Source organism: Oculina patagonica, chromosome 4 (assembly GCF_052425735.1).
Source record: "Oculina patagonica isolate OP01 chromosome 4, crgOcupat, whole genome shotgun sequence".
Classification (NCBI taxonomy): domain Eukaryota; kingdom Metazoa; phylum Cnidaria; class Anthozoa; order Scleractinia; family Oculinidae; genus Oculina; species Oculina patagonica.
The window spans coordinates 55,567,518-55,711,696 of record NC_135761.1 but is presented as its reverse complement, the minus strand read 5'-3'; the positions used below and the strand labels follow the sequence as shown (position 1 = coordinate 55,711,696).

The following is a 144,179-nucleotide window of genomic DNA, read 5'->3' as shown; positions in this document are numbered from 1 at the left end:
AAAGGCTAAGATATAATTATCGGAGATCAAACCATTGAAGAGCTAACGTAACATTAAAAAAAGTCGGTGAGGGTAAAAGACGGAATGAGTTTGCGGAATGGCATGTGGCATGACTTGCGGAATGGCATAATTATGCGGAATGTAATTTACGCGGAATGACTCATTGACATAAATTTTACTGAAGAGCGCGCCAATTTTTAAAGAGCAGCCGCTTTATTAAATACTGCGGGCTTAATGATGACAATCAATTGAAGATACAGTAAGTCGTATGATGTTCTTCACGGATTCTACGAAAAATATTTCGGCGGCCAGTGTTTCCCCAATGCTAAGGATTTCCCATTCTGTGGACGGTTTATAGCTTTTAGTCAAAAGAAAAAAACAGCGACGGAAAAGCATCCGACCGTAGATCTTTATCGCGAACCGAAAAATGCCTCGGATACATCTTTGTATTAATATTCATGTAGCGGTTTATATTGGTATAAGTTAAACATAACATGGAGACAGAAAGTCCAGTTTTGGCAGATGTCATCTCAGCCTCAGTAAGTACAGGGTACAAAGCAGAGAGATTACGAACACTACGGCATATTTGTTTCATTTGAAGTTTACTAGCCTTGCTTTTCGTTAGTCTCCTTCGCAGCCGCTCGGGCTGAAATGACACAACGCTCCCGGTTCGGCTCGAGTGCCGGGCTGCGAAGGAGACTAGCTTTTCGCCTCCCATTATGAAGACTATGTAAACTCAGTGGAAAACTTGAACATCAACTCAAAAAAGCGGCAACCGACCGCCGATCGAGTAGAGCGAAACTTTCATATAGTGACTGTAGTCACTGCACGGTAAAACAAGCTATCGTATTTTCAAATCTAGCTCGCATTGCAGATTTACCGATAAGGCAGATAAGGAATCCGGCGAGTAATTACCACTGCCTACTTGTTGTGAATACTTGGCTTTCTCTTAGGAAAAGAAAATCATTCGCTAAACATACATTTTATTTTACCGCAAAGATCACGAGACGCACATCGATTAAATCCACTGCGGTGTAAATAGTGTCACACCAGCGGAGAGGCCGTGTCACGATCTCTTCATCGCTGTAATAAAAAGCTAGAAATATACCAAAAGTAGTTGTCTTCAATGAAACCACTAGCTTTTTCCCACCCGTAGCAAGTTTTGATTTAGAAAGAAACGATTCCTGGAACAAGGCAGTGACACGGTCACACATTATTTCGCGGGCGACTAACAACACGTCACTTGCTTTCATTTATTTAAATGCGTTGTCTTTTTAAAACTTCTCTTCAAATGGGTTGAACTTGACAGTTGAGTGTCTTGCCTTGAAGTACGTAGCTTTAGAACGAATATCGTTCTGTATTTTGAGGCAAATAGACGAGAGTTTTCATTCATGTTAACAGAACTACTCACACTGTACTCAGCCAACGCCAGCAAGTCGATAATTCAAGTCCTCGGAAGCGTCACGGCAAATAACGAAAATAATTTCTCTGCTTCTGTTCGGCGTAAATCGGTGATTTGAACGGTGAAATGATCTTTACAACGATGTTCTATGGAAGTTTCCTCGTCCATACTGCTCAGTCCTTGATTGTTTGAGCCAGCAGTATTTAACAAGGCGGCTTCTCTTTTAAAATTTGGCGCGCTTTTTAGTATAATTTATGTAAATGAATCATTCCGCGTAAATTACATTCCGCATAATTATGCCATTCCGCAACTCATGCCACATGCCATTCCGCAAACTCATTCCGCCTTTTACCCTCACCGAAAAAAAGTGAGATAAAGAAACTTTAACGTTAACTGGCACGCCTGTTCCCGAATGCCTTTGCTATGCCTTCCACGTATCTGACGCATGCAATAAACTTAGGTACTATACTAGAATGATTAAACTGAGTAAAAAACGCAACCTGTATAGACAGATATGTTACATCAGGGCAACAGCAGAGCAAAAAAAACGCGATTGAATTCAAGACAGGCACATTAGTCTAGCTAAGACAGGAGCTAAGCTTATTTGAAAGCATTTCATTGATTCATCTGTATGGCACACTGTAACTTTTAATTGAAGGGATGTAAAATCTGAAAGAGTCTCGGCAAATTTTAGGGGAGTCTCGAGATTTCGGTTTCGCAAACTAGTGTCTCGGAAACTCGCGCTCGCAGAAAGTAAAGTTGGTCTCGGAATCTCGAATTTTGCAATTTGAATTTCGGAATCTCGCAAGCCAAGCAAAAGTTTTATCTGAATGAACTGTGATAAAACAACAGCAAAGCAAAGAAAAATCACGTTATAATGTTCTATAATGCTTTAAAATTGCCGTTCCGATTTACCTATAAATAATTTTTAGTACAATGTATACAGCAAACAGAGAGCTACAGAGTGCTGTAAAAGTCTCGTTCCCGGATTTTCGAATCGCGGCGTCTCGGTCTCAGATTTTAACCAAGGGTCTCGGCGTCTCGGCGAGTCTCGGATTTTACCATTCTACACCCTAATTGATAACGCGTAGCTGCAGTCAGAATATGCCCCCCAAACTTTGCGATCAGGCAAACTGTTGGTCCTCCGTGTAGTCTGCGTAGGCGCGCGCACTCTAGGCTTTAAAATTTTGTCAGTCCGTACTTTTCTCTGAAAGAATGGCGCTATACACTAGAAAGTGATTTATCCAGAGTTCATGAATTATAAACTAAAAAAATATCATCATCGTCATCATCATCATCATACTCACTTTAATAACATGGGTTTACTGGCGATATCTCGTTCACATTTCAAGCAATGCAAAAACTCTCTGTTAATCTCATAAATCTATGTTTTGCGGTGTTTTGTAAATTTTTGAGGATTTTTGGAGGAAATAGTTTTTCTCAAAGCAGTTGTAAAATTTAGATAAATATAAAAAAGTATTGAAGATTTTAAAATGTAGTTTTAAAATTAGAATGTGAAGTTAGAAATTAGTAGATGAACACCAATTGCCTTCTAAGCATAATTTTCTTTCTTCTACCCCTTCTTTAAACCTCGCAAAATTTCAATCAAATTCACATTTATAAGAAAATGACCTCTATCAGAAGTTCATATCAATTTTAACGTTGAAATTCGATTTTTAGAGAATTCATTTTTCGAGCCAGTTTTCTTATTTTTTGTATTTTGTTTATTCCTAAAGGTTATGAGCGTGTCACGATTTTTGTAACACGCTTTTAGTGATGCTTCCTTGACATAAAATTTGTATGTACAGTGGAACACCGCTCTACGGACTTTCACATTCAGTTCAAGTATCCGTACTTTTTTTGCCTCATACGAATTGACCAATCAAATGAGAAGGGAAGATGATATCGACAAGCCTTCGCCACATCCCCCGTAAAACACAACATCACCGAGACGGTATTCAGTTTCGAAATACGGGGTGGATTTTACGCGTGATATTCAGGCGATTACGCTGTGACCTTTGAGACGAAGAAGGCGAAAGATTTCCTCTTGATTTCGTATCGTTGTATCCGGCGTGATAAATACACGTACAATTGTATAAATTTGAAAAAAAGGTAGGTAAACCCGAAATACTACGCTGAATTGCAGATCAAGTTTCACTGCGTTTCAGACAAAACGTGCACTTTCCCTACACCGGAATATTCTAAATTTAGCAACGTCTTGTTAAAGAAATGAATGAAATATTTAAGGTTGTGGAATATTCTTGGAGTTAGCTATAGCTGATGTATAAGAATTGGTAGTATGATGAAAGTTCTGACGAAAGTAAATTCTAAGAGTAAATATTTATGCAAGGCCATCGTCATGCGAGTTCTCTTGAGAGCAGACTTGAGACAACTAAAAGCTGCAAGCTAATTTCGTTGAAAAGAAATAAAAAAATTGTTTTTCAATGCGAAGATTATTTCCTAGTATTACAATATGTAAAAAGGTATGATTATATGATTACACTTTCAACAACATAAAAGGTAAAATTTGAAAATGGGCCATACATCAGAGACCACATACCAATTTGCACAAGAAAACCAGAATTGCCGGAAACTTTCACTTATTCTTTACCTCTTACGGTTTAACACCACTTAAGGTCGCGGGGGATACCTACGCATGAATAAATTCATGAAGCGAAATTTTGCTTGACCTGCATCTTTTAAAACGCTTATTTCTCGGCTGTTATGGGTGCGATTTAGCTCAAATTTTACAGGGACATAAAGAAATGATGAACGATTATGAATGTAATCTTTTATTCGGTAGATTGCATTTAACGGCGATGTTATAGCCTCGTTAGTGCTAAATTGAGAAAAACATGATTTTGTGGCAGAGTTTGCGGAACGAGTAGGAGACAGCACACTGTGATCTTGTCAAAAACTAATCAGTCAATACCTCTAGAGTGTCATAACAGAAGCGGATTTTTTAATTTAAAGTTTGCCAGCAAGTTATGGCGGTTTAAGTGCGCAAATTTGAATTTAATGTCTTCTACCTCTTTCTGAAAGCGCTCTTTTAAAATTCCGCTTCTGTTGTGACACACTACAGTACTCATAGTTTACCTATCTGCAGTGACAAGTCATGACGTTCTGTATCCGTGCTGTATTCTCTGCCACAAAATTGTCGGAAAAGTCCAAACTTTGAGATTTCCGAAGGTGTCCCGACCTAAATACGATCATTTTGTCAAGGAGAGATATAATTATGGTAGTTATATTCCACGCTTTTATGGTGAGAACAATGCGTTTTTAAAAAGGACACCATTGTTTATGCCGAATATTTTGTGATTACTCTGAGTTGCAATAATATTCAAATTTGAATGAAAATAAGTTCAAAGACTTCCTACAATCTGTATGAACGTATATCGCTAAGCGTTGTTTTAAATTGTTTAAAATATTAAAGAAACAGGGATTTTTTACAAATCACGCGCACGTACCCATATTTTTATCCAGTCATGAATGTCACGTAAAGTTGTCGATGTCAGTCGTTGTACTTCGTGCATACGCTTTAAATAAATGCATAATGATGAGCCTAAGGTGTCCCCCGCGACCTTAAGTTTGAAAACAACGTTGCGCGCGAGCGATCATGAAGTTGAACCAAAGTATTCATGGTTGAACGCGTACGGTTGATAAATAAATTTTACGTCGGCTGAAATTTGGTCAAATTTAACTTTTTATATACAGCAAATACATCTTTAAAATTTTTGTGAGGCTTTAACTTCAATGTCAAGTCTTCTGCGTTTGTAAACCGAATGAAACTGGACGGCTTTACCGATCTTCACGTAAAATTTATAATTTTATACAAATGCGAAAGAGTCAGACAAATTTGAATTAAAAGTCGCGACACGTTTACGGCTCAACTCAATTTTTATGGTACGTGTTTTCTTCCGATGGTTTAGCGAAGCAAAACCATTTCTGTCAACATAACTACAGAAGGGTTTTTAAAATCTGCGCCAGTTAAAAATATTTGAAAGAGTTTTTGCCACAGAATACTAGTAAAATATATTTATCGGCAGATCGCTCATGCGAAACGACGTCAGGCTCTTCAACTTCAACCAAATATTTTGTAACTCTAGCCACTGGAATCGCTGGAACATTACCGCTGCTGCCATGTTTTCTTCACCTGAATTTCCGACATGAACATGACTTTCGAGCAACATGTCTTGTTCCTCCTCAACTTGCAAACTAGGGAAGTTTAGCCGGACCAAAGTTGGGGAGTTTGTTCCGAAGTTCGTAATTTGATTGTTTAACCCGCAAAGTAATTGGCTACTTTGTAACGTAGTTCCCAAGAAAACGAGTTTAAATTTGTTTGAATGAATTTTACTGAGAAATAAATGGTTTCTATCGAAAACTCGCAACTTTTTAAAAACACGCGACTTTTTTCAAAACCCGCGACTTTTTCAAAACCCGCGACTTATTTAAAACCCGCGACACGCGACTTGAAACCCGCGACCCGCGACCCGCGGCCATTAGGGAAACTCTCAACTGCAAGCTATCCACGACTTTTTATTGGATTAAATCTGCACGAAAGAATGTGAATAAATTAAAAGTGGTCACACATTTGGGCGCCTTGCTGTAATTAAATGAATGTAAACATGACTTCTCAAAAAGTCGCGTTAACTTTTTACTACTTGCCTCTTGCCTCTTGCCATTTATATAGGTCAGTGATTTATAACTAGAATTGTTGGGTGTTTAACAATGCCATAATCCTTCGTTAGTGCCACAACCTACCACTCATAAACCGAAGTCTTCCTGCAATCAAGGATGTCCCAAAAAATCAAACAAGTTTGTGGATCAGATAATGTGACTTATGACAACAAATGCCACCTGAAAAAAACAGCTTGTGAGAAGAACAAAGAAATAAAGTTTGCGAAGAAAGGAAGATGTCAAGGTAGGTCTCTTGTTATAGAATGATTCCACGTACTAAATGGATACGTGATAATGATAATGATAATGATAATATATTTATATAGCGCATTTTCCATATGTATATGTTCAAATGCGCTTTACACATACTGTAATTTTACTACACAATTGTAAAGGCCAGACCACAACACCGGGAGCTTCGTGCCCTACTCTTTGCGAATAGTGTGTGGGTTCTTTAACGTCCCCTGTTATAAGACTGAAGATACAGGAGACGGGACCTACGGTTTATCGTCCTTTTCCGAGAAGACTAGAATGTCTAACCATTTGCAGATGAAATTACAAAGGCAGCACATTCTCCTCAGTTATTTTAAGACCCTGAGCGTTGGTCCGGTCTGGGGTGCGAACCCACGAGCTCCCGCACAGCAGTCCGGCGCTCTACCAACTGAGCTAACCAGGCGGCGGTGCATGCAACCAGGCGCTAACCAGGCGGCGGTAATAAATGGGTAAAACTGTTGGGTGATTTACTTTGTCATTTTTAATCTTTTGTTGAGTGTTTAACAATGCCATAATCCTTCGTTAGTGCCACAACCTACCACTCATAAACCGAAGTCTTCCTGCAATCAAGGATGTCCCAAAAAAATCAAACAAGTTTGTGGATCAGATAATGTGACTTATGACAACAGATGCCTGCTGAAAAAAACAGCTTGCGAGAAGAACAAAGAAATAAAGGTTGTAAAGAAAGGAAGATGTCAAGGTAGGTCTCTTGTTATAGAGTGATTCCACGTACTAAAATTAATGGATACGTGATAAATGGGTTAAACTGTTGGGTGATTTACTTTGTCATTTTTATTCCTTTTCCTTTCTTCGTTTTTGTCACAAGATACCACATTTGGACGTCTTCTGTGATCTATAACTGAACAGACCCACGGCAAAATGGAATCTATTTGTTTTATATAATAACACAAGACTTCTGCACACTTCATGCAGTGTGAGCAATGCCGCCCGTATACGAGCACTCTTAACCCGATTAAATAAACAGAAAAATGGTCAATTGAAAGTCAATGAAAAAACTAACCTTTATTCCGATTTGGAAAGTTGTTTAAATCTGAAGCATTAACCAAAGCGTTCAACCGCAATTCTTTTGTTTCCCGTGGCGTCGTCCAACTGTACAACATCGGTCAAACTTTCATACAGATTTCGGATAATTTCTCGAATAATTCACTGCCTTCTTCAAGCTTGTTTCGCCCAGTTAAATGCTTCGAAAGGTGAACGATGCGTTAATTTTTTAACTACTTGCCTCTTGCCTCTTGCCATTTATATAGGTCATTGATTTATAACTACAATTGTTGAGTGTTTAACAATGCCATAATCCTTCGTTAGTGCCACAACCTACCACTCATAAACCGAAGTCTTCCTGCAATCAAGGATGTCCCAAAAAAATCAAACAAGTTTGTGGATCAGATAATGTGACTTATGACAACAGATGCCTGCTGAAAAAAACAGCTTGTGAGAAGAACAAAGAAATAAATGTTGTAAAGAAAGGAAGATGTCAAGGTAGGTCTCTTGTTATAGAATGATTCCACGTACTAAATGGATACGTGATATATGGGTAAAACTGTTGGGTGATTTACTTTGTCATTTTTATTCTTTTTCTTCCTTCGTTTTTGTCACAAGATACCATCAATGGACCGAAGTCTTCCTGCGCTCAAGGATGTTCCTTTGAAATTGATCAAGTTTGTGGCTCCGATAACGTGACTTATTATTCAACACATGCGCGCGCTGCCCATATATGGTCAAAATGTTAAGCGCTGCATAATTACCGTTTTTCTTTCTGCAAAATGTGTTTCGATGACAATTTGTCGAATAATAAAACAATTATCCTGCTCAATCTTGCGGAATATCGTCTGATTTTAGCCAACTCGGCCTACGGCCTCGTCGGCTAAGTATCAGGCGATATTCCGCGCGATTTCGCAGGATAATTGTTAATTATGACAACAAGTGTTCGCTGGAAAAGGCAGCTTGCGAGAACAACAAAGAAATAACGATTGTTAAGCAAGGAAGATGTGAAGGTAGGTCTCTCATCTTACAAAGATTCCATTTATTTGGGTAAGTGTCTTGTAGCTTCAATTGCTGGGTGTTTAACAATGCCATTTTCCTTCGTTAGTGCCACAACCTACCACTCATAAACCGAAGTCTTCCTGCGCTCAAGGATGTTTCTTTGAAATCGAACAAGTTTGTGGCTCAGACAACGTGACTTATGACAACAAATGTTTTCTGGAAAAGGCAGCTTGCGAGAAGAACAAAGAAATAACGATTGTTAAGAAAGGAAGATGTCAAGGTAGGTCTCTTATCTTACAGAGATTCCATTTATTTAGGTAAGTGACTTTTAGCTACAATTGCTGGGTGTTTAACAATGCCATTTTCCTTCGTCAGAACCACAACCTACCACCTATAAACCGAAGTCTCCCTGCGCTCAAGGATGTCCCAAGAAAATTGATCAAGTTTGTGGCTCCGATAACGTGACTTATGACAACAAGTGTTCGCTGGAAAAGGCAGCTTGCGAGAACAACAAAGAAATAACGATTGTTAAGCAAGGAAGATGTGAAGGTAGGTCTCTCATCTTACAAAGATTCCATTTATTTGGGTAAGTGTCTTGTAGCTTCAATTGCTGGGTGTTTAACAATGCCATTTTCCTTCGTTAGTGCCACAACCTACCACTCATAAACCGAAGTCTTCCTGCGCTCAAGGATGTTTCTTTGAAATCGAACAAGTTTGTGGCTCAGACAACGTGACTTATGACAACAAATGTTTTCTGGAAAAGGCAGCTTGCGAGAAGAACAAAGAAATAACGATTGTTAAGAAAGGAAGATGTCAAGGTAGGTCTCTTATCTTACAGAGATTCCATTTATTTAGGCAAGTGACTTTTAGCTACAATTGCTGGGTGTTTAACAATGCCATTTTCCTTCGTCAGAACCACAACCTACCACTCATAAACCGAAGTCTTCCTGCGCTCAAGGATGTCCCAAGAAAATTGATCAAGTTTGTGGCTCAGACAACGTGACTTACGACAACAAATGTTTTCTGGAAAAGGTAGCTTGCGAGAAGAACAAAGAAATAACGATTGTTAAGAAAGGAAGATGTGTAGGTAGGTCTCTCATCTTACAAAGATTCCATTTATTGGGGTAAGTGTCTTGTAGCTTCAATTGCTGGGTGTTTAACAATGCCATTCATTTTTCTTCTTCAGTGCTCAAACCTACCACTCATAAACCGAAGCCTTCCTGCATTCAAGGATGTCCAAAAGAGATTGAACAAGTTTGTGGCTCAGACAACGTGACTTATGACAACAAGTGTTTGCTGGAAAAAACAGCTTGCGAGAAGAACAAAGAAACAACGATTGTGAGCAATGGAAAATGTCAAGGTAGTGTCTATTATCTAGAAATATCTTATTTAACAGACTGGCGATTTATTTATGGGTACATTGAATTTTTCTTTGGTTTTTAACAATGCCACTTTTTTCTCCTTGTCACAAGATACCATCAATGAACCGAAGCCCTCATGTGTTCAAGGATGTTCCAAAGATCTGAAACATGTTTGCGGCTCAGATAACGTGACTTATGACAACAAATGTCTGCTGGAAAAAGCAGCTTGCGAGAAGAACAAAGAAATAACGATTGTAAAAAATGGAAAATGTCAAGGTAATGTCTTTTTCTCTAGAAATTTCCCACTTAACAGACAGGTGAGTGATTGATGGGTACATTGAATTTTTTGGTGATTAACAATGTCACTCTACTTCCTCTGTGTCACAAGCTACCACCAATGAACCGAAGTCTTCCTGCGATCAAGAATGTCCCAAAATACTGGATTATGTTTGCGGCTCAGACAACGTAACTTATGACAACAAGTGTTTGCTGAAAAAGACAGCTTGCGAAGGGAACAAAGAAATAAAGGTTGTGAGAGACGGCATATGTTTAGGTATGTCCATTGTTTGTACTGTGAAAATGTTAAAAGTGAAAACGTAATATAGTGCAATTCCTTTAGAATATGAGAAATTTTTCAACATATTTGCGTGAAGCCATACTCGATGAAATGAGATCGCTAGAGGAAGTAGTCAAGCAGTCATAACTTCTTGTGTATTTTGGCCCCAAGGCCGGGTTTGTTTAAATTCCAATTAACATTAATACAGGATTAAAAGTTGAACGAGTGTTTAATTTCTGATGTAATGTATATGAAATGATTCATATATGAACTGCGGATGTATATGAGAGTGATAAATGATTATCGCAGTGAATTTCCAATTGTAAAACAATGAAAACTCCGCAGTTTCGGAGCACGCAAACGAAACGGGGCATATTCCTTTATGGAATCAAGTCAAGTTTATCGATCGTGACCCTCACCGATACACACGCAGGGTCAAAGAGGCTATCCAAGTAAGACTTCATACTAATAACATCAATAGAGATAGCGGAATTGAAATTCCTGAAGCATGGATACCTACGATCAGAAAGCATAACAGCCGTTCAACTACAAAGCGGACCTACGAGGGAACACCATCTGTTAGTCGGAATAATAATGAGGATCGAAATGCACCAATCACAGCGAACCAACGTGCATAAATAGCGACACGTAAACAATCGACCTCATCGCCTGATGAAGACTAGCAGTATTGCATTCGAAACGTCGCGATCAACATCTCAAAGCGATTCTATCGTGAGACAAACGAATAAACGTTCATTACCTATCTTACACCACGATGAACAATATTCACATCTTTAATGACAATGTTTTTATTTCTGATTTTTTGTGGAGTTTGAGATCAGTCAACGTCAAAACTGGAGAATTAAAAGCATAAACAGTGATATGTTAAAGAAACTGAAATCAAAATTCACGCAAATCCCGGATAAGCTGAATCGTTCTTTGGACAACCCGGCCCAATAAAAATGTTTACCTCTTTGCTTTCTTAACATCATTTTAATGTTTAATAATCCTGAGGCCTGTGGTTTGAGGTCTTTTGTAACCTATCGTAAAAACATGACAATATTGGTTGCCCTGTTTTAGGTTGACTCTTACAAACCCAAAGCACATTTTAAAGAAATAAAAAATGCGATACGATACAATACAAAGTTATTAAGAAATTCTATAAAAGGTCATTTCATCCTTAATAATACTTCAAAAATAAGAAATAACAGAGAAATGACATTAGTCCTATACATAATAAAACATTAAACGTTCTAAACTCTACTCAAAATATAGAGAGGAATCTTCCTTCCTTCCATCCTAGATCTTCGAACGCTCCCTCGTTCGTTTGTTTGTTCGTTTATTCCGCAGCACGATAACCTGACATATTCAAGATTACAGAAATTTAAGACCATTTCTTTTGTCGTTGCAGAAGGTGTACTCTTTCATACAGGACTTTGTGGGCTATGTCCACCATATTCCGAGTGCCAGTCTAGTGAGCTTTGCGTGTGTCCAAACTGCACGCATGATGGCGAAAAGGTGTGCGGCTCAGATGGGAAGACATACAACGACTTTTGTAAGCTTCAGATGGTTGCATGTAAAAGCAATATCCCATTAAAGATGGTCAGGAATGGTCGTTGTGGAGGTAGGTTTCTATGATTGCATTTCGTCTCCCTTCGCTGCGGCACCTTTTTGTGGTTACATGGGACGGGTGAAGGGGAGGAACGTGGTTGACTAAGAAAGCACAAAACGTGCACATGAGAGGATTAAGAAATAACATCTCCTCTAAAAATGGTGCGACGGTGGTTGTGCCTTTTTTCCTTCCTTTATCCAAATCGTATCCATATCTCGTATCGTAAATTGATTGGTCGGTCAAGTAACACTTCCCCTAGCTCCAATCGAATTTCAAAAGTTTTCGTTTTTCCTGAAAATTTTCTTCTTTTCCGACGCAAGAGCCAAGCACTTACAGCTTCACCACATATTTTTCCTCACAGTGCGCGGTGGTAAAACCTGTCCACCATATACAAAATGCGTTCATTCAGATAGTGAAGAGAATTACCATATATTTTTCCTCACAGTGCGCGGTGGTAAAACCTGTCCACCATATACAAAATGCGTTCATTCAGATAGTGAAGAGAATTACCATATATTTTTCCTCACAGTGCGCGGTGGTAAAACCTGTCCACCATATACAAAATGCGTTCATTCAGATAGTGAAGAGAATTACCATATATTTTTCCTCACAGTGCGCGGTGGTAAAACCTGTCCACCATATACAAAATGTGTCATTCAGAATAGTGAAGAGAAGTGTATTTGTCCTGACTTATCTCAAAAAAGAAGGTGAAGTTTGTGGCTCAGACAGAAGGACCTACAAACATTCGTGCGACAAAACAAAAGCGCAAAATAGCAAATCCATTCAATCAGGGTTAAATTTTTATAATTTAAATTATTTAAAATCCAACTCGGATAAGGATTTAGGTGCGTCAAAATCCGTTTTGGATCAGTCGTGTTAGAAGAAATCCGAATTCCAGATTTAAAATTTGGACTACCCAACCGAAAATACCCCGACAAGCTTTTTATTTTACAGCGAGATAGTCTCCCGTGATTTTTCAGCGCACGTGCTCGATGCATGATGTGTCGTGGCATTGCGACACGAAGCACGTGCGTTATAAGGACGCGCATGAACATTTAACCCGCCATTTCTCAGCGGGTGTGACCTTATGTTCTCTTTTAACTTACAGACCCTCTTCGTAAACCTGGTGTTAAGCACCATAACAAAGGAAAGTCCGCCAGTTCTTTGAAAACATTTTACATCTGCATTATCGTTATGGGAGTTCTGGGCATAGCAATCGCTCTGGCCATGTGCATGTTCCAACAACCCAAGAGGTAAGAATATAGCTTCAAGGAAAACAAATTACGTTATTGTTGTATTTGTGTCGCTAGAAGTCTAATTAAGCCTGCCGCACACTAGAGCAACTAGCTGAGCTATTAGCCTCACGTGCCCGTTAGCTCAGCCATTTATTCACTGCACATTTCACCGCAGACAGTGAGGAAAGTGCTTTTAGCAAGTTTGATTCGGAAGCCGCCGTGTTGAATCACGTGAGCATTCTGCGTGTGTTTTTTAATCAGTTGATATATCTGGCCGAGCAAGTTTCTCATGTCGCCCGCACACGTTGAGGATCTTGCCTCGCGAGGCAAAAAATATCAAACACGATAGATATTTTCCTCAAGGCCTCGCGAGGCAAAATTCTCACGAAAAATGTCCGCACACGAGAGAAATCTGCTGAGCAAACGGGCACGCGAGGCGGTTAGCTCAGCTAGTTGCTCTAGTGTGCGGCAGGCTTAATGTTTCTAGATGCGTGCATAAAGGAGAGCTCACAAAATAAAAAGGCACCTAAAAACGGAAATTACTTAACAGAACATTTGGAAGGTAGTAATTAATGAAAAAAGTCAACAATGAGCTTGTGTAAGTAGAAGCAAACAGAATTGACCCTACAGGCTCAAATCTAAACACGAGTTATAATTGGGTCAATTGACGCGAAAGTTTAGTTTCTAAATTGAAGGAATTCCAAATTTCTGTACTGCCCTGTGTGCCACTTTTCTTCTGACCATTTTCTTGACCTTACTGGATGGGCACATTAAAACTCGCTTGGACACATAATGACAATGTCATTGTCTGCTTATGAAAAAAAAAAATCTTTCACTTATTTTTTTTCCGTTTTTTTTTTTATATAATCACGTTATACCATTTTTTTTTTCAGCCAAACTGGAGGAGTCCGGAGAAATGTATCGAGCCGCCAGAACAACAACTCCTTCAAAGGACTTCACAAGAAGTATCGTGTTGGAGTCTCTGAACAAGTCAAAAAAACTCTGACTAAGCCAAATAACTCTGAACAAGTCAAAAAGAAACTCTGACTAAGCCAAATAACTCTGAACAAGTCAAAAAAACTCTGACTAAGCCAAATAACTCTGAACGAGTCAAAGAAACTCTGACTAAGCCAAATAACTCTGAACAAAACAAAAAAACTCTTAATAAGCCAAATAACTCTGAACAAAACAATCGGGGGTTGAAGCGGAATATTTTCACTTTAAATATTCATTATTCCCCAGCCATTTTTCACAAGTATTCATTATTCCTTGCCTATTTTGAGATCAATATTCATTATTCCTTTAAATAGGTTGATGTTCCCAGGTATACAATTTTCAGACCCACAAAACGAGAGCGGTCAAATATTCTATTCCAATTCACCAGTTGTGCACAGGACACTGGACATTGTTCTGCTGCTATCCTTCTGGAAGGTGTTAGTTCATCACTTATTACATGTTTTTTTAATGGTGCCCTCTAGTTACACCTTCAATGGCCTTCATTAAAGTGTAAGACGCATGTGGCTTCTTTATTTGCTGACTAGCAAAATAGTACCTCACAAAAAATAAGCCAAGCAACATGTTTCAGTGAAAAGCTTTATTAAACAAACAATGACGACAATGCGGTCCAACCAATGAGTCTATATAATCTGGAAAACAATGAAGTGTTGCACGATGTTTATAACACGTTCTTTCGTAGACCATTGTACAAACTTGTTCGAAAACGCGTTCATCTCCTTAACATCATCACTCGTGCAATCAAGTCGAAATTAGTGCACCTAACAGAAATACATAATATCACACCCGCTTTAAGCGAAGCATAGTCTTTTGAAGCATGTACAAAGACAACAACTGTACGTAACCATAACGACTTGTCTATCAAGAGTTACTTCTAAACCAATAAGTGAACAACGGATAAAAGATAAATGTAGTGTTTGCCTTCAGGAATAACAGGAACGGTACAAGTGCCCACAAGTACGTCAATGGTCCACATAATTTAAAAGTAGCATTCTGTTACCAATCTGAGTATTATTCCTATATCATGACACATTTTACATTGAGCACCGCTTTATGCATTATCTATTTTCAGCTGTAGCTGTTAGATCAGCTTTGTGATTTTTCAAAAAAGTTCGACATCACCGTATACGGGTTGCTGTTCTCCCAGTTCGTGTACGACAAGATACCCTGGATGGTCCTCCCGGCTGTTCGTCGTCTGAGGCATCTGAAGCCTCATCCTCGGAGTCAAGGTCACTGTCTACGCCTCCTTTGAGTATCCGCTCAATTCTTAAAACTTCTTGCTGCGAAATTGTGTAGAGTTTTTCATTTGGCAGACACTCATTGACTACAACTTCGACGCGGTTAATAACTGAATACGGCGAATTTCGACAATCTGAAATGACTCTTTAAAGGTATATTTGTCTCCCGTTTCACAGTTGTCGAGCCATGTTATGCTCATACAGTCGTCAACGAAATCTATCCCGTCATTGCTCCCTTTCTTGATCAGCAAATCTTTCATAAGAACGGCAAGGAAAAATCCCTATTCCTGTTTTTTTTCTACCGTGTTTCACTGCAATGGTCTCATTTTGTTTGAACAAGATGTCGCACTGAATAACTCGATTATCCTGGGAATAGCTTGACGAATTAGCATGACCTGCGGCCAAGTCTTCTGTGAGGACATCACAACTCGAATCTTGGCGCTGCTGTAAAGAGAATGAAATAGGATAAGGTAGCTGGCCGGTTTCTTCTTTGCTCTTGTCTCTTACGGTATGCTGGCGAACGCTTCGTCCAAATGAAATGGGAAATTCACGTTAAGTTTTCTTCTCTTCAAGAGATAAATTTTGCAGATCACTTTGTACTGCATCGACAATTGCCTGTGGAATGGGCGGAGGATTGTTAAGCACTTTGTCAGGATAATAACTCTTGGGACCAGTGAAATATTGAAAATGACCACTGTGCATTCTCTTTTCCAGCTCTCTTATACAGGCGGCACGCCGGATTCCGTATTCGAGTTGCGTTGGCATCGAGTCCTGTTGCCACATTAAGGAGAAAAAATTCTCAACGATTAAAGGCTAATTAATTTTACAAGGCTGCTATGAATAAGTTGAAATGACCTTCTTGTACAGTGAGGTATTATTTGGTCGGGACCTTGAGTAGCTGTACGGCCCGTTCGCTCACGTGTTTCCTCTCCCCAGCTCAAAAGAAAAGCAACAACATTGTCAATGATCGATATTCCTTGATCAAAGGAAAATCTTGGTGGGCCACGGTAGTGATCAAGGTTAAATAGTTCAGCATACTTATAAAAGACATCTGATAGCTTCTTGAAAGGTTTCCCGTTCGTTATCATCCGAATGGCCTTATTTCCACTGTCGCAAACGAAAAGTGTCCTGCTAAAAGGCTAATTTTTTTCCGACCCCATCTTGACGGGTAGGCAACGCAGTTAGAATCGATTAGAAATTATAGTGTTTGTATGGGAATCCGATGGCAAATATTTTTCTCAAAAATTGAATTCTGGACAACTTATGAATCGTAAAGTAAACATACTAGGCAAACGTTTTTATTGACCATGTTTGAAAGATGTAGCTGGTCTAGAAAGCCTTCAGTTACGTTTTTAGTTTTTCATACATTTGCCCATAATTTTTTTCCCGCGAACCGCGTCAATTTGCGGGAAAATATAGACAACTGGATGGAAAATTAAAAACGTAACTAAACGCTTTCTAGCCAAGCTACATCTTTCAAACATGGTGAATAAAAACTTTTGCCTAGCATTTTAACTTTACAATTCATAAGTTGTCCAGAATTCAAGTTTTGAAAAAAATATTGCCGTCGGATTTCCATACACACACTATAATTTCTAACTGCGTTGCCTACCTGTCAAGATGGCGTAGAAAACCGTGATAAGGCCAATTAAAACATCTTTTTCGTGGTGTTCTGTTTTCCAACGTGGAATCTATGAGCTTTAATTGCAATGTGAGCTAACAAACGGATAAAAATGTTTAGATTCGTTAGTTGGCAGAGTTGAAGGGCCAAAAGTTTTCAAGTTCGATTCAAATCTACTTCGAGATCGACTTTGAGGCTTGTGAACTATCATTGTTCATTCAATTGCAGAAAAATAGTATGTTATCCTTTTCACCTTTCACTGTGACTTCTTGTCTGTAGCGTTATTTGGTTTCGCTGGCAGACTGAAGTCAACATGAGTTTCGGATGAGTTTATTAGCGGTCAAATGGCGAAGATGCATGGATCTTCTTGGATTTCAAACACTACACCTAGAAATCGATTAGAAAAGAACTCTCGATTTTTATTGTTGTTGTCGTCGTTGTTGTAAGCTTATGGTTTGGAAATCTGTTCAAGTTAAAAATAGTTTAAAAGCTTTACTTACCTGTCTTTCCTGTGCTTTCCCATCTTTACAAATCCGAACAGTTCTTAGACCGTAACCAAAGCGTCGAAATTTAAAGCGGTCAACTGAAGCATGTCCTTTGAAAGTGACGTCACAAGAAAATATCTCCCCTGGGGAGTAGTCCGCGTGGCAAATTTTGTAAGCTTAACATGAGGCAAAGCGCCTGCCAAATACCTGTGATTCTCATTTGGAGACAGAGAGCGTGAGGAGAACTTATTTTCTCTTTGCAAGTATTCAATATTCTTGATTAAATAACTGAATATTCAGTATTCCTTACAATTTTGAGCCAATATTCAATATTCCTTTACAATTTTAAGCCAGTATTCAATATTCATTATTCCGCTTCAACCCCCGAAAAACAAAAAAACTCTGAATAAGCCAAAACAACAACTCCTTCGAAAGACTTCACAAGAAGTATCGCGTTGGAGTCTCTGAACAAGACAAGAAAACTCTGAATAAGCCAAATAACTCTGAACAAAACAAATAACTCAACACGACAAATAACAGATTCTTTAACGAACCAATAAGATAAGATACTTTATTACCAATACAGGCGATAATAATATTCTGGTGTTCCTTGTAAGCAGAATGTGAAAGAAAATAAAGGATTTATCCAAAAAAAAGCGTAAAGTAGTGTTTTTTGGTCAATTTGACCAACCTTATTTGCTCAACCCCCAACTCTACTCCAGGCGCGCTCTTTTATTATTACATAAGGTTTGGTTTCTAGTCCTGATCGAGACATAACAACTCTCATCTGCTCTCGGTGACTCTCGTGTACTCTCGGCTACCGTCGTGCGCTCTCGGCAACATCCGTGCGCTTTCGGAGACTCTTGTGTATACGTAGTATCGGTGATTCTCACGCGCTCTCATCGGAATTGAACCGACGAACTCAAATGTTCACGTCTTGAAAGTCTCGGAGATTATTCTCTCGTTTGGCCCACGCTCGCTGGGAGTTGTTAGAAGCTTTGATCCAGCATTCATTCATTTTCTTGGGCAAACATATCACTTACGTCTTACATAGCTCGCCAAGCGAATTTCTCGAATAATATCCGTCCCCCATCAATCGTCCCAATTCGAAAGATCGCCCTCTTCGGGTGAAAATACTGAAAAAGCTCCCAAAAATAAACACCCCTTCCCTCGCCTCCCTTAAACAGTCACCCCTCCTCTCTCCCCTCCCCTTTCTCTTTTCCCTTCCTGGGATAAGAATGACTTAAAGGAGCAACGTCACGGCAAGGCATGCGCATTGATGCGCAGAGATTCTGAGAACGTTTTGAGACGTACGCCATCTTGGATTCGTGTAACATCTGCAAAGTTAGCAACGATATTAATTTAGTGGTTATCTCGATACATTTTAAACCCATTGACTACTAACTGGCCGAGGTTTTAACTAATCCGTCTTTGGGAAGAGATGAATTCCGACAAAGAAACCAAGAAATCCCGTTTTCAGTGTATGTGATGTGATTGTTTTATAATTAGATGCATTGGGCAACAAAACAAAAAATATTTTTGACAATATATTCCTTTACCATTAAATCAGCCTTCCGGCTTTGTGGCTTTTTTAGTCTATTTTGTATATTCTAATACAGTAAAAACCCGCGAGTAAGAGCCTAATTTTTGAGAACCTGTTAGGCTAAAATTTGCCAGTTATACACCCTCTGCATAAGAACCTCTTTAGCTCTTAAAATTTGGAAATAGTTTCTTATTTTCTAAAATTGATTGAAAATAAATAAGTTGACATTCTGGATCCCCTCAGGAGATACTTAAGGGTCTTATCACTCTTGTTATAATATAAATGCCAATGCTGAAAATCATAGAATATTATTATTCATACATCCACATAAACAAAAAAAAAAGGATCCGAATTTCATATAAGGGAAAGGCCATTGAAAATACTTTCCCACCTTGTTTTCGAATAGCACCCTTCCTCTGATTATTGTTTTCTTCAGGTTGTAAACTGGCCAAAACCTCTTTAGTACAGTCACTAAAGTTTCCGTTTGCAGGCTCCTGAGAGTCGAGTCCCTGAACTCTCTCTTCCACGCGCCCTTTATCAAAGAAATGTTCAAGCTTGTTTTAGAGTTGCTTTGTAGTGCCGTTTTAAGTTAAACGAAATTCTTCAAATAAACGCCGCATTGGTACTGCGGCGCTTATTAACTTTTTTGTCCCAAATGCGGCGCTTATTCGAGGGCGGCGGTTATTCGGGGGCGGCGCTTATTCGAGTAAATACGGTATAGAAAGATTGCGTGACCAGCCCAAAACAAGAGTGAGAAGATCTGGGTACGAGATTAGTCGATTAGGTTGGCGTGACTGAGAACCTTCCCATGATTCTATAAGTCAGGATGAGAAAATGCTGTGTTGACGTTTTCGTATGAAGGGATTTGAGATTTTTCCGGTAGATTTTTTCACGGGGGAAGATTAGCTAAGATTGTTACATCAAAGATGAACAGACAGGAAAAGCAAGTATTTGACAAGGATTTTAAAGACGGCGTGATTCAAACGTTAGACGAACTTAGAACTTCAAACGTTCTATGCGATGTAACCATTCGAGCTGAAGGCCAAGATTTCCCTGCCCATCGATGCGTTTTGTCCGCTGGCAGCCCGTACTTCCGCGCTCTATTCACAAGTGAATTGAGAGTTAGGGAAAACGAAGACAACCTCATTAAGCTGACAGAGATAACATCTGAAGCCTTCACCGAGGTCCTTCAATATATTTACACCGGTAAAGCCAAAATCGACTCGTCTAATGTACAAGGTCTGATCATCGCGGCCGATTACTTGATAATCCCAAGTTTGAAATCAAACGCCAGTCTTTTTCTGGAAGAATCCATTAACGTTTCGAATTGTTTGGCTTTAGAATCCTTCGCTACCCAGTACAGTTGTGAGTCCTTGAAGCAAGCAGCAGTGTCTTACTTCCGTGAAAATTTCTTGGCCGTGGCAAAGTCTAGAGATTTCCAGTCGCTTGATTTACAGAAGGTCAAAGAACTGCTTTGTGATGACAAAGTCAACGTCTCACAAGAAGAAGAAGTTTATGAAGCAATGATAAGATGGGTCAAACATGATCTTGAATCAAGAGAATGTGCTCTTCCTGAGTTGCTGAAATGTGTGAGGCTTTTCTCGATGTCAAAGTACAGTCTTCGCCAGATTATTGAAGAAGAAGAGCTTGTCATGAAAAGCCCCAATTGCATGAGTATTGTAGTCTGTGGACTGGACTACTCTCTATTTCCGGATCAATTCCAAAGCACTTCGCTTACACCTCGTTTTTCATTAGGGGGATATGAAAATGTGGTAGTGCTGACTGGTGGAATGAATGCAAACAATCAATCAACTAACAATACTCTATGTTTTGTGCTGTCAACTAAGAAATGGCTATTACTGCCCGCAATGCCTGATTCTTTTACTGATCATGACGCTGCAGTGTGTGGCGGAATCTTGTATGTGGTGGGTATGAGAATTATTTTTGGATTGAATTCCATGATTAGTTCTTTTAATCCAAAACAAAAGAAGTGGAACTCAATTGAGAAGTCCAATCGTATCAGCAAGGGCTGTTCGGTAACGACTTTCAATGAAATGCTGTTTGTCACAGGAGGTGAATATAACTTGAATAGAGCACTAATCTATAATCCTGTTCTTGATGAATGGAAGGAAGTGGCTCCAATGAAAACTGGCCGTGCTGGTCATTGTTCAGTTGTGCTGCAAAAACAAATCTATGTTATTGCAGGTCACAATAGTAACACTTGTCATAACAGTGTCGAGTGTTATAACCCATCAACTGACCAGTGGAAGACGATTCCAAGTATATCAAACCCCCGCAGGTTTGCTGCTGCAGCCACATCGAGGGGGAAAATCATTGTTGTCGGGGGATACAGTGACATGTCAGATTCACTTACCACAGAAGCGTCCTGTGAAATGTTCGACCCAAGTACAAATGAGTGGAGCCTGGTCTCAAGTCCTGCTTTTCCGAGTGCTGCTTGTGGAATTGTGAGCATGGATGACATTATTTACTTATTTGGAGGGCGAAATGAAGAACAATTAATGAGAACTGTGGAGTGTTTTGATGTACAACACAATGAATGGCGTGAATTTGCGGACATGCCAAATAGTCATCAGTGTTCACACCTTAGAGCATCATTACTAAAATTACCCAGAAAATTCCTTTCATGAGTTATCGTAAACCTGTACCTCTACATCAGGGCCGGGTTGTTCGAAAGCTTGACACTAACCCAGGATTTAATGTAAATCAAGAGTTTGATTTCTCTTGTATAAAAGTGTTTTTATTGCTTACATTTTGTGGAGTTTGGGATTAGTTAACGGCAAAACTGAAGGGCAGAAAATATAAACAGATAATCTCACTAAAAGGCTGTTAAAAGCTAAAATCAAAATTCGCGCTAATCCTGGATTAGCTTAATCGTGCTTTGAACAACCCGGCCCAGTAGTATTTGTTGTAGCTTGTATATCGCGGCATTGTGTCAGGTTAACAGCTCCACAGTATACATTTATATTCCTTGATATACCGGTAGGGTGGTCCTGAAAAAGTTAAAGGCTCATATACATGTATGTACAGTGTAATGCAGCATTACATGCAATTTAATTCTGTGCAATTTCTAAGTTGCACTTGTGTCCACCCATGACATTGTTGCACACAATATTGCACACAACAATTCTGAAGTAAACTGATGAAGGAGGATTGGGTGGACAGGCTGCAATTTTGTTGCAAGTCATGTTGCATGTAATACCTACACCATGTGTCATACAGTATTATGAGGCCCTGTCAGGGGGGTTCTCGTCTCGCTTGTCTAAATTTAAAAATGTTCGGTATCGCTGTTTTATCGCTCTTCATTTCGCTGTTGGTAACTAAACTGAAGGAAAAAGGCTTGTCCCTGTTGGAATTTGAGTTTTTCTACAAGGGTTGTCATTTGTCGCGATTTTATTTTATGTGCTGTCGCTACTTTTTGGGCCATGACGCTTTTCGGAATTTACCTCTATTACCGGTATGCTCAAAACCACCCCAAGGCTAGAACCCAGTCTACTTGATCAGTAAGCATTGGGCCATTGCACCTTTTGAACATGCATAAGCATTTCGTGATAAAGTTGTCTTTACCACAACTTACATGTATATACATACATTCTTTGCAATGTAGAAAGGTCATCATAGGTATGAAAAAAACTAATTAACACCTGTTTGAGCAAAAAAAATTGTTTCAGTTACATTTTATATATAACTGTAGCATTTTAGACATTTTAGAATTTTAAATTTTTAGCTTTTGATTCTTTGACATTGTTAAAAGTACCGACAATATATGTTTTGTTGTGTTTTTAAGAATTTTGTTATTATGGGCAAACATACATGTCAACAACTTTGTGTGATGAGACCTGCCATCTGTCATGGCAACAGTTAATATTGGTGAACAGTTTGGCAGCAGTCTACTGGATAGAGTATTATCACTGCCACATACCTGACCTGAGTAGTATGCTTTATTTTCGTTCCTTTCTAGTTTTTTAGTGACTACATTTTCAAACATGAATGAAGAACAAAATTATTATCTCGAACTCAACATTTTTATAGTCAAATCTTCTGAAAACCTAAATCTAGAGACGGAAAACTTTATGCAGACGTTGAGAAAATAACCAAATAAAGACCAAAAGCCCAGAAACGGTGAAGAAAACAGCTTTCAATTGCAAAACCCTGGTCCCGTTCACGTTAAAGAATTTTTTTCCAATCAGCCCCTGAGGAAGACTTGTATTGCAAAACGAAATATAGGGTAAATTTATTCAATAAAGTTTAGTTGTTTGATCTATTTTGTTTATTTTTGACCGCTTACGCCGTTAGGATCAGTTTGCCATCTTAACTTTCCGTTTTACATGTAACTAATTTGCTGATACAGGTCTTCAAAAGATCCGGCACCACTCATTGGTTTGTCGCAGTGCTATTGAAGATTTGTATTACCCACAAAATCTCGTTCACATTTTAAGCAATGCAAAAACTTTCTCCTTATCTCAGAAAGCTATGTTTTGCAGTGTTTTGTAAATTTTTGGGGAATTTTTGGAGAAATAAGAAATATTGAAGATTTTATGTAATTTTGAAATTGAATACTACAACTTTACAACTTTATTGACTTTATCTTCAACTTGAAGATTTCAGTTCCACAGGACTACAACAGAATACACTTAATAACTAAACATTAACATTAACAAGCTAACAACTAACTCTTGGTCGTGAGGGAAAAATTCTCCTCAAGTTCTTTTAGTGATTCATTATAACAGTTTAAAATATCACAGATAAAGTGGGCGCTTAGATTCAAGATATTTTCATCGCACATAGCTAAAATATATATAAAAAGTGCCTTATAATTCAAAGATTTAAAACTGTTATTTATTGAAAAGAGGCGATCTAAGAAGACACCTCTAAGATGAGAAAATGATGAGTCACTTGTGGGATATTTTACGGTATGCCACTCGAAAACATTGCAACACTGTACTATCAATGTGTGGCTTCATGTCTGACGGTAATTAAAGGGGGCAGCATTGAGTGGTTAGAGCGCTGGACTTGAAATCCAGAGGTCGCGGGCTGGAATCCCGTTCTGACCACTAGCTGGTGCTGTTCACAGCACGGACGGCCCAGACATTGTATTCGATCAACATGGCATATACATGTAGTACGTATTGTTGTGTTACGTTTTCGGCCCTTTAAGACAATCCGGGAATGGGGCGGGGGGTACTCTCCCATATGGCCTAAACAGAGAATAGGGTACGGTTTTTGACCCCTCTGGTCCTGAACAGGGTATATAATTTCAAGTCGTCTGTTCTAATCAGGGTGTGAACCTGTCCTAGACAGGGTATCAAATTTTGAGATTGTTTTCTCTTTCGTTTTAAATGAAAAGCATTATTTTATTTGCTGCATTCGGTGTTCGCATCTCAATGCATTAAATTTGAACATTATGTAAAGAAGGCAAAAGTCAATTATAAATTATTGTCGATGTTGTCCTTTGTCCTAAACAGGGTCTTAAAATAGGGGGTGTTGTCCTACATAGGGTAGGTATTTTAAGTTTTTATTGTCCTAAACAGGATCCAGACCTCTCAAGTCTCACGATTTTGTCGTGAGACTCACGGTTTTCACTTCAATCTCACGATGAGAACAGAAATCTCACAGTAAACAGAGTAATAAGTCATTTGATTAGCGACTGGTCTTAGGCCTCTTTTAGTTATTACTGTCCGTCAGTTGATCAATCTCCCGGTTTTTACTGAAATCTCCAGATTTTTTGACCTCAATCTCCAGATTTCCAGTGCTTTGAGGTTGAGAGGTCTGAGGATCTGGGTTTCATACCCCTAGCGGCTCCCCTATACCTAACCCCCCCGGAAAACAATGTTTCAAGAATTGCTCTAAATTAAAATACCGTTACTACATGTGAAAAAGAATTGAAATAAAAATGGCTTACCTTTATCACCTTTAGGTTGTCTTTATGCACAGGCTGTTTGTGTCAGTCAAAATATGAAGAAATGGTGTATGAGAATATCGAAAGGGTCTTATCATCATAACAATAATACCAGTAATATCTACTTACAAACTTAAAATAAACATAAAACTACCTCAACTGTTTATGTTCGTCTCTGTGGCTCAGAACGAGCGCAAAATCCTTTAAATAATTTGCTATTAAAAATTCGCCATTTGAGCCGAAGAGACGACGAAATGAAAAAATTGAGGTGCATTTATATTTATTTTGAGCTTACATGTAGACATTACTAGCAATATTGTTAGGGGTGGACCATTTGATTTTTGATGGGGGGGTTGCAGGATTTTTAGGCTGCTAGATATTTTTTTTTATTCTTCCAGCCCTGCAGGATTTTTTTTTAATCTCCATGTCCTTGCACGATATTTTTTTAATGGAAATTTAAAACACAAATTTTGAAGTTAACTTGAACGTCACCAGCCACTCAAAATTCACCCTATTAAAAGCCACCTTTACACGCAATGCCTTTTAAAGTTTACATCTTTCTTTCAAAGCAATAAAGAGTTTCATCTTTATTCAATGTGCAAAGAAATGCATCTCCACTAGCCTGGGGCCAGTGGATTTCCCTGTCAGGCTAGTGGATGTTATGCATCACTTGCCCACTGGGCAAGTGAACGTTTTTTCCTGCTGAAAATAAAGTAAGACAGGCCTACACGGACTCCCCATGTGCTTTTTGTGGTCGCGTCGCATTAGCGCCTTCTAATTATATTTTTGTTCTCACAAGCATGTGTTTAAAGGATCTACCCTTTTTTTTAAAAAAAGGAGCTGATCGGAGTGTTTTTTAAAATTTGTTTTCAGCGAAGGCTGATTTTGTATAAGGCTCCAATGCTCTTAAATAATTCGACAAAATTGTCAGGTCAGACATTTCAAGGTCATAGTTTTCGTCACTAGCACGATCGTCTGGCGTCATTGGTGGTGCGATGTCGTGATAATCTTCGACATCATTGTTTTGAGGTATTGTGCCAGAGAGTCGTGAACGACAAATATTACCGCAACTTTTTACAGTGGCTACAACAGGACCGGCGGTTTCGACTCTTCGCGAGTCTCTTCAGCTGTTGTTTGATGCTAGTGTTGCAAAGTTTCTCAGGGAAAGGTAGAGATGTTTTCTCAATTCCGTTCCCGAAAGAAAAATGTTTTTTTGACCTTTATAATGTGGACCGTTAGGGTAGAGGATCGAGTTTGCACTATTCCTATTGGTTCTTGATGTTGTTTAACAAACCAATCAGGTGCAGGGGATTTCGATCCTACTCATTGTGAAGGTGAGCTTGTGTTTTTGAGAAGGCTTGTTTTGCTGTATAGTAAGCCATAAAGGCTACTAAGACGCATAGTAATAGTTTGTTACGGTTTTCCGTCATAGTATTTCTTTATCCTTCGTAAGGAATGCGCTTAAAATGTTATTATTAAGCCTTATTTTGTGTTTTGTCTTTATCCTTCGTAAGGAATGCGCTCGTTTTTTTGCTCGTTTTTTTTTAAAAAAAGGTAGATCCTTTTAACAACATGCTTGTGAGAACAAAAATATAATTTGAAGGCGCTAATGCGACGCGACCACAAAAAGCACATGGAGAGTCCGTGTAGGCCTGTCTTACTTTATTTTCTGAAAAAATAAAATTGGTAGTTGACCCTTTGAATCGTCTTTTATATAGGTGCATGATCTTTAAAATTACAATATTTCAATTCCTAAATAATAAAACAATCGTGTTTTATTTATGTGCTACAGACTGTTAGTATTATTTTCTTGGCTTGAACATAGGCAATGAACACAAAAGTATGTTTTATAGAACTTTGCAAAAACACGGATTACCCAGAGGAAAAAAAAAAATTAAAAGCTTTTTGATATCTTTAATTGTCTTTTGTACTCGTGCACATACCCAGAGCATCAGTTTCACACGTTTGTATATTTTGAACCCGGCACATATACAATGTGGCCTGCCTTTACTCTTGTTTGTTCCATTTCCTTTTCTAGGTAAATCTTATTTTGTTACAAAAAAATACCTGCACACGACAACTGTTAAGGTGGGAATCTGAATGCATATTAAAATATCTTTGCATCATAACATCCTTCTAGATCAGAGGGTTCACTTTAATAGGAAATCTAATTGGTAAGTCACGCGCTTGCAAAATACCAAATCACGCTTCTCAAACTCATTAATAATTCATCAAGTTAAAACAAAGAAAATCATAGCCGTGACGGTGGATTGGATACCTGATCTTAATTAGCATAGATTTTTACGATTTTATTTCTCCGTTTGCTCCGTAGTTTTTGTTCCGATTGAGAAGATATATCAAACACTCGAGGCAGTGTTTCATCGGGTATCCAAACACCTCGAATTTCGTCAAAAATACTCCGCTGCGCGTCGTATTTTCAACTCTCTTCTCGGTGTTTGGATACCCGATGAAACACTGCCTCTCGTGTTTGATATATTACTTCAAAATATGTGATGCCTAGTTCCGTATCATGTGACTCACAGCTTCTTTTGGGGCCGTCACGCGTCACGCAAAAATCCTTTGCCACGCCCTGATTACGGCTGCTCGATATTTTTTTCCTTCTTAACAATTCTGCATGATATTTTTTTTAAACCAGAAGCACATGCTCGATATTTTTTTTGGGATTTGCACAACCCCCCATCAAAAATCTAATGGTCCACCCCTTACGATGATGAAAACCCTTTCGATATTCTAATACATTTCTTCATATTTCAAACATACAAACAGTCGCACCGCTTGTATGGGTACCCTGTGTTTTCCGAAGACACTCCGTTCCAGGTTATCGTGCGCCTGCGAATACAGCCGCCTCAAAACTCAGCGGCGGATACTTTTCAAAACAATGGCGGAACGATCGCACAGATTTGAAGCAATGGACCGTCGTAAATGAGTGCATTTTGGTTCGCAGTCGAGGTGCTTACCGGGAAAATATACGCAAGAGTACATTTCAAAGTGCTCCATGACAGTGCATTTTCACAGAAAAGATGACCACATCAGTGATGAACGGGCGAGCAAAGAGAGTGCTTGTCAAGGATTTTAAAGAAGGGCTTATTCAAAAGTTAGACGAACTCAGGAAATCGAACGTTCTATGCGATGTAACCATTCGAGCTGAAGGCCAAGATTTCCCTGCCCACCGATGTGTTTTGTCCATTGGCAGTCCGTACTTCCGCACTCTCTTCACAAGTGAATTGAAAGTGAGAGAAAACGAAGACAACCTCATAAAGCTAACAGACATAACATCTGAAGCCTTCACCAAGGTTCTTCAATATCTTTACACTGGCGAAGCGTACATCAACTCGGCTAATGCGCTAGATATCGTCGCCGCGGCTGATTACTTGATGATCCCGAGTCTGAAATTGGAAGCCTGTATTTTTCTGAAAGCATGCGCTGATTTTATGATTGATTCTTCGAATTGTCTGGCTTTAGAGTCCTTCGCTTCCAAGTACAATTGCAAGTTGTTCAAGCAGGCAGTAGTGTCTTACTTCCATGAAAATTTCGTGGCTGTGTCAATGTCTGAAGATTTCCAGTCGCTTGATTTACAGAAGGTCAAAGAACTGTTTTGTGATGACAAAATAAACGTGCCACAAGAAGAAGAAGTCTATAAAGCAATGATGAGATGGGTCAAACATGATCTGGAATCAAGAGAATGTGCTCTTCCTGAGTTGCTGAAATGTGTGAGGCTTTTCTCGATGTCAAAGGACAGCCTTTGCCAGATTCTTGAAGAAGAAGAGCTAATTAAGAAAAGCCCCAGCTGCACGAGTATTGTAGTCAGCGGACTGGACTACCTACGCTTCCCGGATCAATTCCAAGGCACTTCGCTTACACCTTGTTTGTCTGTAGGGGAAAATGTCGAATATGAGAATGTGGTAGTGCTCACTGGTGGACTAAAACCAAACAATGAATCACGTAACAACACTCACTCTTTTGCACTGTCAACTAAGCTATGGCAAAATTTGTCATCCACAGCACCAGAGTGTTGGAGGAATCATAATGCTGCAGTGTGCGGTGGACTCTTGTATGTGTTCGGAGGGAGTAGTTATTATTCCGAGATACATTCTTTTAACCCAAAACGAAGGAAGTGGAACTCGATAGGAGACTGTCATCTTGGTAAAGACTGTTCAGTCACCACTTTCAATGAAGTACTGTATTTAACAGGAGGTGAGGATGACTGGAATAGAACACAAATCTACTATCCCATTGTTGATAAATGGAAGGAAGTGGCTCCAATGAAAAGTGGCCGTGCTGGTCATTGTTCAGTTGTGCTGCAAAAACACATTTATGTTATTGCAGGTCACAATGGTAACACTTGTCATAACAGCGTCGAGTGTTATAACCCATCAACTGACCAATGGAAGATGATTCCAAGTATCTCAAACCCCCGCAGGTTTGCTGCTGCAGCCACATCAAGGGGGAAAATCGTTGTTGTTGGGGGATACAGTGACATGTCAGATTCACTGACCACAGAAGCCTCCTGTGAAACATTTGATCCAAGTACAAATGAGTGGAGCCTGGTCACCAGTCCTGCTTTTCCGCGTGCTGCCTGCGGCATTGTGAGCATGGATGACATTATTTACTTAGTTGGAGGACGAAATGAGAAACATTTTGCGAGAACTGTGGAGTGTTTTGATGTACAACACAATAAATGGCAGAACTTTGTTTTTATGGAGAACAGGCATCAGCGTTCACACCTTAGAGCATCATTACTAAAAGTACCCAGATATAATAGTCAACGAGCTGCAGCCAAGTTGTCTATCGCTCATTGAAAACGAGGGCGAGTAGTCTAGTTGTTCTTCATGTAGTAGAAACCCTACAGGATTGCAGTCCAAATTCTACATTTTTATGTATACTTTAAAGCCAAACATAAAAAAATTGCTTCTTTAAAGGACAACGTGCTGGCAATTGTGTTCTATCAGTGATTAGTATAAATGTACTAGGTTCTTTTACGAATGCTGTTCGCTGGTTGGCTACGCTACTCACTATCTATTCTGTTGTAGAAAGTGATTAGCCAAACAGCATGCGGTTACCAACAGAATGGCGTCCGCTTCTTCACTTTTCAAATTGTCTGTGAAGAAGGACCTGGATAATTTACTATTCGAGGCGATTCCAGAGAAGACAAGAACTGTAACGAGTTGTAGGCTTTATTTTCGTTCTCGTCTTGCTTGCACTCAAATTAAGGTATCACGGGTGAAGGAAAATTGGCGTTTTCGTTCCAAGTGAAATTGTGTGCAAACCATCAGTGGTAACCCCAATAAAGTATATATTTTCTGAAAGCTTATTGAATAAAGATTGTAATTTTGGATTTTGTTTTGATCATATAGACCATAATAAGCAACGTCAGCATTTTGTTAACAATTATGATGCCCATTCATTCACCCATTCAGGTGAGAGCCTAAACTTTTATGTGGAATTTGATCTACATATATTGGTCCAAAAAACGGTGTCTCAGACTTTTCTTTTCTTGCTCCATTAATTTTTTATAAACTTTCAAACTTTAAAATGGCGTTTTTAGGGCTTCTTTAGGATTAAAAATTCGTAAAAAGTTAATGGAGCAAGAAAAGAAAAATCTGAGACATCGTTTTTTAGACCAACATATGTAGATCAAATTCCATATAAAAGTTTAGGCTCTCACCTAAATGTGTTCTCAAATAAACCTTACGTTGCACAACATCATAATGGCAAACAAAATGCTGACTTTGCTTATTACGGTCTATGTGATCAAAACAAAATCCAAAACTTACAATCTTTATTCAATAAGCTTTCAGAAAATATATACTTTATTGGGGTTACAATAATGGTTTGCACACAATTTCACTTGGAACGAAAACGGCAATTTTCCTTCCGTGATACCTTAAGACTAGTAGTAGAACTGGTTTTAAGAATTTAGAATGAAATGCGAATTAAAAATACTGGGCAGGGTTGTTTGAAAGGATGATTGTTATTACAGGATTAGGTTAATGTTGGCCAGTTTTAAACCATATAACAAAATAATTAACAATTACAGAGACTACGAGCCCGAGTTTTCTATGAGCGAATAGTCAACAAGGCACCGCCAAGTTGACTATCGCTTGTGGAAAATGAGGGCGAGTAGTCTAATTGTTTTAGTAGAAACTCCTAAATGATTGCAGTCCAAAACGTACAATTTTATGCACTTCTAAGCCAAAAATCAAGAATAATTGTCTTTTTAAAGAGCAACGTGTGCGCGATTGTGTTCTATCAGTGAATAGAAAACAGTGTTAGAACCAATCAGATTTGCAGATTTCCAATAGAACACAACTGAGTTTCTACTTATAATAGGTAAAATTTAGTATACTTAAGAAAATTAGCAATAGAAATCGAATATTATTACACAGTAACTGTCATTACTGGAGGGCTTTTATTAAACCCATGAAATAACATCTGACAATTCGTGCTAAACAGTCATTAAGTAAACAAAAGAAAACAACGAGATTAGTTCCTACCTAACAGTATTTATTTGAGTAGTAATTATTTAAAGGTTGTAGTAAAATCACTAACAAAATTATATTATGCTAGACTTAATTTTGCCTGGAAATAATATTATGTAAAAATATTATGTATGGTTGCAAAGTGATAATAAAATGCATTTGTTGATTTTCCTTGTAATCAGGTTTTCTTTAACTTAAGGCTACACTATGCTAATTGAAAGAATTTTTAGATTCTATATTTCATGGTCACTCAATGAACATGTGTAAGATTTTTTTCATTTAACAACTAATACTGTAATGAAGATATGGCTCAGCCACTCCCCAATTGGTCGAAATGTGCAGTTCCAGAAAATATCTATACCCACCCCATGAAAGATCATTGGAAATTCTGCTAGGGTGGGGGTCCTCAAAAATCATAATTTTTAAAGGAAAGTATGGGGCTTAAATGGAATTTTGACAGGGGTGGGGGGGGGGGATTTAAACCATAAAACCCTTTCTGTTGGAGAGGAATGGATACCTTCTAGAACAACACATACACATGCAGCAACTGTCTATGTCATTAGCCAAACTAAATCGTCAACTCCAATCGCAGAAATTCTTGTCATTTATTACAAAATCCTGTCATTACCCCAGACAGGAAAAAAAAAACACAGGACTTGAGTCCACTTTAAAAAACACGTGACCTCGATTTGCTTCATATCTGAGCCGTGACATGGCAATGTGATACTGGTAAGCGGATACCTTGTTTTGACAGCTGTCAATTGACCATAACATGGATGTCCAATATCAAAGATGTAAGTCTGTGCAGACGGACGTTCGTACAGTCACATGGCTTCCAAATTTTCTCGGCTTGATGCAGCTCCGCTATCAAAATCGTTAAATCTGGCAGTCTCCGTTGCAGCAGCCTTTGTGGGATGTCACGCAACACTCGGAGAGCGTTGTGTGACATCCAAAGGAGACTAAACTTTGGGGTACATTCGTATCAGCTGTGACACTGGTTGAGTGGCGTTTTAATGGGCTAGGCAAGGACATTTTTGTCATTTCTGTCCACAGGGAGCCCTCACATCCGTTAAGAATATGAATAAAAGATTAACCTACCTTTATCGCGCGTGTTTTGTGGCGGCCATTTTGTCGCATTTTTTTTGTGGCGGCCATTTTGTCCAATTACAGGTATCCAAATCACTCAGAGCCTGCTCGGTTTATCCTCGGTGAGCGATCGGATCCTCCGAGAATTTACGAATTTTGCCGCCCGTCCCAGACTTCCGTAATATCGGTTCCAGACCTCGCACTAGCAGACCGCGCGCACATTAAAAATTCAAAATGGCCGCCACAAAACACGCGCGATAAAGGTAGGTTAATCTTTTATTCATATTCTAAACGGATGTGAGGGCTCCCTGTGTTCTGTCCACAAATCCTCCTGCACTTATGACTCAATAACGTAAGGAAGGCTTTGCATTTAAGAGGCAGTTGGAGAACGTTTAGTTTGAACAATGTTTCCAAGTTTTATCACGGGGATGCTTCAAAACCTTTGAGGGGTGATTCAGCTGACTTTTTTGTGAGGGGTGGGGGAGTTGGAAGACTTCTTCTTAGAAAGAATCGTTTTTTGCCACTGATCAACAAGGCAGATATTTTTTCAGTCTTTTTAGTATTTTTTCCCTCGGAGCTTACCATGCATGAATTTTTTTCCTCAATGTGGGAGCTGCAGGGAATTTTAAAAAGTCTTCCAATCCCTCCCCCGCCCTTTAAAAGTTAATTGGTTCGCCCCTTAAAGCCCTAATTTTAATTGAGAGTTCTTTGAATTGATTCAATTGCAACAACTACACTGTACTTGCAGTTTGTACATGATTTTTTTAATATTAGTCGTCTTAGTCCCTCAACACTTACTTAGCACTTGTGAACTCATAATTGCTTCAATGTGTGGCTTTATTCGTCTGATCTATACCTCCAGCTCACGTGGCTCCCTTACCGGAAATGGAATGGGTGCGTTTCGCTTTACTCGCCTTTTTGCGTTTTTCTATTGATTTTTTTTAGTGCATTATTTCATGTTTGTCATAAGTCCTTTGAAGAGAAAGGTTTACAACATTCAACTATCCAGCTGGGTATATGCCAAAGTTCATCGACTGAAATATCTAACCAGCTGAAGTCCTGTTGAAATGAAGGCAGTGTTCCTCCTAAGAAAGCGGAATTAGCCATCAAAAAGGGTGCGTCAAACCAATTATGGGTAAATAGGATATATTTACACTTATTTTGCAGTTAAGTAGGGCGACGAGGACAGAGACCTTCAGATGGCTGAGAAGGGAAATTTGTCCTTTGCACCTAACGGTCACCCAAAGAGCACTATAAACAGCAGATCCCGTCTCCTCCCTTGTGTCCGACTTCAAATCCATCAGGTGTGGCAGTGACTGCTGCTACTACATTAACGACTCACGAACGACTCAGTCAGCTATTGAAAAACAAAATTAAAACCTACCAAATATTTTCGCTCGCGCACGACTGGTTGAAAAGCGTCACGTGACACAATATGCCCCAACTAAAATTGGGGAACATTCGAGTGATGTTTCCCATTATTAAAAACTAGCAATGATATATCGCAATTCCTGAGCTTTGACTGGTTAACAGGCAATGGTATTTATGAGCACATATACTATTGACCACAAATATGGTAGGCGATATGCGTCAATGAAAACAGCTGGGGAGCTCTAATATTGCAATTCTTTGGGCGTTTTTAATAAAACAATTATTCCACCCGCGCTTGTTGGATATGAGATCGTTATAGCCAACTTGGCGCATGCGCTTCGTTGGCTATCTACCATCCCATATACAACAAGCGCTGGTGGAATAATTGTCAAGTATTTTAACTTTGTGATTTATGTACGCGCGTTCTGTTTTCGGCCCTGGTAAACTGTTAAGTTGAATAGAACTAAACATTTTGAACTGACCAACAATATTTTGAACGTCAACAGAATTATCTTAACGTTTTAAAGGTTTGAGAGAAGGTTTCCCAAAGTAAGCGGCCTTGAGTAAAAATATTTGAAGGATAATAAAAACAATAGCCTCCATTTGGCGCAAAAATATGCACGGATATTTGTCCGCAGACATTACCTGTTCCTCGAGGCTCAAAGTCTGTTCGCTTCTCGGAACAGATAATGTCCACGGACAAATATCCGTGCATATTTTTGCGCCAAATGGAGGCTATTCTCCAGTTTCTGGGGAGACCGCTAGAAGCTTCTAGGAGGGTGGCAGGTTTGCCTTTCATCACATGGACAACTAGAGAAACATCTAATCAAAATTGGTTCCAATCGAATTTAAGCTAATCGCTTTCAAGTAGCGCAATGTCTACACAAATAGCATAGAGGAGAACATGATGCTTTGACTGGTATATTTTAACGTCAGTGAATCAGATTCCCAGCGAGATTTCTGCGGCCTGGATGACCTCAAGACGACGCGAATAAAAAAAAAATCAACTCGAATAGTTATTTTCCTTCCATAAGAGAAATTACAATTAGACAATAGGTAGATAATTAAAATGTCTTTAATGGTTATGACCATTTTATATTAGTGTTCTATTCAATACCAATACTGTGAATGAAACGACATCCAACTTAGACACTGGCTTAGAATCAGTACGCTATACAAAAAAATTAGACTAGTTCCAACATTGTCTGAAAAGTTCATACATTATTTAATTCTCTTTATGGTAAGAAGTCTAAGTATATTTGTTCGGTTTTAAGCCTCAAAGTAGCAGGCGGATAGCTGACAGTTTTCTGGTAAATTAGGCAAACATTTTAGTCTGCCCTGACAAATTGACCAGGGAAAGTCTGACTTTATTCTGTGGGAAGTAGAAACTTCACTGTAACATGCTTTTATACGATGCCAACCATTTTGGAAAAAAGCAATAAAACAGTAAACATAAGAAAGAAGACCACACAGACTTCTTCAAAAATCCCTGGGAGGTGGGAAGAAATTCCACATGAAGGGGCGCGGATGCTCGTCGTCTCCCTTAGGGGTGCAAACAGCAGATTTTGACTATCACTTTAAAAGGGTGTTCACTGATGTTTTTCACTTTAAGAGATATCATTTAGGGTTGCACGGATAGAAACATTAAAACACCCTCATACTAAATTCCTGGTTTAGAGATCTAAATGTCATGAGATCTGTAAAATGTCTTCAAAGAGGAAAGGCTAGTACAATGTCAATATCTTTATTGTTTTTTAAGTCACTGTAACTCTTATTTGTGTATCTGTTTTAGAAAAGAATCTCTTAAGGGTCTTATAATGCATGAGCCATGTGCAGATTGGTCTTCGTTAGGGAGGTTCATTCAAATTTTCTGACGAGCATCCATCGCGCCCCCCAGTGCAAAATTTGCCCTTGACTGACAAAGGACCTGCTCAGAGAAAAAATTATTTGAGGCTTGTTTTTTTTTATCTTGTACCATTGTAACCACATGTAATAATGTCATATTACCACTAGTATTCTTTTTTATATCACATACTGTTAAAAAATACAAGAAATCTGATCGACCCTTATATTGCAAAAAAGTCTATAAATTACTATATTTTCTACTGGTTCCATAAATGTAGATATTAAGCTAACCACATGTCATATTACCACTAGTATTCTCTTTTATCACATACCGTTCAATACACAACAAATCTGATCGACCCTTATATTGGAAAAAGTCTATAAAGTATTACGTTTTCTACTGGTTCCTAAAAATTTCGATAGTAAGCTGTGGGGATTATTTTCGTTCAAAAAGTCTTTTTGGTGGGCAGGCCTTTTTTTTAGTGCAGGGGGTCGGGGAAGGATGTTTTGCGTCTGAGACTGTGGGGGTTTATGTTCAGGGGGGAGGGGGGAGGTCCTACTATCCAAATTTGTCGGTATTCTTTTCATCCAATCAATACTCAGATTATTTCTACTGGTATTCATGTTAATCTTGTGCTATGTTTACATACAATGTGTCAGAAGACTGTGCAGGTTCAATATACAGCTATTTTAATTAACATTGTATGAAAGCTTCAAGCTTACGCGAGAAGATCGAAAGGTAGTATGGGTAGATGTAGAGGGCTGATGTGTACGCTGAAGACCAATCAGATATAACGATGAAGCAAACTCACTTGATTTCGTCCTTTAATTTTTTCTTCAGAAATTTTAAATCAAGTTGCTTTTAGCCGTATTGGATTTCAAAAGAATTTTTCAAACTTAGAGCCATATAAAAGGACCGGATAAAGTAGTAGATTTTCTTAACACCGATGTGCAAAATTTCAACAATACCCAGACATAAATTACGAAATAGCTGTATATTAGCACTTCCACAGTAGTCTTTCTATCATTTTAATTATAACCCTAATAGAGGGACAACCAGAAGCTATTAGAGTACAAGCTTCACACGAATACAAGTTGCCTTCACATGATCACAAAGTGAACTGACTGGAGTCCACAAGGCATGCTAACTGTGTGTCTTCAACCATAGAAGGAGCATCTAAAAAAATAAAAAGTTTGTTAGAAACAGCATCCATTGGCAGCTCTAAAACCAGGATGGTTACTTGAAAAATATTTCAAATGTAGCAGAAATTGATGCGACTTACTGAGTTCATGGCAAACTGGACTGACTAGGTGATTGACTTGGTACATGGCTGGCTGACTGACTGGGACTGACCAACTATCTGACTAAGGGCCTGTTTACATGATTCCGGAATGACTTTCATTCCGGAACGAGTTCATTCCATCCCCATACATTCCTCTGTATCTGTTTACATGATACGGAGACGAAAGTCAAGTCATTCCGGAATGAGTTCATTCCGGTTTTCATTCCGGAATGAAATTTTCGTTCCGGAATGACATCTCATTCTGGTATCATGTAAACACAGAACGAATTTCGTTCCAAGATGAAACCGCATCTCATGAAACCGCAAACGGAGACCACAGTTTGTGCTCAGAGAGAAAAAGGGTAAGAGTATTTCCTGTTTAGCCCAAAGAAGCAGCCCTACGGTTAAATTTCTCGTTAAAATTGCAGAAATGGTCATAAATGGGGACAATAACATGTTTGAGCGAAACATGCGCCATCTTTGTTTTTGATCTCGCGCGAAAACCACTCACGTGAAAAAGCCTAGGTTGAGCCGGTCGACTCTTTCATGTGAATGCAGAACGAACTTCATTCCGGAATGAGTTTCGTTCCGGAATGAAAGTCATTCCGGAATCATGTAAACAGGCCCTAAGTAAACAAAACTCCCGGAACAGTCCGTCCATCTATTTGCCTGGCTGACTGACTAACAGACTGACTGACTGACAAAGTCATTTCACTGACTGACTAATAATCTGAGGACATAACAGGAAATTAAACTATTGCTTGATTAACTGACTTACAAGACATCTGACCGACCACAAATTATGCAAAATGCACCAAAAAGCAATACAAAATTCCTGGGCGTATAACTCACTCATGACAAAATAATCATCTCCTTTGCCAATCTCAGTCCGTGCCTCTTCCACGGCATGCTTCACGGCGAACAAACATGCACAGGACATGCACAAAGGAGGTTCTCCCACAGCTAAAGGAAGATAAATAAACGACTCATTAATGAGCATTATCCTGGGTACTTTAACAGTCGTTTGCATTTTATTATTCTGGTTTTAAACTTGATAAGCAGCCCAGATCGCCAATGGAGCGTGTCTACAAGTTATTCAACATAATGTCCAATTCTTCAACAGATTAATCAGTTTGATGATGAAAATTCATTTGAAGATCAGAAAAAAGGCCACCCCCCCTGGACCTGACACATGTTATGTTGAATATAGTTGTCATTAGGCGCATTTCATAGAGGGAACTGACCATTAGGAATCCATGTGACGTCAGAAAGTCCAGAATACTATTTATAAATGTCAAAAGTTTTGTCTCTGACAAACTACTGAGCTCATGTTTTCGGTAATGATGTTAGGGTGCATAGCCACGATTCAGTTCAGTTCAAAGTAGATCCACGTCTTTGTCACCTTTGGACCTGAGAATGCCGAGTGGATTGGGAGCATTCTTCAGAAGTGTCACCCTGAAGTCAATCGGTATGTCCTTTGAACAGGGAGGCTTGTACTCCTGGTATTGTAAAGAAAAAAAAACGTCATCAAAAGAAATGAAGACAGGAATATTAAGGGGCAAACACTCACCAAAAAATAGCCGTAACAATGATTGGTTCGACGCATTTGCTCATTTGCATTCTGGTCGTGACAATTGTCTGCTTATTTTTATGATAACTCGAGAAAAAAACTTGGAAACTGGCTGAAGTCAAATGAAAGCCCTTACCCATGTTCCACTGGTGAGATTTCGTCCTGTTTTAGCATCGTAGATGATCTTCTCTGTTAACCAAAACCCAAGCCCCATCACAAATGCTCCCTCCACCTGGCCTACATCCAGTTCGGGGTTCATGCTGATAACAGAAAAAAAATCACACCGTAAACAAGACATTTACTCAAAATTGTTAATTCCATTTTTCTATATCGTGGCACAGTAAACGTGAGAACACTGTTAAAGGGCAAGCTCTCTCAAATTGAAATATACAGTTTTCTCAAAAATTTGAACAGCAGAACAGATTTGACAAAACGGAAAAAAATTCCTGGGTCTTTTGTTTTCATTTCAGTGCATTTTCAATAACAATTGCTGCAACTTTTGCGAGCGAACGAAAACCGCAGCATTCCAGCAGGTCTCGTTGATCACTGCTCACTTTAGAACAGTTAATAATCTCTTTGATTGGACCTGTGTATCCAAAGATGACCACTGAGGCCAATTCGGAAGCCGTGTTTATATTTGGTACATGCTCTCAAGCGTCATACTACAATTCACCTGTCAGAGTAATTAGTGGTAGAGTATCTTCGCGTAGCTTACGCATAGTGTAAATCATTGTGTCAAACAAATTTCTTAGTTAACGCTTGCTAGATTTGATAAATGAAAAAAGTTTTGAGTCAATGTTCCTAAACAGAAAATATTACTTCTAAGCGAAGGGTTGTAGTCACAAACAGGAACACTCTTTTAATCTCTGACTGTTGTAAGAAGCAAAAACACTTCCATTTTTTGGAAATCGCTCTGTAAAGGAGATTTTTTCAGCAGTTGATCCAATTACAATTTGAAATTCTGCAAGTGAAAAGACTGATATTTTTTATTCAAAATACTTCATGACGTTTTTACCTTTGTCCACAGTCATTAAGTATATCTGTACGTAAGATCTCTCTTTCTCCTGTCAGCACGTCAAGCTCCACTTCAACACATGTCACTCCATAAGTGTTGTAAGCATAAGGTCCTTGAGTTTGGACTATGGACCTGGGAGACGAAGACGACTGTACATTAGAACACCTTGATTTTCGTACGGATCAAAGATTTAATTCAGTTTGCGTTAAACACAGCTTTTAATGGTCTGAAATCATCATGTAGCTGACGATTCATCGGCAAATAAATAGTAACTAAACTAAACAAGAGATGCAAGAATCACCACGTTTACGCAGCCAAATATCTGTGTCACACAGTGATTAACTGAGCAAATAACAAAAAATGAATTTACTGAGCAAACGCCAGATCCCTGCTCCGCATTGTTGTTTTAACAAGAGCAACATGCGTCTCACTGATAAACGTTTCATAATTTCTCTTTTAATTGGAACAAAGAGAACCCAAAATTTCTTAGAGTGGTTTTCTAACTACTGTCAGCATTAAACCAAAACCAACTAAATCACATCTGGCCAATTACAATGCGCCCAACTACTACAATCAGCCAATCAGAGCTTGTACTGAGAAAAGCTGTGCAACGCGGGTGCCAAGCGCGGGAAAAGTCAAGAACTCAACTCACGATTGACCATGTAAAGTCAGAAAAGAAGTCCGATAATGGCTCTTGGTCAGAGTCATTCCGTTTAACTGCGCCTTTCAACAACACGCACACAAAAAGTTCAATACCCATTTAACGATTGCATGTCTCACTGTCGTCAAAAACTATTACAACGACAATCAACAATACTTGATAAAAAAAAAAAAAACTGACAAAAAATGGACCAAAATCTACCAGTCAAAGTGCGCGGTAATGTAAAAATCCATTTAAGTGAACTGATAGTTCCGCTAAGGTGATTGACGGCGGCAGCTGAAATGCAACTTTTAGCATGTAATTCAGTGAAAGACACGGTAATATCACTGACTCAGTTGCGAGGTTTCCATCATTTGAATTTTGAGACCGCCGGTTATAACTGAATCGACTAATGGCGTGTTAGTATGCTTAAATAAGTTACAGTTATACGACTTACATGAACTTAGCTGATAAGTCGACGCCACTGTTGTAGCATTTGGTAATAATATCAGCCCAAGAAGATCCAGATGGCATGGCTTGTCTGATTGGATCAATCACTTTGTTTAACATGTCACAGCAACCCATAACGGCCTGAATAAGAAAAAATTCACACATGAATAAATGAAGAGATGGGGGAGGGGGGGGGGGCACCATATGAAAGGGACGGGGATGCTCGCCGTCTCGCTTAGGGGTATAAATTTCGGACTTTGGGTCTCGCTTAGGGTGTTCTTGGCAAAATGGCAATATTTTAAGCCGTCAGGGTCTCGTTTAGGGTTACACACGAAGAAATATACAAATATAGATTCTCTTTCAGAATTTTGGTATCTTTTAGGGGTCTAAAATAGCTTCAGCCACGCCCAAATTGGTCTCTTTTAGGGGTTATTTTCAAAATTTCCGACGAGCATCCCCGCCCCTACAATATGGGAGTCCCCCCCCCCCCCCCGAGGGAAGAGATGATCCTCGCAGTTATGAACAGTTGTGAAAAAAAGCCTGAAAAAATCAGGCTTGTCGGGACTCGGTGCAGCGCTCTAACCAATTGAGCTAACAAGCCAACTAGGAGTTGGTCATTAAATTGGTAACCGGGAAAGATGAAGATTAAATTTAATAATAGATATATGAAATCATATATTTGAACTGCGGATGAAGAATAAATGAAGAGATGATCCTCGCAGTTATGAAAGGACGTTTTCAGTTGCTTGCTTCAGCACCACTGTACAAGGCACTTTATATTTCTTGCAAAATTGTTACATTGTGACTGTGATAATTATTGATTCGATTGTTAGTAGTAGTAGTAGTAGAAGCAGGAGCAGGAGCAGGAGCAGGAGCAGGAGCAGGAGCAGGAGCAGGAGCAGGAGCAGGAGCAGGAGCAGGAGCAGGAGCAGGAGCAGGAGCAGGAGCAGGAGCAGGAGCAGGAGCAGGAGCAGGAGCAGGAGCAGGAGCAGGAGCAGGAGCAGGAGCTGGAGCTGGAGCTGGAGCTGGAGCTGGAGCTGGAGCTGGAGCTGGAGCTGGAGAATTTAGCGCACCAAGCGTAAAATCTTCCCCGATATAACGATATTACAGTATTAAATATAAACTGAATTCATACAATCGAGTGCAGTAATCTGTAACGTTTCTGTCAACAGATTTCAGTTCTCCCTCTTTATCCTCCTTGTCATTTAATAGTTCTGTCAATTTTAGTATCTTTGACACGTTTTTGTGACCAGATGTATACGTCGCCGGGATTTAAAGGCCGATGATTTGTCATTTGATTTGTCTGATTTGTTCCTGCATTTTCCTGTAACTTTAATTATTTGATACTCATTACAAGTTTAATTAAATAATATGCAGTAAAAAAGTACTTTTTAATTTTACCCCGATATAACGATATTTTCGGCAATTTTACGGTCACATAAATCATGAATCAGAAAGGAGAATGGTAAAGTACGGCGTTCCTCAAGGATCAGTACTGGGTCCGACTCTGTTTTCACTATTTTGCAATGACCTCCCGGATGTAACTGAAGGTGAAGGGGACTTACGTATGTACGCGGATGACACTACCATTTATGCATCCGCACAGACCCATGAAAAGGTTGCAGGGAAGCTAAACGCCATTCTAGAGAGATTATACAAGTGGTGCTGCAAAAACCAGCTAACTCCACATCCAGGGAAGACCGAGTATATGATGTTATCCCGAGGCCGGCATTTCATTGGACCTCTAGGGCAGGTATCACTTGGAGGTAATCCGATAAAACTGGTGACTTCTTCCAGATGTTTGGGCGTTCACCTGGATAATGAACTCAAATGGGACACTCATGTAAACGCTCTCATTAAGTCAAACACCCAGAAGCTAAACTTGCTACGATCTATGCATTTCCTACCTGTTAAACCAAAAACTGATTTCTACTTTAAAGTCATCTTACCATCTGTTACATACGGCATAATTGTATGGGGTTCTTGCGGCAGTACTCTCTTTAAAGAACTTGAGAAGATTCATGTTCGTGCCGCAAAAATAATTCATAAATTAGACTGGTGTACACCCTCTGTGGATGTCCTTCAAAGGGTAAAATGGCGAACGCTAGAAACTAACTATAACACTAAAATTCTAACTCTAGTATACACAGTATTTGAAGGAACTGCTCCATTGGGTATCCAATTTCTTTTTCGGAAGCAGCATAGTATATATGACCTGAGACGTCAGAACTGCTTAGTCTTGCCCAAGTCAAAAACTAACCTTAAACTGAAATCAGTTTCATACATTGGCGCAAAAAGGTGGAATAATTTGCCCAATGCCTGGAGGGCTAAAGAAAGCTTAGCTTCCTTCAATAGGGAATGTTCTGTCACGCTATCGCATGAAAATATCGCGTGAGAATATTTATCGTTTGTACTGTCACGCTAGCTGTCGCGTGTCTATTTTTTTTATTGCATGCTTTCCGCTCATATGTAATTCGCGCCCTTTACGCTTTTAAAGATAGTTATCTGTCACAATATTCTACTATTGGACAATATTATTAGCTTAGGATTTCCACAAGAACAATGAACAATCTATAATTTTAAATCAGTTCGAGAAGCTATCGTACACGAGCCCATGTAAGTTCTTTCTGTTTTTACCTCGCTATTAAATTGTTAAGCATATCGACGGTTTGAGGTTAGACTGCCATATCGGAGCCAAGTTAGTATCGGCCGAGGTATCGGAACAGTAAAAAGAACACTCCAGAACACTCCATGGAACTCCAGAACACTCTGAAGACGTGTTCTGGAGTTAAGGAGACCAAAGGGAGACGTGGGCAAGGACTAATAATAGAATCTATTGACCAGCGCATACAATGTCATCTTCCAACGCTCACAGAGTGCGACGAAATCCCAAATAACCGAGAAGAAATTCCAACTCCGCAAGTAGCGCAAGCGCATCCACACCTGATGCATATTGCAAAGGAAATTCCAGAACTCGACGACCACGCAGAGATTCTACTACTTGTCGGTCGAGACATTCCCTCCCTCCACAAGGTCCATGAGTCACGCAACGGATCCAGAAACGCACCTTGGGGTCAGAGGCTAGAGTTAGGCTGGGTAGTTATCGGAAACGCCTGCCTGAATGGTGCCCACGAACCAGAACATATCTCTACGTTCAAAACCCAAGTGCTTCACGATGGACAGCCTTCACTGTTCGTACCTTGCCCCAACCGTTTCCACGTTAAACACGGCACCACCTCAGCGGCGTGGGGCGACCAAGAAGAAGACACGCCCTTCTTTGGCAGCGCATTTGACGACGGCTTGGCACGCAACATGTTCGTGCGAACGCAACACGACAACAAACCAGGAACGTCTACTGAAGACCGAAGGTTTCTAGAAATCATGGAGCATGGCATGACGAAGGACGAAAACGGCAGTTGGGAGGCACCACTACCCCTACGCCATGCAGTAAAAGACCTCCCCACTAGTCGTGGCAACGCCATGAAACGCCTGAAGTCTACTCGTCGAACTCTTGATAGAAAACCAACTATGAAGGCCCAGTACTTTGCCTTCATGCAGAAAATCTTCGACCATGACCACGCCGAACTCGTACCAGCAGAAAGCTTAAACTCCAGCAAACCGTGTTGGTACCTGCCACACTTTGGAATTTATCATCCGAAAAAGCCAGACAAGATACGGGTCATCTTCGACTCAGCAGCTGAATGTAACGGAATATCGCTCAACAGTCTCCTATTATCTGGTCCCGACTTGACAAACGGCCTTCTCGGAGTGCTCTTACGATTTCGTCAGAACCCAGTTGCAATGGTAGCCGACATCGAGCAGATGTTTCATTCTTTTAAAGTCAAAGAGTGCCACAGAGATTTGTTAAGATTCCTATGGTACGAGAACAACGACCCTAATGGCGAGATAACGGAGTACAGGATGAAAGTCCACATATTTGGCAACTCATCATCCCCGGCAGTAGCGAACTACGGCCTGCGCAAAACCGCGGAGGTCGGACAGAACGAGTTTGGTTCTGACGCGAAGGCCTTTGTACACAGAAACCTTTTACGTAGATGACGGCCTTCACTCAGCTCCAACCACTGAAGACGCAATAGATTTGCTGAGACGCACCCAAACCATGTTGGCCACAGCGAACCTTCGCCTACACAAAGTTGCCTCGAGTCATGCGGAGGTCGTGGAAGCGTTCCCGTCCGAGGATCACGCGAGCGGCCTTCACAACTTAGATTTCAGCAAAGGCCCAATCCCAGTACAGCGTTCGCTTGGAGTGTATTGGGACTTAGAGTCCGATGCCTTCACCTTCCGAGTTTCACTGGATGAGAAACCGTTCTCACGGCGAGGAGTCCTGTCAGTAACTAACAGCCTCTACGACCCTCTGGGTCTCGCAGCCCCAGTAATCATTAAAGGGAAGCAGCTTCTAAGGTCAATGACCACTGACCTCAATGCCTCACATTCGGACACGTGGGATGCCCCACTGCCTGCAGAACACAAGCCTGCTTGGGAGAACTGGTGTAATTCCCTTCGGTCACTAGAGGAACTCAAGGTTCCCCGCTCCTACAGTAACAAACCTCTCCGAACTGCAGCGCGAACAGAGCTCCACACCTTCGGCGACGCCTCAGAAAAGGCCATCGGTGCTGTCTCATACCTTAGAACAATCCAACCCACCGGTGAAGTGCAAGTAACCTTTGTGCTCGGCAAGGTTAAGCTCACGCCAGCCCACGCAACAACCATACCTCGTCTAGAGCTTTGCGCGGCGGTAATGGGCGTTGAGTTGTCGGAGCTCATTACTGAGGAACTCGAAAGGAAGCCGGACTCAGTGACATTCTACTCAGACAGCAAAGTCGTCTTAGGATACATCACGAATGACTCGCGCCGGTTCTATGTTTATGTGAGCAACCGCGTCGAACGAATTCGAAGAACCTCAGCACCACAACAGTGGCGCTATGTTTCCACACAACAGAATCCAGCGGATCTAGCTACTCGATCGGTGGAAGCAAAGGACCTTAAGGAGAGTACGTGGCACACTGGACCAAAGTTCTTGTACAACAGCGACCTAACGACCTCAATTCAAGAGGGAAACATTGCAGCAGAAGTGCTGGCTGATGACCCCGAAGAGCGCTCAGACGTAAAGGCACTAGCGACTAAGGTGGAGCCCTGCACGAGTCTTGGATCGGAGCGTTTCTCAAGATTCTCCCAATGGTCCACGCTACAAGGAGCGGTCGCAAAGCTCATCACAGTCGCACAGTCACACAGCAAAGCCCGAGCAGAGGAGGAAGTCCCTTCAACGCTAGTATATGAGCAAGCCAAGGTCATAATCCTTAGAAGCGTCCAGTACGAAGCCTTCAGGAAAGACATCGAGTGTCTAAAACGTTCAGAAAAGCTTCCCAGCACCAGTCTCTTAGCAAACTTGTGCCCCGTCCTCGACAAAGACGGACTACTTCGTGTTGGTGGCAGACTAAATGAAGCAGACATCAGTAATGGAGAACGCCACCCTCTCATCCTGCCAAAGTCGTGTCACACCTCGGAGCTCATCATCAACCATTATCATTGCAAAGTACAGCATCAAGGAAGAGTCTTTACCCACGGCTTAATTCGAAGCAGCGGCTACTGGATCATTGGAGGAAAAAGAATGGTGAACAGCATCATCGACAAGTGCCTTAAGTGTAAGAAATTAAGAGGCCAGCGCCAGACTCAGAAAATGGCCGATTTACCAGTCGATCGCGTCAGCCCTGCACCCCCATTCAGCTACGTAGGACTCGATGTATTCGGCCCATGGCAAGTCTGCGCTCGACGCACCAGAGGAGGTCTCTCTAACGCCAAACGTTGGGCTGTACTGTTTACATGCCTGTCGAGCCGAGCCATCCACATCGAAGTCATCGAATCCATGGACACCTCCAGTTTTATAAACGCCTTGCGCAGATTCCTAGCGCTACGGGGGCCAGTGATTCAAATACGCTCCGATTGTGGCTCCAACTTTGTAGGCGCGCGCAACGAACTCCAGGGTGTACTGACACCTTCTGACGTCAGCACCACACGGAGTTACTTACTCAAGGAAGGATGCGAGTGGGTCTTCAATCCACCCCACGCGTCCCACGCCGGCGGAGCTTGGGAGCGAATGATCGGAGTAACGAGACGTGTACTCGAGGCTGTACTAGCGGACGTTCCTTCAAGACACCTCACGCACAAAGTTTTAACAACCCTGATGGCCGAAGTCTCGGCTATCGTGAACGCCAGACCACTAGTGCCAGTCTCAAGCGATCCTGATGCGCCAGAAATCCTCACTCCAGCCACGTTGCTTACCCAGAAACCTCAGCAGCTGAAACAACCACCAGGAGAATTCAACGCTACAGACCTCTACAGTAAACAGTGGAAGCGTGTTCAGCATCTGGCCAATGTCTTCTGGTCACGATGGCGCAAAGAATACCTTCCGACGTTACAGCCTCGCAGAAAGTGGCAAGACAAGTCCCGCAACTTGCAAGAGGGCGATCTAGTCCTTCTCTGCTCCAAGGACGCGCCCAGGAACGATTGGCCTCTTGCCAGAGTCGCGAAAGCACAACCCGACCGCGATGGAAAGGTGCGAAAAGTCGACCTCATCACCGCCAAGGAAGGATCCTTAAAACACTACCACCGACCAATTACAGAATGTATCCTGTTAAAAGCAGATGAAAGTAAACCATCCTGCTGAACACAGAAGAACTGAGAAACATCCTGCTGCAGCAGAGGAACACTATTAAGGAACACTATAGTTTAACCCACACGTATTAACTTTAGTGGTACATGTATTCACAAATACCAGGCGAGGAGTGTTCTGTCACGCTATCGCATGAAAATATCGCGTGAGAATATTTATCGTTTGTACTGTCACGCTAGCTGTCGCGTGTCTATTTTTTTTATTGCATGCTTTCCGCTCATATGTAATTCGCGCCCTTTACGCTTTTAAAGATAGTTATCTGTCACAATATTCTACTATTGGACAATATTATTAGCTTAGGATTTCCACAAGAACAATGAACAATCTATAATTTTAAATCAGTTCGAGAAGCTATCGTACACGAGCCCATGTAAGTTCTTTCTGTTTTTACCTCGCTATTAAATTGTTAAGCATATCGACGGTTTGAGGTTAGACTGCCATATCGGAGCCAAGTTAGTATCGGCCGAGGTATCGGAACAGGGAACTAAAGGCCATCAAAAATCTCGATATTGTAAACAGAAAATTGTAAATAGGCTAGTGCATGTAAATATTGTAAATATCTTGTATATTGTAAATAAGTTTAGTTAGTATTCGTATTCATCTTAGTGTTAGTTTTGTTATGATTATTTCTTAGGTAACTTAAACACGACCACCTCAGCTATGCTGTAAATTTATCGTGTCTAAATAAAAGATATTATTATTATTATTATTACATCGCTATATCGGGAGTCTCGATATAACGATATAATTTCACTGTCCCTTGCCATATCGTTATATCGGGGTTGCGCTGTAATAGTGGTAGTAGCTGTGGTGGTGGTGATAGTAGTGATGTGCCGGTGCTGCTACTGCGATGATGTGCGTCAATGCGAATCGGAAGCCAAACAGCGTCTGTAAAACCAGGGCCGGGATGTTCAAAGTAAAATTAAGCTTATTCAGGATTGGCGTAAATTTTGATTCAGTTTTTTAACTTTTCAGAGGTTTTCTGTGTATATTTTCTATTCTTCGTGACTAATCTCAAACTCCGCAAAACACAAGCAATAAAAACAAATTTATACAAGAGGAATTGAACCCTCCATCAACTTTTAATCCTGGGTGTTAAAGTGGCGAAAGTGTTAATCGGCTTTCGAACAACCCGGCCCTGATTTCATTGTAATTTGACCCTGAAAAACCATTTTTGGAGAGGCAAATAAAGTCTTATTTTATTATACAAAACAGCCACAGCCTGAAACCTTAAGATACATTGGAGAAATATTTTATTAAATAAATATGAGGGATGTGCATATTCATTCAACTGCACCCACCTTGCAACACAGTTCACTTGTGATGCTTCCACCAGTAGCTGCACCTGCAAAGAAAACAACCATAAGCTCTGGCAATACATTACAACAAAAAAATATTTTTAACATATATTTACGGGCACAGCGAACTGAAAGTGCGAGGACATATAAAGCCTGGTTTTCACTAGCGATGCAAGCACAAGCGGAAGCACAAGCGCAAGGATAACGGCTCTTATTTCACTGTGAAAGCGGCTTCGACTCAAGAAAAAGCACATAGATCTAAATTTGTCCTTTTTTACGTGATTGGGCTTGTGCTTGCGTCGCTTGTGAAAAACATGCATTACATCCCAAACAAAACGTTTAAAATTTAACTGTAAACGCACTGAGACTTGTAAAATGCATACCAAGTACTGTCGCTGTTGTCGTTGTTTAACCCATTGACTCCTGGAGATTTTCCAAAAAACGCATTTTTTAGATGTTTTTGACCTTTTAAGGTCTATGATGAGCTAAAATGGCTCCAAACCACTCAAAACGGCCCTTAAAACACAAAATGCACCCTTGTTTTTCACCAGAACCCCGTTTAACAACTTTTTCGCTCGTGCATGTGCACAAATCAAAGCTTGGAGATCCTAAACCATCCTACCACTTTAGGCTTTTCGTTTTTTTTTTTTTTTCGCTTTTCCTTTTTCTCTTCTTCCTTTCTTTTTGCTGCAGTGTTTGGCCTTCTAGCAGGCTTCTTTCTAGTAGAAGAATTTCCGCGAAAGCACAAACGAGGCGAGAACTACTTACCATGGACAAGCAAAGGGTGGAAAGGGGAAATTTTCCTCTGAGTTTTTCACTAAAATTTTGAAGCGTTTTGGTGCATATTTCAAGCTCCATCAATCTAATCACACTGGTTTAGGTATCGTTGGAAAGGTCTTGTTCTGCTTCACAATTTGAGCATAGATGTCGCCTTTCTGGGTGAAAGGTGATGACGTCACAAGCGGGACAAATGCCCGGAACCTTTACGGCCGGTTTAGGCCGGTTCAGGAGTCAATGGGTTAAAAGTGGCATCTGGATTGTCAAAGTGGGCAGTCAAGCACAAACACAGGGCTAGAGGTAAGGGTTGCAGCGAGTTCTTTTATGGATGGCTATCAAAACACGTCCCTGAATGTAATATTTGTTTACCTAACTCTCGAGGAATATAAATGATAGTTGGACAATTTTGGACAGATCAGTCCTGAGTCTTAAAGCTCCGAGAACTAGCATAAGTAAAAGCAGTGAAAAGGCGGAGAAATGGCACGTAAGATCGCTGCTTGCACTCTCTGCACACTCGAATATTAATCCCCCTTTCTGATTTTCGTACATTCTGTAAATGTTAGAGTAGAATCCCGACTTCTCGAACCTCCAGGGGAAACGAAAAAAATCGGGTGTACAATTACAGCGAAGTGCTATCCAAGAGAAACGAAAATTGGTTCGAGAAACCGAGGGTTGGAGAAATCAGGATTCTACTGTAGATTGGAGACCTCGGTGGCAGAGTTTACATCGATATCTCCAGTTTGAAAATTTTGTTGTGGTCATACTTGATAAAAAAAATTAATCGTGGTCACAAACAGTTTTAGCAATGTAATATACACTTTTCCTTTTCTTCATGCCATATAATTATCGTTTTCAGTGGAACCTACTGTTTGGATTGTTGAATGCTGTGGTGGGTTTGATGGCGATTATATCCAGAGGACACTTCAGCTTGTATGCAGCAACTTGAGCTACCTGCAAAGATGACCGATGTTTGCAGGTTAACCAAAAGGTGGTCCTGTTGACCATGTGGCTGTATAGAAGGGATTCTTCTCAAACAAAATGACTGACTGAGTGGATCCTTTTTGGCCAAATGAAATTGGCCATATTAAGGCAGGGATCTAATGAAGAGTAAACGACACCTTATAATTCCGAGTCATTTAATCACAAAACACCCAAGATCTAAAATAAACCAATTGTCTGATTACCTGTCAAACCGATCAAATCTTCTCAGCTTTACTTATTTTATTTGAAGTATTACCTTTGTGTTGATTCCTTGTCCAACTTCAATTCCTCCATGAGCAATAGCAATAGTGCCATCAGCATGGTATATAGACACCATTGCAGTGAACTGTAGACCTTCATAACCTACTCCGTATTTGAGAGGGACAAGACTGATTCCACGCTTCCGCCAGCGATTGTTCTGAAAGGGAAGGATGATTAGCATCAAACCTTAAAGGGACTGTGTCACGGCTGAGTTAAGTTTGTTTAATTGAATTTTGCCAAATACTCGCTATGAAACTTTAAATTTGCAAAGAAATTACTTCTATCGATCTAGCTAATGAAACCATGGCTTTATTACAACCAAATGTGCCATATACTTTAAAGTTACAAGCAAACGAGATCAACATTGAAAACTGTTCAGCCCAACAATATTTCAAATATCCATGTCACAATCCGTTTCAATCTTCGTCGCTTTTGGCCATTCGTACCTTCTTTTGTATTTGCTGTGTTATTGAAATGTTCCCTCACTGTTTTAAGAGGTTATTTTTATATTTCACCAAACTTGATGATCATTTCACATTAATAAATTTGGCTTAAATCCGTGACACATTGTCATGCCTTTTTTTACACGAGCCCCTGGCTCGGACATGTAATGGCAACCTCGACCCATGCATTATTGATTGATTGATTGATTGATCGATCGATCGATCGATTGATTGATTGATTGGCAGCCGCGTGGCCATGAAATTTTTTGCGTGATCTCTGGGCACTCAAAAACAAAACTACGGCATAGGCTAGCCCAACCAAAATGGCTTGATTTAGTACACGACAAGACAAACAACAGAAGCCTATAGGGAAGGACGGCCAATGTTAACAAGGATGAACATGTATAACATACATAACAAACGTGGCAACCTGAAGAATTGAACATTCTGGAATCTATTTAGAAAATGTCTTAATTAATCACTTACTGCCACAATGGTTTTAAAATGCCCTATTTGTAAACTATTAAATCCTGCTTGTAAAATGCGTCTTGTCATTGTGACCGTAAGCGTTTATCAACATAACTCCCGGGTTAAAACCCCCTAAAGATTCCCTCATAAAAATATATAAGCCCTTGACTTATGAAGTTTGTGATCAGTAGGTTTGTTTTCCTGTAAGTGTTATTGCGTTCCATACCTTGTTAAAAGTGTCAATTGCATTCTTTCTGTTCTGGAAGTCACTTGATACTAGGATATCTAATGACAAACATAAACAATGTAAGAAGTCTCACTCGAAACAACGTAAACTATTAAAAAAAAGTATCAAACTATCAAAAAACTATCGAAAAATATAACTAATTATTTGTTTTTATTTGAAATGTTTTAACCAGTTTGTTTTACGTTTGCTTTGCAATAAATCTCAAACTGGAAACAAATTTAAACCACAAGATAGCACTCCTCTGGCAGGGATAAAGAATTTCTTACTATCTATACAAACTTCAATGTGACCTTAGACTGCGTGTTCTATGCTTACTCCACTTCAGCAACAATGACGTTGATTTCTACCTCAAAATAAACTAACATAAGCATTTTGCTGTTTGTAACACACTACTGACCTCCATGAAAAAAAGATTTTTGACAGAGTTATAGAGTATTATTATAGAGTTTTAATTGTAAATATCATTTTATTTGTTAGGTTAGGGTTAGTTTGGTAAATGTATAGCTACTCTGTAGAAATGTTACCAATAAAACCATTATTATTATTATTATTATTATTATTATTATTATTATTATTATTATTATTATTATTATTATTATTATTATTATTATTAGTTCTTCGGCCGCTTCTCTTGTTGGCCAATAAGCTACGTTGGATAAAAGAAAAAAAGAAAAAGTTCTACAACTACACAGCAAGGACAAAACTTACCATTCCACAGAGTGTCAATGTTACAAAATTTCAGCTTCTGGTTCGTTTGAGTTTCCTATGAAATAAAACACAACTGGATGTAAGAATTCAAACATTTGGGGAGAATATGTGGCTAAATTGCCAACTAAAGCCATGGCTGTGTTTTACGCTGCTGTTATGATCTTACTAGATTTCTCAGAAAACAAAGATCTTTAAATCAATGTGGCTTCAAAAGGTCAGATCTTTGGGCCATGACTGGTGGATTTCGAACCATTTTGTTTGTTTCGTTTCTTCAGAAATCGTTGATTGTTATCGTCATTAAGAAATCAAAAGGAAAAGACAGCAAAGAAATAATAATAATAATAACAAACCTGTCCATTTTGATAGAAATTCACTTTTCTCACTTCTTCTGGTGTCATTTTCAGTTCTTTTGCAACATGTTCCATCATTGACTCTATAATGAACACTGCTTGCGTAGAGGCTAAAAAAATGAAAATTTTTGCAGCTTCATTCAAAGCCATACTGTTTTGTTTAAGAGATATCTGCCCAGGAAAGATAAAAGAGTGATTGCCATGAGGAACCGGCACTGTTACATCAGTTACATGCATGTTCTGTGGTCAAGAAAAGAAAAGGATTCATTGCAGGGTACAAAAGAGAGACCATTTTTATCCACTTACACTAATAGTGTACTAACAGTGCACAAAACGAGTACAGAGTATCGTCATAGCATGTTACTCCACTCAGAAGAGAACATAAAAGGCACAGGTATAAAAGTCCCACAGTTAATAAGACAATGACAGGACTCTGATTAAATTCTGAACTGTATAACAGTTGCAAACTAGTTAGCAACAATTACTGTAGCAATGTTTTCTCAATGAAAATCCACGATGGTAACAGTGCATCATCAAATGGGATTCACTGACACACTGTACCTCATGATAAAGCAGATGACTTGTTACCCAAAAATCGCGGGTTCGAATCCAACTCAAACCACCGATTTTTTTTTAAAGTGGTAGAAAATCACAGTATGTACATTCTAGCAATTAACATTTATTTAACAATTAAATAAAACAAATTTCAAAGGCTTTTAACATACCAGGTGCACGGCACCAACTGTTGCCAGCTGTGTGGGTATGTGTAGCATATGGCACAATGTTCCAGTTGTCACAAAAGTACACTAGAAATAACACACAGAAGGGAATATCATCAACAGGAAGTGAAATAAGACTAAACCATAGACAACTTCTATCTTGAAAGGCTAGTAGATCAGTAGTTTAATATTTATTTGGATTTATCCTTGTATGTAAATCTGCATGTAATGGACACAAGAAAAACAGTATGTGATACACACAAGCGTGCTTATGGATCAAAAGACTGACTTTTAATAACACTGTTGTTTTGTTTTTAAATGACAGACAGCATTTTTTGCCATTTTCCTCAATGAAGGTAAACACTATTTTAGCAACTTTCATCAATTAAACACCTAGCTGGTTTTGAAGAATCTTGGGCAACATTTTTTTGGAATGTAACAAAACTATTCGATAACAGAAAGATTTTTTTCTTTTCTTTGTACGTGTATTACTAATCATACAGATTTTTTTCATGTGAATAACAATTTCTTGAGGACAGCTATCTGTTGATTCTTTTTTTTTTTTCTATTCACACTTGAGCTCAATATTTACCATTATCGGCCCACATTTGAGCATAAGCCACATCAACATCATTCACTGAAGAGCCGCAGTCACAGTACAAGTTCATATCTATACCATTTAACTTGCCATTGCTTTCCACGCCAATCTGAAGCCAGGGAATCATACTGTCATTAAGACCATCCCTACTCACACGTAATCATACATCACTAATAATACTGCAAGTTACTTCTGATGGTATTAAATAAGTCAGTGATTATCAAGTTATTTACTCAGAAAAGTACCTCCCTCATTATGCATAATCACCATGTAAGGGTTGCCCATGAGATCAAAACTACTTATATTCTAATAAGCACCACTCCTCTCAACAACAGAGCAGTGCTCTGAAGACCTTGAACTCCATAGGGGGCCTTTGTCAACACAGCTACTTTGGTTCCGATTTGGAAGGAGACAGCGACACTGACATTTTAAACTTACTTTGTAGATAATTCCTATCGTGTTATCGTTTTTTGAAAACACAAATAGTTATGGTGTATTCAAATCTGTTATTTTGTAAAGATTGATCTAGAACAGTTACTTGCCGTGTGATCTAAACAACATACTTAAAGTGAAAGAGTTGGTGTCAACAAACATGTGGCCGTATTTTATACTAACCATGTAAGTGGCTTTGTACGGTTCTCGTACTCCAATCATCTCCATATTGGTGTTTAAATCCATCCTCATTCGAACTGGCCTATTACGCGTATTAAAATAATAAACCATTTAATAAAAGTGGTTTGCTACTGAATTTCCTTTAACTGATTCCAATGTTTGTTTACAAGAATGCTCATACATATCTGCAGGTCATAAGTTATACAATAACAGACAAAAGGCAAAAGGAAACACCCCTGTATTAAGACTGTGTGATGATATTTGACAACACTCCTTTCTGTAAAAATTAGTTCCCTTGGATGGCATATTACCTATTTTCACCTTATATTCCTTTAGTTTTAGTCTTCTTTAATAGGTGACAATTAAACCAATATTTTACAAATTTGATCAACACTGTTGCGAGAATTTTCGCTACCTAGATTCTAATCATTAAATTTGGCTGAAATGTGAGAAATGTGAAAAATATTGTTATGCCGACTGACAGAAGAGGCAAGGAAGGTCGTTATAAAGTTGCTTACAGATAAATACATAGTTTAGAGTAATGGGTGCTAATTTAACCTTTGCATTCTTATATACATGTAAGTGTAATAAAAACAAATTATAGTAACAGATGTGCAGTCTGGTTTATCTCACCTGTAGGTTTTGACCAAAAGTGTTTTTGGATCCTAAATGCTTTCTACAGGGCAACTTGATATGTTTTCCTTTAATTCGCAAAAATGAATCTCAAGCCGTAAATTTAGGTTGGAAGTTATTTGGCACAATAGTTTAAAACAGGCTTTTGTGTTTTGGGTTGTTAAACATGGAAGCAAGCCTCGTGTCTTTTTACCTCTTCGTGACATTAGCAGCTAATGCACACGCTGTAGCGATGTGATTGGCTCTGGTGATTCTGGCTCCATATGCACCACCGCATCTCTTTACACTCATATTAACACTTTATAAACAAATAAAACAAACAGAGAAACCACTGTTAGGATGAAACATACTGCATTAAAAACATAACAGAAGCTATAAAAAGCCTTGCCGGGTCAACAAGAAGCAGCTAACAAGACCTTTAAAAAAACGCGCACAAAGACAGGAACATAAAATAAGAAATGTATAAACGCATTAAAAGGTAACATATACAAGACATATACCCATAAAAGGTGTACAAAATATTATTAAAAGACAGCATGCAAATAACTAGTCGACTATGCTAGTCTTTTCTTCCCCCAAAAACACTGAATTATTTCAAATGTAAAGAAGTGGGGTTACAACATGTTTTGGTCTGCATTCGACACTACATGCTACGTAAACCGTTTACATCATATCTATTCTTAAAACTCTGGTAGAGAAAAGCGTTTCAGGAGAAATATGCCCACGAGAATCTCAGTCTTACCTATTTTGTAAATTACAATATAAAACACCAAGAACCAACCTCTGAGCAGGATAATTGAGAGTTTGTGCCACAGCTGCTTGAGTAAGATCAACCCACTGTGTCGGGCAGTGAACAGTTATGCCATCATCCTCTGGGACACACAGCGCCACCTGTCATGTCAACCAGACAGAAAAGTATGTTAGAAAATATGACGAATTTAGATAAACAAAGTAAGGCTACTTCATGATAGAGCGGTTTATAATTGAGTGTCGTAAAACCAAAACCAAAGTAGTTACTCTGGCCAATCACAAAGGACACAGACAATCCAGTGAACCAATCAAAACTCGAGGCAAGTACATGTAGCTGACGCAAAGCGCGGGAAAACGTGCACGAGCGAGATACGATTGGTTTTGGTTTGAGTTCTGATTGGTCAAGAAAGTGACACGAGATTTTTTAACCAATCACTGAGCGTAGTAATGCAAAAGCAAAGCGAACGCAAATTACTTTCGACAATCAAGTGCAAACCACTCTAACACGTAGTTTAACACGGTGGAAACCCGATTTTCAAACCTTCAATGGAAAACGGAAATTGGTTGAGAAATCGGAGGAAAAGTTGCAGTGTTCAACTGAGTGAAGCAAATCCAAGGGAAATGACCTTTGGTTCGAGTTATCAGGATGTTTGAGAAACTGAGGGTTTAGGAATCTGGATTCCTCTATACATGTATGTCTGTTGGGTTACATAATGACCAATGTTTGTCACCTGAGTTTCCATGTGGAAGTAGTACTGTGGTCCAGTAGAAACTGTACCCTGCACAATATGCGGTGATTTATTAATTGCAGCTGATCGAAAAAGAAGAATAAATTTCGTTAGGACAAAATAAAAATAAAGGAGATGCCAAAATATTATAAGGACACAAGTAGCAAAATGATTACAGCCAGCACAATAGGAATACACGGGGCGCAAATTTTACCATTTTACCGACGAAATTTAATAGAGTGAAAGAGGGAGGTCGCACGTTTTCCGCAACGACTACTTGATGCTGGAATCACCTCCCCCTTAAGTTGCGCGCCTCTTCATCTGTAAATATCCTTAGGAATGCTTTGTATATAAATTTTAAATTAAGTCAGCTCAAGAATAAGATTTTTACTCCTTTTTTAGATAATAATTTTCAGATTGTGATATTTTTTAACAGCCTTTGGATTAACATTATATTGTAGCTTAGCTTCTACATTTTTAACTTACATTTCGATTTTTAATTAGGTTTTAACAAGATTGTAAATTAGATTATTGTTTATGGTAGATTCTTAATTTTTAGTACATTAGAGAGGGTTACAAATTTATTAGTTGTAAAACTATCACGTGTAACCCTCGATAAATAAAGTTTGATGGATTGATTGATTGATTGATTGATTGATTGATTGATTACGCTGGTGGTGGATAGGCTGCATATGTAGCCTTCTCCATTAAGTGTCAAGGAAATAGAAGACTGTATGCATGCAGGCTAGTGGTGGAGGGAGAGTAGCAATACTGTAAAAAGTGTAGATATACGATTATATGAGTAGGAGGTGCAGTGGGCTAATGATTAGTGTGCTGGACCCCGAACTGACTGGCCCAGGTTTGAGCCCTGGTCGGGATCATTGTGTTCCGTTGTTGGGCAAAACCGTTTACTTTCAAAGTGCTTCTCTCCACCCAGACGTATAAACGGGAACCGGGGAAATTATTGCTGGGGGTAACACTGTGATAAACTTGCATCACATCAAGTGGCTGATGGGCCACTAGGCTCGTATCAGGCTGTGATAACATATGAACTTAGCTGGAAACTCCAGACTACAATACGAGCCCTCTCAAACAATTACATTAGCCACACTGCTTACTATTTGCTTCACGCTACAAACGGATGCATGTACATGTATGAGAGGACTTTTGATCCCAGGGCATGTGCAGCACCTCTGGTGATACTTACATTCCGCGTCACCTTTTTTCAAAGGTTTACCATGCGGATCAAAGAATGATTTGGCTGCCACAGCTTCATCAATGGTTAGCAGAGGAGTCTTTTGGTCTTTGTATGTCACTATCACGGCTTTGGCTGCTTCATCTGCATGTCGCTGAGTATCTGTGGTAAAAAACTAAATGCTTTAAAACGGGTGCAATTTTTTATTTGTGCTGAGTTTGGTCACTACCAAGGCTTGCACAGTGACAGCCGGTGGGGAAGGAGAGAAGCCTACCAATTGTTCACAAGAAGAGGCTTTTAAAATCAGTGGACAATGAACCTACTCATCTGACAGACGGTGAGTTACAATAAACCACAATCAATTCTGCTGACTGTATTATATTTTGTACTAACATTAAAGTAGAGTTACAATCTAAGACACATGCTCTCATCCCCCACTTCGATGTTTTGAGGGAAGTGATTGCAAATGTAGAAGTTTAATGACAACTAAATAAAATAAATAACACATCAGAACTCTAGCTGAAAGATTTAATAAGAGAGGCTTTGTAAATTTGCAGCAACTGTTACTTTAGCAGATGTAAAGAAACCGGTCCAAGGAACTATCATTTTTTTCCTGAACAGACAAGGTTTATGTGCCCACTCACGCGATAAGGTACCACGATGATGAATAAGTGGTAAAGACTTAATACCTACCAGCAATTATGACACCCAAAGCTTGACCAGCATATTCAATGTTTCCACTGGAAAATATCTGTTATATATACAAATATTTCTATAATTATCCATCTGTACTCGATAGAGAAACATGATCAAAAGCAAATCGTATTACATCTTTGTAACTAGTTTAGATCGAGCTGTGCTTGGTGACCAAAGCTTTTTCGAGCTAAACAAAGTCACCTCTATCATGCAGATGGCTGTCATTCAGGTTTATACTGAAGTGTCAGTCATCAGTTACAGTGTTGTACAGGACTGCTATCACTTTTTTATATAGTTTTTTAGCATTTTCTTTTAGTTTAACTCTTTTTTGTTATGTCCCTGTATTAGTAGGGGAGTTTTCCCCAGGTAGGTGGTCAATGACATTATTAATAAAGTTTCTATTCTATTCTATTCTATTCTATTCTATTCTATTCCCTCCTTCCTTCCTTCCTTCCTTCCTTCCTTCCTTCCATTCCATTCCATTCCATTCCATTCCATTCCATTCCATTCCATTCTATTCTATTCTATTCTATCACTTGCAAGATCAATGGGCACAAGGAATGATCAAATAACTTTGTTATCATTGATGTCTTTATAAAAAAGACAAAGCAAATCCTTAAAGTTACCTCTTCTGCTGCGAAACCAAATGAAGTTGGCACGAAGTTGTTGATACCTCCTTTGGGAATATCTTTTACCGTGATAAACCTGAGAACACCAGGCAATTTCTGCGGCAAAAATATCCAATTAAACTTTTTGTTACACAAGTTAAATTAGAGCATGTCAAACTGAAATTTAATTGGCCACATCACACCTGACAACGTTTTTATGTATTTCCGACAAATTTGTGACTTTTTTACAACTTTCCTATGGCTTTTGCTTAAACTGCCAATCAAAGTGAAACACATGTGAGTGTGTTTACTCTCTGACAAATGTCAACTGCCTTCATTTTGATTGGCCAGCTGAAACAAATCCTTCCGAAAGCTGTCAAAAAGATGTAAATGCAAAAAAACAAAACGTTATAATAACATGGCATGCAGTGAGTGCAGTAGCAAGTGATTAAGAATATTATTAATAATGTAGGTTTAAGTGCTATCACGACTGGCTTGGCCTTTTATTTCCCAATTTCTTTTTCAATTATTAAAATGACAGTTGTATTAGTCCCCCTCTCCACCTGGCTCTTAAACCCTCTCGGTTATAGGCCCAACTGTCTGCTAATGAAAACAATATTCTACTTATAAGCCTCGCCATCCAACTGTTTTATATCAGCTTACCAACTTTCCCACAAAACATTGTAATTCAAATAGAAAAAGACAATGAATAAGTTTGAAAATCAAACTCATAGTGGTTTTCTTATTTATTATTCTTACAATATATCGGTCCTCAGAGCCTTGAAGTCATTTCTTGTCAGCTCATTCATGATTCAATAACGTTTTTTATGCCTCTTGTAAGCTCCCCTGGCTGTACGTTCCAAGAATGATAAGTCCACCCAAAACCCCAGAGTAAGTTGTGTAAGCCAACTGGGCTTGTAATAAGCATGTTACATTACTTAATATACTAACCAAAGCCTCTGATGCATCAAGGGAATCAATCTTGCAGTTTCCCTACAAATTAAACAGATATACAATCAAGTATAAGCAGTACTTATACAGACTACTTCCTTCTAGATTTATATGACATACTTAATATCTACCTGTGTGCTCACAACAAAGGCAGCATAGAGTTCACCACCTTGAATGGGAATATCAGATACATACTGAGCTTCACCAGATGTCTGAAGGAAAAGATGCAGATAAAAGTCAAATTGATTTTTATTCTCTACAAAGAAATTTCTTTAGATTGATGTGTAAAGCCCTGACCAAATGACAACGCAAGTAGACGAAAACTTGCGTCTACTTGCGTCTCCATTTGGCCAGGACTTGCGCGCAACTGGCATTGACTTGCATACACTTGGGTTGACTCGCGTTCACTTTTGTCGAGATCAAATTTGCACTTAAGTCAACACAAGTTTTTCACTGTTTGGCCACCCAACGCAAGTCAACGCAATGTTTGCAGTTTAATTCAAGTAATGAATTGCAGCGCGTAGCATTTTAAATGGCTTTTTTGCAAACTTGCATACACTTGCGTGTCCGTTTGGCCACCCAACACAAGTCTGTACGCAAGTTCAACAAAAAAGTAGCCACATTCTTTGTTATTTAACTTAAACAAAGTAAATATAAAACCTCACCAATCTCTATTATAAGCTGATTTGCCATTTAGCACTTAATAAGAAGCTTGGACAATTCATAGTAACCACTTTAAATTACCTGGACTTTAGCAGCCAGTTTTGTCATAGGCTTTGTTAATGGGTATTCACTGGATTGCGAGTCGTAATTCTGAGTGCCAGATGAGATAGGACGAATGAAAGGCTCTGCTGCTGACTTGACCCGTGCTGATGCCTTGTCCCCCAGAACAGTCAGGTAAAACTAAGACAAACCACAAACTTGAATCAATTTTACTTTGTACAGTCCAATCCCGACTTTTCTAGCCCCCGATTTCCCAAACCTCCCCAAAATTGGAACTAAAAGTTATTTTCCCTTCATTTGCTTATCGTGGTTACAATTCATCAACACTGCTTTCTTGAACTCCCAATTTTTCAAATAAAACTTTATTTCCATTACATGTTAAGATTCTAGAAATCAGGACACCACTGTAGCCTGTGTATGATAAAGCTGTCTAGATCTCAAGAAAAAAGCAACCCACTGGTAAAAAGGATTTTTTATCATTGGTAACTTACTGGTTCAGGTAGTTACCACCTGAAACTACCGTCACTTGTATCTAAGCGAAGCACTTGCTGCCAAAACAAGATCTAACTGGATATTAAACGTGGCATGATTCATCATCAAACGTTTCAAGTTTGGCAGACTGTAATGGCAACTCAGTTTCAAGCCAAAAGTTTCGAAATGAAGGAAAGATTGGATATAGAGACTTCTTCTGAGAAATTATTATTGATATGTGTCGATATGCATATGCAAGTTAACTTGAATCACTTCTAGTGTAAAGTTTCGCCTGTACTGAGTGTTTATGGTGAGCATTTTGAGTGCAAAAGTTTGCGTTACAGTCTGCTAAACTTCAAAGTTTGATACCTGAAACGCAGACGTTTAACGTCACGTGAAAACATGTTTTCAGCAGGTTCGTTCACAGTAGATGCTATCGACAGTATAGTGAGCCAGGTGATGGGAGGCAACAGGGTTGCTATGGATACCTCTGTTACACAGATATCATAAGCTTGCCGCACTGTCCTACGCTGTGGAACAGAAAAAACAGCAGGACACAGTATTGCAAGCCCCTGCATCCTATTTGTGATATCTATGCTATCCACACTATCTGCGCAACAAAGACAGGTCCACAGCAGCGCTGCTTCCCAACACCTGGTTCACTGAAGTTTTTGTTGGTGATCACCAGAACCAGTGGTAATTATATCTGTTGAATTTCACATTAACTTCGATTTCTGGTCAGCTTGAAGGTTGATGATATTTGGTGTACTGAAGCAGATTAACTCTGACTGAAGGAATAACCTGTTTTGAGACACTTAATACCTTGTAAAACAAGCCAAGGGCCAGAGATTTGCGGTACTCTTTGCTTGAACTTGCAGGCGGAGAATCTGGAACAATTTCCTGTTGAAGAGCAGACAGGGCACCTGGGGGTGGAAAAAAATTACTCCTGCTCAACAGTGTATTATTATACATCAACTAATGACCTTATTTAAAAAGACGGATGGAAGGCATACAGGCAGGCAGGCAGGCAGGCAGGCTAGAAGGCAGACAAACAGACAGACAGACAAAGGCAGACAGACAAAAAGACACAGGAAGACAGACAGACACAGACAGACAGACAGTCAGACAGACAGGTAAGTGGATACCCTTCATAACAGAAGGTGTCCGGTACCTACGAATGTGAGTTAGAAGTTAGAAGCATTCTTTTTGTTAGGTTATATGAAGTTATACATGTATAATATAAACCAAATATGGAGGTAGTAACCCATCTGAAAAAAAGCTTGGGTTGCTGTAAAAACATTATGACACAGTTCTCAGAACCATGAACAATCACCTGTAAGTGTGCTCTGCTCAGTCAGTTTTTTACCAGCCAGGAATGCTTCTGCTTTGATGGCGTGCATCTGTAATATTAAAAGAACACAACATCTTACTTGCATAATTTTGCAGTGAGTTATAAGCCACTACCTCAAAGAATAAACTACACTTCATCTGTTTTAAACTAACATCCCGTCCTATATTTACATGAATATACTTTCTAAAATTAACTAAAAATCCTGTGTGGAGTAACTTGCTGATGTCACACGATAAAAGCTCCTAATAACTCTCAAACCAGACCAAGACTGAATCACTGGAGATGTATGCACTACAAATCAAGCTTATAGGATCAGTATCATGTGCATCACTTCGAAAAGTCAAAAGAAATATTTACTTTAATGAAACCTAAAAATAATGGTCTAGCTTTGTTGAAAATGACTATAACTGTCCACCAAAATAACAAAATAGGTATATCATGTTATACAGGCATGATATTTAAATCTAAAATTGAAAACGTCTGGCAGACGTTTTCAAACTCTGCCCATGTGTCTTGAAAAATCGTTAAAAACTGATTACACTTTTCTCTCCTTTGAATGATTCACTTAATATCTTCACCTTGGTGTTCTATTTATTCATAATTTTAGCTCCGTTATCGCCACAAATGCATCAAAATCCCCAAGAAACTGCCCCTTTAAGACCAATCCAACAACTGAGCTCTATATAACACCACTATTATTTTTGTCAGTAAAAAGAGAAAGTGCTGGAAGCAAAGTTCTTACCGCATGTGGTTCTATTCCACCATACACAATCCTGACAGTATTGACAGTCATGGTGCTCTTGTCTACTTTGGCCACAAACCCAGCATTCACATATGCATGCGCATTCTGAAAATAAAATATGCAAATTCACAAGCAATTCGATTTTGTCCAAAATGGACAACAGCAAACTTATTCCTGACAACAACCAATGCTTATAAAGCATGTTGTCTTAACCACGTTGGTACATGAGCCATACCAGGGCCGTAATCTTGCATGGGTGGTTACAAGCGCCAGATGAGGCGTGAGCATCTCAGAGGGTCAGGGGGTATTCTCCCCAGCAGAAATTTTGAAAAATCAAGTTGTTTAACTCCACATTTCCTGCATTCTGAGAGTCATTTTAACCCTCTTCAGGACTCCTTGATTAGGTGGTCCTTTGTGGCCCGTGGGTGGGTGCAGACGCACACATCACACCCCTCTGCCTACAGCCCTGGCCATACATTATTTGCAAGTTCTAATTTCTAAATAAATGACATGCAATGCGTGTAGAAGTGATGATGTTTCGTGTGTTATTTGTACTCCACGAAGCAGAGTTGGATAACAATGGTTACCAGCCATGAGACCCACATCCTAATCAATTATCACACCTCCCTCAGAAGTGAACATGCAACCACAAATTAAAAATTATAAGAAATCACATCCTTAAAATTTTCTTGATCCCTGGTAAATGTCTTGTAGGGTTTTGTCACTAACTGAAGTACTTTCTTACAGCCCTTCTTACAGCGAATTTTTTATTTCAACTATACCCCTTTTTTCTGATTTTTTTTTTCTTTTTTCTTCTTTATTGTAAATATTTTTATCTTTTATCTTTTTAATTTCTGTATGGCGGAAGAGCCCCCAAGGGGGAGCTATGCAATAAAGTATGTATGTATGTATGTACCTGGGATCTTGGCATGATTTTGTAGGTGCAAATAATGCAGTCACTTGTAAACACAGGTAACAAGGCAGCCAGGATTACCTATGCAGAATAAAACATTGAAATATTTTTGAGTCCTGGCTGGGGTCACTGCACTGTGTTACTGGGCAAAACTTTCTACTTATAGTGCTTCTCTCCACCCACGTGTAAAAATGGGTTTACAATGGTAAAGTCTTTAATGGTGTGGTCCCTGTAATAGACTAGAATCCCATCCAGGGGCATAACTCTGTAACTGTGCTACACAAGCTAATAGTAACAAAAACTGAAGACAAATTGGAATATAGTTTAACAAGCATGAATGGAGTAAGTGAATGAAACTCTCATCATTTTGTTCCACTACATAAAAAAGAGATCACACCTTGCCAGTCATATCCAGATTTAGAAACTGCATGAGAGAGTACTGAGCTTCTGTTTTTGATGAGCTGTCACCTAAAGGTAGCATGACATGGTTAAAACTTACATAACTAAAAAAATAACATTGGATAAAAAGTGGCATGACATGACACATATAAAAATATCAAACTAAAGCTTCCCTAAAAAGATAGAATGAGTCAAAAGAACAGTTTCTGCTTCATTTTGAGTAATATATAACATAAACACATGTACTCTTTTTAGTGGAACAACAAAATAACAAACTTTTGACTCAAACAAAAGAGTACAAGTGAATTAAATAATTACCAATAATCAGCCTTGTGCCAGCAGCTTCAAGGATGGTGAAAATGTCAGATGGAAAATCAGGATGATCGTGTGTCAACATCAGATTCCCGGCAATGCTGCCAACCTACAGGATCCAAAGTGTTTAATTGACTCCAATTAAAGCTAGTCAACTATTGTACTAACTGTCTTGATTTAGTACATGTGGCATGTAATAGAATGAGCTGCATATGATGCCAGGCATACTCCCAGGTGTGGGAGTATAATTAGCCCTGGCCATGTGGCAACACAAGTGGATGCAAGTAGCTGCAAGTTGAACTTGCGAAAAAACTTGCGTTGGGTGGCCAAAAAGACTCACAAGTCAAGGCTGCTGCCTAATGAAATTTTTAAGGAGCCCTTTGGGCTCCTAACATCAAAATTTAGGGGCCCAAGCCATTATGTTAGGAGCCCGGCTTAAGTTGCCGAAAACAAATTGGGGGGGGGGGGGTACTTAGGCAAATATGTGGTCAACTATGTGGCCTAGGAGAGGGGCCCAGGGATTGAACCTTCCCGAACATTATTGCTATAATATACCCGAATGTCCCCTAGGGGGGTACTTCCTATAGTGGACTATACGGGGAGGCTCCGCCCAACAGGGATACCTTTTTCAGGCTCCAGGTATATAAAAGGGTTACACGAGTTGGAGTATACAAAGGGGGAGGGAAAACTGGTTTTTAGGTCTTAAAAGAACCCTTTATAATGCTTGAGCAAGCAAAAGCACTGAGGTTTCCAGCACAAAAATTTGCTAGTCACGGATCAATGCTCGAGAATGCTCCTCATTACAAACGCAAAAACATGAAACAGCTCGTTGAAAATAACAGCCTTAGTCCACAAAAAAGCGGCAGCAGAAATGAAATGTCCCATGAAAAGAAAGAGGCATACATTTTATGTTCCTACTAGAGTTAGGCGTTCAATGCTTACATGTTAAAAATTACATGTTAAAAGTTTGTACACATCACGATATTTGGCACACTGTTTTACGTAAGTTTAAGCCTGTCGGAAAGGTTTTTGTATCAAGCTTTTGCAGATCAAAATTATTTCAGACCTGATTCATGACTGCAGACTAGCAAACAGATTGATTTCACTTTCGTATCCGTAAATATTTCTTCAGATTCACTTTGATCCACTTCGAAACTTCTTCGAAACGTCAACGAAGCAAACAAAACGTAAACCAGAACATAATACCATTATTCCATATTTGGAAGTTAGGCCCAGTCCTAAACACTTGTAAACGAATGGTTTTCGAAGTTGCTGAATTTTGCAAAGACACGTTACGTGCTTGATACGCTAAATGCGAACAATATTATTTTAGCGTTTCCGTTTTAAAATGAAGAAGTTTTTATTTTAAATGGGATTTTTTATGCCAATGAAACAAGGTTACAAGGAAATTGAAGTCAAAGGATGGGAGTGGAAGATCAATGTTTAGGCACCCATGCGGGCTTCTTGAACAAAAATTTAGTTGCCCGCGCTCGTAACTTAGGCGCCTCTGGCGACCGGGCGCCAGTTAGGCAGCAGCCTTGCAGTGAAGTACACGCAAGTTGTCAAAAATGCCATTTTAATGCTCATGCCTGGCTGCAACTCAGTACTTGAAGTATACGGCAAAACTTGCAATGACTTGTGTTGGGTGGCCAAATGGTGAAAACTTGCGGCATGCAAATTTGACAAAGTGAGCACAAGTCAATACAAGTCAATGTGAGTGCATGCAAGTCCTGGCCAAACAGAGATGCGAGTACTAGAGGCAAGTTGAAAACTTGCATCCACTTGCGTTGCCGTTTGGCAATGCAAGGACTTAAGACAATGCATAATAATGTGCAAAATATATAATAAGTCTTTTAAAAAATTAAATAATACAACTACAGCTGTTCACAGATCATCCAAATACCTCAGTAATTTGCAATTTTTTAAGATGCACTGTTTCAATGTATGTCAACTGATTTAAATCAAACATTTATAATATTTCATACTTACATTCCTGACAGGAACATTTGCTACCTGTTTAAAATACAAAAAGACAAAAAAAGAGCTGGTTAAGGCATATACCAGACGTTACCAGCATTGCATGTGTATGTCATAAAAAGGCTGTTATTTAATTGATTTCACTTTTTGATAACAGAACATTTAGAAGAGGTTTAAGGACTTATCAGATTATCACGTACACATCACAAGACAAGGTTTAAACAAGAGTGAACATAATTTCTTTCTTATTCTTACCAGGAACCCACACTTTAAAACTTCAATACTTTTGCACATTGTTTATATAATCTCTGATGAGTGGAATAATTATTGTAATATCATGATATTTAAACCTTGCAATTGTCTTCTTAAACTGAGTAATAGGTTTACCTTGCGCACATGATCAGCCAACACTTTGTAACCAGAAACCACATTTGCTTGTTCATCCAGCACCTTAATAAGTGTGTTTAGGGGGACACCAGCACCAATAACAAAATCACCATTTGGTACCTAGAACAACATAGAGAGAACCATTGCCATCAAGCAGAATGATCATAGCAGAGCTACCAGCGGCCTGAAGGGCCGCAGAGCAGGACCCCTTACACCCTTCCCCCCTCCCAAAAAAAACTTAAAAACCATTCTTTTTCATGGTCATCATGGCTGGCGGTATGGTTTGGGGGTGCTTGTGCCTAACAATGATGGCGAGGTATGTTGCCCCAACATAGCGGCCAAACTCCAGAAATAAGTTAAGGTTGAGGTTAATGTCAGCTTAACGTCAGCTTGGACATCCATGTTATGGACAATTGACAGCTGCCAAAACAAGGTATCCACTGACCAGTATCACATGACCATATTGCCGGCTCATTGATTTTTTTAAGCTTACCGCTGACCAAGTAATGGTTTTCATTGGATCGTGGGCTCAAGTCCTATATTTTTCTGTCAACGGTCATTAATAATTTATTGGGATTTTCAAAAAGTTAATAACCGGCGAGCTCTGCTTTTAAGATTGGCTAAATCCATTTAATAAATTTATACACACTGTAGGAATGAGAAATAACTGTTTCTGAGAGGGATTGGAGGTGTTCAAGATTATATATAATTGCTTGTGGACTGAGCAACAGTGTTCCAGATCGAATTGGAATTTAGCAGTGTTGGTTTTTGTAGAGGGAAGAAAAGCAGTGAACCCAGAGAAAAATTCTCTGAGCAAGGACAAGAACCAACAACAAACTCAACCCACATATGACGCCGAGTCTGGGAATTGAACCCAGACAACATTTTGTGGGAGGCGAGTGAGCGATCATAAAGACACTAAAATGCTTGGAATGTTACAATTCTAACATACCTCTGTTGCACTAGGAATGGTGTGCAGCTCTTTTACTTTTGTGATGTCAATCATCACATCAAAAGGTCCATCATTCTTAAAAATACCTGCACAAGTGAAAATCCAAATATCATGGGATTTCTCTGCATTATGATTGGGATTATAATGTTTCTTCTAAAAGTGTGTTTTACGGTACTGTAGTGTCTAGGTGTAATGGTGTTGATAATTATTATGATGGAATTCAATTATGATGGTAATAAAGACGGTAATGATAATGGTGGTGGTGGTGACGACAATGACCATGATGATGATGATGATGACGATGATTAAGGAGGTTGTGGTGGTGTTGAGGGTGAGGATGCTGCTGCTGGTGGTGATGATGATGATGATGGTGATGATGATGATGATAATGATGAACACAATTAGATCAATAAATGCACAATTGAAGAAAATTTACCTTTGCCAGTATTTCCAGCCACCAGCCTGATCTTATCATTTGTGTGCTTCGACATCAGTGTATACAAATCAGTCAGCGATGTTGGACAGTACCACAATGCACTGCCACCTTGATGAAAAGATGTTGTGACACACTTTCTAGGACACTGTATGTTTCCATTGGCACAAGCACCAGCACACTTAGCTATTTCCTATCAAAGACAGGCAACATTATAAGCCTTGTTACCACAGATATCATTTTTTGTAGTTGATTTGACAATATAGTTATATAAATTAAGCTAGCCTGCGTTGCAGACGAACAAAACCCTGGTATAGTCCGTCTGCGAATTAGTGAACAAAAGCTTGTTCCGGCCCCCCGCATGTTACCAGAGTTTTCTATAATAACCTCTGATTGACTTTTGAATAGAGCCGTTCTTTTGTGCACTGTGATTGGTCGAATGGATCTTGTGAAACCACAGTTACGCTTTTGATGAATAAGGGATACAAAATAAACTTGGTGGCAGATCGGTGGAAATTAACGTTTGAAGTGGTGAAAAAGCAGCTGGTTCGAACTATCTGATAAAAAAAAAGAAAACAACAATAACAACTAAACCTGAAACGCCTCCAAATAATACAGCTGACTTCATATAGTGCCCTTTCTAAACAAGTGCAGAGAAGCGTAATAAATTGGATGACCAAAGCCAATACAGGATGGCAAATGTATTAATTATATGACACAAACGTTTTACTGTATCTGGTATTTATCGAACATGTAACTATGGTTTCACGAGAGACACTCAACCAATTACAGCGCACGAAAGAACAGCCCTATTCAAGAGCCAATCAGAGATTATTATACATGTAGAAAACCCTGGTAACACACAGGGGGCCAGAACAAGCTTTAATGTGCACTGATTCGCAGACGGACTATACCTGGGTTTTGTTTGTCTGCAATGCAGGCTACAGGCTGCAATGTATACTATAGCTTGCAAATACAGGTCTCTTCGTACAACGTATTAAATTTTGCACAAAGAACACTGTTGGGTGGGGTTGTTAAGTTGCTTAAGTTTTGTTCTTGAAAACTTTATTCATGTCGATTTTTGTCAAGCTTTTAATTTGTCCTACCACGACTTATTGTCCCTGTGCCTCTGAGTATGACTTAGAGATTCCCTTTGTTGGTTTAGTTTAAGGCTAAAAAACACACTTTGTCCAGAAATGTCCATGAGAATATACTTGCCAAGTCCACGCCTGTGAGTTGAAAACTTCGATCTCACGCCAACTCACGCTTACAAACCATTATTTCTCACGCCTAGTTGATTTTTCAAGAAAATGTAAACTTAAACCGATGCGAGAAACAAAAACTCTGTATAAAATGAGTAAATGATGATACATTCCCCGAAATCTCAGCCGAGTTTTGACAAGAAATGAATTGGGAACAAGGTCGTGTTTAGCAAAACACGTCCTTGGACTGAAACCAGGATATGTCCTGAACGTCTTTGGAAAACTTCGGACGTCTTCGGAAATCTTCGGAAATGGTTGTGTTGTTTTCAGAAATCCTGGCACTCTCAGGATAAAAATCTCATGCCTTCCCTTGTAAAAATTTTACCGCGATCGCGCCGCGAATGTCGCGATCGCACCGCGAATGTCACGATCGCGCCGCGATTGACGCGATCGCGCCGCGATTTGTTGCCATCGCGACGCGATCATGCGTGACGCGATTGTAAATGAGCGCGAACGCGCCGCGATTGCCACGATAGTTGCAATCGCGCCGCGAATGTCGCGATCGCGCCGCGATTTGTTTCAATCGCGACGCGATCATGCACGACGCGATTATAAGTGAGCGTGAACGCGCCGCGATTGCCGTGATAGTCGCGATCGCGGCGCGATTGATTACCACCGCACCGCGTTTTGGGGGGCTGGAATAAATCTCGGGAAGTGTTCCCGGCGAGAACTCACTTCTCAATCACCGGGAGAAAGTCAATATGCTTTGAAACTCTCACAAATCATGCTGTGGTCGTAACGCAAATCATGACTTGTATTAATGAAATAAACTTTAAGAACTAATCAAAGTAGAAATAAAACTAGTTTGATTTAAAATGTCGAAAAACATTTTATTACGTGACGGTGAGCGGTGAGGACGTGATTCCCACGAGAAAAGTTTTATTTAGTTTTAGTCTAGACGAACTGGCGGGACAAAGCGGCGCGTGATAATAAGTAAAGATAAATTAAAAGATAAGAATTTTTATTTCTTAACAGTCCGTTTTTTAATCTTTTCAAACACTTTGTTTCTTTCTTTTCTTATCTTTGAGGAACCTTAATACCTCTTAAGCAATCCAATGACAAATTTCTGTCGGCCATTTTCTTCAAATGCAAATACAATCAGGAATTCGCTGCAATTGCGTTTTTCGCATTGAAAAATCCTCTATATGGCATTTAATTTAATTGTGGCTCCGAAGAGGCTGTCAGAATGAGCTTTTTTTAGAGCTTTATATTTACCTTCCCATAGACCACGATCGTAGACCACACACATCGAAGTCCTTTCCCGCCTTTTGCCGCAAGGTGTCGTGAACTGGGCGTTACGATTGGCTGAGTTAGGTCACGTGGTGCATAGTACGCGCAATCGCCACGCCATCCCAAGCAGAAAAGAAATTTTATTTCGAGAAAGTTGGTATGTTTTCTCTTCACAATCAGGACTGGAAAAATGTGTTCTTTTTTAGCTGCTTCTGTTAATAACAAGAGTTTAGAAGCGACCTAACTTGAGGGAAAAGCGTCTCTGTGAAAACTGCTAGAATTTGTTTTGTTAATTCAAGCGACAGCTTGTTTAAAATTTCAACAGCGCTTCGTCATGGACTTTGTTGACTGCCTTACAGCTGAACTGTGATTTTTAAAAAACTGCAAAACTCGAACAGTGGAAAGAGAAAAACATTTTGACGGTAAGGACCATTCAATGTGAAGTTGTACCTGTTGATGCTTGGGACTTAAATGTTGTATTATTTAAAAAAGCTTTGGGAAAAAGCGCATCTTCGACGGTTCGGCCGCCGCCGCGCTTCTTCGCAGATACATGACCAAGAGATAGTTCGCTCGTTTGGTAGATCATATCATTGCATTTTCCTTCGCTTGAGCACGAGTAAAAGGTTAGTTGCCGTTATGTATGTGTTGTTCACATTTTACAGAAGAACTGTTCACTTATTTGCTTGTGAACTAAAGACTCAATCACGCTCTCCGGCTTTCCGAAATATAATTGTGCTCGGCAGCAAAACTGGCCGTCTTTTTCTGTAAGCTTCTGTAAATAAATGATGTTGTTTTGATACAGAGCCTGTGTGTTTGTTTTGTCGGTATGCAAAACCCCAAGATAATTGTTTTTAAATTTAAAGATTTAGGCGCGATCACGGCGCGATCCAAGCCAAATCGCGGCGCGATTCCTGACCCATCACGCCGCGATGTGAGAATCGCGGCGGCCAAAAACGCGGCGCGAATCGCGGCATGAATCGCGGCGCGATCCAAGCCCAATCGCAGCGCGATCGCGTCGCGAACGCGCCAATCGCGGCGGCCAAAAACGCGCCGATCGCGGTAAAATTTTTACAAGGGTTTTAATTACGCAGAAAAAGTTGGCAGGTATATGAGAATGGACTGTGTCAATATACGAACATCTGGCTTTGTTGTGGTTTTATTTAATTTATATTTGGTTTAAAATTTTTCAAACCATTTTTTTCATTGTCTTATATTCATAACATAATCTGAAACAAAGGAAAATAAAAAAATCAAACTGGTTTAAAAAGTTTTCAACCAAAGCTAAATTAAACTATAACAGATATTTTGCTTTAGGTTCTTTATGGTGCCAATAGTTGTAATCAGTAATACAAATTCTTGATAAGATGAATAACAATCTGCAAACTTGTTCGTACCTCAATATCCAATGGATTTGAGGACTTTGCAAATGTCTTCATTGCATCCAGAATTGGTCTGTAACCTGACAAATAAAAAATTATTTTGAATACAGAGCTATCTCCAGGTTTTATCTCAAAAACATTTTGCAGGTTTAGCAGGAATAAAAAAATACAGAAAAATGATGTATGTTACCTGTGCAGCGGCAAATGTTTCCATCGAAGCTATCTTCAATTTGTTGTTCGGATGGGCTAGGATTCTCCTTCAACAAACTGAGAAAACCGACAATATCAACAGTTATTATTTCAAAGCCATGTGGCATACACTGCAGACAACTGACACTGGCCAATCCTGCACTGGCCTTGAAATGTGACATGCACCAACGATTCCACACTGATTTAATACATAACAGATCATCAGTTATGTTTTGGAAAAAATTCAGGCTTGAATAGGATTTAAACCTATTACCCTGACTGCTGCAATACCAGTGCAGAGCTCTACTTAGACATGTGATGTACACAGACTGCCCAATCCTGCACTGACTTGTACATGTGACATGTATCGGCAACCAGCCCACACTGATCGAAATGGTAATGTGGCACACCATACGGTCCAATCTAGTACTGGTCACCAGTAAATGCGACATGTACCAACAACCCAATCTCAACACCTGACATGTGGCATGCACTCCAACTGAGCATATGCCTGATGACATGCACATTGACCTGGACATGCGACATGTGATCTGGACATGTGACATGCACAGACAAGCCAATCCACTCTGAGCTGGACATGCAACCTGCACAGACAACCCAATTTACTATGATCTGGACATGTGACATTGCACAGACAACCCAAATAACTATGATCTGGACATGTACATTGTAACATGCACAGACAACCCAATCCACTCAGAGCTGGACATGCAACCTGCATAGACAACCCAATCAACTATGATCTGGACATGTGACATTGCACAGACAACCCAAATGACTATGATCTGGACATGTACATTGTAACATGCACAGGACAACCCAATCCACTCAGAGCTGGACACGCAACATGCACAGACAACCCAATCCACTATGATCTGGACATGAACAATGTAACATGCAAAGAAAACCCAATCCACTCAGATCAGAGCTTGACTTCCAACATGCACAGACAACCCAATCCACACTAATCTGTGTATGCACAGACACCCCAGTCTGCATTAAAAAGCTGCACTGACCTGTACATGTTCATGACAAATCCTGGCGAGCAATAACCACACTGGCTTCCATTATGTTCTGCAAGTCTCTCCTGGATGGGATGAAATCCATCATAACGACTGCAAGTAAAACATGAAAATAGCACATAAATGCCATACTTTTGCTCATACATTTGTAGACAGTTAGGTTGAGTCACCATGCTAAGTCAAAATGAGATGTTGATGGTACAATTAAGATATTGACTGAACTAATTAGAGCGATGTACATTCATTTTTCATTCTCTAAATTTTCAAAATCAAAATTTAGCGAAAAATGTGGAAAATCCATCTCCATTGTTTCAGTCTGAATGTTTCAGTACTCGTCGGCAAACATCGTGCAATTGGCGAGCGCGTTCAAGTTTAGTTTTGGCGGGAACGTTTTTCTCCTTTTACTATCGCTTAACACCAGCTAAATTTAAATTACGAGGTTCTGTTTTATTGGTAAAACCTCTTTTCAATTCATCGCTCGGTAACACTACTTTACTTCAAAGTGACCGTGATATGGTGGCATATCAGGTCAGTGACTTGATATCGTAGGATATCAGAACAGTAGATCGCGCTTCTGATTGGCTACTTGCGAATTTGGGTACGGTAAATTAGTTTATTATTTTTATTCTGCTTAGTTATATGTTGGGAGGCATGGTGGCCTAATGGTTAGCACACTGGACTTTGGATTATGCCGTCTGGGTTTGAGCCCTGGCCGGGGTCAATGCTTTGTGTTCTTGGGCAGGAGGTACACTTTACTCTCATAGTGCATATATTCGCCCTGGTGTATAAATGGGTACCAGCTTATATAATGCTGTGGGGGGGACCCTGTGGTGGACTAGCAGTAGTATACAGTAGTCAAATAAGAACAGCAAGGACACTTACTTCCCAATGCCTTCAATTGTAGTCACAGTTGCCCCATTAACAGCACATAATGGAAATAGACACTACAAATTAAAAAAAAAATGTTTTTCACATTTGCAACATTTGTCTGCTTTAGGTTATACTTACTTACTGCAGCCCATGCGTTATGCCCACTCGATCAGATAGTAGGATGGCATGTTCAGCAATAAGTAAGTGAAAAGCAGAAAGAAAAACTAAGTGATATAACACCACTTCTATGCTGACACTTTTATGGTGAAAGATGTGCAACATGTCCTTAAAAAAACATTAATATGATAAAAATTATTATAAAAAGGTAACTTACAGAGTTGACAGCAACTGTTACTTCTTTACGGATGCTCAGGTCATTCCTTGTAACTGACACCACACAACAACCACAGCCTGCCTCACGGCACATCACCTTTGTTCCTAAAAAGGTAAAAACATACAATTTAAGATCCCTTCCTCCGGCCCTATTCCCCACCAGGAGAAGCGAAAATAAGTCAAGTCAAGTTCCCTGCTTAACCAACACGTTGTTAGAGAAAACTGTGCTGAATCAAGAGATATGAGCTATTAGTACCAGCATCCTTGTGCTGGGTTCTTGGGCTTGATAATTATTATTTTTCATTAGATTTAGCCTAAAGTGCGCTGTTCCATTCCAATTGGTTGTAGGAACTTAGTACGGCTTATCAGTGCCAGAGCATGCCTAACTCCAACTTCTGCAGAATGTAGTGACAAAGTCTGTTGAGTATTTCTACCACCCTGGGCAGGATGCTAGTACATTCCAGGTTTCATTAGCTTGCCCTAACGATTCACCGACCCAGATCTTGTGATCCAAAGTACAATTTACATGTATTGGTGGTTTGCTGGGAGCCCAAGGGAGATAGCCTCTGGGGGGAGGGGGTACTCGTGAAAAATAGTGACAGGGAGGTGCAAAGACTTGGGGGCGGCCGTAGCCTGCGTTGCAGACGATTAAAACCCCGGTATAGTGCGTCTGCGAATTACTGCACAAAAGCTTGTTCCGGCCCCCCGCGTGTTACCAGGGATTTCTATAATAACCTCTGATTGGCTTTTGAATAGGGCCGTTCTTTCGTGCGCCGTAATTGGTTGAGTGGATCTCGTAAAACCATAATTACGCTTTCGATGAATACCAGATACCAGATACAGTATTAAAACATTCTTGTCATATAATTTGTAAATTTGCCGTTCTGTATTGGAATTGGTCATCCAATCTATTTCGCTTTTCGCTTGTTTAGAAAGGGCACGATACGCTGTCAGTTGTATTATTTGGAGGTGTTTAAAGTTGAGTAGAGCCATAAGACATTGGTCTGCACGGCTTTCCGTTTGTATATTTTGCCCGGATATTTTGACACCTCTGTTTTACATTTGTCATATGTAATTACTATCGCGGTTAGTCTTGGAACATTCATATTTGCAAGATATTTTTTGAGCTTTTGAAATATTCCCTCTGGTCCTAAATTTTCTGTGAAGATGTCGACTACTTGCATTCTGCATTTGTAATGCCGGGTCCGGCTGTTTATTGTGTTGCAAGGTGTGTTGCTTCTCATCACGGATGACGGATGTTCGTTGTGTGGCATTTCACCACAAGACAAATGTAGATTATTCAACATTTATACCATGACCTTTTTGCTTGTCAGTTGTGTTTGCTTCTTGTCGTTATCGTTGTTTTTTTTTTTTATCAGATAGTTCGAACCGGCTGCTTTTTTACCGCTTCAAACGCAAATTCTCACCGATCTGGTCCGATCTGCCGTGATTGTTTTGTATCTGGTCTTCGTCGAAAGCGTAACTATAGTTTCTCATGATGCACTCGACCAATTACGACGCACGAAAGAACGGCCCTATTCAAAAGCCAATCAGAGGTTATTATAGAAATCCCTGGTAACACGCGGGGGGCCGGAACAAGCTTTTGTGCAGTAATTCGCAGACGCACTATACCGGGGTTTTGTTCGTCTGCAACGCAGGCAAGGGCGGCCGAGGGGACTTGGGAGAAGTACAGTCACTTACAGTTGGCAGGTATTTAACAAATTAACCACATTTTACCATGGTCTACACTCTTTTATTAAAAACCAACAATGGTATATTGCAATTCCTGTGTTTTGATTGGTTAACAGGCAATGGTATATGAGCTCATATACCATTGACCACAAATATGGTAGCCGATGTACGCGTCAACAAAAACAGCTGGGGAGCTCAGATATTGCAATTATTTGGGCGTTTTTAATACAACTATTATTCCACTCGCGCTTGTTGGATATGACATAGTTATAGACAACTCGGCACTATGCGCCTCGTTGGCTATCTACCATCTCATATCCAATGCGCGCTCGTGGAATAATTGTTAAATAGACCATAGACATACAAGTACCATGTAGAAGTGAGGGGAAGATTGCACTTTTGTCAGTCACCTAAAGGTGATGGGGAGGGGGGAGGGTCAGGAGTTTTTTTTATTAAAATGCAGAGGAGGGCCAACCCTTTTTTGGGAAAAAAATATCAAAATTCCCCAGCCCTCCCTACCCCCCCCCCTCCCCAAGAAAAAATGTACCTTCCCATATGGTATAAAGCATGTTACAGTAACAGTTGTCAATACAAGTACTATACCTTGATGTCCTGGCTGGTTTCTGATCCACTCATTCAGACTCATTCCTGGATCAGGATTGGTGACTGTATACTTAGTGCCATTGAGTGTAAAGGTGATCTCACTGACTGGTGAGGGGACAGACCAAAACATGACCTCTTTGTTACAGGTTTTGCATTTGCCACTGTAAAGACCACTGGACAGCACTCCATCCTCTGGAACAAGTCTGTAGATGATATTTTGTACATGTAGGTAAATTAAGGTTGATAAAACAAATGAAGGGGTATGTAAAGAAAAGCCCTATAAAGTGACCTTAGGAATCTATTGAGCTAACAGAGCTGGTGTCTAATTGGGTCTAGTTCTGAATAGAGAATTTCTTTTGAAACTGTGCCTAAGTTCGGAGCTCTCAGGGTGAGGAATAAAACAAGCCCTCTAACCCTGAACCCAATCCCATCCAAAATGATGTTTCCCTCTTACAAGTCTGGCCCCAGTTGTTCAAAGGGGAGATAACGCTATCCACCAGAGAAATCACTATCCAGTGTATAGCGAAGTAGGTTTTGTATAACAGTTATCCACTGAATAGTGGTTTATGCAATGGATAGCATTATCCACCCTTTGAACAACTTAGACTACAAGCAGTCCCTATTTTTTTTGCAGAGTCCGTCGAGCTTGAAGGGAAAATTTGTTTTCAAAGAGTCTGTCAAGCTTGAACCAAATAAATAATCTGCGAAAATTTTTTCACTTCACACTCAACGGACTCTGCAAAAAAATAGGGACTGCTCGTAGTCTATGAACAACTTGCTCCAGGTGGCTAAATCAAAATTTTTCTTGTAATAATACACCTTTCATTTACGTTTAACTCTGAGAGGAGGGAAGCCTGGGGCAAGTCTGCCTTAGTCTAGTTCTGTGCTGTAGAACTCAGTGTGAATTTTGTAAAACTCTAAACGTGGACTCAATCTAGCTGGCTTTCACTCCCTCCCGCCCCCCACTCCTTCACCCACTTCATAGTTTCTGTTAAGCCAGCCGCACACTAGAGCAACTACTAGCTGAGCTATTTGTCTCATGTGGCCATTTGCTCAGCCATTTACTCACTATCACATTTTACCGCAGCCAGTGAGGAAAGTGCTTACAATAGCAAGTTTGATTTGGAAGCCGCGATGTTGAATTGCGCGAGCATTCTGGGTGTGTTTATTGGTCAGTTGATATTTCTGGCGGAGCAAGTAGCTCACGTCGCCCGCACACGTTGAGGAATTTTCCTCTAGGGGCAAAAAATATCAAACATGATAGATGTTTTCCTCAAGGCCTTGCGAGGTAAAATTCTCACAAAAAATGTCCGCATACGAGAGAAATCTGCTGAGCAAACGGGCATGTGAGGCGGTTAGCTCGGCTAGATGCTCTAGTGTGCGGCCGGCTTTAGGTTGTAGGGTACAAGTTTTGTGTGAGCAGTTTATTTTCAATAAATGGAAGGGCCTGATTGTCTGGCCCTTCAACTATCCATACCTGTTTTTATTTAGTCTCCCACTAGAGTTAAACGATAATACAAATGTATAGCACGAATACTCACAAGTGCAGCTTAGCATATGTTCAAATCACTGAACTTTGTATGTCACGAATAGTATAAACGAAATCCTATTGCATGGTTACCGAAAATATCAAACCAATATTTTTCGTAAAAATATTACGTAAGATATATTTGCGAGTCTTCGCTTTTGTTGCTTGAGAAAGAAACTGCAGGCATGATTGTATATACGAAAATGTTTTCAAATACTCTTAAGCACGTTTTTAACAGTAACAATACAGACGTTTATTGCAAACACCTTTACAAAGAAAATCAAAAGATTGAAATCGATATCGGAATAATTTGCATTCAACAGATTTGTTGTCCGCAGGGAATGCAGGTATGCCCTAAATTCAGGAGTGCAATATCAGAGAGGCGCTTACCTTGCAAAACACGTGGGACATTCCAAATGAGGGCGGCTAGAACGAGGTACTTCTCCTTCTAAAGGCATAACTAAACTCCAAAGATACGAAATTCAAGAGCAAAGAGCTGTACCTGTTGCTGTTTGCTAACTGCGCAAGCACTTACAGATCACGTGACTCTTAACTCACGGGACCAGCGTCACGCGATCTCGCTGGTTTCCCGGCAGGTTTCTTTTACAGGTCACGAACACATGTCCGCCGTGCTAAACGGGAAAACACAGTCTCCTAGCCAAAAACAACTATCCAACAGGTGTTCTAGGGCTAGGCTATGATTAGCACAACATCAACACAGTCTCCTAGATATGGCAAATCAACAAACAAATTTTGCAAAATATCCCGGGGGGGGGGGGGGGGTACTCGACATAATTTCGGTTAGGGAGGTGCAGTCCGGCCTCCTAAACCCTGACCCTGTTTAAGACACGAACCTCTGATTTTCCTACCCTGTTTAGACAGAATGCCAATTTTTGATACCCCGTCTTAGACATAAACAAGTACCTCACTGGCTTTGTTGTAATCGTGAATTAAGTATCAATGCCGAATTCAACGTTAGTCAGCAATACCGAAAAAATTGGTGAAAATTCGGCTTGTGGCTAAATTTGTATATAAGCCTATCCTATTTAGCATTGGTCCATCTAAAGATACCCCGTTTAAGACAAAAAGGGATGAAATATATACCCCGTTCAAGACAAAAAAAGCCTGAAAACCATACCCTATCGGGCCGCAAGTCCCGTTAAACCCCTATAAGGGAGTACCCCCTCCCCGGGGGCCGTGCTAAACGGGAAAACACAGTCTCCTAGCCATAAACAACTATCCAACAGGTGTTCTAGGACTAGGGTAGAAGACTTTGTTGATGCAAATCAACAAACAAATTTTTCAAAATATATCATCACCTTCGTGAGCAGTTCCGGGGGGGGGGGGGTGCATCAGTTCCTGCAACTCTGATAGTTCTCTCCGGCCGGTAAGAGGATACTTCCCAAAACTTGAAGGAAGAGATCAAGGGTTAGCTCACACAAAGTACTTGGTCCCATAGAAACCAAAAATCGCAGAATCCCTACTTTTATAATTCGGCCACTTTGCTCCGTCTCTTTGGTGCCCGTTTGAAAGAGGTTCCACTGTAATGACCTTGTAGGAATGCGCGGTTAAGCGGTTTTGTGCAAGTCGCGAGCAATCAAAGGAGAAAAAAATAAACAGACGTCACCTTACAGCTGAGGAAACGGGTATTTTCAAGGCAGGTAACAGCGAGAAATGTTGCGCACTTCGAGTCATAAATTTTGTCAGGCATAAGCGAAAGGGGAAAGCCGGGCCGGAAAGCGGGGCTTGATAGGACACCGTTTTTTTCCCAGTAAATTGCGCCCAAAAGGGGTACCTTTTCAGGTTTTTGGTATAAAAAAGGTAGGGATTACACGGGTAGTTGGAGTATATTATATATGGGTAGGGAAAACCGTCATTTATTTATTTAAAGGATCTTTCAATATATATCAAATAGATCCACGACCCACCGAACGGTCGGTTTATTTTAGCTTTCACTTAAGAAAAGAGTCTACAGGCATGTGAAAGGGATGCCATTTTACTATCGGGGGTATGCAAAACGAGTACCTTTTTTGTCGAAAATGGTATATGAAGGGTAAGGGCTAGCCTTCTATATCTTATCAGGAGAGTGTAGTAAGGAAAGACGGTTTAGATAGCGTTCCAAGCAAACAAAATTAAAACAAAATTTCAGATTAATTGGCGAAAGGGTTAAACAACATGGACGTAGAAAACAGTTACGCGGCAGCAGCTACGCATTCAAATACACTAATCAGGGTGACGTTTGATTGTAATGGATAATGTAAACAGTTTTAATAATTATACAAAGATTTATATAGCGCCATTTCCTGGAGCTCAATGACGCTTTACAATGCGTTAAAATCTATGTGAAAAAGAATAAAAAATAAAACAACAAGAAATCTTATTTACATGCAGTTCAAAAAATACTAAACCAAAAACATTTATACGTATCAATGACGCTATCCAAAGAAGCTTATTTTAATCTTATCTAATCTAATCTAATCTTATCTAATCTTATCTAAGCTAAACTAAACTAAACTAAACTAAACTAAACTAAACCAAACTAATCTAATCTAATCTAATCTAATCTAATCTAATCTAATCTAATCTTTAGCTTAAAAAAACTGGATTAAAACATCGTCATGCGGTTCGGCGGAACCTCTCAATGATTCTTTAATACAAAATCGGTTAAATTTTGCTCCAAGCCTTACAGACTATTTTTCTCTATATCTACAATGTTTTAACATATTTCACTAAAAAATGACTAGCACACTTGTTCGTACAGTGGTAACTATGATTTTAGCTCGTAATTTACAGCTCAGCGCCGAGATTCTTGAATGGTTTATGGTGGCTCGTAATAATAGAGAAATTCCTGTCTTTGCCATTCTATTACAGCTACACCAATAATGTTGAGGTTTATTACAACTTTGTATACGTTTCACCAATGAGCAAATTAAGATCACCGTTACGTCAACCGTGACGCAACATTAAAAGAGGTCAAAGATACCCACTTTTTTTAGAAAATGTAAACATGTTTGTTTTACCAGTTAGACAAAAGTGCAATGCATATAAAACTGACAAGAACTTCCACCGTAGTTATTAGCCTGAAAAGGGCAAAAATGAGCGATCTCGATTTGTTCATTGATCAAACCTATAAAATGTGCATTAAAAATCATTCCTCGACATAGTAGCTGCGATGGAATGCCAAATAAGAGAAGGTTTAAACAAGAAAAGCGGCCACCTCAAGGCTTATCTTATGCCTCGTACTAACGGAAAGTTGACAAGAAGATAAGAACGCATATCAAGGCAAGCAAATTAGCCTCGGACTCTATTCCTTCAGCTGGAACGTGTTCATCAATATTTTCCTCAGGCTGTAATGAAGAAAAAATGAATGTAGGATCGTCACGTTTCTCGTTGTTCCTGTGGTAGAGTGGCCCGTAGCGGGGGAGGGGATCGAGGGGAGGGGTGGTATATACTCCCTTATATAAGTTATATAGGTCTGGAGTGGGATAAATAAGGTTTGATTTGTGATAAGGATCTGGTCTGAAATAGGGAAAGGGTTCAAGGGAAATATGACGGGACACCCCGCTTAAATGTCCAGGCAGTTCCCCCATCCCCACCCCAGGGTAGAATCGGTTTTTTTTTCTGTAAATACTTTAACTTTTACAGACTTCGTTTTTAAATGAAATGATTATTATATCTCAACTTGTTATCCTTTCCCGCTCTCATAAAGGGCTAGCTTGATTCCTAGAAGACTTACTTGATTGTCAGCTTGTCCAGTTTGCCTTGCATCTCTTCGCGACGGCCACACGTACGAACTTTGCTCCCCACTGTAAACAATAAGATTTCAGAGTTTTTTCATTTTTAAACTGCGACCTAAACCTTATTATTTTAGCTTCTTTCAGATAACCAACAAGTATCTGTTGCTTTTAAATATTCATTAAATATTTTTTCAAAGGAAAACTGCACGTTCGAGGGAATTGTTTAGTTTTGTGACCTCGCACATCCAAAAATGTTAAAGAACTAGAGCCTTTTGTTAGACCCTTTAACAACAGTCACGGTAACTGAGCACACTTGCAGAGCACACCTTGACTCAGCAATGAGAAGTACTGGGTAGTATATCGGAATGATAAGGCTAACTACATGAAGACTAGCCTCCTTCGCAGACGTTCTTAAAATTTCTTTTATCAGCATGAAAAGCAAAGTGAAGAATGAGCTGAGGTAACATCAACTTACTTAACAACCAGGCGGGGCTCATCGTTTTCGTCAGTGCAAAGTCTCACAGGGTTTCCTTCTTCTGATTTCCAAGATTCCTAATATGAAAAATAAACATTGACGTCCTTTAATAAGGTGGGACAACAAGCCCCACTGCACATGCAAATTTAAGCTCACCATAGTAGTTCATAAGTAAGTGAGTGAGTGAGTGAGTGAGTGAGTGAGTGAGTGAGTGAGTGAGTGAGTGAGTGAGTGAGTGAGTGAGTAAGTGAGTTACTAAAATGCTAAAACTATGCCCAAAATGCTAAAAATATAAAATGTTAAAACTTTGTTCATTAGAGTTTATATGGCTCATAAAGCTGGTACACGAAACACACGAGTGACAGCTGTTAGATTGTAATAAAGTAAGGTCCATTTATCCAATGTTTCTTTTGAAAACGGCTGGGGACGATGCTTCTCTAAATTTCTTAGATACTTTTGCTCATAAATGTGGTCCCAAGTTCTTAACAGAGTGTTTTCCAGCCTGTTTTAAAACTTGGTAATTCGAAATCTGAATTTTGTCAAGTGGTTGCCCTTATTGCTTGGGCTGAACAGATCACAGAGATAACTAGGTGCCATTCCATGCCTCAATTTGTATATGACTAGTATTAGTACATCCACTGTCGTTTGTTGGGTTGACAAATTTGTTAAGAAATAGTTAACTATGCCTCGTTGTTTTTGTTTTCTTTTTTTCTTTTCATTATTGTTGTAATTGCTATTTTGTATTGTAATTTATTTTTTCTATAATAACAATAAAAAAATTATACAACAAAAATTAGCGCATCTGCAACCTTCTGTAGTTCAGAGATGGTAGGTTTGCTCTAGCTAATAGCTGCTCATTCCTAGCAGATGTCTTGCCGAGGAAGACAATCCATAAAGCTTTATCCTGCACCAATCAAGTTTTCTTTTGTGTGATGTCTTGGCAAACTGCCATACTTTTTGAGAGTATGGTAAGTGTGGTAAGATTGAAGACTTTGTAACTTAATCCTGAAAATGTTGTTTTTGGTTTGTTCGAATAAAGTTTATTACCAGTATTATAAAAAGAAATAAAAAAAGATTGAAGACCTATAGATTATTAATTTGGCACATTCTGGTACAAGATTCTTCATCCGCATTAATACACCGACTTGTTGACTCGCCTTTTTACATAGTTGACTGATGTTTTCTGAGAAGTTCAGTTGATCATCAATTGCCACACCCAGGAGTCACGCATTTTAGGAAAAACAAGAAGTCTGGCGGACAGTGCAAACCGAATAAAACAAAATCAGTAAATTGGCCGGGATGTGCCCTTTCAAATGAAACATTAATTTGCAGTTTGGTATAGGATATATGGAATTTTTTTGTCTGCAGACCAAATGGTAACTAGACTTCAGTTACACACAATTTATCGCAGTGCACAAGGCAAACAAGGGCATTAAATATCGAATAGGTATTTATTATTGATTCACATAAGTATAGACATACAGATTATGAGGACGACTTTACTGCCCTTTTCATATATCCATATAAACTGGGAAAAAGGTGAGTCTGAGAATAGAAATCATCGCAAAACCAAGTTTTGGTCGATGCAAGATTTAATGAAGGAAAATACAATATTTCAACTCTATCAGAGTCAGTCATGTCTTGTCACAAGGATGTTAAACAAGCAGTATTTATACCTAAGATAATTTGCATAGATTGCACAATGAATAAAGCTATTAGAACAAGTCCAATTCTCTTGAGGCTTTGAAGCCTTCATTAATTCTGAACTTCAAGTTCTTAATGTGGAAAACTTCTAGAAAACTAAGCTGTGACCATTTGTCATTACGATCTATTATTTCACAGTTATTGTGAACTTCCTGGTAGATATGGTCATTAAAACCGATATCAATAGAACAATTACATCATCCGGGCAAGCCGAAAAATTTATCTAATTCTTTACATCTATCACAATTAAATAAGTGCCTGAACAAATAAATAAGTGCCTGGTAGCATGTTCATGAAGCCGAAAGGCTTCGCTTGGCTTGTTTGAGAGAAAACGTACCGCACACGTTTTATTTGCAAAGACTAAAAAAAAAAACAATCCTTGACAGCAAGTGCATATGAAGCATTTGTCACCCCAACACACAACACAGGAGCCGAGGAACCTCAAGATGATGACAGTGGTGAACAAGTTGAAAGCACTCCTGATGTTGGCCATGACATCCCAGATCCTGGTTAGCTTGGTCAATGTAGTTTAGGTCGTTCAGGGACTAACAAGACAAATCCCAAGTCTATCTGTTGATAAACCAACTTGTTCCAATACTTCATCTACTATCACGGAAGGAAACATCAGCAGAAGTCAACGCACATCAGGTAGGAAACCCTATCACTGCTCTACAAGTAAACATCTATTAGTTCAAGTTCACTCAATTTGTAGGGGACACAAAGGGGGTTGGGTCACTTGTTCTTGTTTGTGGTGTTATACCTCAATTTCCTCAAGCACGGGTGGTCCAAGGGTTGTTGATGAGAATTGCAGGGCAGATGTGACTGAGTGGGTGTTGTCTGTTGCCAGTCAAATGTTGCAGGTCAGTCTGGGAAGTATCATGTGTGCACTATCATTGCTGTTTTGGTGGCTGTGCATGTTCATTTGCCAACTGGTCGGGTCCTTCCTCGCCCAGAAGATTCATTTATACCTCTAGCATTTGTGTCCATGTGTAAAGAGATAATGGTCCAAGGGAATATTGTTCATCAGTGGATTGGAAGCAGACAACAAATAACAGTGCCCCAGAAGTAATAGAACTCCCACGTTTGGGATTCAGTGGTGTGGCCAGATGTGGAGACGAGTACAAATTCACCTCCTTCCAAAAGGTTTCTTTGGAACTTGCAGCCATTGTAGCTACTCAACCACAGAGAAAACTGGCTGCTGTTGTTATTTTTCCACCTGTTTTCCTAGAAAGTCAACCGATGGAAGCATGAGGCCTTATAGCAGCAGCTGGGCCCAACAAAATAAAGGGAATTTTTTTTCAATGAAGAAGGCTAAGTGACAGAATTATGGGAGGTTCGAGTTATCAAGGGTAAAATTGGTAAGAACATGACTTGGATGGAAATCGAAAAAGGTTCGAGTTATCGGGATTCAACTGTTTTATATAATGAGGATATAAGCAAGTTGCAGTGACATTGCCTTAACTTCCTGAGCAAAGATTTTGGCAAGAGAGAAATGTTTAGTAATGTTTTGTAGGGGAAAAACAGAGACGGAAGCACCATTTCATGGTGAATATTTCACATTCTGAAAACAAGTGGCATTCCAACTTTTGGCTCTAGTAGTTCCTGATGAATCGATAACATCATGTTCAATAGCCCACTCCCTCTACAACACCATGGATGAAATCTCAGTAGTTATAGTTTGCAGTGTCTAGAACGGGAAGGTAATTAACCCTCACCGTAAAGTTTTGGAAGTGGCTGTCACTAGAAGCTGTTGTTGTTCTTCATCCACGTGGACGTGGGCTCTTGAGTCGAGGAAGCTGAATCGCATGCTGAAGGTACATTTCTGTTTTATTTTCTGACTTTCTTGTTTTTTCTAGTGAGGCACACTTCAGGGTTAGGGTCAAATCTTTGTGTCATGATCATGAATTTTTCCACTATTTATAATGCACATTTCAGTATTTCGTATCATCCGCCTCCCTTGATAGGTATGTAAAAAGCATGAAGCAGGCCTTATGATCTTCTCCAGGGGTAGGTCAAAATCTCCTGATTTACATTTTCTTCAATGGGTAATTCCCCATTAACCCCTAGAACTTCACTTTCCATGCACTTTCTGATAAATTTCCCCCATTACCCTGAGCTGATTGATAAAAGGAACTTAAATCCTTCTCTACTTAGTATAATAATGTGAATTATTATAATTTATTATATCCAACTTACTGCAATCAGTATAGCATGAATAATTGTGATATCCGGAATAATCAAGGTCGAGCTAAGCATTAACAGCTTCAGCTGATAACATTTACGGAGACCTTGATTATTCCGGATATCACAAAAACCCAATCTAATAATTGTTTTATTATACATTGTTTTAAAGAAAATAACAACAAATGATTTCAACACTTTTTCTATCCTGAATGTTGTTCTCCTCAAGGTGTTCGTTGAACAGTTCCTTCGCAACTTTTGTCAATCTTTTTGTGTTTTCTGAGTCTTTATCGTCCAGCAATTTTTTAATTTCTTGCTCGGTTGAAGAAGCAAATCGACGAGCCATGTTTTTACTTTGCTGTGTGCAAGATGCCACTCCACGGGAACTTGAAATTGCTCTTGGAAATCATGCATTGTGCACGCAACCTACAGATTATTCACTAATCTGCTAGCAGATTAGTGAATAATCTGTAGGTTGCACTGATTCCCAGAATAAGCTGTAGGCTCTCAGCCAATGAGAAGACAGATACAGGTCCAAAATTAACGTTTTTATGTGGCACCAAGTGGCAACTAAACTTTTTTTTGTGGCCAGTTGGAAAAATCTGGTCGCCGGTCCATAAATTTTTTCCTTGACAGTTAAAGACGAAAACATGAAGTGTTTAAAGATGCTTATTCGCTTTGAACTTTATTCCTACTTGTGAACGATCGCAAGAGTCAGGGCTTCCTACCTACAAAGACATTAAATTATCGTGTAGCTTACATTTTAGTTGAAAAGAAGTTTTCAACTAAAGGCTGCACACCACGGGATTGCCGACCGAGGTTTACACGACAAGACAAGAAACAAAGAATAAGTTTCTTTCTGAAACCTCTGAAATTTTTCGAATTAAAACAGAATTCCTTGAGCGCTGGTTCAGAACATACATACAGAATACTAAAATCACCTCCTGGCGACTGGCCTTGAAATTCTGGTCGCAATTTCGGACCCTGACTGATAGTGACTACAATGTATAATAATGTGTATTATTGTCCAATTGCAATTAGTAGAGAACAAATAATGTGTGTCATGAGTAATATGCCATAATATATATAGTTCATTTAGTGTCAAGTTGCCATGGAAACAAAAGCAAACCTTTTTCGTTCTTTGTCACAGTTACACTTGAGTGTATAGTACTGTATATTTTAATGCACCCTGCAAGCTCATAAACATACAGCACTTGTAACTCTTAAAAATACACTACTAAGCTTCTTTTAAAACATAACAGAACTTTCACAAGACCCCTTTTAATTATATTATTAATAGCTACATAAATCTAATAGCACCTTCCAAGAGCATCCTAACAATTACTTTGTCCTGTTAATTTAGTCAAATTTCCATATCCACCAACCAACCATCTTATAAAAATAAATGTCTTTACAATACATTATTGATTTATTTTAACAGGGTTTCAATACACCATGTTAAGATCTATCCTTTAAAATAAAATTTAAAACAAAACAAATGCTTGTACAGTGTATGCCCCTTCCTCTCATGTACCTCCTATAACATGTAAAGGAAAACAAAATAGAAAATACATTTAATACTCACTTAAAATAAAAAAAATAAAAAGCTGTTTATGTTTCAAAGAAACCTTTAATGTTCAACATGTGATACTGGTCCAAAACTCTTCCTCTGGTCTGAATTTGTCTTTCAATAGCTTCGTTGAGTAGCTTGAATATTCAAGTCATTGTCTTGGATTTAAGTCCAGCTTCAAGAAAAAAATTATAAAAGAGTCTGCAGTTGCATGAAGTACATGTTAGTTTCAACCTTGAACTCAGCAAGCAGAGCAGGAGTTAAATTTGTCTTGTGTGTCTATGTTTACTAGGTATCTAATGTCTCAAAATCCAGACACAAAACAAGAATAAACAAGTGTTAACCACAGGTTAAGGGCTAAGATGCACTTAAAGAGCCTTCACCTTCACCTTCCATGTGACAGAAGCATCAATCTCAGTTGACAAACTTTTGTGATTGACACTTTCTTCACATTCTAATCATTCTTTGTGTAGGGAAAAAATTGTCAACTTCCTGTTTGTCAGATGTTTCAACGACACATTTTCGGATCCTATTGCATTGTAACCGTTCATGGTGGAAGAACATTTTCACGGCAATAACAACAGGTCACGAAAATTTCTCAGACGGTTTAGATAAATCACTGGACAAAACACAATTATTCCGAGTAACGCGTCACACAAGGAATGCATATTAATCGAGCATGCGGTGTAATTGAGATGTGATTTTCCTCGGTGAACTCCCTGTGTCGTCAGTGTTGTAAGGAATTTTTCGAGATTAACCGTTGTTGAAATCATTCGTTTTGCCATGGTTTATCTGTGATACAATCACAGCAAATCTTCTCAAGACCAACGTCTGCAAAACACAATGTTTCTAATCTTCCATGTGACAGAAGCCTCGATTTTATGTGCCAAACTGTTGAGATTGACACATTTTTTGCATTCTTTTATCGTTCTTGAAAGACAGATTTTCAACTTCTGGTGTTTCGACAAACTGTTGTGATTGACATATTTTCCACATTCTGATCGTTCTTGGTGGAAGAACAAATTCTCAACTTCCGGTTGGCAGCTGGCCTTTTATAAACATGGCGCGCACGGGTTATACGCAATCTGCTGGTCACTGTCAAGGTTAGGAATGCGGTCCTCTCTTGGGCCCGCAATAATGCACAAAGGTCACTGAAATTTGTTGCTCCCTATGATGAGCTGATTTGAGTCAACCACAATGGAACTTAGAGATAGCCCTGCCCAAAAAAAGGCATCACTTATTCTCAAACTCTGCAGGAGCAAAAGTTCTTTTGAATGATACCCAGATTAGAGTGATTGGGTCAATTGGGCCTGAAATACCCACAAAATTAATGCTTAAAAAGTTGAGTAAGAAAACTTGTAGGAAAATTTGGCAAAAACACCCTTTATTCCTAAATGCCAACAATTTCCTGTTTAGATGATACTTTCTTGGGAATTCTTGAACTTTACGCAAGCCCAGTGAAAGGCCAACAACTGCACAGGAGTTTTTATTTTGCATAAAAATAATGAGTTTGTTAGAGTCCACCTTAATAGCTAGCCTACTGTCATTGAAGTTTTATTTGTTCTTTCAAAGAAGTCTCCCCCTATTTTGCCAAGGTTCAATTGTCTTAATATTAACAAAAAGTTGTGCTATTTATTACCGTATTTATCTTGTATAAGAGCCGCGGCGCTTATAAAATTTTTCGTGCCTCAAGTGCAGCGCTTATTCGAGTGTGGAGCTTGCCTTAAGGTTACCATTGTTAGCGGCTACTAATTTTAGCGATTTTAGTGAGTTGGGCTAAAATCGCTAAATTTAGTGCTCGCTAAAATTTGCCTCGGTCAAATTTAATACTCGTTAAATTTAAGTACCTCCCCTCCCCCTCCCCCCCCCCCCCCCCCAAAAGGAAAACAAAATAAGCATAGTCGACCTGAAAAATTCTTTTAAAAATAGATGCCGGTAACTTTGTTCTTTCTGGCAATGCAAATGTCTGTTCAATTTCAAGTGAGTTTGTTCTATTTACTGAACATTTATTTCCATCTTAGCTATATGTTCATTAAAAACTGGCTTCACAAAATTGTGTCACTAACTTGTTAAACTTTTCGGAAAAACGCTAAATTAAATAGTCGCTAAATCTTGCTCTGAAAAAATCGCTAAAATTAGTAGCCGCTAAAAATAGTAACCTTAAGGTATATAAAATTTGGACGCCACAAAGAATCTAACATTTTACAGTAATTGAAAATAGTGTCTTTTCATTGTCAGTATTTGTCTCTTGCTGAAGAAAGAAGTAGCGCTAGCTGTCCTGGCAAAGTTCCCACCCTTCACAACATTTTACAGAACTAGATTTGAAAGAATGTTGGATAGAAAAACTAATGGGTGAGTGGTTAAACAATCACCTTGAACTGCAAAACATCGCTTTTGATGGAAAGAAATGTCCAAGTTTGTTTTAGAGTTGCTTTGTAGTGTTGTTTTTATTTAAACAGACTTCCTTGAATAAGCGCTGCACTGACTCAGACTGGGGCGCTTATTCAGGGCAGTGCTTATTTGAGTAAATACGGTACTCTTCTTTATTATAATTTTTTTTTTATTCAGTTAATTTCACAGAAAAAGGGGGGGGGAGCAGATTATGGCAACGTCGTTGGTTCATTAGAGGAAGAGAAAGTGTAGTGAGGTCAAAGAATAGAAAACAACCCCTACATTGTATGATGGCACACATGATTTGAGTGCAAATTATCTAAACTAAGTGGCTGTCTGCTAAATTAATAAGAGGGTTGCTAGGTATCCTGCTTAAAAGGACCCACACCTAACAAGGATATCTACTTTTTCAGTCCTTAACTTGTATTGTTGTTAAAGGTCAAATGAACCAAAATTTCCAAATTCTTTGTTTTGCAACCAAACACTAATTAACCCATTGACTCCAGGAGATGTTTGAAAAAAGCGTACATGTATTTCTGGATGTTTTTGACATTTGCTGGTCAGTTATGAGCTAATTAAGCTCCAAGCTACTAAAAATGTCACTTGCAACATGAAGGCATGCTTTCCTTTGCACTAGCATCGCATTTTATGACATTTTTGCTCAGATATGCGCAAAAAGCAATGTTTGGAGATTTTTGGGGTTAGAAAAAGCCCTACCCATTAAGGCTTTTTGTTTTTCTTTTTTTTTTCTCGCTTTTCCTTTTTCTTTTTCTCTTATATTATTGCTGCAGTTGTTGGCTTTCCACTGGGCTTGCTTGCAGTTCAAGAATTTCCGAGAAAGCGCCATCTAAACAGAAATTGTTCGGCATTGAGGAACCAGGCAAATTCTCATACAAGTTTTTCACTGCAATTTTTAAGCATTTGTTATTGTATTTCAAGCTCAAATGACCCAATTGCTCTTATCTGGGCATCATTGGAAAGAGCTTTTCCTCCCCCGGAGATTGAGTGTAAATGATGCCTTTTTGATCAAAGATGATGACGTCACAAGTGGAACAAAGGGCAACGGGAGCCAATGGGTTTAACAATTCATTATTGAGTTAAATTAAGGGAAAATTTTACTTTCTGAGCCTTTAAGCACGAAATACAGCAAAAACTACGAAGATTTCAGAAGGCTCTACTAAACGTATCCAAAATCTTTTTTCTTTGAACTAATTTGTTTCTCTTGTACTAAGACTTAGATAAGAGGTCAACAGAAAACCTGTTTAATTACCGTAAAGTTCCGTGTATAAGCCGCACCCGTAGATAAGCCGCACCCCCTGATTTGGAAGCTCAAATTTTGGAAAAAAATAAACAGACAATAAAGTTTGAATTTCAAGTGAAGTTCTATTGGTAAACAACAGGACCTGAACAATCGATGGAATCGATAATCGATGGCAATCGATAACAATCGATGACAATCGATATCAATTAATCGATTGATATTGATAATCGATGAACAATCGATCGCTAAAGTTTTTGTGATTATCGATTGTCATCGATTATCAATTTAATCGATAATCGATGACAATCGATCAATTAACTACCATCAATTTTCATCGATTATCAATATCATCGATTACCAATTTAATCGATCATTTAACTGCCATCGTTTTTCATTTGACGTTCACTTTAAAACACACGGTCTCTCTTGTATGTTATATTTTATTAGCAACAACAATGATAACCTTTCCAAAAAAATGTCAATACAACGAGAAACTTACTAACTTAACAGTAATAAGGCAATAATTATTTAAAACAATCGTTTTGAGCTTAAGTCTTATTCGCCTCCATCAACGAAGCGTACGCTTTTAGGTCTGGTTTGCTTTCGAACCAACTCCTGGCAAAGTAAATAGAAATCGCAACTTACAGAATTCCTCGCTGTCTAAGTACAATGTAATTTTTCTAAAACTCTGTCTTGAAATATTTCAAATCAAACAGTAGCAGAGAGAACTCAAAAATACGTCGTCCGTACGTCGGAACGAAAACGAGACAACAGTGGGAGTCTGGGGATGAGTTTTGCCTGTCACGTCCGCCATTTTTGACTCGGTCACGAAGAACGAAGTGTCTTTGGAATTCTAGCGCTAGCAAACAGTAGGAAACTCGAATGAAAAACAGAAACATTAAAGCTTATGATGTAAACTTCATCTCAATGGAAAGGAGCTTTATTATTTTTTTTACAAAACAACGTATGTAAGTATTTACTTCATGCTTCGGATTGATTGTGTGTTTAATGCCAATCGATGGCAATCGATGAAGTTCGCGACCACCAAAGTGTGATTATCGATTGATCATCGATTGGCCGATGCCAATCGATGCCAATCAACAGTAATTAATCGATTGTCATCGATTGATCGATTGATTTTCCGATCATCGATTTTCATCGATTGTTCAGGTCCTGTAAACAAACAAGGGCAAACAAGCACGGTTTCAAAACACTGACACGGCGGTTGTTGCAATGTTTACTTAAATTAAGTCTTACAAAAGCAAAATTTAACTTTTCGTACCTCCTTTTTAGTTTGAGTTCACAATATCTTAAACTTGGATGCTCTCTTGATATCATTTTTTCGAGATTATCACTTCTAAACACTCCTGAAACACTTGAAATTCGTCCGAATCGTACGCGAATGATGAATGCTTAGTAACCAAGCTTTGAAATGTAGAGAGGAGACTGGGCATTTAAAACAAACATGGCGGCACTTTCTTTAGCCTGTTCCAGGCGTTCGGAAGAAAACACATTTTCAAGATTCTTGGAGACTGCTACCCGCAACAGGAGTAAGAGTTCGATAATCCAGCAGATGCATTTTCTTTGAAGGTCAATAAAAAGTGAACCGGTCGGCCATTTGCCTTGTGAGTAATTGCATTTATCTTGGTGCTTTCTCGCACGTACGCGACCGAAAGACATGCTTCGAAGTGACCGGCAGGCTTCATTCACTGCGAACAGCTTTACAGTGCAGAGGAACCAAAAGGCAGTGAACAACAACAAAGTTTTCAGGTTGTTATATGTTTATTCAGTGACGTCTTGAGAAGTTTTTTATGAATATTAATTAGGCCTTTTAGAACTCCAAACAAAGATGTTTCCGTAGATAAGCCGCACCCCCGATTTTTGACTTGAAATAAAAGGAAAAAGGTGCGGCTTATACATGGAACTTTATGGTAACTGGTCTTCTAGAGTATACAAACACGCTGTGTATTTTGAAGAGTTGTGCTGTATTTTTATGAGCTTGCAGGTTGAGTTAAAACATACAGTACTATACACTTAACAGTAAATTTTGTGTTCTTTGTGATGTGAGATTTATTATCCAACTGATCTCAGATCCCACAAAAACGAAGAACGAATCAAAGTCTCTTCGAGATATCGACGTTTTTGCATGAAGTATGAGTCGAAGGTTTATCCTGTGCATTGTTCTTCGAACTTATCATTACAGTTTCTTTGCAGTTTAGTTTAACAATTTCCTATCTTCGCGGAGGAAATGCAGCCATATAATTTTGTCAAAAATGGCTCGTCCGCGCTGGGTATTTATACACATATTCCTTAACATTACACAAATAAACAGTGCAAATTTCACCGAGATCTGAAAATTATATACTTTAAAATTGCAAGGACCTTTCGAGGCAGTCGATTACGGCAGCGAAATTAGCAAATGAAACAGCAAAATATGCGTTCGACGCTTTGTTTTTGCGACGCCATGTATGAATTGTTATGGGTAGACCGCTGTTCAATGCCGTATCATTACGATTGCTCCACGAAAAAGCACGAAAAAAAATACGGATATTTCCGACTACTGTCGGAGAAAACATTGCGCATATAATTGCGGCGTAAACAAATCGTTACACTCAAGCACAGGTAGCCCAAGCTCGATATATGAGTACAATAAAGATGACCTTTGCATTGTTTCGTAATTCGATCGATTTGCATATTTATAAGGATTTGTATGGGGAAATAAATATGACCGAAAAGAGCGAAAAATTAACCGTTGAATTACAATAAAAATCAGTCACCTTAGCTCCTTTGCTGTTTCCCTTGTGTGCTGTGTGGTTTTTTAGCCGATTGAGCGCGATTCCAGTGAGTTATAGTTCCATTGCCTTCCTCTCTCAGACCCAGGATTAAACAAAAGCCATATATACAGTGAATGCTTTCGAATTATATTTGAAGATGAAATACGAAAGAATTTTGCTGTCTTTGACTGAAATTCCACTCGAACTGCGTAGATACGATCGCATGTTGTAAAGCCGATTCATGCAACATTGCTTTCAACGCGAGGTCACGTCCCTAACGACCTAGGCTGATGACGAAATAGAACAGTGGCGCTTGCATGTAGCGACCACATTTGGCCTAATTTTTAACCGCTCCTAAGCTAAAAGAAGCCCCCATCTCTTGCATTTGTTTTAACTTCAACAATATCTTTGAAAAGAGCGAGTTTTTTGGTATGGTTTATTTGTGACGTTTGTAATTTTTAAACGATGTAAGTGCTAGTGATTATTTATTCGTGTTTTAGTTACGCAATCCATTGTTTGTGCGACGCTTTTTATAGATCGCCTTTCAGACACACGTGCGTTGAGATAAGAAAGCTGACACGTCACTTTTAAAATTGTTATATAACGTTTGTAAATGTGACAAGTCACGTTTTTTCCACGAGATCGCAAGTGATCACCCACAGCGGAAAGTAATCCCTTGAGAAATTAAAAAAGTCCCTGAGAGTTTACAAATATGTGGTTCCAAATTTTGTCCACATAACCCCTATTCTACCATTTTAGCTTGTAAACAAGCAAAAACGTCGAAAAAAGGTGTGCATTTGTTTCCATGGCAACTAAACACTAAATGAACAATATATATCATGGCATATCTGATTACTCATTTTACACATTATTGGTACTCTACTGATTGCAGTTGGATAATAGATTATAATTCACAGTATTATATACACTACTAAGTAGACAAGGATTTAAGTTCCTTCTACCAATCAGCTCAGGGTGATGGGGAAAATTTATGAGAAAGTCATGGGAAGTGAAGTTCTAGGGGTTAAGACTGTGTCGACCCTTTGTCCTACCCCTGGAGAAGATCATAATGCCTGCTTCTCTGCTTCATGCTTTTTACTTACCTCTCAAGGGAGGCAGCTTATAAGTGAATACAGAATACTAAAATGTGCATTATAATAAATAGTGAATAAATTCATGACCACTGCACAAAAATGCGGCTGATATCCCCAAAACCCAAATGGACATGAAGTGTCTCACTAGAAAAAACAAGAAAATAAAAAAAATAAAACACAAACGTACCTTCAGCATGCGATTCAGCTTCCCTCGGTCCACGTGGACGAAGAACATGCAACAACAGCTTCTAATGACAGCGACTTCCAAAACTTTACGCCGAGCGTTAACTACCTTCCCGTACTTGCCACTGCAAACAATAACTGCTGATATTTCATCCATGGTGTTGCAGAGGGAGTGCGCGTTATCGATCCATCAGGAACAGAACTACTACGGAAAAGTTGGAATGCCACTTCTTTTCGGAGTGTGAAATAATCGCCATAAAATGGCGCTTCGGTCTCTGTTTTCCCGCTACAAAACACTACTTAACATTTCTCTCTTGTATCTCGGTATCCGGTCGTTTTGAGACAAGTCGAGGTCAATGCGAGACACATGTAAAGTCGATATCTCGAGACAAGCTCCATTACTTGAAGCCCTTTTGATACAAAATACTAATTAATCGTGCGTAGCTGGTTCATAATCTGGCCGGCGTTTTTTTGTTGTTTGTCGTTTTGTCGGTAAATCGTTCCAGACCCACGCGGCCCAGCCGGCTCCTTGGTCACAGTCACGCAAGATTTGATGTTTACTAGCAATCACTCGTTTAACATGAGCACTCTGCTTTTTGATTAGAGTGAAATGTATATTTTTGTGTCATTCGAGTGTTTTACCAGAAGAGAGGACTGAATAGTCACATAACAAACCAAAGCCACTTTGGACATGTCCAAGCTATTTAAAACTACCACTACGTCAGACCCATGCCACTCGATCGCTCGCCTGTAGCTATAATAAATAATCATTTACCTATTTTAAAAATATTTACGAAAACTCTGCGCTCTGTTTGTGTGAAATATTTATTTTTGTGTTATTCAGGCGTTTGGCTCGGAGCGAGTACAAGTCGTACAATTTACCAGGAACGTGTTGAATATTGCAAAACAACGACTTGTTTTCTGAATATTCCAATTCTTGTTTTGAGTTTATTTTGGGAATTGAAACAAAAATTGCAAGCTCAGCAAGAATGTGACAAGGCACGGGATACACGTCATCGCGCCAGGGGCATTACCTGCTTTTATTATATGGCTACAATAGTACGCGCGCTCTGATTGGCAGCTGAGCGGGCATTATTTTCTTGTAATGACCGGGCATTATGAAAATTTTTCTCGGCTCGACGATTTTTTGAGTTGTGAGTAAAAGCTTCTAGCGAGGGGGCAAAAAAAACAAACAAAAAAAGCCGACAAAATATAACTATCTTTTCAATAACTTAACGAAAAATATAAGCATACCGATACTTCTTCGTATGAGCGACGAAGAGAGCCACAGAGAGCGAGTTTTACCTCCAGTGTTTTTTCCCTTGATTATACTCTTCTTTTGAATAGTGCTTAAAGGCCATATAATAAATAACTTATTAACCTCGTCTGTTCGGTCATTACAGGGGAATCTCAGACCTCGACCTTGATGTATTGACCTCGCTATCGCTCGGTCAATACATCATCAAGGTCGAGGTCTGAGATTCCCCTGTAATGACCTCACTCTCGGTTAATAAGTAGTATATAATCGCACTGTCAGGTATGCGCTATCTATACTTGCAAAAGTTCATCGGACGATGCTATATAGCTAAACGGAGAAATACAACGGGGTTGCCTTAGTCTACTCTTTATTTTGGCGTTAAATGGGCTTCTTTTTAATGCCATTCATTAACTGGTTTGGGTTTATTTTGTTGAACATTCGGAACATAATAAATATTTGCATGTGTAAGCAGGAATTTATCCCGCCAGGCATGTGGTTTAAAGCAAGAGATGATGCGGAGAAGGAAATTCATGTCACGCACACACCGTGACTCACGCAAACAGGACTTGTGTGTTTCTCAAGTGACTGCTTTTCTGAAGATTTTTTACTGTGTGGCGCCATGCCTTTCTAGCCAAAGAACTGAAAGAGGTGTTCAAACATTAACAGCACAGTTACAAACTGCCTAAGTTTCTTAAATGACAAAACAAACCTTCGAAGACACTCGCTCGAGCGAACATAAACCTCCGTTGTAAATCACAAATAGCTTAAATTACTATCCATGATGAAACAAATTAAACCCATACCTCCGCAAGAATCAAACGTATGTACCCGGTCTGTACCCGGCGTATGGAATTGCGGTCACATCGCTCCATTGTTAGATCGCTCCCAACCGAAGTCAGATCGCTCCCAACCAAAGTCAGATCGCTCCATCGGAAAAAAGTCAGATCGCTCCATGTTAATAACTTTTCGCTTTTCCCGATCGAAAGTTGCGCGGGAAACTTTCACAATCTGTGGTAAGTGTTACTTTAATACTATAAAGGGGTAAAACATCGAGCGACCGAAGGCTACGAGGGAAATTAAGTACTCGATTATCTATAATCGAACGTTACAAGTGAAGTTGAAACTCCATCATCTTGATCGATCTGTTGTAAGCTTAAGTATTCAACACCGTTAAACTGAAATTCGTTAAACTTTACAGTATTATTACATGGAGCGACCTGACTTTTGTTGGGAGCGATCGGACTTTTTTGATGGAGCGAGCTGACTTCGGTTGGGAGCGATCTGACATGGGAGCGAACTAACAATGGAGCGATGTGACCGGCGACCCAAGACCGGCGTATGTACCCAAGCCTCCACCGCAATGTTTATCTACAAAAGAGATTTGTCTCAACATACTTTTGAGACTTCCTCTATAATTTCAGAACATGTTACAGTGAAACCTCGATTTAACAAAGTGCCAAGGGACTGGGGAAATTTGTTTGTTATATCGAGGGTTCGTTATATCGAAAACCTCGATATAACGAATTTGCGGAAAAACAACCAAAATGTTCGCTATATCGAGGTAAAGTTAATAATACTACCCAGCATTTACTGATTTGAACGACTGTCAAAAATAACATTTGTGCTTTAAATGTCTAATATCCACATAGATAGTCTTGAAGTTGTTCTCCTGTTACAGGATTAAAGTATTTTCATCCTTGTTGGTCTGCTCTACATTGGGCTATTGCATAAAATTTTTGCTATCGACCTGTTGAGGAACAGTGGAATTCTTTGGGGGTAAGGGCAAAAATCCGTGGATTTCCTTAGGGGTAAGACAAAAATATAAGGGATTTCTTCAGGGGGAATGGGTGAAAAGTTATGGAATTCTTAGGAGTAAGAACGTGTTTCTAATGGAATTCGTGAGGGTTTAGCACATTTTCAAACAATTTCATTGGGGTATAAGGCATTTTAGACGTTTTTAGCGGATTTCTTTGGGGGTAAGAATGAAAGGCCTGAAAAGACCTGTCCTCAACAGGGGAGGGGGGGCGGATATTAAATGCAATAGCCCATTCATCTTTTGTCGCTAGCTAACTATAATTCGTTAAATCGAGATATATTTTACGTTTGGGCTTCCGGATTGTGTTCGTTATAACGAGGATTTCGTTATTTTGAGGTTCGTTATATCGAGGTTCTGTTCCATACATTTTACTGTAACTTTGGCCGGGCTGAAGAATATCGTTCGTTATATCGAGGACTTCATTAAATAGAGGTTCGTTAAATCGAGGTTCCGCTGTATGCCTACGATCAAGAAACACAAATCACATCACGACTGTTAACAAGATCTAGGGGGACTGTATTACAACTTAAGCTTATCACGAATTCACGATGGTCTCTGCGCAGATTTTATTTTACGTCGATCGATCGAGTCGCTTCTGTGAATTTTAGCTTATTTGTTACATAGATAACAAAAATTACCAAACTAAAACACTTACACTGAACTTTTCTTGTGTTTACTTCTAAATTGAAGCAATTTCAGTTTGTCTCGAATCGACCTCGACTTGTCTCGAAACGAAACGACTGTAAACCCCAAACTCTACTCAGGAAGCCGAAGCAACGTCACTGCAACTTTCTGATATCCTCATTATAAAATACCACGAAAGTGTTGGTTCATAAACACGAAAAGATCGTACCAGCTTGAAACTTCACTTACCTACTTTGCAGAAACCAGCGCCGCGCCTTATAAGGATGGACCGATATTCGATACCAAATATTCGATACACCGATCTTTTGACAAGCAAATAGAGAATGCGCCAAGTCAGCAAAATGCGATATGCGACGCTGATTTTGCTAATTGACAGCGCCAAGTCAGCAAAATGCGATATGCGACGCTGATTTTGCTAATTGACAGCGCCAAGTCAGCAAAATGCGACGCTGATTTTGCTGATTGACAGCGCCAAGTTAGCAAAATGCGATATGCGACGCTGATTTTGCTAATTGACAGCGCCAAGTCAGCAAAATGCGACGCTGATTTTGCTGATTGACAGCGCCAAGTTAGCAAAATGCGATATGCGACGCTGATTTTGCTAATTGACAGCGCCAAGTCAGCAAAATGCGACGCTGATTTTGCTGATTGACAGCGCCAAGTTAGCAAAATGCGATATGCGACGCTGATTTTGCTAATTGACAGCGCCAAGTCAGCAAAATGCGACGCTGATTTTGCTGATTGACAGCGCCAAGTTAGCAAAATGCGATATGCGACGCTGATTTTGCTAATTGACAGCGCCAAGTCAGCAAAATGCGATATGCGACGCTGATTTTGCTAATTGACAGCGCCAAGTCAGCAAAATGCGACGCTGATTTTGCTGATTGACAGCGCCAAGTTAGCAAAATGCGATATGCGACGCTGATTTTGCTAATTGACAGCGCCAAGTCAGCAAAATGCGACGCTGATTTTGCTGATTTTGCGCCAAGTCAGCAGGTCAGCAAAATGTGATGACTGACAGTCACTGTCACGTGGTCGCCCAAATTGACCAATGACATACGTGACAAATTGCTGAGCGCCGCGCCAAGTCAAGACAAGACCGCCAAGTCAGCAAAAAAGCGTTTAGTCTATCAAGTGACAAAGGGATAAGCTGGAAAATGTTTGGTTCCATCTTTAACGATTTTTTGGCACTTAATATCCGTTTTACATTTCACATATTTGATTTACATAGTGCATTTTGAACTTTTGTTCTTGTGAACCATTTAGCAGCACGACTGCGGCTTTGTTGTCTTCTTGAGTTCTTCCTTCCAGGTTGTAAAGGTAATCGTCGGTTCGCTCAAGCTTGGTTTTGCCAAAGTTTTCAGGAGTTATATTGCTGTTTTGCTGTGTGCTCGGTAAGTTATTTTGTTATGTTGTTGAATTTCGTCATTTATCAAAACCTGAGGGAATTGTTTGGTATATCGTGGTGTACATTTAGAACGTTGTACGTTTACAGTCGTTTCGCCCCCTATTAAGTTATGTTGGAAGGTGTTACGGCCACCTCGCCACCAGGGAGACTCGCCACTAACCAACTCGCCACCAAGCAAAGACGCCTCGCCACCAAGCCGAAGACGCCTCGCCACCAAAGATTGACTAAGGAATAAATTAAGTAAAGAAGTCGAAGTGAACTAGCTGTTTTAGTGACGATTATGTAAGCTAAGCATCTGATGGTCGATCGAGGAGAATTGAAACTTCTAGCGAACGCAATTTCAAAACTAGTCGAGGGAACTGATGAGCTATCTACGACGAAACTTACTTTCGTAATTCGACAAACGTGAATTAGTCGTAGATAGTTGGCTCTTCTAGGGCTAGCCGTCCTCTAATTTAAACGACTCATAAGTAAAGAGGTAGGACAGTTGACTTCAGTTTTCTAGTGACAAGAACTTCGAGTCAACGGAAACTTGAATTGTTTTGAAGTCGCTAGAACGGGAGTTTATCATTGGCAAGTTTTAAAACTAAACAGCCAATTTTCCTTCACTTATTTACCTTCGAGTCTATTGAGATAATAGTTACTATAACAGCTAATTCTCCATGATCAATACTCGACCAATTTAGTTTCATTTTAGTATCGAAATCGTTGTTGGTGGCGAGGCGTCTTTGCTTGGTGGCGAGTTGGTTAGTGGCGAGTATCCCTGGTGGCGAGGTGACTAGATTCCTGTTGGAATAGAGGCGAGACAAATGTGAAACTACCGTAAACCCGGGCGTATGCCAATGAGAAGAACGAGAAATATTCAGTGTTTTCACTTCCTAGTGCAGTAATACTTAAATAATACTTGGAGTCTTGTAGACTTTATTGCAATATACTGCAAAAACCAGCAAAAACGTACATCAACATGAGATGTTAGTGAACCGCCGTTGCGTGGGCCGTTGGCGAATCGACACGTTGGCGAAACGAACGCCATGTTTGAGCCAACTGACCCGTTGTGGTGGCAAAACAAATCAACCAAGTACATTACTTACAAAATATTTCGCACAGTTTTATTTTCGGATTTTAAAAATGTCATTGGGCCATCTTGGACACCGTGCACCAAAGCTTTTAGTTTCCTTTGTGGAAGGAACTCTAGTCGAGAAACTCTGCTGGAGATACGTCGGCTTGATATCATTTCACAGATGTTGACTTGGTTAAATTCATGTTTTGTAGGCGTAAATTTACTTAAGCTATGTTTCAGCAAAATGTCTAAAATTTTTGTCCGAAATTTGTTCCAAATGAGATGAAAAGTGTCCGAAAATTAAACCGAAATAAAACGTCCGAATTTTTTTGCAAATAATGAAGTATTGCTTGGTGGCCTTTGCGTAGCCGTTACAAAATAAATGAGAAAAGAAAGCTTGAATCGGAGGGACAGACTAACTTTCAAGGATCAAAAAAAGAAGAAAAAATTAGGATTTCAAGTTGGATTTTCAATTGATTTCAAGTTGCACTTTCGAGTCGGTGTGGGACCAGTCTGTATAGTATGGTGGAGCTCAATGAGATCTTGGGCGTGCAGAGTCATTTTTAGCTGCGTGCACTGCGTGCATGCAACCATAAGTCAGGAACTAATGTGTGCATGGTTGATGTCTTATTGTTGTTCACGTGCAGCAATGCTGCAATTCTGGTGTGTGCAATGAACATTTAGAAAAAAAGGCTCATGCTTGCCCCGGGGGGGGGGTACTCCTTGGAATTTTTGGTGGGGGTGTGCCGCCCGCATCTCCAAATCCAGACCCAATTTCAGACCAAAAAATGTTATTTTCCACACCCGTTTTCAGACCTGGCCTCAAAAATCCATACCCGTTTTCAGACCTGACCTTGAAATGAACGCTGAACGGAAGTCAACGTAAAAAGGATGAATAGGTAAAATTTAGCTGAAATGATATATTTTATCTATTTCTCTTTGTCTCTCACCAGTTACTCGCTCCGGTTGCTGGGAAGAAAAATAAGTTTATGAGCTTTCGTGAACGTTCCCCAGATAACAACACCCAATTTCAGACCAAAATTTTCAAAATCTATACCCGTTTTCAGACCAAAACGGCTCAAAAACCATACCCTTTGGGGCGGCACATACCTATATACCTTATATAGGGGAGTACCCCCCCCCGGGATGCTTGCACTTGCCATACGCTGCAGACTGGGTGTGCAACAAGCACAGACTGCAGAATGGCACTTCGTTTAGCCTGGAAATGTTCCAGTTAGCCTACATAGCCCTCCAGTTAGCCTAGTTGGCGCTCTGGTTAACCTGTTTACGGCTATCTCAATAATGGATATGGTGACACAATAAATACTGAAAAAGTGCCAGTCTGCATTTGTGGCATGCCACCTTCCGAGTTTAATTTTCGAGTTGGATTTTGAATAGGATTTTATTTGATCCATTTTGTGATAAAATTAAAATGAATTGAACTTTTCACGTCTGAATGCGAATTGACTTTTGAAAGGTATAACTTGCAACAATTTTTGTATGCTAATTGTTTTGCTCTAGGGTTTCGGGTCCCAAAGTGCTTTGAAAACATGTGTGCATTTTCACATATTTCAATTATAGTGATAAGTTTAAGAACATTTTTGAAATGGGCTAAAAAAATATGTAGTGATCATACAGAAAAACCTCAACACAAAAGTTTTGAGAAATCATTAAAACACAGGCACGTTTTTGTTGTTAACATTGTAAACTATCTACTCTGCAAATTTGAGGTTGATAAGTCATGTTCACGTGACGTCATCAAGTACTTAAATTCAGAACTTAAATATATGTTTGCATCTTTTCAGCTCAGTAGCAACCTTCATTTGGAAACCAGCTCATTTTGAATTTCAGAGTTACGGCAGTGCTGACGTAAAGTTATGATCATGTTTGTCAAAAAATATATATTTATCTTGTGATTTTTAGCCATTTGAGAAGTAAAAGTAGCAGGAAATGAGTTCATGTAAAAAGTTAGTTTGTTCAATACAGATCATCTGTGGCCTCATTAGCAGTGTTCCAGATAGGAGACGGGTCTCGGGTCAAAAACCCGATAGAGACGGCTACCTGACCCGACAAATGAAACGGAAAAATAATATTTTACTTAGAATTAACAATAAATAGCAAAAAAATCACAAAAGTTCATCCACCACTATTACTATAGTTCTTTTCATCTGCTTTCGAGCGACAAGAAAAGCAATAGTTTTACCGAACCACCCGGCCAGGTAACCTCCTTTTTTTTAGTTTAAACTTAGGTCTGAAAACAGCCACACAATAAATTTCTTTTCTCTCCTCGCTCCCGGTCCTCGCTATCTTGTGTTACTTTGCAATTCATAAGGCAAAATTGTTCGAAATAGAATGTTTAATCCATTTGTGAAGTTAAAACATTCTAGTTTTCGATCGTGTCCTGCACGTACATAAAACTTGTGCCTGTATTACTACAGACAGCAGTTTCCTTTTACACTTCGTATAGTGTCAACGAAAAGTCTTTTCAGTTCTTGTGCTTTATGTATTATACACCAAAAGTCTCTAATAAAAAAGATTGCCAAGCAAATTCTTATAAAGATAGAGGGGAAAAGGACAGCGGTTTTCTATTTATAACAACCAATTTTAACTTTAAATTTTAAATTTAATATTTAAATTTTGTGGAAATTTTGTCATTCTGTGTGGACTATTGACTAAGACAATTGAGACCAAAGTACATGTACTAATTACAACCTAATTTGGAGATTCGAAACAAGGTCATATGTACCTAGAATTTAGAAAACCAGTCTAAAGAAATGCTTCAATTTTTTGAAATATTGACTGGGAGAGCATACCCCAAGACCTCCCTAGGAAAAAAACCGCAGTGAGTTGTTTATGATACTGTCTCTTTGGGGAAACATGTATGACCTTGAGAGCTCTCTGATAGGTAAATTATTTTATAATTAAGTAGATAATTTTAATAAATCAGTTAACTTTATTTTCATTTTTTTGGCCCAAAAGCTACCAGATAGCACCCGGAAGCATAAAACTTTTAAAATGTTTCTCTCTTTTCGACTCTTTCCCCTAACAAGGCACTGCATACACCGGGTTGGCAACTTTTGGTTGACCCGTCTGATGGATTTTGTGACCCCTTGCTTCAAAAACTTAAAGATGATTTCCAGTCCGTACTGCGCAGACTCAGGGTTTGTTTTCATTTTTGTTTTGAATTCGTTGAAACGTTACACTTCGGTGATAGCGTACATGAAGTTTTTTAGTTCGCCATTACGGATCGTTTCGTTCAAGAATTCACGATGAGCTAAAACGTCCGTTTGAAAAACCGTCGAGCTTCTTTTACTCGTTATTATTGTTTTGCAAGGATATCTGGCGTTAATAATGAAGAAAAAGGTAAGTTTTGTCCCGGAATTTTTATTTTTGCCAGTAAACATTCTTCTGTTTGTGAGACTCACAAACATTGCAGGCGGAGATTGCGCAGTACGGACTGGAAATCATCTTTAACTGGAACACTGGTTAGGCAACGTAAGTTCCAGATGTTACGCTTTTATTAGAATAAACAAGTAGAGCTCAAAGGAATGAAAAATATCTACAATAAAAATACATGAAGCAGAAAATTAGACTTTTTAGTGACATTACATGAGCAGTGATCCATCTACAAATTTAGGCCAATGAGTCCTGGGACTCATCAAGCCATTAACCTGTGAGTCCCAAACCTTTTCAATGAGTCCAATTCTAATATTGGTGAGTCTTCAGCTGGTATTGACTCATTCATCATTGAATCAGGAATTTGGAACAATGACTCAAAAGAGTCGTTGTGCTGCCCATAACCGCTCATGCAAACACACCCCTAAAATGTCTGTCTGCCCGTAAAAAGCGCATCATGATAAATGCCCTTTCCCTCCCTCGGTGGGGACTTTTTGTTTCTCCTATTGTTCTACAGATAATAAGGGCAAATCGATCAGAGTCTGTTTTCTGCACATAATTTTAGGGAACTATTGGGGTCCTAGAAAGAAGGTTTTTCATCTTTTTCTGTGCATTGGAAATGCACAAGAAAATCTCTCTGAGTTGTTTTCAGGATAACTGAAAGCACTTTAAAATAATGTTTTATAGCAGAAAAAAACTTTTGAATAAAGCAATAATTTATTGTGTAATATCTTTTAATTATTATGTCTTTCAACTTTGCCACAAGGAATGAATACACAAGAAGCCAAAACAAACCAAGCTCACTCAGCAAGTTGTTTTTCAGCAGCCTGAATGTTTGAGATGGCAGGACAGGATACGTACTTGATCGTTTCTGATTACTACCGAGACATGAAAATCGTAACACTGATTATGAACCCAGTGTCAAATTTAGAATTGACCAAAAAAAATCTTTTTTGATTGGCTCAAAATAATTCTTATCGGCAAAAAATCTATAAAAAGGATTAGGCTTAGAAGCCTATATTTGCATACATCACAGCTTTGTTGGCGTTTGTCACCTGAAAGATAACACATTCCTGCAAATAAACGTCATTGATTTGTCAATCTTATGTAAATCTTTTATTCGATCGTAATATTAAGGAACAAACTTTTAATGCGGGTTTTTTTTTTTTCATAACTACACATTACAAATTGACAACCTTCACCCCAGGATTCGCATGACAAGCATGACCATCACAACCTTTGTTTACACACAGGTGTAGATTCACTGTCAGATACTAATCTGAAGCTAGAAAACCCTCAGTTGGTGGCAGAAAGATTTCGCTTCCTTCATTTTTGGCTCATTACTGAAGGGAGAGTAGTGCTTTTACAGGCGTCTTTACCTTCGACTTTTGATGTTGCTTTCATTCACGTTTTGCATTTTGATGAAATATATTCTTTCGCAGTGTGGCAAGTTTCAATTCAAAAGCTTCTATGCTAGCATGTGCACACTCAACATTAAATGCAAACCCGTGAAGATATTGCAGTTTATTGCTTGCTCTTGATAATCGATTTTTGAGTCGCTTTCATTTACCTTCTACTTTTGTGATGGCAAGAATAAAGTAAAGTTAACCAATTGACGCCTGAAGGTTTTACGCAAGCACCCACCCCTAAATACCTGGCTATTTTACGGCATTGAACGCAAACGCACGAGTGGAAAAAATAAACCATATACGCAGTAAATTCAGACAAACCATTAGTTTCTGAAGTAAACTTTTATTCAAACGAGACATGTTGAAATACCAATTTATGACTAAAAGAGATTCCCAGCATTGATAAATTGATCCCAAACGAAATTACAAGACAGTGATAAAATTTTATTCACCTCTGCGCGTAATTTTGGAGCTCGCAAAAACACGTAGACTTTGTACAAATTCTTAAGAAAAATCGTAAAATAGTCGGGTAAAAGATAGGTTCTCAATCTGTGCAACTGACACTGTCATTAATTCAATAACACTGAGCTTTTTTCACGGTGCAGAAAAGCGGTAATTCGAGATGATAAAATTATCTTCAAATCACGGCGGCGTGAAAAGGCATAAACAAGGCTTACAAAATTACAGAATTCCGACCACAAACTTAACACTAGAACTGCTTTCTACGTGTTCCTTTAATTTTAATGTTAATAAACATACTCCTTTGTATATTCTGAAGCACTGTTGTAATTTTCTAAAGCGATAGACATAATTCAAAACAAAGCAGAGCTAAACAATGAAGAAGCAAGTCTCCCCAAAAAATAGGTGTCAGATAACAACACGTGCGCAACAAATCTGTTCGCCTTCAAAAGCCTAAAATTCCGCACTCGAAATTGATAAATGACAAAAACTTGAAAGAAACTTTGTTTAGAATTTGTTTTCAGTTAGGATAAAGCCAAGAAATGTGTTCACAAGCGTCAAAATATAGAAATTTTTCGAGCTTTGCTTTACTGCACGGCAGAATTAATTATCCACATGTTCATGTCGAGGGCGAAGTTTTAATTTAGCAGACGGCTTTTGGAGTCAATTGTACACTTAATGGATCTACCGATCCTTTAAAAAATTACATCCAAATTCGAAGCAATAACAGTGCATTACCACTTCGTTCTCAGAAGTCTTGAGAAGCTGCATTTAGGCCGTGTTCAAGCCCGTGATTTGAATTCAAAATGCACTTGTAAGCGCCATTACGGCATGTCTTCGCGGCCATGAAAGGAAAGATGAATCCTTCATCAACAAGGTTTTAGCACTCCAGGCTCAAAATAATGGCCGGTCAACGGACAATGTCTGGCCAAAATGACGATTTGACCGGACAAAATTTTGGTTTCGGCGGTCATTTTGACCGGTCACGTACACGGCTTCCAAATAAATAACACACACAAAAAAATTATTCGCAGTAAAATCATAAAATATCATAGCAGCTTGCAGTCACAAATTTGTAGAATACAGATGAGACGGTTACGCTGTGCAGATTTGCGAGCGGTTCGCAACTGAACGTGTCTCCATGCATGTTTGCTGACAAGTTGACCACCTAAGACGTGGTGCTACTCAATTGTCAAAGAGAGATCCTGTAAACGTTTGCTTAAATAAAACAAGAAACATCCATGTCTGTAAATACGCTATAAAACTGACAACAATAAACATCGCATCAGTCAATGTCTGCTATTAACACGCGTACGCAATTACAGTTGGGCCGAGAAGGATTAAAAAATACTTTATGCACCTTTAGCAAGAACAAGTTCGTTGCGTGTTTTCACCAGCAAGATTATGAGAAAATAATAGTATCATTTAAAAATGCTTTGAATGTCAAGTCAGCAATATTTCTTTAAATTGTGCCTAGTTTGCAACTGAACGTGTCTCCATGCATGTTTGCTGACAAGTTGACCACCTAAGACGTGGTCCTGTAAACGTTTGCTCGTACTTTTAAAACAGGGCATCTTATAGGAAGCTCGATGAACAACGAGTCCGTAACTTTGCAGTGACTCAAATCCAAATAGCGCAAGCACCCAATCTTCAAAGTTTGAGTGAAGTCTGGAACGACCAATCCACGGTGCAATAAAAACATCAATTCTTTTGCATCGGTTTAAGATAGAACAAAGGTTTCCCCATTTCAGATAACAGCATTCACTTAGGAGTATTTCTCGTGTCCCGGCGGATAAACATTGGAAGTCATCACTTTTAGCGATCAAAACATTTAAGCTTAAGCCTTATACTCTTTAACAACGAGTGTTTTAGCTTATGAGGCGAAATTTTGGCAGAATAGGTTATTGCCTCAAAGTAAATACTCAATATTTTGACCGGTCAAAAACGAGACATGACCGAGCAAAAATTGATTTGGCCGGTCAGCATGACCGGTCAGTATTTAAAAATTATTTTGAGCCCTGGCACTCTGTACTCCATGTTTTTCCGTTTTAGGGCCACTTAAATATTTTATAGTGTTTCTTCTTTCCTTTTTAAGTCTCAAAGATGGTATTTTTATGTTCAGAATAAAAAACAAGGCCTTGGAAGTTTGTAAATATGTTCCCCCGGCGCCATGATTTCCTTGTACATTTTCAATGCACGGAATAAGACAAAAAACCTTCTTTCTAGGACCCCAGGAGTTCCCTAAAAATATGCGCAGAAAGCAGATTCTGATTGGTTTATTTGCCCTTATTATCTATAGAGCAATAGGAGAACCAAAAAGTCTCCAGGGAGGGAGGGAAAGGGCATTTGTCACGATGCGGTTTTTACGGGCGGCACAGGCATTCTAGGGGTGGTTTTTGCACGGGCGGCACAGGCGCCAATGGGTTAAGCAATGACTTTTGATTGAAAAGCTCTCTCAGGATCACTAGCACACACACATGCAAATTCGTGCAATAGTGCCAGACTGGCACTATAGAATGGAACTTTCCTTACAAATGAAAAAAGACAAACCGATCATTGCCAACAAAATCTTCCAACTTAAGTTGACTAAATGGTGAAAACACCTACCTTTTGCATTGGCATAGGGTGTGATAATAAATGACTATGAGAACTGCTCAAAACATGGCCAATTTAAAAACCGAGACCTGGACTTTAAGGAACTTGATATATGAGGTGTCAATTTTCACACCTTAGGTGTGAATTCGTGGTTAAATCACAGGCTCATGAAATTTAAGATTACCAATGTATGGCTTTCCTTTTAAAGATACACAAGTACATCCATTTTGCCATAAGTTTAAAGATAAGTTTTGAGAAATTACAGAACCCTGGGAACTTGAAGTTGGAAGGAAAATTAAAAACAGTTTGAGTTATCGGGGTCAATTGAATATTTAATTTGCCAAGTTAATAATAATTGATAGTTTACTGATTTTTCAGCACTTCAGTATATAATACAGTGCAAATTGAATTTAACTCGTCAGAAACTCTAGCACAACCATACGTTCTCATGATAAGTGGAAAATGGCTGTTAGATGCATGACCTGTTCGTTGCTCTAGTCAATGGGCAACTGTGGCGAGTTATTGAGGTAAATTTGACACAAATTTTGATCAAGGGAAACAAAACTTAGTTCGAGTCACACTGTAGCAGGGGGTTTAAGTTATCTGGGTTTGAGTTAACTGAAAATTGACCAAAAAAGTTTTAAGGGGTGTTCATTCTTTTTAGAAATGCCTGAAATGTTTATACAGTGAGCTTATAAGGTCATTATTTTATAACTATGAAACTCACTATTTATGCAATAGAGGACTATTTCTGTGTTTAGATAGCCTCATCTAAACATGGGGGGGGGGGGGGGGCGGGGAGACACAGTCTTGGGTTTGCAAAACTTTCGATCCCCCAACCATCTGAGTGTTTAGATGAGGCTATGTAAACAAGGAAAAAAGTCCTCTATTGGTTTTATAAAATATTTCTCAAAAATAATTTGACAAATGAAGGGAATTAGGTTGTATTTACTACTTGATTGAAACAGATTTTCTCAAAACAACCATTTGACTTGTAACACATAAATCAATCAGAATTTGCGTTATAAGAGTCAAGTTCAAGTAAAATTTGTCAAGTTGCGCTGTGTCGATGAAAGCGATTCCATGTTTATCGAAAGTTTGGCAGAAAACTAGAAGAAATGCTTAAAAAGATGGCTCTGTAAGGAAAGAACTTCAAGACGAGGAGTTTATTAAGCTGAAAATGAATGTTTCCGTGCTTGATCGCTCTTGAAAGTGACCACAAACTTCATCCCAATAACATGGTTGAGAAGTCTCATCGTGCTTTGTGAAGTTTTGCTGGCTAATTAGGAATTATAGGACAAACAGCGGATCCACCGGGGTGGGTAGAAATGGTATTCCTTTCTTGCACAGCGGCTTGTTCAGATAGCGATCCAAACGAATCCAGTGTTCCTCTGCTGTCATTTCCTCCATCTCAATAATGTTGTTCATACGTAGAATACAAACCTCAAATTGACATCAAATTCTGCTTTAGTTTTCTGACAAAAATATCTCCATTCTTTCCTCCTACCGAAGCCCATTTTGAATGAAAAAGTTCAAGACTTTTATTGCCAGTGTAATAGTAGAATTTTTACGCTGAGAACGTCTCAGAGAAAATATATTTTAAGTGTCATTTTAAGCAAATTTGATGGCAAAAAGACAGCAACTGATCAGCCGTGCAAAGTTTAAATTTAAACATTTACAGTTTGTAGCATATAGTTTTGTGTGCGTTTTTATGATTTTTTTTTTAAAAGAGAATGTCATAAAGGATTTGATTGTAGTACTTAAATGCAAAAATTAACTTGGAAAACGTTTGTTGCATATTTTGTTGTTTGCTTGAGCTCCCTCCACGAGCTTGTCTAGCTCACGATCATCAAGGCAGGTAAAGCGCTGTGGTTCTTCTGCTTTTTTTCGCGGACTCATGGGAAGAGAAAGCCGAACCATGTATCGAAATTTGGTATTTTCCATTTCTTTAATCGTATTTGTACTTGAAAAAACTTTACGAGTCTTGTGACAGCTTTAAAAGGTCTTAAATTGTTTTAAAATTGCGCCAAGAAACACAGAAAGTGTGACGTCACAACCGTGCTGACATACTCTCATCTAAACTCACCTATCGACCAATGAGAGTGCATGTACAATCTTATTTATTTTATCCCGGCCTGACCAATCGATGAAAATCGATGATCAGAAATCAATCAATCAATCGATATCAATCGATGATGGTTAGTTAATTGATATCGATTGGCATCGGCCAATCGATAGTCACAAATAAAATTTCCTTAATTACATCGATTGCTATCGATTGTCATCGATTGTTATCGATATCTTAAGGCGTACTTGGGCATCCCCAGGATAATTCTACAGGATATCCGGAAATAGATTTTCGCAATCCTAAAACAACTGATCGTGAGCTGAGCGCACGATGTCTGAATAAGCGGATAAAGCCGGGGATAAAGCGTTATTAAGTGCGTAGTCAAAGGCTTCCATCTTCTCAAGTAACCTATACGCTAGTCTAAACCTTGCCCCTTTTCTTAAAGACATAACATTATATCACGAAAATGAATAAATGAGGTATTGATCGCTTTTAAGAGCCACTGAGTTGATGTAATAACACCCATATTGAATCAAACCAAATAAAAGACGATTGATGAAAATCGATGGTAGTCGATGACAGTCCATGAAAATCGATGAAATTAAAAGTCACAAAATTTTCCGTCATCGATTTTCAATATCAATCGATTATCATCGATTATCAGTTTCATCGATTGGTCAGGCCGAGATTTTATAAACGTTACTAATTATCTTTTTATTTTGGCAGTAAAAAATGGAGGATTGCACTTTGAGCCTCTTCACTGTTACATACATGCCATATGGCCTCTTCAAACTGGAAGTACTTCATCACAAAGAAGATATCGTCCTGCTTAGGAAGACAAAAATAACTCCTGTCACAAAGACATTGTCTTCACTTACTCAAGTGAAGTGACATCAACAGGGATTCTTCAAAACATTCTATCGCTTAAAGACCTTGCCACAGAACAACTTGTCATTATCAAAGAAAAGGTTGCAGGCTAAGATGCAGTCAAAACAATACACATGCACACCAGGGTGTCCTTAGGAAGCAAGAAATGGTGATCAGAGATCCAACTGCTTCAGTAAAACTGATTCTGTAGGAAAACGATGTGGAAATGCAAGAAATGCACAAGACATATTCTGCAGAATATTAAGATCAAAGAATGAGTCTTATCTGAATTCAACAAAGACTGACAAGTTTACATTTAAGGAAACATCTCCCTTGACGTGTCCATTGGTAGAAGCAGAACATTATATTACAACAAAATCTACAAATTATTAATGCCAGAATACTTGGAATTCAGTAAGCTCTTTGAACACTTGGCAGTGCTTCATGCCACAAAAAGTCCTCTCTGTTCCTGATGTGGATTCTGTTGTTGGATGATGTGAATCATGCAAATTAACATGGGCAACCGGATTTCTGTGACACAAAATAGCATTTGCCAGTACTACTCCAAAGTACAGCAGCTACATGTACAAATGACAAACCTAGATTGTGTTGTTACAGAAAACATGTTTATACCCCTCCCATGGAAGGTTTGTTAGTTTGAATCCCCCACCCCTCTACAAATTCCATTTACATGTAAGCCCCATACTTTACATTAAAAATTTTGGCTTTTGTGAGCCCCCACCCCCTGCATTTCCAATAACCATTCATGAGGTGGGTATTGATATTTTCTGGAACTGCACTAAGGATTTACAGTGAGAGCACAAAAACCGTGAACACTTTCATTATACTTTGAAAAAGGAAGTAGAGGAAAAACATGACAAATTATTCATGAAAAATAACCTATTGGCTCCATCTCTGTCTATTTGTTTATATTTTCTGTAGTTTGAGTTATCTTTTGATGGTTTTCTGCAGAAATTTACATATGCAAAATAGAGGAAAGTGTTACGGTTTTCTGGTTTACACTGTAACCACGAGGATTAACACTACAACAATCTTTTGACCTAAAAACTGCAACAGATGAGAGAGAGAGACACTGAATCTTGAAGGATAACAAAGTTATTGATAACATGACACATTGATTACAAGCATGGAACTAGAAATCAACTAGACCATTACATGAACAATCACCACAGCAAATGAAATACATGACATAAGATTAAACTGCAAACAATGTTAAAAAATGTTACATATTATAAGACCATTTTTTATATCTAAAGTATTATTATGTATTGTTAAATTTCTACTGCATAAAACTGTTTTTCACTTTTTTATACATAGTTCCATTGCTTTTATTGTTGTGTTTCATCACTTTCGATAAAATCAGAAGCAGATAAAACAAGACATTGTTATGACATTACCCATTAGATTAAACCGCAAACAATGATGTGCAATACATTATCTTATTTCATTCCTTTTCATTCTTTTTACGAAGTGAAATACATGTACTCTTGGTATGCAGTATCATTCAGTGATTATCCTTGTTATTAAAGATCACTTTGGTTGCTGTTATTGTTCACATTAAAGAAAAGTTTGTGAGAAATTTTTATCATGATTTTTTTCCAATTCATCCTCCAAAAGGAAGCCAGTGTTAGGATCTTAGGACCAACGTCTAACCCTATTACTCAGTTGAATTGTAAAAAAACGTACCATGAGCTCCATTTCTGATCCCAGCGTCTCGTCGCCCATCGTTTAATGTCTCTAATTCTAGCCCTTCTTGTTGGTTAAGTTTCCTTCGTGGCCTGCAGTAGGACAATCGAGGAGTACTAGGAACGAGTTTCCGGTCGGGCACTTACCGTAAATTGTCGGTAATTCAAATATGGCGGACTGTTCCCAGTCACATTTGTCGCAAATAATTATTGAAATCAAGCCATGATTTAATACGCACAAGACAAGGATTTTTTATTTACCTGACACGTTAGGAGATACGCTGAAGAGAGGTAATCAATGAACTGTTGTTAATTGAATGTTTGATGACTTTTACCTTCAAGTCTGTAAGACCGACTAGTGTGGTCAACGAAATTTGACCTTATTTGATTTCAAGTTAAATAGAAAAGAAATACTGAAGTTTTAACAAAAATAATGAAAAGAAATACCGAAGTTTTAACAAAAATTAATTTAAAAATTAGTTGTTTAAAACAGCCTTCACAAATGGAACGGTTCGAGGAAACTTCGGAAAATTGTCGGCAATCTCTTGTGACGTCACGTGGAAACACTCGTGCAAATACGAGGTTGCAAATTATTTCGCGAAAGTTACAGCTGTGGTGCCTTACAGCTGTAACTTTCGGGCAATTTGCTTGCGATAAAGATTACACGTTTGTTCATCAGTTGATGTCTTCTGTGGGATATTGCTTTGATGTGGAGAAAGAAGTAATGGATGTGATGACGGCCTTAACTGGTGGGGGACCTTGCTTGCCTTGCGATCGAAGCACCGGCGGACGCGACGGCGCTGGAGTAGCTAAAATGGAACTTATAGATGGTGTCACCTCGATCAGGGGGTTAGCAATTGCAGGGCCGGATAAATGCTCTTGCCATGAGAAGTGTGGTTTTCGAGGTGCTTTGATGAAGGCTACACTATACAGATCGAACTTACTACAGAATGTGCTAAAAAAAACCTACATAACTCGGGAAAAACGGCACACGGTGAAAATCAGTGAAGAATAAACAGAGTAAATGGAACAACCCTAATTCGAGTTCTAATATTGTATGGTGAAAATTGGATTTTGTTTGAAGGTTTATACGTCAAAATTAGCGCAAAATCCAGTGCAAGGCAATAATTACCATGCATGGCGACTGTCATCCATCCCGGCCCCAGTTGTTCAAAGGGTGAGTAGGTTTTCTACGACAGTTATCCACTGGATATAGATCCATGCTAGCGCTTGTAATAAAACTTTGTTAAGCCTTTTACATTATACAAACTTGCTGTACTTGCCATGCTTCTCAGCATGGTCTTCAATCGGGCAAGTCAATGTAATAATATATTTCTATAAGTGTGCAAAATTAGTACTATGCGGCATTAAAATGAAAACCACTGATCATGGAGTGACTGCCCCACTTATTTCCCGGTGGGAGATGTGAAGACCGTCATGGGAAGACCATAATTTCAAGAACATTCCCTGCCTGCAGGAGACCAAAATAAGGGACTGGTCAATAAGTAGAGGGGGGGGGGGGGTGGGCCGGAGCAGAAAGGGGGTGGGTCATCAGTTTTTGACCTCTCAAAAAGGGGTGGGTTGTGTAGTTTTGATCTACACGAAGGGCTTGGTCATCTTATTTATATCAGTATAAATTGATAAATTTGTCGAAGTGAGCAGTTTTAAATGAATTTCTAGCGATTTCAGGAGGCCGAAATATAAAAATTTTCCGGGGGAGCATGCCCCCTGACCCCCCTTGATCGCTTGTGATCATAACATCAGTTTGGTCTGTCTCTCTTTGGTCTGTGTTGATTCATTCTGTGCTTTAGCCTTTCACCAGTAAACTCTTTTCTCAAACACTTTGAAAATATGAATGATAGACTGTGGTTGTTTTTTTTCTGTTATCAATTTCTACAAAAAAAATGTATATTACACACTGTTTCAGTTTTCACATAGGTTTGTGTCTAAATTTTCCCATGGACTTTACACACAAATATGTTGAAAACTTAAAAAAGACTAGAATAAAAAGTGAGAAATTCACATCCTTCTTTGGCGTGCTAAGAAATGGAAAAAGATGTACATGTAACCGCAGTGTCCATCAGGGAAAATTATGTAGGGAATCACACTTAAAAAGCTAATATCAAATCAAAAACCTCCAACCCCTTACAGATGATAAAGAAATGACTGATCCCTTAATAATGAATTGTTTTAGCAACGGGGTGGGTCATGTAATTTTCAACCCCCTATCAGGGGTGGGTCAGTCCGTTTTGAGCCAGAAGGAAGGGGTGGGTCACAAATTTTCGAGCCACCACTTTTCCAATTGCTCCGGCCCACCCCCCCTGGTACTTATTGACCAGTCCCTAAAGTGAATATGAAGTGAAAGTCCTTACAATCCCTGGCTTATCCATGGTCGTAACCAGACCCTTACCATAGACGAGGCAAGACCTTGGTAGGGGGTTCTGGGGCATGCGCTCCAGAAAATATTAAAATCCAGAAGCTATTAATCTCATTCAGAGATATTTTTCATGAGGTATTTCTTGAGAAGAATAAATCTTGTTCAACTGGTGATTATTTTCCCAACAAAACATATTTTGTTTTAATTTTGGGTAAAAACTTTGACGAGGCAAGTGCCTCATCTTGCCTCTTGCTAGTTACGGCCCTGGCTTATGCCCCAAGAGTTGGGGGGAGGGGGGTCTAGGGAGAGTAGCAAGAGGTTTATGCGTGAAACGTGAAAAGGGGCAAAAATTTGGCTGTGAAGCGTGAAAATAGCTAGAAAAGAAACATGATTCGTGAATGTCTTTTCAAGTATATGTAACGTGAATTTGTTTAAACCCTTCATTACCTTCTCTAGGGGGTTTCAAATTTCATTTCTTTTTAATGATTTACTATCTCTGAGAACTAAGTTTATTGGTCTTATTGGGAGTACTACATGGTCAGTGCCTGTTGCTTAAAAATGATTTAAATATTTTAAAAGACCATGCAAACCCCAGCATGCCTATAATTATTTTCATTCTTTCAAAATTTTTCAGTGCTTGCAAAATTAGACTTCTGCTTGGAATGCTCGCAAAATTTTTGTGGGTGCTCATTTGCTATTGCTCGCAAAAATTTACAAGTGCTCGCATGCTCGATTTTAGTGGAGGTACTTTTTGAAAAGTGCTTGTTGCTTGCTGGGCTAACTTTTGTCAATGCTCATGCTCGCAAATGCTCGCAAAGACCATTCGATACACCTATTAGGTCTGAGGAGACATATCTACACATTTTCTGCAGACAGGATCACCTCACTACCCCCTTGTCGATCAGCGATGCAGGGTCCTATCCTCAGTAGACAGAATTAATTCTCTCATTAAATGGACAGTGAAGATGAAAATGACAGTTTCAATGATTGTATAACGATCACACAGTGGTTTTCAAATGACTGTCAAAGTGCTTCATGGGACCACCTCAGTTTTGTGTTTGTTGAACTCTTTTACAAATGTACTAACACTAAAAATATTGCACAGTAGTGTGCTTACAAATAAGAATATAGATCCCTTTTTCTTTTAACCAGTTAGGAAAGTAAACTGAGGACTTGTTGTATTCTTAGCGAATAAAGAACAGCCATTTGAGAAACACAACTGGCATGTTAATTCTGCCATGATGTCGAGCACATCCTCCTTTTGCACACATGCACACTAACCTTGTAGGTACATTAAGTGTAGATACAGGAGGAGTTAGCCTACATTGTTCTCACATTCTTGGCACCAATTGCACGTGTTTCTCTCTTTTTTTATATTTTTTATCACAGTTTGTTTTTCAACTGCTGCATAAAGTAAAAGATAAAGATGTTCAAGGACTGCAGTTCTGACGCTATGACAGTCATAAGGAAACCACTGTAATGTGCAGTGTGTTCTAAACTTTGCTTAAAAGTTTATGTGTTCCTTCATTAGCCATTAACAAAGCTCCACAGGCTGAAAAACACTGTATCACTGCCCCGGGCAGGAGGTACTCCCAATAATGACCTATAGGGGGTGGCTCTTCCCAAAAGGGGTACCTTTTTCAGGCTTCAGGTATATAAAAGGGTAGGGATTTCACAAGTTTAGATATATAAAAGGGTAAAGAAATCTGTCACTTAGGTATTTAAAACAGCTTTTAATTAAAATACTTCACCGGGTATCACTGTTGGTTCCAAAGCCTTGTACAAAGCCCCTGGCCCTGTTGAGGAAAAAGTTATCCAAGCTCAGAGAAGTAGGTGTGATGGTTCGAGATCCTTTCAGTTTGCTCCGTCAGCCCTGGAAAACAGTGAATGTATGAGTTTCCATGTTCCAGTAAAAAACCCCAACGATTAAATTACCATAAATTAATGCTCTCAATATCCCCCCTCTCTTTTAAACCCCCATCCGGAAGTTAAAATATTTAAAAGTAAAGTATTTTTTTTAAAGTAAAGTATTTTTTGAAGAAAAGTATTTTTTAACAAGTAAGTATTTCTTAAGCGTCCCCCCCGAACTACATGTACACTGTGGGGGGGGGGGGGGGTCTTTAGCTTCGGCAGTGAACTCATAATTCAACAAGTACGTAATCGGCGCGTTTGCTTTGGTTTTGCATTACTATGCTTAGTAATTGGTTACTGGGACCGACCGTTATTTTTTTAGGGGGACTGGGCAATTACCCCCAAAAAAATTCCTGCATAGAAACACACGACTGAAACAAAATTGTGCAAGGGGGGTCATGAGCTGAAAGATAAGAAAAATTTTAAATTTTTTTTTGCACAACCTGAAGGCGCCACCTTTCTCAACCAATCAGAAGTAAAACCAAAACCAGTCGGGACTCGCTCGCGCACGTTTTCCCGCGCTTCGTGCTCCATGTATTTACTTCGAGTTTTGATTGGACGGTTCACTGAATTGTCTGTGCCTTTTCTGATTGGCCAAAGTTGTCACTTCGGTTTTGGTTTTCCGACACTCAAATGAAACTTATTCACCCTTGTCGAATGAAATGTGCAGCTAATTGGTTGGCTAGCATGGTCCACCATTTCTCAGACTCCACGCCTTGTTTAATAGTCTCTGTAAATCTCTTAGGGCCTGTTTACATGGAGGGAGGGTGCCCCGGCTAACCGAGTTACCCGGCTAGAAGGTATAAAACCTAGCCCTCCTTTACATGTAGAATTTACAACCCTTCTACCCGAGATGAGACAGCGTCATTGAAGCGTGTCACGGCGTGGGAAAACAATGTAACTCCAAATGATTGAAGAAAAACATGACTTTTTACTGAATAATCAAGGCTTTTCGTCTTCAAACTTATTTTAATTTGATGTACAAGTTCTCAGAAATTTACTGAGTTCATTTTTGACGAAATTCAATCGAAATTCAACAGTATTTGGCCGCCAAATTGAAATTAAATTTGTTGTTTCGTGAATTAGGATAATCATTCCCACGAAAATTTCGAATTAATTAGCTGTTGCTCAAAGAAATATTTCCAGCCGACTGATAAAACTAATTTTGATCAAATAGCACTGTTTGGGTTCAGAATTTATACATTTTATGCCATTAACTTCAAATTTAGTTTAAAAAGACGCCCGAAAACTTATCCCGGCAAGCCGGGATAACTCGGGCATAACCGTTTACATGGCAAAAAGCTATCCCGCCTAGAAGGGTGCCTCGGGCAAGTAGACCGAGTGCCCCGGCAAGGCGGGTTACCCTTCTAGCATGTAAAGGCTTCAATACATTTTCTAAGGAAACGTATGAAAAGTTGGCTCGCCCAGGGTAGCTCGGTTAGCCGGGTAACTCGGTTAGCCGGGGCACCCGCCTTCCATGTAAACAGGCCCTTATTCGCATTTTATACACAACTAAGGGCCTGTTTACATGGAAGGCGGGTGCCCCGTCTAACCGAGTTACCCGGCTAACCGAGCTACCCTGGGCGAGCCAACTTTTCATACGTTTCCTAAGAAAATGTATTGAAGCCTTTACATGCTAGAAGGGTAACCCGCCTTGCCGGGGCACTCGGTCTACTTGCCCGAGGCACCCTTCTAGGCGGGATAGCTTTTTGCCATGTAAACGGTTATGCCCGAGCTATCCCGGCTTGCCGGGATAAGTTTTCGCGCGTATTTTTAAACTAAATTTGAAGTTAATGGCATAAAATGTATAAATTCTGGACCCAAACAGTGCTATTTGATCAAAATTAGTTTTATCAGTCGGCTGGAATTATTTCTTTGAGCAACAGCTAATTAATTCGAAATTTTCGTGGGAATGATTATCCTAATTCACGACACAACAAATTTAATTTTAATTTGGCGGCCAAATACTGTTGAATTTCGATTGAATTTCGTCACAAATGAACGCAGTAAATTTCTGAGAACTTGTACATCAAATTAAAATAAGTTTGAAGACGAAAAGCCTTGATTATTCAGTAAAAAGTCATATTTTTCTTCAATCATTTGGAGCTACATTGTTTTCCCACGCCGTGACACGCTTCAATGACGCTGTCTCATCTCGGGTAGAAGGGTTGTGAATTCTGCATGTAAAGGCGGGCTAGGTTTTATCCCTTCTAGCCGGGTAACCCGGTTAGCCGGGGCACCCTCCCTCCATGTAAACAGGCCCTAACCGTTTCTATTCTTGCCCAAACCCACATGATACCTAGTTTAGTCAACTTGACTCTTTTTCGTGGAAACTGGAAGTTCGACAGCTCGCGGGCCTTCGTCACCGTACACTGATTTACACTTGTGGGAGGGCGCACCTTTTCCCTTTATAGCAGCACCGGCCGGCCGTTAAATTGCGGTTTCTTATGAATTGAACGTGATTGCCTCAGTATTAAAGGCTGGGACTTACACTACACTTCGTCGGCTCGTGGTTACTTGTTGTTTTACATCTTTGACAAAGCTCAGTGCGTGGTTAAAACAAAGGTTGTCATGTTGTAGCGGGTCTGTTCACAACCTCTATTTTTCAACACAGAAAAACGCGAGAGCGGACACTCTCTCGCGATTCTTTAATTTCCCCGTGTTCAACGATAGAAGAAAAAATACGGAAAAAAAGAGGGCTGTGAAGAAATTAATGTTAGAGAGTTTTATTGAATTTCTAATTATAAGTTGGATGTGTGTTAATTTATGATTCCGGTCAGCGAAAAGGGTTGGATTTATTGCCATCAGCACTCTACAATGGTCAACATAAAGTTTTCTTTCTACTCTTACAAAACGGCTCGTACAGAAGTGAAAACATCAAAAATGCAGAAAACAGAAAACTTTAGTTATTGGATTCCTCAGTATTTAACTTCGAGAGTTGTACGATCTGTACGTTGTACAATTTTGAAACCGTGCAGTCCATAACTGTTCAATAGAATAATAATAATAATAATAATAACATTTATAGTGCGCAAATTTCATATATAAAATGTTCAAATGCGCATTACAAGATTAAAAACGGAATAAAAAAGCTAAAAACTAAAATTACAATTAAGAGTAAACTTACAATGAATTTAAAAAGCTAAAGCTACAATTAAAGGTAAACTTACAATGATTTTAAAAAGCTAAAATTACAATTATTAAAAGTAAAATATAATTTAAAAACAACTATGATAAAAATGAACGACGAAAAAGGTGTGTTTTTAGCTTAGCTTTAAAAATAGTAACCGTGCTGGCACTTCTTATATCAAATGGAAGCGCGTTCCAAAGTTTCGGCGCAGCACAGGTAAAAGAACGGTCACCTAGTGTGGCTTTTGATTTAAAACGTGGATAGCTAAGTAAAAGGTTATCGCTAGAATTCCTGAGATTATATTTGGAGGGGAGCCTAAGAGAAATAAGGGACGATAAATAAGAAGGCGCTAAAAAATTAAGAATCTTAAAAGTAATTAGAAGTATTTTAAATTCGATTCTGTATCTAATCGGTAACCAGTGCAATTCATAAATAAAAGGCGTTACATGGCAAAATTTCTGTTCTTTAAAAATCAGTCTGGCGCAGGCATTCTGAACTCGTTGCAGTTTATTTAACAGGCAATCTGGTAGACCATATAAAAGACCATTGCAGTAGTCAAGGCGACTTGTTATGAATGCATGGACGAGAGTCTCAGTTGACTGCTTTGAAAGATACTTTCTGATCCGACGAATATTATAGATATAGTAAAACGAAGAGGCACAGATTTTTGTGATATGTGTTGCCATGGACAGCCTAGAATCAAACCAAGAACCAAGATTTCTCGCGATTGGCACAGGATGGATATCTGAGTCACCCACACGAATACTGATATTGTCTAGCTTTTCCAGCTGTTGTGGTGTACCAATAATGAGGAATTCAGTCTTGTCATCGTTTAATTTAAGATAATTATTCAACATCCAAGAACGAATGTCTCTGATGCAGTCTTCCATACTCCTCACCACAGCAAGTTGCTCAGCTCTGTCATTCGGACTAAATGAGATGTAAACTTGTGAATCATCAGCGTAACAGTGAATCGTGGGCAGATGATATTTAATGATCTCAAAAAGCTTACTCGTGTACAACGTGAACAATAGCGGACCCAGACAGGAACCCTGAGGCACACCCCATTCTAGGTTAAAGGGCTTGGATAGCGACTCGTTAATCATTATCCGCTGAGATCTTCCAGACAAATAGGACGCAAACCAGGAGAGAGCTTTTCCTTGTATACCAAATGAGTGTTCCAGTCGACGTAGCATGGTGTCATGATCAACTGTATCAAAGGCAGCACTCAAGTCGAGCAGAATTAGCAAAGTAACACGTCGATCGTTCATGTTGAGGAGAATGTCATTCATAACTTTAAGCAGTGCAGTTTCTGTGCTGTGGTTCTGTCGATAGGCTGATTGGAACACAGGGAACAGATTGTTACAATTTAAATAATACTGTAGTTGCTTGGCCACAACAGTCTCAACTAGCTTTGAGATAAATGCCAAATTACTCACTGGTCTGTAGTTCTTAAAGACAGGGGGTAATCCATCCTTTTTCAACAGCGGCCTTACTAGAGCACACTTCCAGGTGCGAGGAAAGTAACCAGAATCAAGCGAATGATTAATTATTTTCGTGATCGGAGGCAGTAGCACATCAATACACTCAGTGAGAAGCTTGGTTGGAATAGGATCAAGAGGACAAGACTTCTTAGTTGAAGCTGTGATTAGGTCAGACACCTCCGATTCGGACAACAGATCAAATTCTGAAAAACAGGAAGCAGCTACAGTACTAGTGGCGTTGATAGTAACAGACAGGCAGATCTGGTTTGTAATAGCAGACCTGATATCAGTAATTTTTTGGGCGAAGAATTTTCCAAAATCATTAGCCAACTGATAATCATTAGTAGATAGTGTAAGGCCAGAACCTTTCGATAAGTTTAGCAGGGACTTGCTTGCTCTAAATAATCTTCTCTGATCCGTGCTGTTCTCAGTTATGAAGCTTGTATAGTAATCACTACGAGCATTGTTCATCAAAAACGTCACTCGATTTCTCATAGTATGGTAAGACAGTAAATCGATATGTGCTTTAGAAGCTCTCCATTTCCTTTCAGCTTTCCTCCTTTGTCGTTTAGCCAATATAATTTCGTCATTCATCCATGGAACACAAGGTCGAATGGTAATATTCTTATGCTTAACAGGAGCGTGACGATCCAACAGCGAACGTAATGCGTTGTCAAATAAGGCAGCAAGCTCATCAGGATCATCAGTATTCATTTGAAAAAGTTCGCTGTTACAAATGTCATCCTTAAATGCATCTTTATCAATTGATCGCAGCTTCCTAAATGAGACACAGTCAACTTTGAGAGGTGGTCGAGCTGTTTTCAGTTTGAATAGTAGTGCTAGATGGTCTGAAAATAAGATGTCAGGCGCGGGTCGACCGCTTATAAGGTTGTCTGACTTCCGAGTAATTACTAGATCCAGTGTATGGCCAAGTTCATGTGTTGGTTCCGTCACATGTTGAGATAAGGACATTGACTCTAATAAATCCAAGAAACGACAAGCAGCAGGGTCATTGTGATCATCAACATGGATGTTAAAATCGCCAGTTAGACAGAGAGGATCGTTAGATAGTATAACAGAATCCAGATATTCTGAAAATTCGTCAATAAAACTGTTTACAGTCACAGGATGATTAGTAGAATACGGCGGTCGATAGATAATAACAAGTTGAATGCGCAAGGTGCCAGAGCAGACAAGGTACTCAGAAAATTCAAAAGAAATCCTTGAGCCAGATTCCAGCTTGCAAACATTAATGTTATCCTTAAACAAAAGGGCCGTACCACCGCCTCTACGATCACTTCTAGGGCAGTGGAACAGTTTGTAGCCAGGTGGAGTTATCTCGTAGCAGACAGCAGAGTCGTTATCCGATAACCAAGTTTCAGTTATTGCAAATAAGTCAGCCTTGCATACACTGAACAAACTCATACACTGACGATCCGATATGTGCTCTAAGGAGGGTAAACGTTAAAAACCCATTTCTTTTGACCTTAAAATTTTTTATTCATCCTCAATCCACAGACAAAAAAGCGATAACATTGTTATTGCTTCCTGGCTCCTTTAGTAAATATCCTCCACGCTCTAAAGCAAAGGAAATTAAACACATGTTTTACCAGGGTTTTTTAAAAAAATTTGGGAGAGATAACCCAACACAATGCACTCACATCATAATTATCTTTGAAGTTTTGAAAGCTTCCTTACACGTTTCCGTGAGTGTTATTATAACTGACTTAGTAAATAATAAAGATGGTAAATTTTAAGCTCGGTAATAAAAAAAGAAGATGCATTGTTCAACAATAAAACGAGCATGGGACAAAAAAAACGGAGTCCCTGACGAGAATCGAACACATGGCCTCCCAGATATGATACCGGTTGGACATATCAATCTAGTAAATGGCCCAGCTCACCACGAGTCTCTTGAGTTGTAGCTCAGTGGTTAGAGCGCCCAACCGGTATCTGGGAGGCCATGGGTTCGATTCCCGTCGGGGACTCAACTTTTTCTTTGTCCAATGTTCGTGTCATTGTTGAACAATTCATCTGACTTGTATGTAAGACTACCAGTGACAAATTACCTATTATTAAACTTGCCATTGTTGCTTTATCGTTGGATAAATAAGAGCCAGGAAATGATACATAACAATACGTGGAAACAGATTGTGGATTTGCTGTAGACAGCAAGTAGGCACCGTCTGAATTATGGTGATATCGATAATAATAATCCTGGCCATGAATGCTATTTATACTTTCAAACTGTTAAATATGGCATTGCAGATAGATTCAGATAGATTACCCTGAGAGAGACTCGCTTCTGATTTTCTAATTCCCCCTGAAAAGCGATTTTCGGCCTCGCCTGACCAATAAGCAGGAAGGATCCGTGTATGACGACAACGACGACGACGATGATGTTGAGATGAGGAGGAGGAGGATAAGGATTTTATTTATACAAGAGTGTTATGCAGAAAGTATAATTTACTAATATGAAAATAGAAAAATGAATATATCCCTAAACCTAAGATAAAAAATACACACTTATCACCTTATGTAGTGGTCTTTATTGTTTTAAAAAATAGGGTTACTCCGTCAATTAAAACAGTTATCAACAGACAATGACAGAAGCCCTCGTAAAAAAAATAAAAAGATCGCATAAATCCATGGATTTCTTCTGAACTACCATTATGGCATTTAAACATAAAAATTTATGAATACAGCCCTGGCTCTCGTAAGGGACCACCTCAAGGAAAAAAATGCTTGTAACTAGAGCTGGTCGCTTACGAGAATGGCCTCTTGTAACTGACCACGTGCTCAGTCTCAGGGTAACACTCTTTTATCAATCAACATTATAAGCAATGTTATACTTCGGTATATGTGATTAAGTAGTGTATACAATTACTAAGTGGACTGGCCGCTCACGAGGGTACTTGTATACACTCAACAATTTACTAATAACATTGGCAACTTAAAAGTAAAAAAAGGATATGACTATTGAGCGACACCTCTGGTATGCGTGTTCTTAGATGAAAGGGTGGACAGTGAACCCTTCAGTTCGTAAAGAGTGTGTGTGATAGGAAAGTTCGTTAAGTTTATTGAGCAACTTTGAACAGGCTAAAAGGATCTCAGCAGTTTTTCCGCGTGCTGGATTTCGAAATCCGCGTTTGAAATCAGATCCGCTAATAATGTGAACTAAACTCTTTGCACCGTCGACAAAAATGCGAGTCTAGTCCAGCTACCATGGTTCAGTACTTGCCTTGTTGGTCCTCTAAATTTCTTTTTTACTATTTATGCACAATGACTCGTTCTGCTTTGTTGTTCTGCAATGGAACTGCCCGGCCAAAAACCCACAAGACACCTAGTTTAGTCAACTTCTCTTTTTTCATGGAAATCTGGATACGTCAAACGCTTCCGGAAGTTCGACAGGTCGCACGCATTCGTCACCGTTCACTTGAGGGAGGGCGCACCTATTCCCTTCAGAGCAGCACCGGCTAAACTGCGGTTTTTTGTGGTTGAAACTGATCGCGGATTTCGGTTGAAAATGAGCGCATGACGACTGAAGGCTAAAAGCCACTAGTGCTGTGTTTCAGCTGTTTTTATTTGAAGTTTATGATTTGACCACTCCACCCAGTTAATTTCATTGCGTGGTTCTGAGTTTAATCAAGCTTCTACTGTTTCTTATCATTAAAGTTGGACGTGTGCTAATTTATGATTCCGGTCAGGGAAACGGGTTGGATTAATTGCTGTCAAGACTCTTCAAAGACCGCCAAAAAGTTTTCTTTCAACTCTTGATAAAAACATGGACAGAAAAACCATCGACCCCATCGACAGTGCTCAAAATAGGCCCCTTAAAATCATTACCCTCTAAACAGGAGTGCTTTGAAAGTTGAACGTTGCACAAATTCCGAGAAGAGTTCGCTGGGATTTAATGAAATGACTGCTGTGGATGTGTAGTTTACCGTAAACGTTTGAACAAAGCCCTTGTTCATAATATTTCCTCGACCACCATAGAGGTTTCTTTCAACTGTTGATAAATACTGCTTGGACAAAACTGAGAACATGTATCAACAATGCCGCAAATAGGCACCTACCAGAATAAACTATTTGATTCTTACTAAATTTTGAGAAGCTTTGACTCCTTTGAGAGATGTGCGTTGCACAAATACAAAGAACAGCTCTGTGATATTGGCTTGGATTTATAACTGTTTGTTTCTTCGCGGTATTCAGGAAGTCAGACTGTTGTACTCGATGAGTAGTTCAGTTACTAAAGGCGTAAACAAAAAGCGTTTCTTCAGGTTTGAAGTGTGAAACTGTTTTTCAGTTTCGACCATCCGACTAGTCACGAGACAACTTTCTTTGTCTTCTTTACAAACAGCTGCACTCTCTCTTGCTATTTGTATTTAAGCCATTCTCTCTCATAGTGACCCCGTGAAAAGCAAAAATTGTAAGAGTACGGTTGTATAAAGGAGGTGGGCTGTACAGACTTCGAAACGGTGTTGACTTGTAAATTTGAGTAGGGGTAAAATGTCTAAGTAAATAACTATTATACACTATCTTACGCATTCTTGGCTGTAGCTGTGACTTACAAAACCTTCAATCAGGCTAATTTTTCCGTATTCTTATTTTAGAGCGCGGAAAATTTAGCCTGGACACAGTTGATTACTTCCGTAGTTTCGACTTCTAAGGGGGTCCTCTAAGACTATTTGTATGGCGAACCTCAAACTATCTTTTGTTTATCTGTAACCTTCAGACAAAAAGTGATAAAATCTTTATTGTTTCTCCCGCTCCTTTGGTTAATATACTCTGCTCTCAAGCACAGGAAATAAACAAGTTGGAGTTTTCAGGCGCGGGTGTTTAATTTCTCCCACGCAGAGTTCAGTGAGAGTTTACATTGTAAAAGTGCACTGAAGTTTAAAAACTTCCTTTCAAAGACACAAAGAGACAACAACTGTCTGGCTATTTAAGGAAAATTTGTTCTTCTGCTTGTTATGCCATTTTCGATTGTGGGGGACACACATCAATAGTCAGATTTTAACGCTACGTGAATCCTTCATTACGCCAACGGGTAAATGAACCCGCAGCGATGAAACTCGAGGGATCTCGAGCCATTAGAACAATTTCCTGATTGATGAATAAATATCTTGTCACGTTTTTATATTGTTCCACTTTAACCGTTATGCTTTCAGTTTCCCTGATTTTGGTTTTTGACGAACCCGAAAGCAAGGAAATCGCACCTTTAGCTTTACGTAGAAAAAATCAACAAAGTTCACTTCCTGCGGACTGTAATGTGCTCAAAGCGCGCTCAAAGCAGGCCTTATCTCGACCTGATTACAGTTGTTGACGTCATTAGGGTTGGGAAAGCGAAATGTTGCATGTCCAGGGGAGAGTCAGTAAAGAGTTTATAATTTGTCAAAAATTGTATTTTTTATCACTTTTTCTTCAAATAAAAACCCTAGCATATTTAAATAATATTTCATGAAGGACTTTATCTAAAATCTGGCTTTCTTTGCGATAAATAATGCCTTCTTTTGGCCTTATGAAAATATTATCTCTACCCCTTCCCTGTTAGGACAAAATGTCAATTCCATGGGAGTGTTTTGGCATGCAGCCGAGATGTCGCGGTTTTTGTAGGAAATGACGTAATTTCCGAAGTCAGTTCTCAAACTCTAGTATTTTAGTGATGAGTACATATTAACGGACTATCATTTCGTTTAGTCTTGGTCGGATATTGTAGACACAACGATCGTAGTTTGATCTTTCTTTAAAAACGTTTTTTGGCGTACGAAAAGATGGCGCTCGCATCAATGCAATGTTGTAGTGCAACGGTTGTGTTCTGTTTTTGCTTGTTGGCAACCGGGACTATGGCTGAAATTTTGCCTTCGATATTATGGAATCCAGAAAATCAGTTGTGAGTATCTATAATATTGTTGTAGCTTGAACATTTCCTCACGTAGAGACGAATAGTTTTCATAAGTTGTTATCTATAAACATGATAGGCTTACAACAGCTTACTGTACGCACTGCTGTATAAAAAGCATTTTAGATGCATGAATTGATGAAAGCATGTTTTGTCTTACATCTGAATAATTTGTAAGAAGTGTGTTTTATTTACGGTTTCAAGTATGTTGCACATAGAGGGATCGTAAAATAATTAAGCTTAATCACAAAACAACTTTTTATTGCACTTTAGTTGGAGGCCATGAGGTTGCAGAGTTTGCTAGAGTTTATGCTTAGCAACGCAGTATTAAAAATTTACAAAGCCTGACAAAAATAATTTTGATCGACGGCTGTTGTATGAATTGTTTTTCATAGTTTACTGCTTATTCCCATCTATGCTGGGTGTTATTTAGTTAAGTCTGGTTGTAGTAAAAATGCCCCACAAAGTTTGTAAGCTTGTAGGGATTTGATTATATTTAAGAACTTGTTTACATTAACCCATAAAACAAAGAAACAAAAGAAACACTGAATGAATAATGGCAAACTGCCCAATATGTGGTGGGTTTGTGAACAAAACCTATTCATTGAACTTTTGATATTTATACATTGTATTGTTCTATTTTAGATTTAAAAACCTTGGCACCACAGCAAGAAAGGTCATGGCATTTGATAAACTGTCAATCATTTGTCCAAACTTGGTGGAATACCCAATCAAAAGAGACAGTTCTTATTCTAAAGACCAACTCTATCAAAATGTATTTTTAGTGGATAAAAAGGGTTACGATAATTGCAATGCAACTGGAGGACATAGCATTTTGAGTTGCGAGGATCCAGTGAAATACAGTCATGCTACAATTGTGTTTCAACCAACAACTGCCGATATCAATGATCCTAAATATGAGCAAGGAGAAGAGTACTATTTCATAAGTAAGTTTTTTTTTTTGTTTGCAAAGTAAAAGTCAGTATAAGCATTTATGGAAAGGATTTATTACCCCTGCCGTCAACATAATTCAGACGGTGTCAACTTCTAGTCTGCTAAAATTTATTTTTTACAATCTGTTTCCACATATTGTTAAGTGCATTTCCTGGCTCTAAATAATCTATTTTAAGAGAGTTCTTATCAAAAGAAATTTATCACACAATTAGCCTGATCAGTCAATAAGAGTCAGAAGTTTGGGTGGGTAGACTTTACTGGGTTTTGTTTTAACACTATTAAACCTTATGCTGACCCCAACCTTTCCGGCTAAGATAAGGCACCCTTTTGAAGCAATAAAGACTAATTTAGACTCTTTAAAGGCCGATTTACACGGTACGATTTTGTCGCATGCGACATGCTTACGACAGGCCTTCGACACGACTTAGGAGTTGTACATGTAGGTTTGATTTACACGAAACAATTCGTGTCGTAATCCTGTCGTAAGCATGTCGCAGGCAAGTCGCATGCGACAAAATCGTACCATGTAAATCGGCCTTAAGACTGACACTCTGACATTAAATGGTGACAACTGCATCCTGTTCAGTGTCTCACCCTGTAAATAGGTCAAAACCACACTTTAAGGGAGTGTTAATAATTGGCTGTAATTTAATAGCAGTGAGGAAAATACACTCATGTTCACCAAAACGGAAGTGAATAATATGTATCAAGAACATGTCCAAAACTATACAGTCACCTTCCCCCTTGGGGACACCTAACCTTGCTATTACGGACACCCTGTTGTTACAGACAGAAGTTGAAGTCCCAACAAATAAGAATGACTAGAAACAACTCCCACTACTACAGACTTCCTCAATTGCAGATGCCAAACTGTGGCCCCGAACCTGTCTGACTTATAGTCTGTGGGAGTTGAGTGTAGTTACTGTCAAAATCAAACAGCCTGTGAAACATTAAGGCAAAAGACAAAGAACTGTTTATAATTTATTCATTTTTATAGTCAGAAATCTGTTATCTTTCTGTGCAGACATGCACCTTTATCATACCAAGCTATAAAATCATTGACATCAAAATGACTAAAACTTCACAGTGAAAAGACTTAGTAAGCTTATATTGTACAGAGGATTCAGACTACCTGAGTTTTATTAGTTAAAATATGGTTAAGGGGTAAATAAATGTTAAATATATTTTGTTCTTTTTGCAACTTTTAGATACTGCATCAGGATTGCATAGCTCACTTAACAACCTGCAAGGAGGATATTGTAATGAAGGCATGAAGATGAAGATATATGTTTGTAAGGGCAGCTCTGATCCCAGCTGCCTTGAAGGAAATGAAGGTAGGTCTACTGCAGGACAGTATACTCTTGTCCCGGGGGGGGCACCCTGTATATTTTTGGGTGGGGGTGTGCCGCTGGGAATTTGAAGCCCTTGCCCTATACCAGACCATGTTTAGCTGATTTTTGCAACCCTTTACCAGACTAGACACCGTAAATCCCTACCCTATCCCAGACTTGCATTTTTTAGAACTGTATCACTATCAGTGTTTTAATGGAAAACCATCTGTCAACAACGATGCTGCGATGATTTTATTTACGTTTAGGAAAGCCTCTTTCTCTTCTGAGTTTCTATTCCTATTCTGGACTAAATTCGTCATAACACAGATCAGTTTTCCGGCAAATGCTACCCTTTTCTAGACCAAAACTTTCTGATTTCTTAACCCTATCCCAGACTAAACTGCTTGAAAACCCTACCCTTTACAGCGGCACATACCTATATAGCTCATATATGGGAGTGCCCCCCCCCCCCCCCCGGGACTCTTGTCATCAACCAGATACAGTAAAAACTCCATTAGACCCTAGACTGAGTGGCCTGGGCTCATTTGCTGGCCTGGGAGAGGCCAACAGGGGTGTTAGATGTCAGCAAAATGGTAAATCCAAGACTTTGAAGATAGTGCTACTAACACCTGTCCTTTTTATTTTGCAAGCCTGATACTTTGTTGGCTTGCAAAGTACCAGTAATTAACAACTATAAGACTGCATCATGTTAAAAAAGCAAAACAAAACAAGATGGCAGGACTTGTGAAATTTCACTAAAAATATTGCAAGATAATTTTTGAACGTTCATTTGTTTCTCTTATGTTGTGTTCTTGGACAAAACACTTAACTCTCACAGCACCTCAATGGCATATCTTTCCAGAACTGAAGTATATAAATGTCTACTGGAGAACTGTTAGGACAACGTCAACCTGGCAAAGTGCTGGGGTTAAGTTACTGTGTAGTTGACTAGCATTTTATCTAGGGAAGTAGCCATACTTTCAATCTATAGTTACTTTATATTGTGTACACTAACCTTACTACACCCAGAATAAAAATAACTTACTTTAGCCTGTTTACATTGGTTTTGCAGTAATAAACGGTGGATGGTCTGATTGGAGTGAATGCCCAGATGGCCTTCAAACTCGGCAATGTAACAATCCAGGCCCAGCAAATGGAGGATTAGCTTGTGTTGGTGCAGACAGAAGACCGTGTGCAACAAAAGCTTCTCAAACATTGGGTTGTAAGGGCAGTTCATGTAAGTAGCTGAAAGCTGTCTTTTCATTGCATTTTCAATTTGGCTAGATTTATATATTCATAACAGTTTGATAAATATTGGATACGTATATACGGCCTTATGCGCCTACTGGCGCGACGAGAATTGATGATGATGATGATATATGGGTGGCTAGCTCATCTTTTATATACAGTGTACTGCAATAAATGATCAACTTTTCTATCTGTTGTTTTCCATTTGTTCAGGTCCCACAGCTGATGGTGAAACAACAACAGAACCAGGTAAAGAATCATCCTATTAAAGATTAAAAAAATTGTGTATTTTAAAAGGTAATTAAGTTGTATCAAGGCTCTGTGACAAGGGACAATGTAAGTCCCCTTTGTGCTAGTATTTACATTGGGCAATCACCATTTTATAACCTCACACTTAAAAAAATACTTTTGAAGGGAAGTGATCCCTGCAGATCTGGACTATGTGCACTCAAGTTGATGTCCTTTCTCGGATGTGTACATGTAGCTCTATATTTGCTTTTTTCTTGACTACTAGTTCTTTTTATTGCTGAGGTTCAAGTCGTCATCTAAAAAAGTTTATATACTAGACCTAGTTGTCTAAAAGAGAAAATATGTCTAGAATTACTGAAAGCTATCCAAGCAACAACATCTAGTATGTAGCAGGGTTTGAGGTATTGATTGGAAATCAACTTATAATATATAAATATTATTTTTCTCTTACAAACAGGAATCCCTTCAAAAGAGACCAGAACTGGAGGTACGTCTTGAATTCAATACTATGGTACATGCCTGGATACATTAAGTTATTCAGCTGATTTTTCTGGTCAAATTTTCTAGTAAACAAAAACCTGTTTAGTAACTGAATTGTTTTTGTGCTCCTTCACAGATAAGTTATCAGACAACGAACTTCAGATAAGCAAAGGACTGTTTGTTGGAATATGTCTTGTTGTGTTAGTGGTTGGGATCGCAGTTGGTGCAGTGTTGGGCCTGATAGTGTTTCGGACGCAGAGACAAAAGTCGAAATCAAGTAAGTTCACAGGCCTTTGCACAGGCATTTACCTTTACTGTCATCTACTAAAATGTTTTATTGGCAATAATTAATTATCTTTAAATAGGGGTCTTGAGATTGAGGTTTGAGTTAGAACTAGTCAAGTATAAGTACACATGCTTAAAGAGACATGGTCAGCATTCTTACCGCGCTGACCGGGACACTAGTTTTCACGTTTTGAAAAAATACCACTGTGGACTTTTTTCAAAACGAGCCATCAGAAATCTGCTTCAATCTTCTCAGTGTTTCACTAAATGGGAAAATTTAGAAGAAAAAAAAAACACTGAGAAGATTGAAGCAGATTTCTGAAGGTTCTCTATGCGTATTTTGATTTCGGGTTAAGGTGGACTTTTTTCAAAACGTGAACGCTGACCATGTGATCATGATTATGATCATGATTCTTGGTGGTTATTTCCACCAAGGAATTAAAGTTACTTTTTCAGTCCAATATTTAGGCACTAATTTACATGTACTGCAAAAAGTAGAATGTTGAGTGAAATTATTAGCATCTCAGTCATTGTCAAATAATTTTAAATATTATTATTAATAATTATTCAACAAAATTAAACAAATTATGCTCATGAATACTTCTAATACCCGTTTCCCTCTATGACATGCGCCTGCAGGGAATCATGATAGTTGTATTTATCAAACCATGCACGAGACTTAGCAACGACGAATACAACTACTATGATACCCTGTAGGCGCGTGGCAGAGGGAATCAGGCATTACACCCATATCTGCTAATTACACAAAAGTCATGTAATTTAGACAGATTTATTGCTAGATATTTTAAAATTTGTTTCTTTTTTGTAGAGGTAAAGATTACAAGGGTTCCAAGTGCCTTATCCTCAAGTGCTTTATCCTCGAGTGCCTTATCCTCGCGACCAACTTCAACAGTTTCCACATTTTCCACAGTTAGTGAGAGTGCACAGATGGTGCATCCATAGCTTGGAAAGCAGCAGTTACACAATATTAGATAGAACTTTTTATAATTAAATTAAAATGCATTGTTTGCAATAAGCAGTTATTTTTGGACAACAAAATATTCAAGGCCGTTATTTATATTTAAATTTTTTTGCATTCTTGTACATGCAAATGCAATTATTAGGAAAAATTGGCAAAAGCAAGTATGCAAGGATGGGTGGGGTAATGCTAGCGCTTCAGAGCTTTCTTGCATAGGATTTTTACAAAATTCTGTTAAAAGCACAAAATTAATGTATCAACTGAATTAACTTAACCACCTTATAGGTGTGTCAGTTGATTTATTTTCCATTTAACTTTAGAACCAGAAAACTCAAGAAATGAGAAGCAAAATATTAGACATAAAATGTATTTTGTACATATCTTTCTACAGCACACCTTGTGTTACTTTTATAACATCACAAACTTTTTTTTTTACTTCTAAGTATGTCACTAGAGGACAATCATAAGCTGCTGAAAAACAATGTAGATTAATTGGAGTATATTTTGTCAGTAATGTACAAAATTTGGCAACTTATTATTTATTTATAAAAGCCTATTATGGTTTTGGTACTGTTTACCTTTGAGTTACAAACTTTTGTATAATAAAAGTCCTGTACATATTTTTTATTTCTTAGATTATATGCTCTGAACTTGCAATAAAAATATACTTGGCAATATTTTATGACTAGCTATTTCATTGTTCATAATGTACAGTATATAACTTAAGCCGGCCCTATCCCCCATCCGGGGCCAAGGTACTGAGCAGTGAGGGGGGGGGGGACATGGGGGTCTGAACCTCCCGCCTCCCGTACCTTTTACTCCCGCCTCCCGGCCCTTACCAAAGCTGTTCTCTCCTGTTTGTTCCATGTCTATTGCGAAATATAATGAAGTTTTATGAAATTTCACTCGTTTTCTCCCGGTTCCCACCACCTTAAGAATCTCGCTTCCCGCCCTCTCTCCTCCCGCTTCCCGCCCCTTTTCTCCCGGGCTCCCGCCCTCCTGTCCCCCTCCACTGAGCATATACGGTAACTTAAGAATTGGATGACGCTTATTGTGCGTCTATCAAGTTATGAATGCACACAGGGCTCACAAACAATGCTGTCCAGTCATCTGGGACAACAAGATTTTCCTGCTGGGCAAGTAACTTTTCATTTTCACTGGTCCAGGCAAGTTGTCTGCCAACTAAATCATAATAAACAAGCAAATACAAATATACAACTGAACAGGAAAAAGGAAAACAGAAATTCCAGTATTTTTCAAACCATGACACAGGTTTTACATGTGAAACATGTAAATATGAGTTTTTACTAAATATTGAAGGCACAGTGGCAAGAATGGCACTTGTTTTTTTGGCCATTTTTGAAAGTGCTCAAAAATAGCTAAATAGCGCAAACCAGTGAAAAAAACTTGGGAACAATATGTTTCTCATGTAAAAGAAGTTCACATTCCTGAAATCTGCTTTTTTTTAGCACTTTCAAAAATGGCCAAAAACCAGTGTCATTCTTGCCGCCGTGCCTTTAATTACACCTTTCAATAACATGGAAACTCTGCTCAATTAATTATTGGACTTTTTGCTGCAGTCAACCACCTACCTAAAAATTAGGATTACGATGGGGGGCAGGGTAAAAATATCTGATAATGAAGGAAAGCAAATGTATTTTTCAGGCACTGTCGATCAAGTTCCACCTCCTCCCATACAAAATGAATGGTCACTTAATTTAGGCAATAGGAAATAATGAATAACAAGAAAAGTCTAAAAATGAATAATGAATAAGTCGTGAAAAATGTGAAGGAATAATGAATAAGTCAGTTCCGATAATTCCTCTTCCACCCCCGATTCAGTGCTAGCATGAAATTGAAGGGCACAATTAAGAGTTTCATTAAAAAATACACACTGTCTGTAATACATCTGAAAATTCAACACTAATTCTAATTTTCAAAGACAGCTTTTGAAATTTCTCCACTACGTTGAACTTCCAAAGCTGCTGTAAATTCCTGGAGTTGAAAAGTGCGCATACCTAACTTTTCAAAACTCAAGTACTGTTCCCCCATGTCCTGTATAATCTGCATGGTAGACGTGAATGTAAAAGGATTGATCCTAGATGCTATGATCTTCAGTTCCTTGGCATAAACTTCATGTGGATCAATTTTTGCTTCAGATCCTGCAGGCGAAATTCCGAAAAGGAGAAATTTTCCCCCTTGACGTAACCATTGAACACCTTGTTCAAGTGCCTTAGGATCACCTGAGCAGTCGATAACAATGTCAAATCCCCAGTCTTCGTCACCATCAAGCTTTGCATTTCTAGCCTCGGAAACAAGAATTTCAGGATGAACTACTTGGAAACCGAAGTTGAGTTTTTGTGCAATCTTCTGACGTCCTTTCAGCAGCTCAGTCACGACGACTTCTCTGTAACCTCTGAAGTGCAAGAAACACATAAACAGAAGACCAATGCTTCCAGCTCCACAAACTAAGATTTCAGAATCCGGTGATATTGGTTGTAAGAGGTTCCAGCCATGCACAACACACGACATTGGTTCCAGTATCAAGCCAAGCTCGAACGACAGCTGATGAGGTAAAGGAACAGTGTTTTTGGCTGGCAGGCGGCAGTATTGTGCCCATCCACCATTACGCCTGACACCAATGGTGGCTTTAACACCTTCAAACTTGCAGAAATTGGGTATTCCTTTGGTGCAGTTATCACACATTCCACAGCTGGTGTTGGGGTTAATGACGACACTGTCAAGTAAAAAGTTAATTTGATTTAAATGTACCAAACTACTGTCAAATTCTGTTCTGTTTTATAACAATGTAGCTGATCATTTGAAAAATGCAGATAAATGGAACGTGGCAGTTTGAAGCATGGGCACCAGTGTGGTAATTGCCAACGAGACAGCCGAGCCAAGAGGCGAGGCTGTCGAGGCGGCAGAATCATAGAGCCGTGTGCGTATGAGTGTATAGGCAGAGAAAATCTTAAGTTCTGCGTAAGGGACTTTTTTTTTACCATATTTGGGTGTAAGTAAACCCCATATTTGGGTTGTATTGTTCTTCCCAACTGGTTCCCAGTCTCTCACTCCTTGCTAGAGAGCAAATGACCAAAATGGCGTCCACGCGGCTCGCTGTTATAATTTTCAATGTGGTCATTCATCCCTTTACCGATAAATACACCTTTAGGGAATTATGAATCGAAAGGGAATACCCTACAGAATATTCGACCGCCAAAAAATGAACATCAAGGTCTTTAAAGCGATGAAATAATCTTTCGACTTTGGAGTCCTTTGATTTACGATCGAAGAGAGACATGAAAATCAAAAGCAGACTGTTGACTTCAAATAGAGTTTTCTTGACTTATGAGAATGCTGAAGTCGGGTAAATGCTTCCTTTTAGTGTTGATTGTGTTTATAGTAATTGTTTGACCGATGATTTATTCCAAATCAAATACTGTTTATATTTTATTTGGCACGCATTTTCGCTCCGCGTAGGAATAACATCAATACAAAGCGACGCTCACTAAAATTACTGCATGTCATACACACAAGAAAGTCAAAAGATTTTTGCTTCTAATGGCAAATGTAATGTTAACTTGAATAAAAATTTTGTCTCCAAATAATCCTTGACCGTTCAAGTTTTGTTTTCTGTTCAAATTTTTCCAGTTTTGCGCAACTAGTACTACACATGACACTTCGCATGCGAGACTGAAATCTGACCTGTGCATTACTGTCTCTGATTACTGAAAATTATTTTTAAAAAAGCATCTTAGCAGTTTTGATTTTGGGATTTGATTTATAAGAAGTTCTTGAAATGCAACTATCCCTTTGTGGAAGGAAACATTTTAACCATCGCCTGTTGTATTTACAAAACAGTGATTAAACCTCATTTATTGCCTACATTTTGTGACATTTTAGCGTTGAAAAGAATTTAAAGATTTGTCAAGAGTTTATCAATCTGTCAAACCCGTAGCCTGCGTAGCAGACATCTGTGTACGTTTTTTAGTGTGTTTAAAAGAGTGCGCAATCGCGAGAATACGCGCGCTGGAAACTACGGCGCCTGCTACGCAGGCTATCAAGCCTGTGTCATTTATGAACACCAGAGAAATAGCACTTTTTTCGCATATTACCTAAAATACAACTTACCATATTTTGGTCATTTCAAATATAGTTCTATCAAAAACCATTCAATATCTGTTCTTATGAACAAACATGAGTATTTCGCTCGTTGGCACTTACCGATAGGTACAACTAGTATGATACATAAATTATAGGTCTCAGTCCAGTCAGACCAGTCATACTCAGTTTATAAAAACATGTATTAAATGTTTAAATTCAAAGAATCGTTACAGCCATTTGAAGGTAATTATTATAAGTATCCTGATTTATAGGAAAGACTGTTCTTTAATACTGTAGAATTCCGGTTATAAGCCCTGGGCTTATACAACTTCGTAAGGGGTTTTGGGTGGGCTTATAAGCAGAGGGGCTTATAAGCGGAATGAAAAAAAACGTTTCGAAACAAACCACAGGAGTGTTGATCAGAATTTTACCAGAACCAGAATTTTACGGTATGTCAAACGCGAGTGACAGTGTTTCATCAAGATATATAGGGCAAACACCAAGAAGAGAGTTGAAAAACTACGCACAGCTGATTATTAATTTTTTGACAAAATTCAAGGTGTTTGGATAGCCAATGAAACACTGTCTCAACGTTTGATATTATCTTCTCAATCAAAACAAAAACTTAAGAGTAAATGGAGAAAAAATTGTAAAAATCTATGCTAATTAAGACTGGGTATTTAAACCTCTTCACAGTTATGATTTTCACTTGTTGAATTTTTATACAACTACACGAGTGAAGAATTACTGATGTTGTTTACTGTTGCAACAAAAATGAACATGTGTGTACTATGTCAGGCTTTTCAAGAGCAACAACTGACTCACTTTCGGCTGTTAAGTTAACCCCCTACCCATAACCCCATATTGTGGCATTGACGAAAATACAGTCAACTCTCTCTTAACGGGAACCTTTATATAAGACGGACACCTCATTAAGATATACACCTGGTGTTGGTCCCATCCCTGTTGTTTTTCAAACATTTTATTGTAGCACCAATAAGATGGACACCCCTTTTAGACGGACAGTTAGAGCCCAGGGGTGTACTTGCAGTATACATGACAGGGAGGTCCAACGTATTTTTTTCGGTTGAAAATTTACACCCTCTGTATTTTTTTGGGTCAAGAGATCTGTCATATATTTTTTTAGGTCTTAAAGTCTGTTTTATTGAATAAATCAGTATAGAGGTGCTAGGTACTAGGAAAATTTTGATGTCAGGTATTTTTTTGGGTGTAAAATTTCAGGCTCATGTATTTTTTTAGGTTCGCAATATGAAGCTCCGTCGGACCCCCCCCCCCCCCCCCGTCATGTATACTGCAAGTACCCCCCTGGGAGTTAGAGCCAGCCACAACAGTGTCGGTTTTAGAAAGAGTTGACTGTAAAATGTTGCAGGGTCTATTTAAGAAATTATTTTTCAAGGAGCCTGTATGGCCTGCTAAGGAAGTCATTCAGCTAGTATCTTACAGCAAAAAGAAGGGAAGGAAGAGAGGAGAGAAAAGGAATTCTTCCAGAAAATCTTATTTTAAGAACAAATTTCTCAAAACAAATCACGAATTAAGGACCTTAATTCTTAAATAAAAAACGATCACTTGATTTAAGGTGATCGTTTTTTATTTAAGAATTTGCTAAGACAAGGTTCTTAATTCGCGATTTGTTTTGAGAAATTTGTTCTTAAAATAAGATTTCTAGGTTAAGAGTGGAATGTGGGGTTTGGAGGGGCAGGCAGGGTTGAAATTAAATGCAATATCCCACTATGCAAATTACATTTTACAGTTGTTACAACCAGATAATTTTTTGTAATGGACAGAAGAGAAATGTCCAGTGTCTGAACACCTCTGGACAAAAGATTTAGGGAAAGCTTCACCAAAAAATAACGCTTTACAAGTGCTTAATATTTTGCAAGGACAATAGTGAAATTCATTGGTACATTTCAAGTAAATAATTACTAGTTAAGCTCACAAAGCTTAGAAGATAAACTTGGAAATAACCAGAATATATACATGTCTCAGCTTTAGCTTAAGCTAATTATAAGCTTAAATCAGGGCGTCGTTTACGAGTTGCAAGCTGTCCATGCTACGATAAGCTTAAAACAACTTTAGAAATACCAATAAATGTAGAAGTATATGTAAGCCAAAAAACATCAGTGTATTCAACAGAAAACTCACCGATCTCCAACAGATACATGCTTCACCTCAGCTCCGGCTTCTTTGATAACACCAACGAATTCGTGACCAAGAATAACTGATTTTTCACAAGGAAACTTGCCTTCGAGAATTTTAAGATCCGTCCCGCATACCGCCGAGTAAGTGATTTTCACTACAACATCCAGAGGGGTCTGAATGTGAGGCACTGGTCTGGTTATCACAGATAGATGTCCGTCCCATAATTGCACTGCGTTATTCATGGTTGTGAGTAAAGAACCACGCAAAACAGGTTGAAAACAACACGCAACAAACTTTCGTCCCTGCTGGATAAGTGGACAAGTGCAAGCTGCTCGGAGAGCGAGAGACTGGGTCGAGGGATTTGTGTTCACCACCGGGAGGGGGTAAGGAGCTTGAGTAAAGATGATCTGAAAGGGATCTAAAGCTTCTAAAGCAGGGAGGGGAGGAGGAAAGACGTTTAGTTTAGACCTTTTTCCGGGAAATCAATGACAAAATTATCTGATTTTCAACAGTAAAAAGCACAGGTGTAAGTCGGTGTACTGTAGGTGGGAGAATAGTAAATGTAAAGGGTAAATATACCCCTATTTTTTTCAGGCTTAAAGCGAAAAATGCAAGGAAAAATAACATAATTTCATTCATTTCATCATCTGTCCACAGTTCACATATATGTCTTTCATATATTCATTTTTTCATACCCAAGTCCTTGGAAAAAAAATGTCTGTCGCTACTTTTGAACCCTTTAAAAGTGCCTATGAAATGAAAATCAAGTTGAACTCATATGAAAGGCCTTTCAAAATGAAGAAAGATGGTGTTTTCCTTTTTCTGATATATTTTCTCGTTCCAGAGATATTAACGATTTTGTATTATGCAAATTAGATAACTGATGACGTCATTAGTTTGACAAAAATTGGTGTAAAAACACAAAATCGGTAATATCTCTGTAAATACTTAAGCAAAATAATTGAAACTTGGCACCAGTATTGTACCCCAAGAAATACACCACATGTTGCATATTTTGGTGTTGCTATGGCAACGATCTCGGTTCCAGATCTCTTTCATGTGGATATAGCAATCCCGGGTTTTGATCCATTCCAAACCTTATCCCCCATCTTTAGGGTCATTTGGGTGCCTAGCGCAATGAGCACATTACGTATGTTTGGAATGACACCATTTACTTCTCACTGTAAAGCCATAAATCATGATATTTGATTCAAAGAAGAAAAAGACTGGGACCAAAAGTGTTGCCATAGCAACATAATTATATGTACCATGTGGTGTATTTCTTAGGGTACAATACTGGTGCCAAGTTTCAATTACATTATACAATTACATATAATTAAATATGTGCTTCACAATTATGAAGATGTCTGACATAAATAATAAACATATATAAAAGAAACGGTTTTATGTCAGACATCTTCATAACAATATGGTTAAATACCTCTAGCAAAGCAAAATAATTCGTTCAAAGGCATTAAAAACAATAAATTTATCTTATTCATAGATTATTACAGCAAGGCGCCCAAAAGTGTGACCACCTTTAATTAATTCACATTCTTTCGTGCAACCACCATCCAATCAGAAGCCAAGGACAGGTTCCAGTTGACTTCTGATTGGATTAAATCTGCACGGAAGAATGCGAATAAATTAAAAGTGGTCACACTTTTGGGCGCCTTGCTGTAATTGCACTGCCCGCACCCAGGTTTGAATTTTCAAGATTAAAATATTACGTCTACTTACAGATGTTCATGCATTTCTTCCAGAGTTAGTTCTAGACCATGTCCCCAAGTTAAAAGTTTTCTTTCTGTTTGCTCACTTGTAATATCTGATCATTTTAATAAATTCTTCGTAATTAAGATTAAACCTGGGGACAGTAAGATGTCCAGTATAGTCGTATTATGGATGATTGTGTTGTTTATGAAAATATCCACACCAGTACCCCACAAAAGGTTTTAATGGTTTGACACCCCCCTCCCCCAAACCACAAAAAAACCTCCAAAAATTCCAGTTTAGCTTCAAACTTTCCTTTTAAAATTTGAGCTTTTGAGACCCCTGAGCACCCTCTGGAATACCCAGTGACCTTCTGTGGGGTTGGTATATATAGATACAGTCGAAGCTCTCCTAGAGGACACCCTCGGGACGCGAAAAAAGTGTCCATAACTGGAGCTGGCCGATTACGAGAATGGTTCTCGTAAGCGGCCATTTAAGAGGTGTAGGGGATAGATCGGCCGCTTACGGGAGCTTGCCCAGTTAACAATAACCAGACAGACAGGAATGACAACAAAACAAGCACTGAAATATGGTACTGTTATTACTGTAAGGTCCTG

General features: G+C 39.1%; 7 protein-coding genes and 1 long non-coding RNA gene across 16 annotated transcripts in view; 4 read left to right on the top strand and 4 right to left on the bottom strand.

Moving 5' to 3' along the window:
• The window catches only part of LOC144650739 (agrin-like), a 43,879-nt gene extending 29,567 nt beyond the window's left edge, over window positions 1-14,312 (top strand). Inside the window, exons 4-16 of one of the 9 annotated variants that reach the window (XM_078510480.1) lie at window positions 6,879-7,052; window positions 7,679-7,852; window positions 7,973-8,024; window positions 8,524-8,636; window positions 8,732-8,905; window positions 9,001-9,174; window positions 9,270-9,443; window positions 9,543-9,716; window positions 9,829-9,993; window positions 10,106-10,270; window positions 11,685-11,897; window positions 12,994-13,138; window positions 14,014-14,312. In XM_078510480.1, the coding sequence (XP_078366606.1) occupies window positions 6,879-7,052; window positions 7,679-7,852; window positions 7,973-8,024; window positions 8,524-8,636; window positions 8,732-8,905; window positions 9,001-9,174; window positions 9,270-9,443; window positions 9,543-9,716; window positions 9,829-9,993; window positions 10,106-10,270; window positions 11,685-11,897; window positions 12,994-13,138; window positions 14,014-14,167 (2,051 nt within the window). In that variant the 3' untranslated portion in view covers window positions 14,168-14,312. Of the gene's footprint in view, window positions 1-6,150; window positions 6,324-6,878; window positions 7,053-7,678; window positions 7,853-7,972; window positions 8,025-8,462; window positions 8,637-8,731; window positions 8,906-9,000; window positions 9,175-9,269; window positions 9,444-9,542; window positions 9,717-9,828; window positions 9,994-10,105; window positions 10,271-11,684; window positions 11,898-12,993; window positions 13,139-14,013 lie in introns of all 9 variants that reach the window. The other 8 variants (XM_078510488.1, XM_078510484.1, XM_078510479.1 and 5 more) reach the window with 8 other exon arrangements.
• Window positions 14,313-19,213: 4,901 nt separating this feature from the next.
• On the top strand, window positions 19,214-23,544 carry LOC144650723 (kelch-like protein 24). The gene has a single exon (XM_078510461.1). The coding sequence runs from the start codon at window positions 19,948-19,950 to the stop codon at window positions 21,667-21,669; it is 1,722 nt and encodes a 573-aa protein (XP_078366587.1). The 5' UTR covers window positions 19,214-19,947; the 3' UTR covers window positions 21,670-23,544.
• Window positions 23,545-27,861: 4,317 nt separating this feature from the next.
• Window positions 27,862-30,292, top strand: LOC144650722 (kelch-like protein 7). The gene has a single exon (XM_078510459.1). It carries the CDS (start codon window positions 27,980-27,982, stop codon window positions 29,756-29,758), a length of 1,779 nt encoding a protein of 592 aa, XP_078366585.1. The 5' UTR covers window positions 27,862-27,979; the 3' UTR covers window positions 29,759-30,292.
• A 4,658-nt stretch (window positions 30,293-34,950) lies between these two features.
• On the bottom strand, window positions 34,951-79,741 carry LOC144650736 (xanthine dehydrogenase/oxidase-like). Its single transcript, XM_078510476.1, has 41 exons — window positions 79,592-79,741; window positions 77,674-77,876; window positions 75,380-75,483; window positions 75,058-75,119; window positions 74,170-74,268; window positions 73,134-73,210; window positions 72,959-73,023; window positions 69,076-69,265; window positions 68,640-68,725; window positions 67,688-67,807; window positions 67,313-67,336; window positions 65,330-65,432; window positions 65,010-65,080; window positions 64,616-64,693; window positions 63,700-63,804; window positions 62,940-63,006; window positions 62,429-62,529; window positions 61,157-61,315; window positions 60,544-60,624; window positions 60,413-60,454; window positions 59,480-59,578; window positions 58,851-58,908; window positions 58,170-58,319; window positions 56,966-57,045; window positions 56,266-56,375; window positions 55,678-55,782; window positions 54,855-54,933; window positions 54,234-54,348; window positions 53,648-53,728; window positions 52,923-53,032; window positions 52,573-52,627; window positions 51,844-51,902; window positions 50,702-50,863; window positions 50,331-50,415; window positions 48,691-48,734; window positions 40,706-40,839; window positions 39,609-39,740; window positions 38,730-38,853; window positions 38,426-38,522; window positions 37,876-37,986; window positions 34,951-36,917 (listed from the first exon to the last, which is right to left on the bottom strand). The coding sequence occupies exons 1-41, from the start codon at window positions 79,657-79,659 to the stop codon at window positions 36,850-36,852; spliced, it is 3,963 nt and encodes a 1,320-aa protein (XP_078366602.1). The 5' UTR covers window positions 79,660-79,741; the 3' UTR covers window positions 34,951-36,849.
• Window positions 79,742-82,338: 2,597 nt separating this feature from the next.
• Window positions 82,339-83,495, bottom strand: LOC144648870 (uncharacterized). The gene is made up of 3 exons (XR_013569792.1): window positions 83,414-83,495; window positions 82,938-83,007; window positions 82,339-82,548 (listed from the first exon to the last, which is right to left on the bottom strand). It is a non-coding gene; the product is annotated as an uncharacterized LOC144648870 (long non-coding RNA).
• A 38,969-nt stretch (window positions 83,496-122,464) lies between these two features.
• LOC144648005 (uncharacterized) lies at window positions 122,465-125,585 on the bottom strand. Its single transcript, XM_078507661.1, has 2 exons — window positions 123,382-125,585; window positions 122,465-122,531 (listed from the first exon to the last, which is right to left on the bottom strand). Exons 1-2 carry the CDS (start codon window positions 125,583-125,585, stop codon window positions 122,465-122,467), a joined length of 2,271 nt encoding a protein of 756 aa, XP_078363787.1.
• A 4,155-nt stretch (window positions 125,586-129,740) lies between these two features.
• On the top strand, window positions 129,741-136,265 carry LOC144650758 (uncharacterized). Its single transcript, XM_078510507.1, has 8 exons — window positions 129,741-130,053; window positions 130,708-131,009; window positions 132,225-132,350; window positions 133,420-133,584; window positions 133,809-133,844; window positions 134,302-134,331; window positions 134,461-134,601; window positions 135,439-136,265. Exons 1-8 carry the CDS (start codon window positions 129,935-129,937, stop codon window positions 135,570-135,572), a joined length of 1,053 nt encoding a protein of 350 aa, XP_078366633.1. The 5' UTR covers window positions 129,741-129,934; the 3' UTR covers window positions 135,573-136,265.
• A 1,227-nt stretch (window positions 136,266-137,492) lies between these two features.
• Window positions 137,493-142,137, bottom strand: LOC144650778 (uncharacterized). Its single transcript, XM_078510524.1, has 2 exons — window positions 141,856-142,137; window positions 137,493-138,325 (listed from the first exon to the last, which is right to left on the bottom strand). Exons 1-2 carry the CDS (start codon window positions 142,092-142,094, stop codon window positions 137,518-137,520), a joined length of 1,047 nt encoding a protein of 348 aa, XP_078366650.1. The 5' UTR covers window positions 142,095-142,137; the 3' UTR covers window positions 137,493-137,517.
• Between the last annotated feature and the right edge of the window lie 2,042 nt (window positions 142,138-144,179).

Excerpts from the sequence above, each read along its gene's own strand:
- LOC144650723 (XM_078510461.1), top strand. The coding sequence starts at position 19,948 with ATGAACAGACAGGAAAAGCAAGTATTTGACAAGGATTTTAAAGACGGC.
- LOC144650758 (XM_078510507.1), top strand. The coding sequence starts at position 129,935 with ATGGCGCTCGCATCAATGCAATGTTGTAGTGCAACGGTTGTGTTCTGT. Across the intron at positions 131,010-132,224 it reads AGAAGAGTACTATTTCATAA|ATACTGCATCAGGATTGCAT; the intron begins GTAAGTTTTTTT and ends TGCAACTTTTAG. Across the intron at positions 134,332-134,460 it reads AAAAGAGACCAGAACTGGAG|ATAAGTTATCAGACAACGAA; the intron begins GTACGTCTTGAA and ends GCTCCTTCACAG.
- LOC144650722 (XM_078510459.1), top strand. The coding sequence starts at position 27,980 with ATGACCACATCAGTGATGAACGGGCGAGCAAAGAGAGTGCTTGTCAAG.
- LOC144650736 (XM_078510476.1), bottom strand. The coding sequence starts at position 79,659 with ATGCCTTTAGAAGGAGAAGTACCTCGTTCTAGCCGCCCTCATTTGGAA. Across the intron at positions 65,433-67,312 it reads CAAATGTTCCTGTCAGGAAT|GTTGGCAGCATTGCCGGGAA; the intron begins GTAAGTATGAAA and ends TGGATCCTGTAG. Across the intron at positions 36,918-37,875 it reads AGATGATTATTTTGTCATGA|ATGCTCCTTCTATGGTTGAA; the intron begins GTGAGTTATACG and ends TTATTTTTTTAG.
- LOC144648005 (XM_078507661.1), bottom strand. The coding sequence starts at position 125,585 with ATGAGTTTGTTCAGTGTATGCAAGGCTGACTTATTTGCAATAACTGAA. Across the intron at positions 122,532-123,381 it reads GCGAGAAATCTTGGTTCTTG|TTATGGACTGCACGGTTTCA; the intron begins GTTTGATTCTAG and ends TCTATTGAACAG.
- LOC144650778 (XM_078510524.1), bottom strand. The coding sequence starts at position 142,094 with ATGAATAACGCAGTGCAATTATGGGACGGACATCTATCTGTGATAACC. Across the intron at positions 138,326-141,855 it reads CATGTATCTGTTGGAGATCG|TGTCGTCATTAACCCCAACA; the intron begins GTGAGTTTTCTG and ends TTTACTTGACAG.